At 33.9% G+C, this 114,770-nt stretch overlaps 14 protein-coding genes, 1 long non-coding RNA gene and 1 pseudogene across 34 annotated transcripts; 7 read left to right on the forward strand and 9 right to left on the reverse strand.

Moving 5' to 3' along the window:
* The first annotated feature begins 265 nt into the window (after positions 1 to 265).
* LOC110614845 (homeobox-leucine zipper protein HAT3) lies at positions 266 to 2,332 on the forward strand. The gene is made up of 4 exons (XM_021756524.2): positions 266 to 602; positions 896 to 1,206; positions 1,295 to 1,374; positions 1,718 to 2,332. Exons 1-4 carry the CDS (start codon positions 452 to 454, stop codon positions 2,046 to 2,048), a joined length of 873 nt encoding a protein of 290 aa, XP_021612216.1. The 5' UTR covers positions 266 to 451; the 3' UTR covers positions 2,049 to 2,332.
* Positions 2,333 to 13,379: 11,047 nt separating this feature from the next.
* Positions 13,380 to 16,381, reverse strand: LOC110614970 (actin-related protein 2/3 complex subunit 5A). 3 transcript variants are annotated; one of them, XR_002487877.2, is made up of 5 exons: positions 16,181 to 16,366; positions 16,037 to 16,109; positions 15,786 to 15,886; positions 13,803 to 14,045; positions 13,380 to 13,602 (listed from the first exon to the last, which is right to left on the reverse strand). XR_002487877.2 is itself a non-coding variant. In XM_043956599.1 (5 exons), the coding sequence occupies exons 1-4, from the start codon at positions 16,276 to 16,278 to the stop codon at positions 15,448 to 15,450; spliced, it is 396 nt and encodes a 131-aa protein (XP_043812534.1). In that variant the 5' UTR covers positions 16,279 to 16,381; the 3' UTR covers positions 13,912 to 14,045; positions 15,427 to 15,447. The 3 variants fall into 3 exon arrangements, 2 of the variants coding, with proteins under 2 accessions (XP_021612356.1, XP_043812534.1); XM_043956599.1 differs by lacking the exon at positions 13,380 to 13,602 and adding an exon at positions 15,427 to 15,571 and having other exon boundaries at positions 13,912 to 14,045; positions 16,181 to 16,381; XM_021756664.2 differs by lacking the exon at positions 13,380 to 13,602 and having other exon boundaries at positions 13,705 to 14,045.
* A 1,698-nt stretch (positions 16,382 to 18,079) lies between these two features.
* LOC110614349 lies at positions 18,080 to 20,590 on the forward strand. Its single transcript, XM_021755868.2, has one exon. It carries the CDS (start codon positions 18,186 to 18,188, stop codon positions 20,412 to 20,414), a length of 2,229 nt encoding a protein of 742 aa, XP_021611560.1. The 5' UTR covers positions 18,080 to 18,185; the 3' UTR covers positions 20,415 to 20,590.
* A 1,336-nt stretch (positions 20,591 to 21,926) lies between these two features.
* LOC110615172 (phosphatidylglycerophosphate phosphatase PTPMT1-like) lies at positions 21,927 to 25,202 on the forward strand. 9 transcript variants are annotated; one of them, XM_043956596.1, is made up of 6 exons: positions 21,951 to 21,993; positions 22,876 to 22,985; positions 23,400 to 23,493; positions 23,670 to 23,752; positions 23,825 to 23,912; positions 24,828 to 25,202. In XM_043956596.1, exons 3-6 carry the CDS (start codon positions 23,491 to 23,493, stop codon positions 25,104 to 25,106), a joined length of 453 nt encoding a protein of 150 aa, XP_043812531.1. In that variant the 5' UTR covers positions 21,951 to 21,993; positions 22,876 to 22,985; positions 23,400 to 23,490; the 3' UTR covers positions 25,107 to 25,202. The 9 variants fall into 9 exon arrangements, 4 of the variants coding, with proteins under 4 accessions (XP_043812533.1, XP_043812531.1, XP_043812532.1 ...); XM_043956597.1 differs by having other exon boundaries at positions 23,435 to 23,493; XM_043956595.1 differs by having other exon boundaries at positions 22,876 to 23,493.
* Positions 25,203 to 26,477: 1,275 nt separating this feature from the next.
* Positions 26,478 to 30,777, reverse strand: LOC110615665 (cationic amino acid transporter 9, chloroplastic). Its single transcript, XM_021757662.2, has 8 exons — positions 30,386 to 30,777; positions 29,542 to 29,954; positions 28,817 to 28,993; positions 28,456 to 28,680; positions 28,195 to 28,371; positions 27,721 to 27,957; positions 26,934 to 27,023; positions 26,478 to 26,824 (listed from the first exon to the last, which is right to left on the reverse strand). The coding sequence occupies exons 1-8, from the start codon at positions 30,621 to 30,623 to the stop codon at positions 26,675 to 26,677; spliced, it is 1,707 nt and encodes a 568-aa protein (XP_021613354.1). The 5' UTR covers positions 30,624 to 30,777; the 3' UTR covers positions 26,478 to 26,674.
* A 4,867-nt stretch (positions 30,778 to 35,644) lies between these two features.
* LOC110615583 (protein ARABIDILLO 1) lies at positions 35,645 to 44,854 on the forward strand. 5 transcript variants are annotated; one of them, XM_043956876.1, is made up of 14 exons: positions 35,645 to 35,820; positions 35,973 to 36,139; positions 36,326 to 37,739; positions 37,977 to 38,135; positions 38,219 to 38,299; positions 38,461 to 38,592; positions 39,267 to 39,394; positions 39,735 to 39,837; positions 41,226 to 41,320; positions 41,929 to 41,992; positions 42,313 to 42,488; positions 43,382 to 43,603; positions 44,117 to 44,201; positions 44,380 to 44,854. In XM_043956876.1, the coding sequence occupies exons 3-14, from the start codon at positions 36,387 to 36,389 to the stop codon at positions 44,575 to 44,577; spliced, it is 2,796 nt and encodes a 931-aa protein (XP_043812811.1). In that variant the 5' UTR covers positions 35,645 to 35,820; positions 35,973 to 36,139; positions 36,326 to 36,386; the 3' UTR covers positions 44,578 to 44,854. The 5 variants fall into 5 exon arrangements, with proteins under 5 accessions (XP_043812811.1, XP_021613226.1, XP_021613229.1 ...); XM_021757534.2 differs by having other exon boundaries at positions 35,973 to 36,054; XM_021757536.2 differs by having other exon boundaries at positions 35,651 to 35,720; positions 35,973 to 36,054.
* A 920-nt stretch (positions 44,855 to 45,774) lies between these two features.
* LOC110615142 (palmitoyl-protein thioesterase 1) lies at positions 45,775 to 51,308 on the reverse strand. 5 transcript variants are annotated; one of them, XR_006350689.1, is made up of 13 exons: positions 50,993 to 51,308; positions 50,308 to 50,392; positions 49,662 to 49,713; positions 49,553 to 49,573; positions 49,400 to 49,453; positions 48,873 to 48,923; positions 48,575 to 48,637; positions 48,353 to 48,418; positions 48,062 to 48,100; positions 47,637 to 47,753; positions 47,451 to 47,543; positions 46,907 to 47,007; positions 46,106 to 46,244 (listed from the first exon to the last, which is right to left on the reverse strand). XR_006350689.1 is itself a non-coding variant. In XM_043956619.1 (13 exons), exons 1-12 carry the CDS (start codon positions 51,093 to 51,095, stop codon positions 46,990 to 46,992), a joined length of 762 nt encoding a protein of 253 aa, XP_043812554.1. In that variant the 5' UTR covers positions 51,096 to 51,308; the 3' UTR covers positions 46,107 to 46,244; positions 46,949 to 46,989. The 5 variants fall into 5 exon arrangements, 3 of the variants coding, with proteins under 3 accessions (XP_043812552.1, XP_043812553.1, XP_043812554.1); XM_043956619.1 differs by having other exon boundaries at positions 46,107 to 46,244; positions 46,949 to 47,007; XM_043956617.1 differs by lacking the exon at positions 46,907 to 47,007 and having other exon boundaries at positions 45,775 to 46,244; positions 50,993 to 51,301.
* Positions 51,309 to 52,527: 1,219 nt separating this feature from the next.
* LOC110615141 (plasma membrane ATPase 1) lies at positions 52,528 to 61,145 on the reverse strand. 2 transcript variants are annotated; one of them, XM_043956615.1, is made up of 22 exons: positions 61,037 to 61,145; positions 60,625 to 60,749; positions 60,173 to 60,292; positions 59,978 to 60,076; positions 59,026 to 59,163; positions 58,789 to 58,923; positions 58,396 to 58,575; positions 58,021 to 58,227; positions 57,775 to 57,894; positions 57,117 to 57,236; positions 56,674 to 56,796; positions 56,479 to 56,583; positions 56,244 to 56,388; positions 54,967 to 55,131; positions 54,646 to 54,884; positions 54,511 to 54,543; positions 54,327 to 54,408; positions 54,047 to 54,207; positions 53,550 to 53,762; positions 53,169 to 53,351; positions 52,899 to 53,077; positions 52,528 to 52,809 (listed from the first exon to the last, which is right to left on the reverse strand). In XM_043956615.1, exons 2-22 carry the CDS (start codon positions 60,676 to 60,678, stop codon positions 52,713 to 52,715), a joined length of 2,898 nt encoding a protein of 965 aa, XP_043812550.1. In that variant the 5' UTR covers positions 60,679 to 60,749; positions 61,037 to 61,145; the 3' UTR covers positions 52,528 to 52,712. The 2 variants fall into 2 exon arrangements, with proteins under 2 accessions (XP_043812550.1, XP_043812551.1); XM_043956616.1 differs by lacking the exons at positions 52,528 to 52,809; positions 52,899 to 53,077 and having other exon boundaries at positions 53,189 to 53,404.
* Positions 61,146 to 63,216: 2,071 nt separating this feature from the next.
* Positions 63,217 to 64,075, reverse strand: LOC122723621 (non-specific lipid-transfer protein A-like). Its single transcript, XM_043956362.1, has 2 exons — positions 63,574 to 64,075; positions 63,217 to 63,483 (listed from the first exon to the last, which is right to left on the reverse strand). Exons 1-2 carry the CDS (start codon positions 63,906 to 63,908, stop codon positions 63,474 to 63,476), a joined length of 345 nt encoding a protein of 114 aa, XP_043812297.1. The 5' UTR covers positions 63,909 to 64,075; the 3' UTR covers positions 63,217 to 63,473.
* An 11,660-nt stretch (positions 64,076 to 75,735) lies between these two features.
* LOC110614723 (non-specific lipid-transfer protein A) lies at positions 75,736 to 77,499 on the reverse strand. Its single transcript, XM_043956507.1, has 2 exons — positions 77,165 to 77,499; positions 75,736 to 75,805 (listed from the first exon to the last, which is right to left on the reverse strand). Exons 1-2 carry the CDS (start codon positions 77,497 to 77,499, stop codon positions 75,736 to 75,738), a joined length of 405 nt encoding a protein of 134 aa, XP_043812442.1.
* A 2,865-nt stretch (positions 77,500 to 80,364) lies between these two features.
* On the reverse strand, positions 80,365 to 80,824 carry LOC110614402 (non-specific lipid-transfer protein A). The gene has a single exon (XM_021755925.2). The coding sequence runs from the start codon at positions 80,707 to 80,709 to the stop codon at positions 80,365 to 80,367; it is 345 nt and encodes a 114-aa protein (XP_021611617.2). The 5' UTR covers positions 80,710 to 80,824.
* A 4,007-nt stretch (positions 80,825 to 84,831) lies between these two features.
* On the reverse strand, positions 84,832 to 85,631 carry LOC110614348 (non-specific lipid-transfer protein A-like). The gene is made up of 2 exons (XM_021755867.2): positions 85,084 to 85,631; positions 84,832 to 85,001 (listed from the first exon to the last, which is right to left on the reverse strand). Exons 1-2 carry the CDS (start codon positions 85,422 to 85,424, stop codon positions 84,992 to 84,994), a joined length of 351 nt encoding a protein of 116 aa, XP_021611559.1. The 5' UTR covers positions 85,425 to 85,631; the 3' UTR covers positions 84,832 to 84,991.
* Positions 85,632 to 94,644: 9,013 nt separating this feature from the next.
* On the forward strand, positions 94,645 to 95,516 carry LOC110614374 (ethylene-responsive transcription factor 13). Its single transcript, XM_021755893.2, has one exon. It carries the CDS (start codon positions 94,692 to 94,694, stop codon positions 95,358 to 95,360), a length of 669 nt encoding a protein of 222 aa, XP_021611585.1. The 5' UTR covers positions 94,645 to 94,691; the 3' UTR covers positions 95,361 to 95,516.
* Positions 95,517 to 97,338: 1,822 nt separating this feature from the next.
* Positions 97,339 to 98,155, forward strand: LOC110615541 (annotated as a pseudogene).
* Positions 98,156 to 100,781: 2,626 nt separating this feature from the next.
* LOC122723671 lies at positions 100,782 to 107,771 on the reverse strand. The gene is made up of 2 exons (XR_006350706.1): positions 101,682 to 107,771; positions 100,782 to 101,167 (listed from the first exon to the last, which is right to left on the reverse strand). It is a non-coding gene; the product is annotated as an uncharacterized LOC122723671 (long non-coding RNA).
* Positions 107,772 to 112,775: 5,004 nt separating this feature from the next.
* Positions 112,776 to 113,844, forward strand: LOC110615542 (ethylene-responsive transcription factor 13). Its single transcript, XM_021757444.2, has one exon. The coding sequence runs from the start codon at positions 112,816 to 112,818 to the stop codon at positions 113,518 to 113,520; it is 705 nt and encodes a 234-aa protein (XP_021613136.1). The 5' UTR covers positions 112,776 to 112,815; the 3' UTR covers positions 113,521 to 113,844.
* The last annotated feature ends 926 nt before the right edge of the window (positions 113,845 to 114,770 follow it).

Below are 114,770 nucleotides of genomic sequence, written 5' to 3' on the forward strand. Positions count from 1 at the left end.
CAAGATAATTTAAGATTGAATTCAGAGTTGAGTTGGTCTGAACCGGTTTTAGGTTCAATCAAGATAATTTAAGATCGAATTCAGAGTTGGGTTGGTCCGATTCAGAAACAAAAAGGGCTGGGTCCGGTTCGAGTAAATATGTATAGCTAGGTGTATGATGATTTGAGCCAATAGAGGGCACTGACATAAGTCATGATTGAATCTATACCCACCTGTCACTCTCTACTTTCTCTCTCTGTATCTTTATATATGGACTAGTCCCATCCTTTCACTCTACTGCTAAAAGCAAAAGGCTGTGACACCTCTGGCTGCAAAAACTTAGCCATTTTCTACCCTTCTTTTCCACTTTGCTTTTTCAGAATCCTATTTACACTACAAATTTTTTTAAAATATCATACCAAAAACCCCTGGGGAAAGGGATCCTAGAAATTATTTTGTTGCAGTGGAAGAGATGGGCGAGAGAGAGGACAGTTTGGGTTTGAGTCTCAGCTTGGGTGCCGCAAGTCAGCCCTCTTTGAAGTTAAATCTCAGGCCAATTCCTTCTCAGTTGTTGCAAGATAATCATCACAGGATCTCCCTCAATGATCTCTTTCATTCATCTGGTACTTGTGTTTTTCCTTCCCATGTGTGGATTGTTTGTTTTCTCTTCAGCTGCAAAACCGTTCCTTTTTTATATAAAAAGTTTTCTAAGAGCTTTTGCTGATCAAAAGTGTAGATTTTTAATACAGATCCATTTTATAAGGAATTATTTCCTCCTGAAATGGATTTTTTTTTTCTCCTCCCTCCTCGTATGAGTGATTGTTGCAAAAAATAGAAAATTCAGTAAAAGATCATGGTTTTCAAAACTAACATCTATGCCTTCAATTAATTACAATATTGCCATTTTGTATGATAGATAGGAGCTCTGATGCGAGGCCCTTTCAAAGAGGGATTGACATTAATCGGATTCCGTCATTGGCCGATTGCGACGACGAAACCGGCGTTTCTTCTCCAAACAGCACGATTTCAAGCATAAGCGGAAAGAGAAATGAGAGAGAACATATTGGAGAGGAAACGGAAGCGGAAAGAACCTCATGTTCTCGTGGCGGCAGCGATGACGAAGATGGCGGTGCCGGGGGAGACGCTTCAAGGAAAAAGCTGAGGCTTTCTAAGGAACAGTCGTTGGTTCTTGAAGAAACCTTCAAGGAGCACAGTACTTTGAATCCTGTGAGTGACATTATAGATTAAAACCGATGATAAATTTTGTTTTGCTTGAATCCTGGAGTTGATGAGATGCCGTATTTTGTGGTTACAGAAGCAAAAGCTGGCCTTGGCGAAGCAGTTGAATCTCAGGCCTAGACAGGTGGAGGTTTGGTTTCAGAACAGGAGGGCAAGGTGAGATAATTTCCCTTATTTGCTAGGGTTATTATTGTATTTTCACATCTGCAAGTCATCGACAAGGGTACAATTGTCTTTCCAAGTATCCTGGATTTTAATGGCTTGAAGGTTGCATCGTCCAACTCGCCTTTATATCCTTTATCATATATGGCTAGTACTACTGTTTAAGAGAAGCAGCAAAAGGTACAAGATAGCCATTTTTGCTCACTGAGCTTTTCTTGGTAAAGTTGCAGTACTGCAAATTGCTCACTGGGTTTAAATAAAAACTAACCACATGGATATATATAAGTCAATGGTTTTGTAAATGGGAAGTGAGAAATTTGAAGTGAAATTGGTGCAGGACAAAGCTGAAGCAAACTGAAGTTGATTGCGAGTACTTAAAGAAATGCTGTGAAAATCTAACACAAGAAAACAGGAGGTTGCAGAAGGAGGTTCAAGAACTCAGAGCATTGAAGCTATCTCCACAGCTATACATGCACATGAATCCTCCCACTACTCTCACCATGTGCCCTTCATGTGAACGTGTTGCAGTCTCATCATCATCATCATCAGCATCAGCTTCAGCTGCCATTGCAGCATCAACTGCAAATCCCCATCCTCAACGACCAGTGCCCATTAAGCCATGGACAGGACTAGGACTGGCTATCCAGCATCGAGATCATAACTCATAATTGTTAGGTTTAGTTTGGTTAGGATGAGATTTTGTTGGAAGAGTGTGGGTTTGTATAGAGATAGAGTTGGAGTTAGTTACATAAAAGTAGTGGGGTTTATAAATGGAAATGGCAACTAGGATAAGTTGGAGGATAATGATGTGACAAACGAATCTGAATATCTTTTGGGTAATGTTATTGTTGGAATCTGATGTTGGACAAAAGTGGAATTTAGCATGTAGCCCAGTTAGCATCGGCAATTATCATTATTATTATATAATGCTAATGAAGGAACATTCCAACCGTTTCCTGTGATTCTATGAATGTTAATTTAATTAGGTTTCTTTTAAGCAATGCTATTTGTTTAATGAACTCTATTAATATAAGGAATTATAATCTAAAATAAAATCCAAGAGTAATGGTTGATTGAATTAATTTAATATTTCTCGAGGCTTGACCAAATCAATTTAGGATATCCTGGACTGAAAATTGTAAAGCTGAGCAGTGAGAATCGTGGAAAGACTACCTACGAGAGAATGCATTAATAGCTTCCGTGTTTTCTAATAGGATTAAAACTTTAGTGGACCACATATTCAGGCTGCACTCCATAACTAGGTTTAAAACTTATTTTATATAAATATAAATCCTACTCTCATTTTAAATACGTTAAATTATATTTTATCATACTTAACATATTAATTTTTATATTTTTAAAATTAAATATTTAAATCTCTTCATAATAAATCCGCTTAACTATTTTTACCGTTAAAGGCATTTTTATTATTTTTTTAAATGTATAAACTACATTTGAATCTTTCAGTTTTAATATAATTAAGAGATTAATTTTTATATTTTTAAAATTTATTCTGTCTATTATAATTTAAATATTTTTATTTTTTTTATTTTTTATTTTAAAAAATATTTAAATTCTATTATTTTTTATATTTAATGTCTCATTTAATTAATTTTATCGCAATTAAAATGTTCTTAATTTTCTCATTTAAAAAAACTGTGAGAAAATAAAATAAGTAATAAAATATAAACAAATAACAATTCCGTTAATTCAAATTATTTAATAGTTAATAATTCAATTTTAATTTCATTTTAAAAATAACGTGGGCTTCCCACAACCTCAACATGGACTCCATAATTTTCCGGACTAAATTTTGTAACGATTTTGCTTCATTGTAGTGGATGATATCAATTATAATAATTCGGTCTAAACTGATTTAAATAATTTTTACGTTTTATTTGCTTTAAAATAATTAATTTAAATTATTTAATAGTTTATAACTTAGTTAATATATATTTAATTTCAATTTTTATTTATTAAAATAATTTAATATTTATAACTTCAAAAATTTTTAACAAATATTTACAATTTTAATTATTTTTTAAATAATATCAAGTAATCATAATTAAATTATAAATTTTTATAAAGAATATTTTAAAAATAAATTATATTTTCAGAAATTTGATCATCCACTAGTTTTCGATTAATGTCTATAATATATAGAAAAATTGTAATTTTAAGCGAATTAAATATAGAAAAATTTAAGAATTTTAAATATAAGAATTGATGCGTCAATTGTATTAAAATTTAGAATTTAAATTAAAGTGTTCATGAGAATGTTTTAGACATTTAAAATATTTATTTTTCATTTTAATGGATTGACTAATGGAATTATAAATGCAATAACCTCCAATTTGAACATATTAATTAATCGGAAATGTTAAGGGTTTAATTTTAAAAATATAGAAATTGATTCATTAATTATGTTAAAAACTTAAAAATTAAAATATAATTTACCCTTTTAAATAATATGCAGAAAATATTTGGTTCATTTTAAATTATTTACTCTCTCCTCCATTTTTAAATAAGTCATATTTTTTTATTTTCTCAAAATAATAATTTTTTTTGCTTTTATAAATGATTTTTTGAACTTCACATAATATTTCTGTATAAGTATCCATATACGTAGATAACATTTCTAAAGTTTCCAAAATTATGCTATAATCTACCAAAATCCTTAATTGTGGAAAAAAGTTCCAATAATTTACCATTGATGTTGGAGTACACAACATTATCATTGATCTGGTCATACTTGACTAAGGAGAAAAAAAAAATTTGAAAAGGTGAGAGATCAAGAGGGAGAAAAAGAGTAGAGAGTTTTGTTCGCCGGCAGGAAGGGGCTTCGGTCTCTGAGTCTCTTCTCTGTCTATTGATGTAGTTTTTATTTTGTCCCTTTAGTTTTGTTTGTGTTAAAAGTTTTATTATATATGGATCTAATTTTTGGTGGTTTTGATTTTTAAACTTCAGGTGGATCCTTTTTGTCCAATGAAGGGTGTTCGATTGTTAACGTTGACCACCGAAACTTCGACGAGTTCTGTCACGTTCCCTTTTTTGGTGTGGTGATCTGTGGAAATTCAAGTTTTGATTGTCGACTCGAACTTTCTTGATGGACGCTCAGTTTAGTTTAGTAGAGGTGGATTTGCAATGGCTGGGAGTTTGGCGTGTTTTCTATTACTTGGATCGTTTGTCCAGGTTTGCATGTTGGTCATCTGTATTTTTTTTTGTTATACTTAGTCATTTGGTTCGGCTGCCTATTTATTCTTCTTTAGTTTTCAATGTAGTTGAGACAGTGTCGATAAGGTTGGAAGCTTGGAGAGGTTGAGAGAGGATTTTTCCATATCTCCACGTAGGGATCGTTCAATCTCTTGTTTGGAAGAGGTAAGTGAAGATTCTGAACTTCCTTTCTTGATTTTGAAGGTTTTATGGGAGTTGTATGGGTAGTTATGCATGTTAAGGTTAAGGGAGGTTTTTGAGGATTTTGGTGTATCAGCATGGTTAAGTGTTGTTTGATATGTTTGTTGGAGGTGTTAGGATAGGTTTAGATCTCTTTATGCATGTGAGATGGTATATGCTAGTTGGGAGTAGTTGCTATGCATGCTTGGATAGGTTTTGGGTGAAGTTTGCATGAAACAGAGCAGGTTTCTGCCCAACGGGTAAAACCAGGTTCGGCCGCCGAAGGAAGGTTCGGCCGCCGAACCCCTTGTGGAGGCAGTTTCGGCTGCCAAAGCTTGCCCCCGAACATTTGGACTTTCGTCTCTGGAGGCAAGGTTCGGCCGCCGAAAGTGCCGCCGAAGGTTGAGTTTCGTCTCTGGACGAGACTTTCCGCTGCCGAAGGTGCCGCCGAACATGCATGAGTTTCGTCTCTGAAGGGGAGTTTCGGCCGCCGAACCTGCCGCCGAAAGTGCCTTGTCCAGCTTTCTTTTGCATGTTTTATGTGATTGTTCTAGGATGCTTTAGAGGGTTTTTGGGGAGTTTCTTAGAGATGTTCTTGAGTTAGTTTGGTCCCTCATTTCAGTCCACCTGTGTAGGAACGGACCAGAGGAACCAAGGAGTTCAGCAGTGACCACTGCTTCAGAATCTGCAGAGTCAGTACAGAGTCAGCCAGAGGTGAGTGGAACGGAACTAAATCTTTTAATATGAGAACTCACACATTTTTAGCATGTTTCATGCATCATTTATACCATGTTATAGTATTGCATTAGTGAGCACGAAGATGTTGCATTAATCAGTGCATGTACAGATCGAGCATAGCTTGGATTCATTAGCCCCCTAAATGAAGACCTGAGGAGCCCTGAAAGGGCCGGGCACACGGTACCATAGGGTGCTGAATGAAGACCTGAGGAGCTCCTTTGCGGGCCGGGCAATGTGGGGGAATTTTGAATTAGTCCGTCTGAGATTATGTGATTTACTTGTATTGTGAGGCATTCCATGAGATCATGTTTTATAACATGTTTTATATGTACTACTCACTGGGCTAGTATAGCTCACCCTCTCCCTTAACCCCAGTCTTGCCGGTTCAGAGTCCAGAGATGTCAGCAGGGTACAGATGAAGAGAAGGGTTATGTAATAGTTAGTATGGACATGTATATGTAAGAGTATTGAGTTAGCAGAGTCGTATCCTTTTGTATACATGATCTTTTACGTAAATGGTTTATGTTATATGTATGAAAACCCAGGCTTAACAAGATATGAGTTAGCCCACCTAGAGCAAAGACGAGAGCTCTAGCAGGGGTTTACAGTGTAAAGATAGTGTATGCACAGGTTAAGCCTTGGAACAGAGAAAAGTTTTAATTTTTACAGAAAATGTATGATCATGTATGGGATTTCACAAGTACACAGAGTTCACAGCAGGCTTGCTACGGGTCCCGGCAGCCTTAAGCCGATCTGGATCCTAGCGCCAGTAGCAGTTCGGTTTCCGGACTGTTACAGATTGGTATCAGAGTCCTAGGTTCATATGGTCGGACCTATAGAGAGAGAGTCGGGCTCATAGAGGTCATAGATGGTCAAGCACCATAGGAAAGCATGTCCATTAGGATAGGATGTCAGTCCTGTCTATCTGATGTGTGAAATGCCATGATTCATGCATGTGCCATATATGTGCTGTGTGGTTGAGGGCTATATGTTGCTCATGTGCTATGTTATGTGTGTTGTGTTCCAGAGAGTGAAGATGCGAGGAACTCGTCGATTCGCGAGATTGACTGGAGTCCCACCAGGAAGTGAGGGTACAGCTACTCGTCCTCCTGCATTGCCAAGGGCAAGATCTCACAGGTCAAGCAGGGAAGGAACGTCACGAGACCCTAGAAGGTCTTCTGACGAGAGCAGAAGAGGAGTAGATAGAGGGGGAAGATCAGAGGAAGAGAGAGAGGCTATGGATGTTGGTCAGAGCAGAGATGAAAGTATGGGTATAGGAAGGTCTGAAGAAGGTATGGGAGAGTCCCAAGGAGGCGCACAGGCCTCGGGGTTTAGCTATCCACCCTTTCCACAGGGCCCGGGGTATCCGATGCGAGGTACGTCGGATTTCTCCAGCTTTGCCCCATATCCACCTTATATGCCATATATGCCTTATCCTTCTTTTTACCCACCATATCACATGTCTCCACCCCCACCTTTTCAGCCAAGTCCAGTACAACCTGAACCAAGAGAAATAGTACCTCTACCACCACCAGAACCTGTAGCCCCTGTTGTTGAAGCACAACAACCTAGTTCATCAGGGGGACATAAGGTGAAGATGACCGAGTACTTAAAGTTGAATGCTCCTAAATTCAATACAGGAGATGATCCCTTTGAGTACCTTAGTGCAGTCAGAATGATAACCAGTGAGTTGGAAGCTGATGAGAGCAGGGCCATTGAGATGGCAGGGTTCACATTAAAGTGCAAGAAAGCTAGAGAATGGTTTAAGAACTATGTGGACCCCTGAATAGACAGCCTGACATGGGAAGAGTTCGCCAATGAGTTCGCAGGATGGGCTTTTCATGACAGTTCCAGGGAGATGAAGGTTTTCGAGTTCGAACAGCTGAAACAGACAGAGGAGATGAGCGTTGATGAGTATACAGATAAGTTCCTAGAATTGTTACCATACGTAGGTCAGGCGTATGATACGGATCAGAAGAAGGCAAGGAGATATGCCATAAGGCTTCACCCCAGGTATTTCTCTTTGATTCTTCCAGCAGAGAAAGAGAGTTTCCACTCCATTGTGGATGCAGCTAGAAAAATGGAGGCGAGTGCCATCATACAGGGAACAGGAAAGCAGCAGATGGCACAGTTTTCGGGTTCTAAGACCCCCAGTGCAGCAGTTTCTGGTAGCAGAAAAGGAGAGAAGTTTAAGTCCAAGAGAGGCAAGTTCTGGAGCAGGATTAAGTCAGGACTGGGAATGGAAAGCGGCTCCAGCTCTGGCACAGGCAGTCCAGTATGTCAGAAATGTGGGAAACCACATAGAGGAGTTTGTCTGATGGGATCTACAGCCTGCTATAGATGTGGGCAAGAGGGACATATTGCACGAGAATGTCCCCAGGCGACCTTTATGGCACCATCCCAGCAGATGACCTCAGGCAGTGTCGCACAGCCAACAGCTTCAGTCGTACCACAGAGCAGTGGCAGAGGTAGAGGAAGAGGGTCAGCCTCTTCATCAGGGATGGGTTCCCGAGATGCAGGTCCGTCAGCCCCAGCACGGATTTTCACCATGACTCAACAGGAGGCAGATACATCGAACACAGTGGTGTCAGGTAATCTCATCATTGGATGTTTAGAGGTGTATGCTTTGATGGACCCCGGTGCTTCTCACTCTTTCATTGCTTCTAAAGCCGCAGAGAGGTTGGGTTTGATAGTCTCTGAGTTAGAGTGTCCTCTCTGGGTCAGTGGAACTAGATGTGACCCATCATTGGCCGAGTCAGTCTGTCAAGTCAGTCCAGTGTGTATAGAGAGTAGATACCTTCCAGCTGACCTTGTGGTTCTAGAGTTGGTAGATTTTGATGTCATTCTAGGGATGTATTGGTTATCTACGTATAATGCTACCTTGAACTGCAAGGACAAGGTAGTCAGTTTCAGAGACCAGGATGGGTCAGAGTGTGTCTTCAGAGGAGACAAGAGAAGGACACCTAGAGGTTTGATATCAGCCCTTCAGGCTCGTCGGTTGTTGAGGAGGGGTTGTCAGGGGTTCCTAGCTCATGTGAGAGAGCTAGAATGCAGGTTAGGGAACCATCCTCAATACCAGTTGTTAGAGAGTTCCCAGATGTGTTTCCTAAAGAGCTTCCAGGACTACCACCTGATAGGGAAATAGAGTTCGAGATAGAGTTAATGCCTGGTACGAGACCGATCTCTATTCCTCCCTACAGGATGGCACCAGTAGAGCTGAGAGAATTGAAAGAGCAGTTGCAGGAGTTGGTAGAGAAGGGTTTCATCCGCCCGAGTACCTCACCTTGGGGTGCGCCAGTACTGTTTGTCAGGAAGAAGGATGGACCTCTTAGACTTTGTATCGACTACAGGCAGTTGAACAAGGTCACTACCAAAAACAAGTATCCTCTACCCAGGATCGATGATCTCTTCGACCAGCTGTCAGGAGCAGGATGTTTCTCTAAGATAGATCTGAGATCCGGATACCATCAGTTGAGAATCAGGGAAGAGGATGTACCCAAGACAGCTTTCAGGACCAGATATGGGCATTATGAGTTCCTAGTAATGTCGTTCGGGTTAACGAACGCCCCTGCAGCATTCATGGATCTCATGAACAGAGTTTTCAGAGAGTACCTGGATCACTTTGTGATTGTCTTTATAGATGATATCTTAGTGTACTCCAGGGATGCAGAGGAGCATGCCCAGCATCTGAGGATAGTCTTGCAGACTTTGAGGGAGCATGGCTTGTATGCCAAGTTCTCTAAATGCGAGTTCTGGCTGAGGAGCATTTCTTTCTTGGGGCATGTAGTATCAGATAAAGGTATAGCAGTGGCCCCCAAGAAGGTAGAGGCAGTAGCCAACTGGCCTACACCCATGACAGTAACAGAGATCAAGAGTTTCCTGGGTTTGGCAGGCTACTATCGGAGGTTCGTTCAGGACTTCTCGAAGATTGCTGCTCCGATGACCAGATTGACCAAAAAGAACCAGAAGTTCGTATAGTCAGAAGAGTGTGAAGAGAGTTTTGAAGAGCTGAAGAGACGGTTGACTTCAGCACCGGTGTTAGCTCTGCCGATCAGTGATGAAGACTTCACAGTGTTCTGTGATGCATCCCGAGTGGGATTGGGTTGTGTGTTGATGCAGAATGACAGAGTGATAGCTTATGCTTCTAGGCAGCTGAAGAAGCATGAGCTGAACTATTCTACACACGATCTGGAGATGGCAGCAGTTATCTTTGCACTCAAGATGTGGAGGCATTACCTCTATGGGGTAAAGTGTGAGATCTTCATGGATCATAAGAGCCTGCAGCGCATCTTGAGCCAGAGAGAGCTAAACTTGAGGCAGAGACGGTGGGTAGAATTGCTCAGTGATTATGATTGCAAGATCCAGTATCACCCGGATAAGGCTCATGTTGTAGCTAATGCCTTAAGCCGGAAGTCACTCGGCAGTTTATCCCACATTACAGCAGAGAGGAGACCGGTGGTGAAGGATTTCTACAAGCTCATGGAAGAAGGGCTACAGTTAGAGTTATCTGGTACCGGTGCTTTGATTGCACAGATGAGAGTTACTCCCGTGTTTCTAGAGCAAGTGGCTTTGAAACAGCACGAGGACCCTGAGTTAGTGAAAATTGCCAGGACTGTTCAGTCAGGCAACAGTGCGGAGATCAGATTTGACAGTGAGGGGATTCTTCGTCACGGGAAGAGGTTATGTGTACCAGATGACGGCAGTTTAAAGGAGGACATTATGAGGGAAGCTCATAATGCACGGTATAGCGTTCACCCTGGAGCCACCAAGATGTATCAAGATCTGAGAAGAGTGTATTGGTGGCCAGCCATGAAGAGAGAAGTGGCACAGTATGTGTCAGCCTGCGAAACATGTCAAAGGGTGAAGCTAGGGCACCAGAAGCCGGCTGGAATGCTTAACCCACTGCCGATTCCAGAATAGAAGTAGGAGAATAGAGCGATGGATTTTGTAGTTGGGTTACCGGCGACGTCCAACAGGCTAGACGCCATATGGGTGATTGTGGATAGACTAACTAAATCTACTCACTTCATTCCAGTCAGGAGTAACTATGCTGTGGACAAGCTAGCGCAGGTGTATGTAGAAGAGATAGTAAGGCTGCATGGAGTTCCTGCGTCAATCGTATCAGATAGAGGACCTCAGTTCACCTCCAGATTTTGGCGGAGTCTGCAAGCTGCTATGGGCACGCGGTTGGATTTTAGCACTGCTTTCCATCCACAGACAGACGGTCAGTCAGAGAGGACCATCCAGACAATAGAGGATATGCTCCGAATGTGTGTGTTAGACTTTGGCGGTTCTTGGAGGCAACATCTACCTCTGGTGGAGTTTGCCTACAATAACACCCATCATGCTAGCATAGGGATGGCTCCTTATGAAGCTCTGTATGGGAGGAAGTGCAGAACACCTGTTTGCTGGGAAGAGGTTGGAGAGAAGGCTCTTGCAGGGCCAGAGTTAGTCGAGATTACCAGCAGATTAGTGCCTATCATCAGAGAGAGGATCAGAACAGCTGTCAGCAGACAGAAAAGTTATGCAGATGTCCGTAGGAAGCAGATAGAGTTCCAGGAGGGGGATATGGTTTTGCTGAAGGTGTCTCCAATGAAGGGCGTGGTTCGCTTTGAGAGAAAGGGTAAGCTAGCTCCACGATACATTGGTCCCTTTGAGATTCTGCAGAGGATCGGGAATGTGTCGTACAAGCTGGATTTACCTGCATCTATGAAAAGAATCCATTCGGTTTTTCATGTTTCTATGCTACGGAAATTTGTGTCAGATCCGGGCCAGGTTCTCAGTGAGCCTGATGTGGAGATCCTAGGAGATCTCACATATGTAGAACAGCCAGTGAGGATCATTGATACCCAGATCAGAAAGTTGAGAAACAAGGAAATTCCGATGGTAAAAGTCATGTGGAACCACCATAACCTAGAAGAGTGCACCTGGGAGACACGGGAGTCTATACTCCAGCAATACCCATCTCTGTTTTGAGGTTCGTTTTCCCCTTTTCTATGTGGTTATGTGCTTCGTGTTTGAGGAACATTCGGGGATGAATGTTCTTAAGGGGGGGAGAATGTAATACCCGGCTAGAGTCCGGCGTCGGAAGTCCTATAGTCCGGTGGAATTTCTGATTTTGGAATCCTCTGGAAGGGTACGGATTATGTTTTCCTATGTTTTGAAAGCGTTTTCATGTTTTAAAGTGTTTAAAGAAGTAAGGTTTTGCAAGAAAAGCACCAAGGCAGAAAAGCCAAGGTTCGGCCGCCAAAAGTGACTTTCGGCCGCCGAACGTGCATGGCATTCGGGTTCTCATTCGGCCGCCGTAGTTGGTCTGGCCAGCCAACTATAAAAGGCCCTAGGTCGGTCAAATGGATAAGATTTTCTTTCCATTTGCACGAGCTGAGGTGAGACTTGATCTTCCTTGAGTGATTTATGTGTTTTCTCAAATCTTTCATGGTTTTGATGGATTTTCATGTGGTTTTGAAGTTTTTGAGACATAGAGTAAGGTTGGAAGCTTGGAGAGGTTGAGAGAGGATTTCTCCATATCTCCACGTAGGGATCGTTCAATCTCTTGTTTGGAAGAGGCAAGTGAAGATCCTGAACTTCCTTTCTTTATTTTGAAGGTTTTATGGGAGTTGTATGAGTAGTTATGCATGTTTAGGTTAAGGGAGGTTTTTGAGGATTTTGGTGTATCAGCATGGTTAAGTGTTGTTTGATATGTTTGTTGGAGGTGTTAGGATAGGTTTAACTTCTTTATGCATGTGAGATGGTATATGCTAGTTGGGAGTAGTTGCTATGCATGCTTGGATAGGTTTTGGGTGAAGTTTGCATGAAACAGAGCAGGTTTCTGCCCAACGGGCAAAATCAGGTTCGGCCGCCGAAGGAAGGTTCCGCCAGGTCTGGATCCTAGCGCCGGTAGCAGTTCAGTTTCCGGGCTGTTATAAGTTCTGTGAGTTTTGGTGGTTCGATTACTACTTCTGATCGGCAATCGTTTCTCTGATCAATGTGAAGAGTAATGCCGGTAGAGATTAGATGGATTTCATGTAGATTCGGACTCGTTGAGTCTATTGGATTAGATCTTGAACTTGGTATCTCTTTTTAATTGGCCCTAAGGGCTTTTACAATTCTATTTACATGTTAAAAAAAAAACAAAAAAAGTACTACTTGAATTATAATAAACTCACTTAGTAAGAGGTACGTGTAGAAAAGTAGGGAAAATATTCAGTTGAAATAACTATTTTACCTTTAAACTCTATGAAATAAAAGTATTGAGTATTAGACTGTCAGCGTACCAATTTCATTTTAAAAATCATAATTTATTTATTAATTCATAAGATGTATATATTTAGTATATGTTGCACAAAGTAAAATTTATTAGTTTTAAAAAATAATTTAATAATACAAGTTGTTTAGCTTTTAGTATATGGTAATATGAATAGATGCTATCTAGAACAAGACTGAATGAATGCATTACCTTAATTATGTTAATTATAAATTTTCTACATTCCATTTCAAAAAAAAAAAAACTTTTCTACATTAAAAAAAAAAAAAAACTACGTTTTTTCTTAATCCTGTGAAAATCACAAATAAGCCTACACTTAAAAAGCAGAGGAATAATATTAATATTTAGATAATAATATTTATATGTTCTCATTTTAATAAATTTTATAATTTACATATTAGATATTTATTAATAAATTCATTTGTATAAATCATTAAATATAAATATATTTATAACAGTATTAATAATTTTTAATATTACATTTAATTATTTTATTATATTACAAAGATTTATAATATAAAAAATTAATAAAATTCAAAATATAAAATTAACTATGTTTAAATAACATTTAAAATATTAGCAATTTAAGATCACTTTCAAACTTAAATATTAAAAGTATTAATTTAATTTAATATAATTTTTAACATTAATTAATTTTCATAGGTGTGGGACCTATTTTTGCCGCCTCCGAGATGGTTTCCAGCACGAGGGCGATTAAGAAAACCAGAGCCCTGTTCACGGATCTGGATGATGATCGTATCCTACTCCCTGGATCCTGCCTCTGTATTTATTGACTTCTTCTGATTGAGATAAGCATAGCACCAAATCTGACGGGCAATGAATCAACAGCACAAATAAGTTCGGCACATTAGCCACTTGTCTAAGATTTTAGAAGAAGAAGGAGAAAACTGCTTTAACAATTGTGAAACTATAGAAAATTCAGAGAGCTTCTGAAGAATTAAAACTTTGAAAGCATATGGACAATATGGTCCCTAGAAGTTGTATTAACAAACAAGTCTGTGACTACCATATATTGTTTGATAGGATCGAACGGCAAAGATATTTCTTCTCTGAGAAGGGAAACGATTCTCTCAAACAAAAGTTCTAGACGCATGGAGCAGTTAAAGATGAAGTCAGACAGTATTCACAGGTGTCTGCAAGGACACGCAATATGCAACCCAAGCCAGCTTTCTCTGTCAACTTTTCATGTATACGTAGACACTGGTCGCATGTGGTTCGATCTCCAGTAGACAAACCCCTATACAAGTACCTGTATTCAAGATAGATATAAATAACTAATTATACCTAGCAATAACTTACTCACAAAGGGAACAGTCAGATGGCATACATTACTAGTTGGATACTCATAATTTCCTTTATCACTCCCTCTTTTGGCACCCATAGCAGAAAATATTATCATCTTTGCCCAAAGTCAAGTTCAGAAGTGCAAAAAAAAAATAATGGAGACTACAACCAGAAAGGTTCTAGTAACTAGCATTCTTTTTACTGAAGTTGCAGCCATCCTTTAACAAAAGGTTTACGCAATAAAACAAATAGTCCAATATGGAAAAATCTAAATGCTACTTCAATCAATCAATTGAGGGGATGAACACTGGAAAACAAATGCAAGACCAGAAAGGCTTTAATCAAGAAGTTCAGAAGATCAAAACAGTTGAATGAAAAAGCTTGTGCTTGATTTTTAACTTTTAAAGTCCATACTAATAGCATTTAGCCTTGCAACATCTAAGCAAGGATCCAACAGCATGTCCTGAAGGATAAAACCGATACTTGTGAGCAGAGATCAACAGGCAGTAAAAGTATGGCTACAGTAAGCAAAGAAACAAAATAGCTAAATGTGCTAGAGTACCATAATGAGAAGGTCTTAGAGTAGTTATCTATTGTTGCAAGGGTAGTGATGACTCAAATATATTGTTTTCCAAATGAAACCAAATACCTTTCTAAGATAACGTTGAGTTAAGATGGTTCTTGGCTAAGTATCAGTCCTAATCATTGAGTTAAGAGCAGAATGTGGAGCATTACCTAAATACCTAGAGAAAGCTATTGGTAACTAGGTGAGGATCCCTTACCCAAAGAAGCTACCTAGAAGCAATAGCATACAATGTCTAGGATATTTATCTTTCACACCTTATGGCCTCCAATCAATTGAAGACTAGATCAAATATTTGGTTTAAGATGCAGATATATTCTGCTCAAGAAAACAGGACCTGGTGAAGGCCAAGAAAATTTGCATTCCAGGCAAGCACACAAATATTCCAGCCAGAAGCATTTTAACTGAATTTTCAGCCTGCTTGGTAGTAGCAAAAAGAGGGCAGCTACAAAGCAGTTACATCACACAGAAACTAGTTGAAGTAATCGAATAATCAGGAGGCAAGTCACATGACATGAGCAGGGATCCGAGCGAAGAACAATCTCCAGAAATGGTACGGTCAAAACGGAGCATTTCATTTCAAGTTTCTTCTAGGGTGAAAAAAATTGTATTGGAAGAATTGCTAGGGTTGTCAGATTTAGATTTTCTAAGTTGTATTCTGATTCCTTAGTTCTCTTACTTGAATAAGGGTGCTAATCAGGTTCCAGACCTGTCCATTTGAAGGCAGTAATATCATTTAGAAAGATTATGTATGCAACATTACCTATAATCATAATCAGGTCATTCAAGCCTTGGGATTCCACCAATTAGCTTTCCCCAACATACGAACACAAAGATGAGCACCAAAAACATTGCCTTTCACCTGATTTTTGCATAAAGCGTACAAAACTCCTAGGCTTGAAGACCAACTTCAGAATTGAATAATGAATATGCTACGTCAATACAAGGGCGGGTATAAAGATGGAAAATAAAGACCCATTTAAAATTTTAAATATAACTCGAGAATTAGAAACAATCTATCTAGAAATTTACAGTGACAAATACCACCATCATATAAACTCAAATCAAACATTTGGAAATTATGATCAATATTGAGGACAACCGTGAAAATAAAGTGCTTACTTCATAAGAATATCGTAGTACTCAGGGTCCAAAGTAGAGAACATCCCATCCACATCTTTTATGGCCATAATCGCCCTGTGCACCACTATCCAATTCGCAGACTGAAACAACCCTAAGTCAGTTTCCCTTCATTCCCGCTTACGCGCAAACAATTGCAACAATGCATGAATGGAACTTGAGAATAGAGAAAAGGGAAGTCCATTTGGAGAAACAAAGAAGGAAATTTTAAGTGAAGGAGACGGAAAAACAACCTTGCATCGTTCGTCTCGGGTATTGGGGGGCGAACCTTCAAGGGCGGTTTTGAGAGCTTCCACTGATTTGAACCTGTAATAGAGAAAATATTAGCGATTTAGAGAGAAAGGAAGAAGAGGAGGAGGAGAAGATGATGATGATACTGTTTAAGTAAGCTCTCGATCTTGCGAGATTTGTGTTCGATTCTAGTGATTATTGCCTCTGCATTATCTGCCTCTACATATTCCTCCTTCCCTCCCATCGGAGATCTGCTCTTCTCTCCCCGCCTCTTTCCCTGTAACGGTGTCGTGCATGATGAGGAAACCAAAAACAGTAATGTTGGTGTCGACGACTAGTCGATTTATAAATTAACTGGAAAGTAAAAATAGATTAGAGGGGTAAAAAGATCATAACAAATATAGTTTTTTTTTATTTATTTTTGAAATAGAACAAATATAGTTTTTTTAAAAATTATATAAAAATAATTATAAATATATTTTTGTGGAAGGTATGAAGTTTTTCTTGGTGCCAGTATGCAACATTTTTCAGCTGACTAGTAAATTCCTTGAACCATGATGACAGTTGAAGACTTGAAGTTGGTTGCGGCGAAGTTTAACAAAATGAGCAATTAACTTTGAGAAGAATTGGTCATGAAGACAAAAATTAACGATATGATTAAAAGTTTTATATTTTTTAAAAGATAAATGGTTAAAAATATTTTTTTCAGAAATATGCATTAATAATTTAATTATACTTATTACTTCATGAAAAGTTTAATTAGGTTACTTATATAAATAAGAATAAAATATTCGATTCAAATCGAAAAAATCAATCGATATTCAGTCTGATTTTTTATTTATTTTAATTTAATTTTAAAAATTTTAATTATTTTAATTTAATTTGATTTTAATTAAAAAAAATTAAAAAAATCAAACCGAATCAATTAATAATAATATAGAGATTATAACATATTAAAATTAAAATATTTTAATTAAATTTTAAAATATTAAAAATAAAAAATAAAAAATTAAAATTAAAATATTTCAATTAAATTTTAAAATATTAAAAATTAAAAGTAAAAAATAAAAAAATTATAAAAATTCAAGTTCATCAAACTAAACTAAATCACACCAATTTGATACAATTTATGATTAAAATCGATTCGATTTAATTTATATAAATACTAAAATTTTAAATTTTAATTTATTTAATTCAATTTGATTTTAAATCAGATCGATGATCATCTATATATAAATATATATAATTAAAAAAAAATTATACCAGTTTTAAAATTTTCATCAATATATATTAAATATCAAAATTTGAAAAGATCCTACACCTCTTTTTTAAGAATTCAAAATTTTATAAAAATTCAATCTAATTAATTTCCTTTTCTACTATTCTCTTATTTTAATTGAGATAATTTTTTTTTTAATTTAAAAAATTTTCAGTTAAAAAATATTAAATGTAGATGATTATATAAATATGTATTTATATTATTTTTATTGCAAAAATAATTATTGTAAATAAAGTGATAAATAATTAATTTTAGTTAAAAAAATAAAGAACAATGGGAAAATGGATCACAAAGAAAGTTGAGCAATGACAAATATAATTTCAAAATACTTTTTTAATAAATTGTGTTAAGAAAACAGTTTCATTTTTTCTTTTAATCATTTAAATCATGATCACTAACGAAGTCGCTGTAATATTGACTTTCATGATTTGAATAAGTAAATAAATTTCAATTTCATATTATCACAATTTATTTCTGCAATTGTGATTTCAGAATTCAAATTTCAATTAGAGTTAAATAAAAAATTATAATAACAAAAACAAGTAAGAAAATACACAGCTTTAGTTGATGGAGTATGAAAATTTATAGAGAAGGCCTAAAAATATTAATAATATTAGTTTATTACTTTGTAATTAAAAATATTTTTTCAATATATTAATTAAAAAAACAAACTTCCCCTATTTGCAAACGGTAAGACCCAAGGACAAAAGGCAAGGGCAAATTTGTCTTTTAAACAAACGTTCATAATTACGACACTTTTGAATTTTTGCTCTCTCCCTCAACCTTTCCTTCCTTCACTAATTTTCCTTGCCCTCAAAGTCTTCCTTTCTTTCTTCCCCTTCTCACCTCGCCTCCCTCCCCTACCATTTCACATGGACACTCACCAGACCCGAAGCTTTAACTCGGTTCCATCAATGGCAGATTCAAGATCTTACACGAAGCCCCATTTCCCACGTCAAGAGTTTCAACCAAATCACTCCTCCGTCACCAGACACAGATCCTACACTCATGTCCTCTGTAAGTCTATCTTCTTTGTCCTCTTCCTTATTGCTATTCCTCTCTTCCCTTCGGAAGCTCCTAACTTTATAAACCACTCCATACTCACCAAGTTCTGGGAGCTTGTTCACTTACTCTTCATCGGTGTTGCTGTCTCCTATGGCTTGTTTAGCCGCAGAAATGCTGAAGTGGACTTTCAAACCCATTCCAATAACTATGACTATGACGATTCACAATCATCTTTTGTGTCTAGGATTTTTCATGTTTCCCCGATTTTTGAGGATGGGCATGAAAATTCATGTGGCTCCGATGAGAAAAATTTGTACCAGTCTTGGAATTCTCAGTTCTATAGGGGTGAATCTGATGTTACTGTTCCTAATGGTAGCTCTGCTATTAATGAAGTGAGCAAAACTGAATCGATCAATTTTGAAAAAGAAACTGAGATTTCACTTGAGCAAGACGAGAATAATGTTGCTCAAGCTTGGAATTCTCAGTATTTCAGGGGTGAATCAGTGGTTTTATTGTCCCAAGCAAACTACGGAATTGGTGAATGGGAGAAACCAGCGCAAGTAGTCGGTTACAAACCGTTAGGATTGCCGATTAGGAGCTTAAAATCAAAGATTAGAAACTCAGATAGTGCTCAATTTAGTAATGGAAGTGAGTCTAGTCCGAGCTTGATTGGTTCTCCCTGTAGTTCTGGAAGGAGTATGGAAGAGGAACATTTTGGGGATTTGGGCCCCTCAAATCTGGAGGAGAATTTTGATGAAAGTGTTTCCTCGTCCGCTCAAATTCCATGGCGTTCTAGATCTGGAAGGGCAGAAATGTGGGAGAGAGTAGGTTCTGTTGCTGGTAGTCCTTTACATTTTAGGCCTCTCTCAGTTGATGAAACTCAATTTGAATCTCTCAAATCGCATTCTTTCAGGTCTACACCTGCTTTCTCGTCCCAAGCTAGTTCAATATCAAATTCACCAACCAGGCTTTCTCCTTCTGAATCTGTTTGTTCCGATTCACCAAATTCAGGAACACTAGAATCTGGGAAAAAGGAGGATTTTCGTGCATCATATCCTCATGCTTCGCAATCACAAAAAACAACAGTGAATCGCGAGGCTCGACTGAATGCATTTCATTTAAGAAGATACAGTAGTGGCTCTTTGTTCCAAAAGGATTTGAAAGGAACCTCAAAAGATAAATTGAAGGATCGGGGTGGCAGAAAAGAGGATCCATTGGGTAGTAAAGAGAGGGGGGAGGGTTCTTTGAAATTGGATAACAATGGGAGAAAAGAGGATTCAATGGACAGTAAAGAGAGGGGGCAGAGTTCTTTGAGATTGGATAACAATGGCAAAAAAGAGGATTCAATGGGAAGTAAAGAGAGGGGGCAGAGGTCTTTGAAATTGGATGACAATGGCAGAAAAGAGGATTCAATGGCCAGTAAAGAGAGGGGGCAGATTTCTTTGAAATTGGATAACAATGGCAGAAAAGAGGATTCAATGGGTAGTGAAGAGAGTGGGCAGAGTTCTTTGAGATTGGATAACAATGGCAGAAAAGAGGATTCAATGGGCAGTGAAGAGAAGGGGCAGGGTTCTTTAAAATTTGATAAGAAACCTGCTACCATTGTTAAAACTCCATCGAGGGGAAGATCTGTTAGGACTATTAGAAGTGGTGTATACAGCCCAGAACCAGAGGCAACAAAGATTGCAGAAATAAGCAAAACCCACAGTGATGATAAGGCTGGAAAAGGGTCTGATGAAGGAAAAGCAGTAAATACAGGGAAAAATGAGAAGAAAAATCTTGATACTCACTATGATGTGCCAATGCCAACATATGCAAAATTTCAGAAGAGAGAAAAGGATTCTTGTTTGGAGAATGTTGATGTTGAGTCTGAAAACGATTCAGAGAGCGAGACCGACAGCAGCACTCCAGCAAGCTCAGATGAAGGTACTGGTACTGACCCTGTGAGGGATGCAGGACTTGACCCTAATGATAGTGAAGTTGATAAGAAGGCTGGCGAGTTTATAGCCAAGTTCAGGGAGCAGATTAGACTTCAGAAGGTGGCTTCTATTGAAAGATCAAGAAGGAAGCGCATGAGTAGTAAACATTTAAGTTGAAGCATCATAAGGTTGAACATTCTTCTGTTGTGTTCTTAGTGGTCTCTACTTGTTGAGTTCTTACTTGAGAATTCTTTTTAAACAAATCTAATTGTGTTTAGATTTTTGAAACACAGACTCCCTCTGTAGAAATATTTCTGTATCTTTACATGAATGAAGAGCAACGTCTTTGACCATTTGTTGATTTAATCCTGAGAGCTTGTCGTTTAATGATAATTATGGTACTGATCCTTGTGTTTTGCAGCAGGTGACAACGAAATTGAGATATGTTAACAAAATTTTTACAGAAATGATCGTCAACTTAGAATTACAAATTAAAACATCTTGTAATTTAATTTATAATTATTTTCATAAATTTGAATATAGAATCTATGGTTTCCTTCCCATTTTCACATGCCAGGAAAAGGGAAAATAGGTTGATCACTTCTCTCCCCCCAACCTAGTGCTGCTTTTTTCTTAATTCTTAATCAGTTAATGCCTGTAATAACAGGTTCTATAATTTTATACGTATATATAAATTCACAAAATTCATAAATATATTTCCTCGTCCTCATAATTTTATTCAATTTACTCTTTCATATAAATTAAAAAATAATTATTATTTTAATTAAAAATATTTTTTATTAACTTTCTATTTATACTATTTTAATATAAAATGAAAATATTAAATTTTATTAAAACATTAAAATTATTATTATTAATAATATATAATTTAAATTAAATACTAAGATATAATTTAAATTTTTATTTGAAAAAATAAATAATTAATAAAATTTATTTAAAAATAAGATAAAATTAAATAAAGTTATAATAATTAATTTATTTATTAATTATAATATTTCACTCCTCATAATTTTTATTTATTTTATTTTTTTATATAAATTAAAAAATATAATTTTTTAATTAATTTTTCAATTTTGTTATTTTTAATATAAAATGATAATAATAATTTTATTAAAATAGTAAAATTATTATTAATTAATGCATATTAATATTAAAATATATAAAATATAAATTTCAATAATTCAATAACATTAACTATTTAAATATTTTATAACTCTAAATAAAATGGCAAAATTCTAATCACTCCTTATGGATAGAATTTTTATATACTAATCTATCTAGAATTTATCATATTTAAAGTCTATTTTATATTGTAATCTAGCTCACAATCTCCATAGAAAATTAGTTTTTCAACGGTCAATAAAATTGTGGAGGTTGTCAAGTCAACTTGTCTACAGTAATATAAATTTAAATTAAATATTAAGATATAATTTAATTTTTTATTTAAAAAATAATTATTAAGAGATTATTTTGAAAATAAAATAAAATTTTAATAATTAATTTATATTTTAACTATATAATATAACAAAAATAGATAATATTTTTATAAATAAAAGAATAAATAAAAATTATGAAAGAGAAATAATATAAAAAATGAATTATGTTAAAAAGAAAAAAAAGATACTTTTAACGTCAGCAACGCATTTTCTGTATAAATAGGGAGGGAAAAACGAATATTAAATTTTGGAGTGTTAGCGCTCGTCTCGGAGAGTTAGTTGAAAGAAACGGAAAGCTGGTATCTGTCTCTTAAATTCTCTGTTTTTTGCTTAACATAATTTTTTGTTTTATTTTTATCTTCCCCATTTCTCTCAATTTCTACTGTAGGTTTTCTTCTCTACATTACTGATATAGACCCTGCAAATTCTTCTCCCGCTCTTCATTTCAACCCTTCTTCATGTGCTTTCAAAAAGGCTCTTGTTGCTTTATAATTTACTGGGTTTCTAGCTGGGTGTTGAGATTCTAGTGTTTCATGATATTGAATTTTTATTTTTGGGGAAAAAGTGGGGTGTCAGAGGTAAAACTGAAGTGATTGAGTGAAGGAATTAGAAGAAGAGATGTACATATACCGAGGAAATGCAGGAAGGTGAAGTCGTGTGGGGGGTGACAGGCGTAGATGCGAGATGATATGGATGGTTCTTGCAGTAGCCTTGCAGTTTTGGATGCGAAACGAGTTTTGGCAGGAGCAGGGGCTCGCCGCTCGCTCTCTTTTTTATCCAACTCTCTTCTAAAATGTTGTGAGGAACAAGATTCAATCAGAGTTTCGGTGGTTGGATAGAGTTGATGAGATTTACCTTTTCTTCCCCCTCTTTTTTGCTCATTTCCTGCTATGATAAGATGCAGTAAACTTTCTAATTGCACTTTGAAAAGTGAAAAAAAAAAAAAACCTAATTCCCAGTGTATCCTAGTTCCATTAGCTGTACTATTACACTGTGTAACTAAAAACATGACCGACCTTGCATTGTGTGGTTATGTTACAAGTTATGTATCAAATCTTGAAGTAGAAAGCTTTGGGTTTTTTCTTTTTTAATGATGTAAGGTGTAAAAAAAATGGCTTACCAATTTCCTAGCCCTTACCTCTTCTTCACTCTCTGTCCCTATGTTCTGTTTATCTTGTTAGGTGCTGTTCCCTTTCCTACTGATGTTCCTTGCTTAAAGGCACTAGGCGTTTCTGGGGTTGTTACCTTGAATGAGCCATATGAGACTTTGGTACCAACATCACTATATCATGTGAGTTTATGCATCCCTTTTGGAATTTGAACGTCATAAATATTGAAATAAATCAGTGGTGGAAGTATGGCATTGATAGTATCACATGCGCCATTAAGAAATATATTCTCCATTGGGTTTTGCTGCCGCCCACATCAAACTTAGATTGGGTTGAAGTTAGAATAGTTTGCTCTTTTAAGTCCTCCTTTTAAGGGATCTTTTCCTTTTTTATTTTTTATTTTTTATTTGGGGACAGTTGGTTGTATGGTCTCCAAACAATTTGCTTGCTCAAAGAGCCAATGGTGGTTGTAGCAGCATCACATATGATTCTGCTGTCCAATTTTTTTGATCACAAACACACACAAAGGCATGCATGTAAGCGTGGAAGTGTCGCTGAATGCTCATATATTTGTCTTGGTGATTCCAATTCATTAGGCTCACAATATTGTTCACTTGGTGATTCCAACTAGAAACTATCTGTTTGCTCCATCATTTGCTGATATATGCCAGGCTGTAAATTTCATTCATGGTAAGCATATTATCAATCTTCCTTTCTGCTTTTGATTGCAACTACATCTTTGTTGTTGTTGTTTTTTTTTTTTTAATACAAACTTTCATTTACGATTTTAATGTTCATTTGTTTGTTATTAATATTCTTCTCTCTATTTGTGTTTGTGTTTTTCTTTTGGTTTCAACTCTTTGAAGAATATACCTCCCATGGAAAGACAATATATGTTCACTGAAAGGCTGGTAGGGGGCGCAGTACAACAATTGTTCTCTCTTACCTTGTATGTTTGATTCAAAGTCCAACTTATTGGTTGACCGACTTTGGTAGCGTTCTTTTAACTTTTCTATAACAGGTTGAACACAGGCACGACTCCCGGTGCTGCATATGGATATGTAAGGTCCATTAGGCCGAGAGTTCTTTTGGCTTCTTCCCAGTGGCGGGTATGTATGATTTTGACCTTACATTTCTTTGTTTGCTTATTTTTGCGTGCTCTATTTCTTTTGAACAACAAATGTGGGAATTTTCCCGTTATGAACTAAAAATTGATGCTTGAAACGTGAGGTTTCGAAATGTGTTGACTATATCATCAGTGAGTTCGCAGATAGATGCATGTCTTCAATGACTTGATACTTATAGCATAGTTTAAAATAAACAAGTTTAATTTGTGGAAGAAATGAAAATTGTTTTCCTATTGCAAGTTATTTTCTTCTCCATTTTGAACTTAAATTAAAGTTAATTGATTGAACAACTGACAAAGGAATTCTAAATGTGAAAGGGCATATTGTTTTTTTTTCCTTTTCAAATGTCTATTTCCAGTCCTTTCAGGATACAATAAGATACAATTTTTCTTTATGCATTAGTTTTATTGACCATTTGTACAAATCTGTGTCTCACTACCCTTGTCAGTACCCAAGGATCCCTTTCGGTGGATGTGTCGACTTAATATCCTGACAATTCGCCTATGCCTTCCAGAACCACATTCACCTAATTGCTTCTTTGTGGATCTGATTACAGTCATGCCATTAACTCCATCTCAAGTGTTCTTACAGAACATCAAACAGCACCTTCAACTCAGTCAAGGCATTCAAGCATTCTCCGGCTATATCGGAAAATTTCTTAGTTATGGGTGACAAGTCCGGCTGCCCGTTCCTAAATTACTTTTGAATTTGCCTTCAGCACTTGACCTAACCCTCCTCCAGAGGACTGAACACAAATTGAGGCTTAAGCAAGCTGAGTTATGAATAGCATTTTAAAATTGTTGAGACCAAGTGAATTGGATGGATAGTGGATATTTCAATGGAGCTTATTTTTCTCCTAATTCTTGAATTCATTCTGCGGTAATCGTGGAAATACAGGCTTGTTCAAGGTTACTATCTTCTCAAGGTGAAGGAATCTGCAGCATCATATCATGGAAAATTATAGATTTTCTAACACAAGACGAGACCAAACAGGACACGGGATTGTCTGATGATAGCACATTTGTGGTGGTAACGGAATTAGATTTTGATGGATATGATGTTGGTTGTGAAACAGGTGTAGTGGATGACAAGATGTGTGGAGAACTTAGCCTGGCCTACAGGGTTCAATTTGCCAGTCGGGCAGCAATTTCCAGACTTTCATGCCTGTGGCTCTAGGTTTTTGTTTTTCCCTTCCCCTTATTTTGGCAACACAGATACATTTCTTTCTCCCTCCTTTATTATGAGTTTTGCTGGTTTGTGATTTTTCACTTCCCCTTGGTTGTTGTGATCGTTATATAGCAGCAAAGATATGGCTGCTGTTCTTGAATGAGACGTTAACCCTTTATTTAGGAGGAATTTTTAAAAGCAACATAAGTTTTTCAAGATTTAAAAACCTTGAACTTTGAAAGAGGTTGAGATTTTTTAAGAAGTTTTCAAAAATCTCAATTTTCAAAAGCTTTCCCTTCCTTCTAAATAATAAAAAACTATAAAGGTCTAAAAACAGTAAGAATTCTTTGTAAAATTTTACTTTACCCTACTAGTGTATTTTTCAGTTGTAAGATTATTATTATTATTATTATTATTATTATTAAAGAAAAGAATTTGAACCGGAAAGTTATTGGTATTATAGTTGTGATGTTTTTACTTGAAACCTAGTTGGAATCAATTTTAAAAAAAATAAAATTGAAGAACAATATTGAGAAAATAATTCATATATTTTGTGAAGAAAGAAAACTTATACGTATAAAGTTTAATGTAAATGTACATAATATTTAAAGTAAGCCTTCCACTGTGTGTCACTATAGTTGCTCTATTATAATCCAAGAAAAGGGAATTTCCCAAACCTTTTTGAAAACAAGTCAATCACTAATAATATTACCAAACTCACTATAATCCTCTTCTGCGGAATGCATGGCCTGCTCCACTTCCCGAGAGTCCATCTTAATGCCAATGTCAATGTTAATGTTACTTGGGAAGCTTACCAGAAGCCATTGGAGCAGAGTTCGGAGACCCAAAGAACCACAAAACGACTTTCATTGTCTCTCACCACCGCTTCAAACCCCAGACTTATTATCAGATCCAAATCAAGCTGCCAAAGGGTTCTATATCTGCGTTATTTGTTTCAGTGAGATGGTTTGTTTTACTACACGTTGCAATAGATTTTGATATATTTTCTTTTGATACAAGACGGTTTGTTTTACCACAGGTTGAGGTTGCACCTTCCACATTTTTCAGCTCAGAACAGTTTGAAGTACTGGATGTGAACTTCTCAGCCTCCAGGATTTGCCGAAGGGGGTACAATAGCATCTTATTCCGATATTTTATGCTACTGACGGGCCTTTCCCCTCTCTCTCCCTCTCTTCATTGCTTTTTCCCTTTGAAGAAAAAACCATTTAGTAGTTTGGAACGTGATCTCACAAAAACAGATTTTGCTTGGATAATTGTGGCACAAATATCAGGGAGAGCAAGTAATGCGTGAAAAAATGGTTGCAAGTAGAGGCAAAATTATCAAACCTTAATACATTCAACTATAGAAAAAGAAAAGAATGTATAACGTATTCACCTTTATTTCATTCTTCCGTTCCAAGACATCTCCATTTCTAAAAGAGGATTCCTATAATAAATGTATTGTTACACAAAAGGCTCATACAAATGGCTTTACAGATGATACAGTGTAAATACAAATATACAACACAACCATTGCTACAACCACACCTCGTTGCCTAACACCGAACATTTAGTAACTAATGAATATGTGTTGCTTCCGCAGGAGCTCTCTGGTAAATAACTATGTCATCTGAACTTGGTTTAGCATTATATTGCCCATAAAATGCATATATTGCCGCCATGATGATGCTAAGGACAACGAATCTTACCCATGCTTCATGGTGCAGCTGCAAAAAAAGAAAAAGAAAAAGAAAATCCTACCATTAAACAAAAAAGCTGGAACATAGGCCACAATAAAGAGACGTGGTTTCTGATAACTGAACTTCATTAGCACACCTGAGCAAACAGGAAGATATTGAAGAAGATGCCAACAACTGGCACAATTGGAACCCAAGGACAAGAAAACCCAGGAGGATCTGTGTAAACCTGATGACAAGAACAATGCAAGGCATCAGAGAATTCAGCAGCCACAGAAAAGCAAATAGGGCCTACTCCTCTCTTCTACCCTTCACAAACTATTTCCAGAATCCTTTTTTTCTTTCAATTAGAATTGTAACCAAGGTGTAATTGTATAGACAATAGATCTAATCCTTTCCTGTCACCCCTGAAAAAAAAAATCAAACAGGGACAGAGAAATAGAAAAGACTAAACACATATACAGTGACAAAGCTAGCACTGCTGCAAAAGAATCATAGATTCACAAGGCACCAAAAAGTTCTAGTTACAAAAGCCTTTTGGCCAGACAAGATTAAAAATGCACATAAGGGTTATATGTCCAAAGAAGAGATCCAGCATTGTAATTTAAAAATGGTTGTCATGCTTCTTCATTTTAACTACTTAAAGTCAATCTTTTTTAGTGCATCGACAGGGAAGAAAAACAAATATCATTATTCCAACAACCAAGACAGGCTACCCACTAGAGATCTGAACTGTTAAAGAGGCAAGAGGTCATTTTAAATTTAAAAAGGTAAGAGTGCTTCATTAAAGCACCCTTTTAACCTCTACAACAACAAAGCAGGATCAGTTAGTTTCCCCTATTAGAAGCACCTATAACACTCTTTAGAACACATGATTGTAGCCAATGAGAAGAAATAGGAGACATAGAATAAAACATAATACTCACTTGGCGTAAGTAAAGAGCTGCAGCAGCAAGTACAGCTATAACAACTGCTACAACCAAAAACACAATTGAAGCACCATATCGATAAAAGAGACCAGCACCGAAGCCACAGCAGGCAACTATGATAAGGCAAATGACACCTTCCTGCCAGGCTGAAGTCCACCTTGAGGAAACTTGACTCGGTGCCTTATCCTTCCAGCGCAGAGTTACTACACAAGCTGAAACAACAGAATAACCTGTCTGCAAAAGTCTAATATGATGTGAGGCGAATATAACCTTCTAATAATAGTTATATATATATATATATAAAAGTTCAGCACTAATGCACTGGTCCTGGACTCCTGTTTACTAGCAAATAAATATGCTTAAGTTCAGAAGACATATATTGCTGCAGCCCACACCAGAAAATAATAATAACGATAATAAATTTCCCCGATAGTTTTGCACATTAAAAAAAAAAACATCAGAATGACGTACCAATGAGCCGACAGAAAGAATGTGTGAAAGCATGTGCACATTAAATAATCCCCCCAAAATGCTGGCAACAATACCAACCCAAACTTGAGAATGGATAGGAGTATGGTGTGTTGGGTGCACTTTAGCAAATATTGAAGGCAGTAGACCATCCCTTCCAAGCCCCAGGTACAACCGAGACTGCTCATAAAAACACAACATAATTCATATATGCAAAAGCCATATAAAACATGCCAATTAAGTATAAAGGCTGAAGCTGTTCACCTGAACATAAAGGCCAACTAAAAGAGTGGTTGTAAGTCCAGCAACAGCACCTATGCTGATTAAAACAGAAACATACTTCAAGCCCTTGGACTTGAAGGCCTCAGCCAAAGGAGCATCTTCACCAAGGAGATTGTAAGGTACCATCCCAGTGATCACTAAACAAACTCCAATATACAAGACAATGCATATTAAAAGGCTTCCTATGATGCCCAGTGGCAAATCCCGCTGAAAATCAAATAAAATTGAGAAAAACAAAGAAGCAGTCAAGAACGGGATTATGCAAGCAGAACTCTGAGACATTATAAATACTGCATAAGCTACAATAGCAGACACCAAGTGGCATCAAAGCAACAACACATGCCTGTGGTCTCTTTGCTTCTTCAGCTGAATTTGCAACAGCATCAAACCCAACATATGCAAAAAATACAACAGTTGCACCGGTCAATATTGCTTTAGCACCCTTTGGAGCAAAAGGAGACCAATTTGAAACATCAACCTCAAAAGCACCCACAAAGATGACAATAATAACGATAACAACCTGCAACAGAATGGAAAAAAAAAATTGTTATATCTGTTAGATGTTTTACACAATGTTCGCATACAACCTTCAGGATTAAAACTTCAGAGTTTTAGATATCAGAAGATTAATCAAAGTGATTGAATAAAATATTAAAATTAGGTATATAGATGTTTACACAATGTTTGCATGCAACCTCCAGGATAAAAACTTCAGAGTTTTAGATATCAGCAAATTAATCAAAGTGATTGAATAAAATTTAAAAAATAGATATATAAAACGCCAAAAAAAAAACAACACAGGTCAGAGCGCCCCCCCCCCCCCCTTTATATCCTAGGGTGTAACTTTTCCCAGAGGTGAAGAAAACACATCCTTTCCTGTCCTCAAGAGCTATACACCATTTATCTACTTATTATTTTCAATGCTTGTACTTTTCCCTTTCTTTGGGAAAAGAAAATCTTTTCCATTGATCTCCGCTCGCTTCATTCCTAAGGTGCTATGTGTTAGTGGCTAACATCTATAAAGAAATAAGAAAAAATAAATAAAATAAGGGAAGTGGAATACAGCACCTTTGTCACAGTCATGAGAGAGTTCAACATAGAAGATTCTCCAACACCCCAACACAGAATTACAGTCAGAAGAGCAAGGAGAATTGGTGCTAATATGTTGATAGAGAGTGTTCCTCCAAGGAATTCTTGACCACCATGTCCAATCCAGCTTGGAATGTGATCTCTGAAAAGAGGAAAGAGTTCCAAAATTGTGACTACATAACTTGCTAAACTTCGTGCTATGCTAGCTGCCCCAATGTGGTAATCAAGCATCAGTTGACCAAAAACGAGGAAAGCAGTGATTTCATTGAAAGCTGAATATGCATATAAGTATGCTCCTCCAACAACAGCAGGGAAACGAGAAGCCAGTTCAGCATAACAGAGTGCATTAAATATACATGATACTCCAGCCAGTATAAAACTAATTGTGACCCCTGCATCATAATACAACCAGCGCGATGGATGAGCATCCTGGTTATTGAAATCCATAAAGCAAACACGCATATATAATTGTAATACAATGAACAGCTCAGACTTTCCCACAGCAAGTTCTTGTGAGGTATCTTTAAATGAGATTAAAAACAATTCAAGCATAAAAATAATCACTTTTTTCCCCAAAATTTAGCAATCAAATAAATTAATCAAAGTTCACACCAACGATTATAGAACACGTATTCATGGACATCCGTACGACATTTGAGATGCAATTGGGTGTATATATATAAGCGAATTCAATGGACGCTGAAGTTCATGGATTAATCCAAACAACAGCCGAATTGAAGCTCCGAGGACGGTAAGGAACAACATAAGGATTTGGATTATATAAGGGAAATTAAAATAAAACAAGAATACAGAAAAAACAGACCAGGTCCTGCGTCGCGAGCGACGGTTCCGGTGACAACGAAGATACCGGCGCCGACGGAGGCACCGACCCCGATGAGTATAAGATCGAAGAGACCGAGGCGGCGTACGAGCCCATCGGATGGATTTGCAGCGAGGATAGTGTCAAAGGGAAAATTTAAAGTTTTGGTCCTGCGAGCCGAGGACCAACACTGAGAAAACCAGGAAGGCGGAGCTTTAGAGATTGAGTTGCAGCCGGCCATCAATCCCGGTTGCCTGTTCAATGTTGGCGCTAGCTTTTATTCTCAGCCTATTTTGATTTTTCATTCTGTATATATTGCATACGTCCGTCCAGGTACACTCCGTTTTCGTTAGTCGTTAGCCTGCGTATCCCGTAATTAGTTTCCATGAAAAGTCATTTCGAAAACCCGTATCATATGACTTGTCGTTTCATAAATATTTACTTGCTGCATCGTCGTTTTATTGGAATTATATACTTAGCCCCCTATTTATACTTTGCCATTACAGATTCCGGTTTACGCAATACTTGGGAGCTTCTTTGCCATTGGGTAGATTGTGGATAAATTCGCAGGCTTGCGCATAAAAGAAACTTTGAGAAATTTGAGTTTTTATGAGTTATGCACTTAAAAGATTTGGATTATTTTCCTTGATAAAATGTAACAAACATAATTCATTAAAACATACAGATTTGTCATGTGTCCACACACATCTAATTCAGAGGAGTTTGTGTTGATCACTTTTTCTCTTACGCAAAAAGTTTGGTCGGTCTTACAGGTTTTAACACAATAATATTAAGCGTATTTAATTGAATTTTGAAGATTCCAGGTTTAGATCTGTTTGACAACGATATTTAATGATATGTTTGGTATTTAAATTAATTCAAAATATTAATTGTTATTATTTCATAATTATTAAAAATAATTAATAAAAAAAATCTATATTTTTTATTTTATCATAATTATATTTTTTTAATTAAAATTTAAATTTTTAAAATTATTTCAATTTTATATGGATAAAAAATTAACGAAATTATTACAACACGTATCATGTATTAAAATACGTATTAAAATATATATTACTATTTTAATGAATAAAATTATTACGCCACTTATCATATTAATACTATATCACCCCATCAGTAAAATTTAAAATTAATTATTAAAAACATTTATATTTTTTTACAATTTCATTTTATACTTTTATTTTTTATTAATTAAATTTTATCATTTTAATGTCTAATTATTTACTCCAATCATTATTTATATAGAATTATTAAATTATTTTTTTTACTATTAAATATATTTAAAAATTACTATTTATATTATTATTTAATTATTATTTAATTTTTATTAATAATTTTATAATAATAATTTATCTTAATTTTATTTTAACTAAAATAATTATCCATCAATTTTTCTTAAATCTATCTAATATACTTACTATTTAATATTATTTTTAAAATTATCATTAAAAAAATAATTTTATTAAATATATTAATTATAAAATATTAAAAAATAATTTAAAATAATATTTAACATAATTTAATTTAAAAATATTAAAAATAATAATATAATTTTTTAGAACACTTTTTAAAATTTTTTTTAACTTTCAAGTATATTATTAATCTATTATTTTTTTAAAATTATATTAATATTTAGAGCAACGTTTAAAAAAATTAATAATATATAAATTAAATATTTAATTGTTTAGTCAGACTTAATTAAGTGGCTAAAAAAATATATAATTAATCTGAAATTATAAATTTAATTGTCAATCCTCCATTTTCTAAAAAAATATTAATAAAATAAATAATTATTAAAAAAAATTCTATATTTATGATTTTCTTGTAATTCTACTTTATATCTTTAAATTATTATTAATTTTATTTTAAAATTACTGACGTGGTATTGATATAGTGAGTGATGTGATAATTTCCTTAGTTAAAATATAAATAACTGCAGAATATAATTGAAATAATTTTAAAAGGTTAAGTTTTAATTGGTGAAAAAAATGTGATCGTAACAAAATTAAAATTATAAATTTTTTTTATCATTAACTCAATTAAAAAGTTCCTCTTCGATCATGTTCGCCAGTACTAGTGGTTGTAGTATAAATAACGTAGTAGTGTATAACAGTTCAATAGCATTTAATCAAACGTTACAAAAACTAAATTTTCATAAATCACTCCGTCGATCACTAAATAACAGTGTTTTCACTCCGTCAAAATACTCAATACTATTTAAAAAATGATTGCCAAATAGTGCTTTCACTAAGTTTAATGCTTGACAACTTATTTTTTTTCACATTTATATCCTTTTATTTATTTTTTATAAATTTAAATATTCATCCATATCCTTTATTATCATATTTGACCGTTAATTCAATATTTATTTTATATCAAATACTCTTATTTGAACGTTATATAAATAATTAATGGTTAAAAACTAACCATTAGTCAATCTGCTAATACACTGAATAGGATTTTAATATCCAAAACCACCCTTAAAAATAACTACTATTTTTATATTAAAAATTATTGAGATAATTAAATTAGAATTACTTTGAACTAAAACTAAAGTTTTGTTTGTTTTTAAGAACTTAATTTAAAAAGTTAAAATTTTCAGAAAGTGTTAAAATATAGGCTTATTAGTCTAAAAAGTTTTTAATTTTATAAGTTTTCACATTTATAATCTAAATTTTTATTTTTAAATTAAAAAATTTCAACTTTTAAATTTATTGTATTTATGATAATTTTTTAAATTAATTTTGATCATATTTAAATTATCCCATATAATACACCATATATTATTATTTTTACTATATAAGTAACTTGAATAAATTGAATTAAATATTAATTAAGACTTTAAATATCTCTCTTTTGACGTGAGAATTGAAAATTGAGAAAATAGAACTTGATATCTCTCAGATGTATTTAGATACACTTATCATCAGATTAAATCTGAGTGTAAGACTTTAAATCTCTAATGACCTTTTTATTTAAATACAAGAGAATTAAATATTTTAATTATATAATTTAAAAATTTTATATAATTTAGAAATTTTATATAATTAAAAGGTTAAAATTTTAATTATTTTTAATTTATTGTTTGTGATAAAAATAATAATATATAATACATCGTGTAAATTAATTTAAATTTGATTAAAATTAATTTAAAAAATTATTATAATTATAATAAATTCAACACTGTTTGATTCAAAATAAAAAAAAATAATTGAGATTTTTTATTTAAAATTAAAAATTTAGATCATAAATATGAAAAACCTCAAAAATATTGATTTTTTGAACCAATAAATGTAAAATAAATATTGGTTGGTTGCTATATTATTAACTTTCCACTTATTTTATTGTGATCTTACAACATCACAATAGTTTGCTTTTAAGTTTCCGTACTCGCAATGAGTTTTAACTGAACTAAATTGAAATTAAAAGAAAATTGACTTTAACATAAATTAAAATATTCAGTTGCTTATCCGTTATAATTGAAATAAAATAAAATTTTATTTTAAAATTATTAATTAATTAAAAATATAAATAAAAATATATAACTATATTTTTTATTTATAAAATTAATAAATATAAGTTATTTTAGTAAATAGTAATTATAAATCAATATTAATAATAAAATTATAAAAATAACCATTATAAATAATATTTTGTCAATAAAATAATAATATAAATATATTATTTAATAAAAATTTAATTATTTCATTTAATTCAGTCATTAAATCAAAACTAACCAAAGTGATAATTAAAAAATTAAAATTTTCAAAAATTATTAACCGAAATCAACTGAATTTATATCTACTAAAATAGTTGAATTTCATTTCAATATTAGGATTGGATTATTTGATTATAGTTGAATAGACATGTAAGTAGGAGTATAAATGAATCGAATTAATTTGAATTTTAAAAAGTTTAAATTTGATTCGTTAAAATTTTTTTGAATTTAAACTGAATATTAATAAACTCAAATTTGATTTATTTAGTAGTTGAATTTAGACGAATTTAACTATTATCGAGTTTAATCTTGAATAGTTCATGAGTTGTTTAATTTTATTTATGTATATAATGAATTTTAATTTAAAATTAATTAATTTTAATTGAATAAGTATATGTATAAATTAGTTCATAAATTTATAAAAATGAATTATTAAATTTTAAATCCATAAAGTTTTTAGAGTATAATTAAATGAACTTTAAAAAATTTAAATTTTATTCATAAAAATATATTCGAATTTTAAATTTATTTCTTAATATTAATCTCCGTCAGTTTAATAAGACTATTTATGAGTCTGCTCGTAAATTCAAAAATAAGCTAAACTTATGAGTTTTAATGAAACGAATATTATAAAATTCAAATTTAACTCATTTACTAACCAAATTTAAGAATGAAACTCGAGTTTAATTTATTTAAAAATCTGATTCGAATCTAATTAAATTTTTATCAAATTAAATTTTAAATAACTAATTAAAAATTTAATTCATTTACGCGACAAGGGAGTTTTGTTCTATTGTGGGATCAACATTCTTCTTTGCACATTACACAAATCATATGGCTAATTAGACTCCATCACCTACCAATTTTGTTATGTTGAACGCAAATGGCTCTTAGTATTATAAAGTCTTTGGGGGCGAATTGTTGAGAGATGATACAGAGAGGTGGCTGTGAGGCTTTACCGTGGCAGTAGGTAGAGTTTCGATCTTAAGACCAAAACTATGGGCTTTTCTTCAAGGTGTAAAGCTAGTATGGATTTAGGATTCCGTAGAATCTTAGTAGAATGTGATAATCTCCAAAGAGTAAATGTCATCGATGGTACTTTTCCTTGTTATCCATCAAACACTCTTTGCCATAGAATTAGAACTTCTCTTATATTGAGAGAAGTCCACATGTATACAAATTGGATGGCCTCTTGACAAAAAAATATATTCATTAACACAATCTACCGATAAAAGTATTTTTTTCTTTTTAAAAATAAAATATATCACTAGTTGATAAAATAATTGTAATCTTAAAGAAAATGTATTAATTCTTCTGAAAAAAGGAATTTTGCATGAAGTCATTAAAAAACCCAAATGAAACCAATAATTTTTGAGAAATAATGATTCACATTTTTAATTGAACAGAACGTTCATTGATGGGAAGACAATAAATTGAAAAAGCTTGTAAAAAAGATCCAATTTTTTATGTAGGCAAAGAAAATATAATTAGAGTTTTATATTTGAAAAAAAGACTTGTATTATGCAATGGAGGTGATTGCCATTTGATACTGCCTAATGAGCTGGAGTTTCACACCATTTCATCCGCAGCCTCAATGCAGTAATTCAATCTCTTCTTTTGGCCCTTTTTCACCTGAGACGATCTCCCTCCTCTCTTCTCTTACATTTGTTGCCCAACAGGAAAGAAATTAGAGGAGAGGGTAAACATAAATATTTGAGGGTTTCATTCTTTATTCTCCTCTCAATTACCCTCTTGAATTCTTCTAATATCCTTCCTTAAAATTTTGTTTCTTTCTTGTTGGGTTTTCTCTTTATAATTTATTGAAGCTCCATTGACGCTTCTTCTATGCAGTTCCTTACAAGGCAACTGATTTAATTCCCAAACTTCGAGATTTAAGAGTTTCCATGGAAGTTTATAAAGCTTGAGCTCCCAGGTTTGAGAACGCCGTGATTGCTTTATCTGCAATGCATTTGTAACTCAAAGACTTTATTCGGCTATCTCATCGGTAGCCTCTTAGGGTGACTAATACAAATCTTTAATCCTGCGTGATTTATATACGCAATTCTATTACTTGTCTAGAAGATATAGGGGTTTTATTTTCAGTTAAAAGAGCATTGATTTCCTGGTCTCTTTCGCTTATTTGGGTTTTAAGTTTAAAGGGTATGCATCTAATGGGTTTTTATTTGTTTCTTCACTGGATATAGGAATTAGGTGGTGAGGTCCAAAGGTGTAAGTACCTGATACGTTTTTTTTTGTGATCGAGACATGAGTCGTAGGGTGAGGCGCAAAGTGGCAAAGAAGGGAAATGAGAAGGTAGTTGTGCCTAGTTTTCCTGAAATTGAGGATGAAGTTTCATGTTCATATAGCAATAAGGCTGTTGATTGGACCAGCTTGCCTGATGACACAGTGATTCAGCTATTTTCCTGTCTGAATTATCGTGACCGTGCAAGCTTGTCATCAACATGTAGGACATGGAGGGCTTTAGGCGTTTCTCCGTGCTTGTGGTCTTCATTGGATCTCCGTGCCCACAAATGTGATGCTGCCATGGCGGCTTCACTTGCTTCTAGATGTGTAAATCTTCAGAAGCTTAGGTTTCGTGGAGCAGAGTCAGCTGATGCAATAATACATCTCCAAGATAGGAATTTGCGTGAAATAAGTGGTGATTACTGTAGGAAAATAACAGATGCAACTCTTTCTGTGATTGCGGCTCGGCATGAATTGCTTGAAAGTCTCCAACTTGGGCCTGACTTTTGTGAGAGGATCAGCAGTGATGCTATAAAAGCAATAGCTTTTTGCTGTCCACAGTTGAGGAAACTTCTGCTGTCTGGAATTAGAGATGTTTCTGCTGATGCCATCAATGCCTTGGCCAAGCATTGTCCAAATTTGTTTGATATTGGGTTCTTGGACTGTCTTAATGTTGATGAGGTAGCATTGGGCAATGTAGTATCTGTATGTTTCCTCTCGGTTGCTGGGACATCAAATATCAAGTGGGAAATGATTCATCTCTGGCATAAGCTGCCTAACCTGATTGGATTGGATGTTTCAAGAACTAATATTCCTCCAACAGCTGTTTCTGGATTGTTATCGTCATGTCATAGGTTGAAAGTTTTGTGTGCATTGAATTGTTCAGTTCTTGAAGCAGACACCACATTCAATGCAAATATGTGCAAAGGCAAATTATTAATTTCCCTTTTCACTGACATTTTTAAAGGACTAGCGTCATTATTTGCAGTTACTACAAATTCAAGAAAAGGAAAAAATGTGTTTTTGGACTGGAGGAATTCAAAGAACAAGGACAAAAACTTCGATGATATTATGACGTGGCTAGAATGGATCTTGTCTCATACACTTCTGCGTACTGCTGAGAGCAATCCTCAAGGTCTGGATGATTTCTGGCTAAAGCAAGGTGCACCACTATTGCTCATTTTGATGCAGAGCTCACAGGAGGATGTTCAAGAAAGGGCAGCGACAGGCCTTGCAACTTTTGTGGTCATTGATGATGAAAATGCTAGCATAGATTGTGGAAGAGCTGAAGCAGTTATGCGAGATGGTGGCATACGCCTTCTTCTAGACCTTGCCAGATCCTGGAGGGAAGGTCTTCAGTCAGAGGCTGCTAAGGTGATATCTTTTGTGGAGTAGACAGCAATAATCATAGTTATTATGTGGGTCTGTCATTTTAAATAATGTTTAAATTGCAATATATAAAGTGGCTTCATCAGATTTAGATAAATTGTTTTATTGTTTTCTGTAATTTCCACTGCTTGCTTATCAGTCCAATAGCTTGCACACTCCTGAACTTTGATTTTCTGATGAAAATGTGGAATTCAATTGAATACATTATTTTGTTATATATAGGCTATAGCGAACTTGTCTGTGAATGCAAATGTTGCAAAAGCTGTAGCAGAAGAAGGAGGAATCAACGTTCTCGCTGGGTTGGCGAGGTCCATGAATAGGCTGGTGGCTGAAGAAGCTGCTGGAGGACTTTGGAATCTCTCAGTTGGAGAAGAGCACAAGGTTGAATATCTTGTGTTTTGTCGTATCTATTATCACAGGGAATATATTCTATGCTTCTAATTGCGTACTTGAAAATTGTTCAGGGTTCCATTGCTGAGGCTGGTGGAGTAAAAGCTTTAGTTGATCTTATATTCAAATGGTCATCTGGCGGTGATGGAGTTCTTGTACAGTCCTTAATAACCTGCATTTTATTCCCATGAAACACTCCCATTGTGTGCATAGATTCTTTTTTTTTTTTGTAAATCTCTTCTTTTGCACACAAATAAAGTAGCCATTGCATGATATGCTAATTCTTGTGCTGGTTTCTGTATTTTGTGTTTTTCAGGAACGCGCAGCTGGTGCTTTGGCTAATTTGGCGGCTGATGACAAGTGTAGCATGGAGGTTGCCCTGGCAGGTGGTGTACATGCTTTAGTGATGCTTGCTCGTAACTGCAAGTTTGAGGGAGTGCAAGAGCAGGTGCGTCAATTTCTATGTTCATAACTAGATGTCTGAAAGAAATATTTATCAATTATTACACCTCACCGTTGGGATTGTCTATTTGTTAGCTTTGGTTGCATGTCATAAAACGGTAGACCAAAATGAGATGGAAAAGCCTGATTTGAGAGTAAACCAAATTCAAATTGCATAACTACGTGTATTGTTCAAAGCTTTAATAAAAAAAATGTTGCAAAAAGTTTGAGGTTGTGGGGACAGATAAGAACCTGCTCACATGTGTTTCCAGTTTAAATGCCGTCAATGATATAGATATCTGATAGGGCATAGTGGACTTCAATGAGGAGATTATGAAATTCTAAGTTTGAAATTTCAGATGTTGTGCAACTTTCCTGGAATTATTTGATTATTATGGCATGTTATGTTGGATGCAATGTGTTTCCTTTTAAACCCAGCAGTCCCGGCTTTTACGAAATCTAAATAACTGTTTTCTATTCATGCGAGCAAATGCTACCTGCTTTCATGCTTAAACTCTGCTATGTTGATGTCTGGTAATTCTATGCTCTGTATTTGCGTGTGTGTTTGAGTTCTTCTCTTTTTTGGTTTTATGGGGCTGGGGAGGGGGTTGAGTTGGTGGGAGGAGTGGGGAATGTTGGGTTGATCTGTTCTATTTTAATTTGTCAACTTGGGTTTGCAAGGCTGCTCGTGCCTTAGCTAATTTGGCTGCACATGGAGATAGCAATACTAACAATGCTGCTGTTGGACGAGAGGCTGGTGCTCTTGAAGCACTTGTTCAACTTACGCGTTCACCACATGAAGGTGTCAGGTAATTTTTTAAAGCAGTCCTAATTTAAATTTCTTACCTAAGGGGCTTTTGGATTTTTGGTAATTATCTTTTTCTATTTGTTCCTTACGTATCATTATCTAATAATTCTTGGCCTTTATTCCAGCGATTTTTTTAGTGAAAATGTCTGCTACATGTGTTCTGTTGTTGATTTGTGCTGTTATCTTAGACACGTGTAATTCCACTTGTAGCAAAGACAGTAAAAAAAAATTGTATGCTGTAGGAAAATTGTAGCTTAATAATATATGGATCAAAATTTTAATGCACGTGAGCAAGATTATATTATTTATTGGTGGGTTTTATCTGATATATGCTATTTAAGATGCTTATTATACAGGCAGGAAGCTGCTGGTGCTTTGTGGAACTTATCATTTGATGACAGGAATCGTGAAGCAATTGCAGCAGCTGGTGGCGTTGAGGCTTTGGTATGATATTTTGGCTTTACTAAATCTTGAATCTTTTACCCTCTGAAATGGATAGAGTTGGCGTGATTCATGCAAGAAGAAGTGCGTTTTAGGATGTGGTTGCAGTTGTAGAGCACAACAAAGATGCTGTTGACTTACTTGCCTAATTATTTTCTTATTTACTAAGTGACATTTCTCCTGTCAAAGAGAAATACTAGTTTTGTGGGAGGTCCACTAATGACAAGAATTAATCAACACTGACAAGGCCTTTGGTTTTTCTTTGTTTAAGTTTATGTGTTACAAATTACAATATGAAAATGCTGGAGATTGATTCATCGAGGAGAAGGGTCTGTTTGATTTCTAAGAGGGATTATTTTGTTTTGCCTTGATGAGGTAAAGCTTCATAAAACTGAAGATGATAATTAAAGTAGTAAATACATTCACCTTTAGAGAAGTCACTGTCACTTAGACAAGGAGAAGGTGGAAGAAAAGAGAGGAAGGTGCTACTCCTTTGAAAATCCCATGAGGTTCTGGTCTCTAGGTTAAACAATCTCCTTTCTGTATGCATGAACAGCATTTACACATGCTTTTATTAATACAACAAAGCTATTCTATCTAATCTCTTCTAATCTCTCTCTCTCTCTCTCCCCCTTTCTATCCTCTCCTAGACTCTTCTAGTCTTTCTCTTGGTAGAGTCCCTCATTCAGGGACTGCTACTGACAGTCACCTATTGGTTGGGAATGGAATCATCATTAGGAAGTCAAATTGGACATGCATGCATCGATACAACTCAATAGGTTGACATATGTTCTTGCAACTTTAAGCTATTAATACAATGTCTTTTGTTTAGTTCTTTTATGTAGGACTTTATAAGAATTAGCAATATGGGTGATGATTTCACTTTTTTTTAAAATCTTTTTCCATGGGTAGGAAGATCAATTGGAATTCTTTTTATGCTATAGTTGACACTTAATTTAGGTGTCTGGAATGTTGGGATAAAGTCATTCTTCTAGTTTCTCTGAACTGATATGCTTGCTGAGAATCAATAAATGAGGATGGTATTTGTTCGGCTTATTTTACCAGAGTTGTTATGTTTGTGATTACTTAATTTTTGAGTTAAATGTATTAAATCATGTTCATGGCATCATATATGTGGCATCTTTCTTAATCAAAGTCGTGTAAGCATTTCTTTTCCAGCAGTATTTTTACTGATGGTTATTGCTGAAAATGTTTGAGATATTTATTTATGATTGTGCAATGCCGCCAATGGCTAAGTTCTGAGAATTATACAATTTCCTGACTTCACAAATTTTCTTGTGGATTTCTTATATGCAATTGCCAGATTGTAGCATATTCTATATTGTTGAAAGTGCCACTTCATGTTGAATTTTTGATCTTGTGGCTGTTAGGTTGCTCTTGCACAAGCCTGTTCAAATGCCTCCCCAGGACTACAAGAGAGGGCTGCTGGAGCTCTCTGGGGATTGTCAGTGTCAGAAGCCAATAGGTATGCAGATTATTATTATTATTATTTTAAAATTTTCCCCTTCATTAGAGGTAATGTTGGTTAGCAAATATGTTTTATATTTACCATCAAAACCAAGAAATCCAGTTCCCTTCACCCCATTGTGTGTAGATTGTTGAAACTAGTTTTGTCTTCCCAGTGAAAGGCAGATAAAAGTGTTGGCTGCACAAATTTGTGTGTTATGACACATATGGTTCGATGAAATGAATTTACAAATAATCCACGCGGTGTCTAATATGATTGTTATTTGGATAGAATGAACTGGGGGGAAATGATATAAATGCCCATTATTTAATTAATCTCCACAATTACTAACAGCAAGTGATCATATGAGAATGGCATCTCTGCATCATCAAAATGACACGCCTGCACTTGTATGACTGGATCAAACTATATTTGTCCTTTTTGAACAGCTAATTGCTTAGATTTTTTGGTCTAATCTTCAGTCCAATTTTATATTACCATCTTTCTTGACACTCTAATTCACTTCTTGTATATGCAAATACTTTAAGGATGAGATGCTGTTCTATTCATCGTTTTTGGGCATAGGTGCTAATGTTATTATGTATATATATGTTGGTCTTTATTAGCATCGCCATTGGACGGGAAGGAGGTGTTGCTCCTCTGATTGCTCTGGCACGATCTGAGGCTGAGGTTAGTGTTTTGATTTCCTATTAGCCAATGTCTACAATTTCTAGTCATCTCAAGCATTCTTCTGAGGCATATGCTAATGGGTGCTTCATTGGCGTTTTATTTATTCATTTTTCATGTCATGAAAAAGGTGCTTACAGCCTTACACCCTTACACCCTTTTTTGTTCTAATTTTGTTTTATTTTTTATTTCAGTATTCATTTTTAAGGTGTTTGGATGCTTCTATTCTTAAAATGAAGTGGATAACTACTTGAAAATTGAAACTTAACATCTTTCCTTGTGTTATTCCTGTTGCTTGACTGAAGCTTATTCTTTGCTTTTAGGATGTCCATGAAACTGCAGCAGGGGCACTTTGGAATCTTGCTTTCAACCCAGGCAATGCTCTGCGGATAGTAGAGGAAGGTGGAGTTCCTGCACTTGTTCATCTATGTTCATCATCAGTATCAAAGATGGCACGCTTCATGGCTGCATTGGCATTGGCATACATGTTTGATGGAAGGTACTACTCCTTTGAAACCCCATGAGGTTCTGGTCTTAGGTTAGCAATCTCCATTCTGTATTCCTGATAAGTTGTGTTGACAATCTTTGTTAAAGTACTGAAATTGCAGTCTCAGAATATAACGTGAAGTACTCTCCCTGTCCTATTATGATGGTTTCCCTTGTTTTGAGCAACATCCTTTAATATCCTTAAACAAAAGTCAAAAGGTCAAAGCTACTCATTTTCTCATGATATTCTTTCTGCAATATTAATTTTTTTTAAAAAAAAATCTTTTATAAGGTCATGGGGATTGGGGTGTTGAAATTGGGACCTCCCAAGGTTTAATACATGCACTTACTGCCGGGCTAATTATATATATGGCGGGCAAACATTTGCTTTTGAAATATTTTTACAACTGATGGTAAGATTGGAAAAGTTAACTTTAGAACATATGTCTGTGAATGCTGTTCCATTTTTCTACAATAGAGTCTCTCTGTAGGACTGCTTTTATGGAATGTGGGATAGATCCATGTTAATGAATTATAATTGACAGGGAATATCTTCTTCACTCCCTGTTTGCGAATCATCCCCTAATATCACCAAGAAAAATTGAAGGGGGGGAAACATTACTATGTTATTTCTTTTTCGGGGAGTTTTTTTGGCATAAAAATTTTACAATGGCGTGCTAATCATCTCAGATTAAGACATGTTTGGTGTTTATGCATCATATATGTTCAAGTTCCAACTCAATCATTTGTCGTGGATCTAATAAAATACTTCCAAAGAGAAGGCAGAAACTTAATTGCTTGATATTATTCTCTATGACCTCTTCTTATAACTTGTAGTATTTTTGTTTGTTTTCCAATAATGAAGCAAAGTGTGGTCAAAATAATACTTTACATCTCTTTATGCAGAATGGATGAATTTGGATTGATGGGAACGTCGACAGAAAGCACTTCAAAGAGCGTGAGCTTAGATGGGGCTAGAAGGATGGCTTTGAAGCACATAGAAGCTTTTGTCCTGACATTTTCTGATCAACAGACGTTTGCTATTGCTGCTGCATCATCAGCTCCAGCATCATTGACACAACTAACAGAGAGGGCTCGTATTCCAGAAGCAGGACATCTCAGATGCAGGTTTTATTTCTCTCTCACATTTTTGCTTTCCCAAAATAGATCCAAATCATTCTTTAAGTTCTTACTGTTGCAAGACATAAATTTACTATATTTGACTGCTTGGAGCAGCAGAGTTTAAGATTCGGGCGTAGGAGATTCGCTAGACAATTGTTGTTGTCTTGGACCTGGACTTGATTGTTAATGTAATTCAGTGATGATTAATATGTGTGGATATAAGATGATGATTTTCTGAGATGCAAAATTCTCTTCTCATATGACATCCCAGTTTCCTGGAGATCTTCTCTGTTCAACGCTTATGGTTATACGGTGTACCACATAAATATTCTTCATTTGAACTTAAAATGTTGTTCATTTGACTCCTAGGTTTATCTTCTCATGAATGAATTCATATTTGCATGTTCACTGTTATTTTATTTATTTATTTATTTTATGTGCATAATACCTACTAGTCTTGTTTTGATATTCTGACTGGGGGACCCTTTTCTCCCCTGCATTTCATTTGTGGGGTCTCAGTGGAGCTGAAATTGGACGATTTGTTACCATGCTACGAAATCCCTCTTCTACACTCAAGACTTGTGCTGCATTTGCTCTTCTCCAGGTATATTGCATGACATGGCGACAGCCCGAAACTGCATCTTCTCAATCTCTCTCTGTCAAAATTTCCACTTCCACGATCTTTGAGCTCATTATTGTTACTATTAATCTTCCTATAAAATTGGTTGGATGAGTGTTCCTTTTCTAAAGATTGATCATGTGACTCTGACACTTCCCTGCAGTTTACCATTCCTGGTGGCCGGCATGCTATGCACCATGCAAGTCTCATGCAGAATGCCGGAGCTACACGAGTCGTTCGTGCTGCAGCTGCTGCAGCAACTGCACCACTTGAAGCCAAAATTTTTGCAAGAATTGTGCTGCGTAACCTTGAGCACCATCAGATGGAACCTTCAATAGGAAGGCTGTCAAACCTAGCCTAGCCTAGAGTCGCTGATGGAGCCGTATCCACATATGAAGCACTTGCTTTCTTAGTGAAGGAATGATAATTCCCATGTTTTGTAATCTCCATGTAGAGAGGCCACCAACGTGCTCAAGCAATAATGCTTAATGTAACTTTTCCTTGGCTCCCACTGTTTCTCAGGCATGTAAAGGTGGTTTTAAGTGTCCTCTTGCTGTAACAATTCCTCGTCATATATTACAAGTACTTTTGGTGGGGGATTGCTATAGAATAATCATTTGCCCCTTTTCTTCTTCTAATTCTTAAGAAAAGAAAAAAATTTAAAATCTTTATTAGTTGTGGCATATCTTCCATATGAAGCTATTTGAGACTTGTCGTGGCTCCATGCTTGACATCTTTGCATTTGCTTATGCAGCTTCGCCATTTCCATGCAATAAGCTCCTGATTAATAACCCCTACTGGTGCTTCGTTAGAGTCCAAGTTTTGCGGAATTAAAACATTAAATGAGACCGTTAGAAAAATCTATTGGTTAAAAAAAAAAAAATTTTAAAAAATATTAATTAAAGAGTATTAGGAATAAATTTATAATTAAATTAATATTTTTTTATTATAAAAATGTTAAAAATAATAAAAATCACTTTTTTACCAACTCTTTTTTAATATTATCTAAAATTGTGCTTGCTTAGCAGCATTTTTCGCCTTCAAATTACAATATCAAACGAGTACTATGTAGATTATTTAGTATTTTATTTAAATATATATTTTTAAATTTTATGTTTCTATAATCATATTATAAAATTTATTGAAGTTTTTAAATTAATTACAATTTAATTTTAAGAATTAGTTAATAAACAAGTTGATTAATAGATTATTTTTCATTATGATTTTTAAATTATTTCACATATATCTAAAAAAGCCATACAGAAAGTTAGAAGGAACAAAAATATGCTATATAGTGATTTTGGAGTATTATTAGTTAAATTTTGATATTTAAAACTAAATGTTTGAATTTTTATAAGTAATTTTCAATTTATATTTATATAAATTTATTCACTTTTTTCTAATTTAACTGAATTTTTAATTGAAAAAAAAAGGCTGATTTTAGAAATATATAATGTGATGAGTATATAATACCTGAAATTGTGAACTTAAAAATTCTTAAAAGTAGCAAAAATAATTTAACTACATTTTTATTATGATACAAAATTTTAACAGTTCATTTAAAAATATTAAAATAAAATTTGTAATTAATATATTTAAAAAGTCTTCTTAATAATGAATAAGAATACCAAACAGAACACGGATTCCATCTTTTGAATATTGTGGGTAGCAACCCAATATAGGTAGCCAATACGATAAGAACACGGATTCCCCCCACCTAAGTTGTAGTAATGATAATGATAGTCGTTGTGCAACTGCCGGTGCTTACAGAATGTGCAGCAAAGCTTGATCCTCGTTGAGTCCAAGTAGCTCAACAAAGAAGTTCCTGATTGATGAAACCCATCTACAAGCTGAATGTTCTGTTTTTATCTGCTGGTGTGATGCTTGGTTCTCCAGATATGGCACTATATACTTCTTCATATCCTTTTGAGAGATTTCAAGGTGATTTCCTGAGACATTAATGAATTTAACTTTTCCCTCTTCATCCAGTGTTTTCAATCCAATCCAATCTTCAGTGTAGAGCTTAGTCTGCAACAAATACATGATGGTAAAAAAGAATTATAAGATTCCTTTTTAATGAAATTAAAGGGAAATAGTAAACAAGCTACAAATGCTGCATCGAAGTGTGAGTAAGACACAAGAATAACAATATGAAAATTCTTTAGTATTTGCCTGGATATGTTCTTTCTAATGCCTGTTTCTGTCTATAGATCAAATGATCAATTACAAAATACAAATGCATTCCAAGAGCTCAACAGATACGACTTATTTGTCGTGCAAAAAAATAGGATTCTGCAAACGATGAACTTTTATCCTTCGAGCATTTATATGAAGATTTGATGTTAGGCCTTGAACTTGTACATCATGGCTGCAAGCCAATTTCTCATGCTAGATAATAGACCTTAAAGTGTAATTTAAAATAACAGCAAGACAAATAGTTGCTCAAATTTGATCTAAAAGACTTCAACAACATTAGAATCTTAATGCCATCAAAATGATAATGTTTAACAGATATCAAGCTGATGATAGTAACTAAATTGAGGACTTGAACAATATTAAATTTGTAATTTCAGGGTATCTTCTGGTGAAATGGGTGAAGTCCAGGAAGCACCAGGCGAAAGTTACTTCCAGGATTAATAATTTTCATGAAAATCCTGGAGAGAATTTAACAGTGTCACAGGAAATCTTACATCTAAAGTAACTGGAGTAATTGGAAGAAAACGGAGAATTACTTCTTCAGGGTCTTGGGGTAAACACATCTGATTGAAGTGTGCTAATTATCAAACAAGTCCTGTGTGTACCCAAAGGACCTAATCAGTTTAAATGTTTTCACGCTGATTTCAGTAATAGATAAGATACTTCTCTAGCTTTAAAGAAAGACGAGATCATACGTTTCTCTCTCTGTGTGTGCACATGCAAACCGTTTTTGTTCTGGCAATTAGATAGTAAACCCCTCCCTCTTTTTTTATTATTATTATTTTTAATTTTTAATAATCTAATCTTAGTTGAAAGATTTATTTGCATGCAGATTCCAAGAAAATCCAAATGATTTTTGTTAATTCCTTGTGCCATGGAAAAGGAAGAACTAAATGATACTTTTCTGACAGTTTGAAGTATATAAAGAAGCTTCACCTGGCTATTGATCTAATGCACCTTTAGCACAAAGTTCAATTTCAGCAGCCTAGCACCTGACCCTCTTTCTATTCAGGTATCAAAACAAAATACGAGAATTACCTCTTGCGCAGGCAGAACAGGAGTAAACGCTCCATCTGGATAATACCCAAACCAGGCGGTTTCCTTTGGTATCAAAACTGTATCATGCTCAAACTGATAGGATCGACGAGCTCATCAGAACGATTATTAACCATATTATTTGAATTAGAATAAAAGAATGTTAGAGAAACTTATAATTTAACTGACCATGATTAAAACCAAATTTTCTAAGCGAGTGAAACGTTCCTTGTAAGTAGAATTTTTTATGATTTCATTATTAAGCTTGGGAAGAAACTTGCACCCTTTAAGATAGTCAGCAATGTCCTGCGAAGTAAATAGTTCTTACTTTTATGGTTTAAGAAAATAAGTTCGAGGGAAAATAATTGAAACATGTTAAGGGAAATGCAAAAGAATTGACATCTTGATCCAGAAATGAATGAAATAATAATAGAAAAAGAATTGCAGGAAGTAACCAATTGTAATCCAAGATAGTAATCCTTTTTCTTTTCATTTTTTTCCAAATATTTTGCTTTTTCACAAGTGATGGTGGGATTGAAGTTAATGAAGATTGAAGGTTAAACAAATAAGAAGAGAACCAGCGGTAGAACAGAACAGTTAAAGTGATGACTCACAGTTGGGATTTTGACATAACCACTGGGAGCCAAATGTTCCTGCAATTTCATCATAGATAAGTGATTCAACTTATACTATATGGAGAGGACTGAGAGGTGGCAGAATAATTAAGGGTCAAAGGAAGTAGGAAACAATGAAGTCATCTGTCCATGGTAAAAACAAAATCAAATCACAAGTAGTACCAGAGCATGTGGTTTTTTCAAGGCAATTGTTACTGACATGATACAGATTATGCCTTTCGCTTCCCATTTCAATGCATTAAACATTCATAAAATAATTTATAATTATACCTGGACATAGCTGCTGTAGATCTCTATCCGGATTAAAACATCCACAAGAATGCATACAAGGCCTGACTGCAAAAACAGGACACTTCAAACTAGACAGGACTAGAAGTTTAACAACAGAAGTTCAAACATTATTGGAGCCCTGTTTAACTAGTGGCCTTTATTTAAACCAAAATAAATTAAATGGAACAATTAACTGAGTAGGATTATGGAACCAGCACTTACTCCACAGAATGGAACTGAAGCAGTACCAGCATGAGGGCCTCCCAGTGAAATAAAATTCTTAACCTGTTACAGACATACATACACATGCAAACACAGCAAAGGACTTGTAAATGGAAGTAACAATGATGACAGGTTTAGAGGGGCCATCCCAAATGATGACATGACATGGGATGATTTAAATCTGGTGTGGAGCATCATCTAAATTGTGGAGCCAGACACCAGATATCCAGACATGAGTTGAAATAGAAGATGCAACATAAATACAAGTTTTTTTTTCCTTCTACAAATTAGTACTTACAGCAGGTCCTCCTTCACAAAATTCAATCATTCCTCGACCAACCATGTTCCCCTGTAAAGTAGAATGATGATGAAAAATGTTGATTTTTTATGCTAACCATAAGACAGATCCAAGAGCTGAACAATGGAAACTAGACAATTGAAATGACCATGAAAATCCAAACAATAAAGGAGAATCAAGATGAAGGATGGTGTCATATATTGTGCAGTTAATCCCATGGTAAATACAACTCCCTTCAATTATGTACACTTGTAAAAACTTATGCATGAGGGATCAAGCATATCTCATCAGAATGCAAAACCTATTAAGATGCATTCAATTTAGAAATAGGTGAATTAATAAACAAATCAATTTCAAAAACAAATTGCAAAAGTTAAAGAGGGAAAATATAAGAAAGTAGAGAAAAGAGAAGGCAGGGCCATGCTCCAAAATGCTCCACCTGGAAAGAAAATATTCATCCAAATGGCGAACAATCAAATAAGTATGCAATATGAAGCAACGAAATTGTTTACTTCCTTCCTAATCACCTGAGAAAGTCCAACTATGTTGTAACCATTGGCGAGTTCACTCATGCTCTTCACCTGTAAAATAAAAGAGAAACCTTGTTTGATGGCAAATTAAACTTGAAGTGGCAAAACAACACAGCAACATCAAAACAGGCTTCCAAATAGCTTCCCCACCTTTTCACAAGCAATTGCTGTCTGCAATCACAATTTTAACAAAATACTGTCAAATTGTGAGATTCGGCCCTGTCAATGACATGAGCTCAAACAGTAATTCAAATGTCACCTGTTCAATAAGGGGTGTAGTCCATGAATCCCATGATCCATCTCCAATTTCTCTGCATAAAGGAAATGACAAGCAAATTACTACATTCAGGATTTGGACAAGCAAAAAAATTTGCATCTTAAATGGCCCTTCAAAACTTTTTTTTTTTTTTGGGGGGGGGGGGGGGTTGTGGGTGGGTGGGTGAAGGGTGGAGGGGAAGCAAAGGCATCCAGCTACACTACAAAACTAACATGTGTATTTGGCAATGTGGTTTGAGTGCACTTTTTGCACTTTAAAATTCAGGTTTGATCCACTTCCGATAGCAGTATCAATTCAATGTTTCCGACAGTTAGGTAAAAAAACAGTTCTTCCTCCTATCCAGAAGAAGAGGAAAAAGGAAAAGTGGGTGAAACCACAATTTCAAGCAGAGACTAAGTACAAGCAATAGATTTGTGCAATTTATTGCTATACAGAAGCAAACTTAGCTCCTGCATCACCCCACCTCGCTAGAGTCCCATGAACTGTGTCCCCAGCGCCTACGAACAGATTGAAAGTATAGTTGATTGCTAACTTATGTGTATGAGACTTAGGTAGGTCACCAATAAGATAAATTAATTTAACGATGGTCACTTTTGATTAACATAGCGATGCACAAGTTATAGCATACAGGCAATATCCTGGAGCACCGGACCAGTTGCTTAATAGTTCAGTGAAGCGAGTGATCCCCCGATTGCTGCATTTATCACCAATACCTGACACAAAATGAATACAAAATGTCAGTGCAGTACTATAATTGATAAATTTGATGCACATACTACCGTCGTCCTATTCGGTTGTAGACAAACTAAAAATGAGGTTGGAGACAGTTGTGATTAGAGATTTTGAGAAATGGAGACTATGATTAAAAGAAGTTAGAACGTGGAACGTTCCTTACCAACTTTAAGAGTTCTGTTCAGAATCGCTTAAACAGCAACAGTTAAATCAAATTAAAGTTTTGCGTTAACCATATAAGACCATATATTTGACAAGTTTTAATAAAGTTTAACTAAATTAAGGGGCCAACAGTTCAAAAAGAGAAGAATTTAGGTAAAAAATGCTAAATATTTCCAGGGCACCAAGTTAATCACATGAGTCAATATTCGGGCAAGTGTAGATTTACCCAAAAGGAGGAGACCTCCAAAATCCCACCTTAGGAAATGGCAGACAAACTAATCAAAGTTGCAGGAAACCAAAGTGCAAGTGAATTCCTTCCCCAAGTAGCGGAGAGACACAAGAAAATCTTGAAGAGAATGACGAAATATAATTGCATAAGCTCGGAAACAAAAGAGAAATAGAAGGCAGAAAAGAATTACCGTGCAACACTATGAAGGGAACAGAGTGTGTGATATGGATGAGATTGTAAGTGAAGCAGAGTAATAAGAAAATCGTCTTAAAGGAGGTTGGAAGAGGAACCATTTCTGCTTGAAGGCTTCTAGAAGACTGAAATTAGGATTTGCAGTTGAGATTCCTGGGATTCGGAAGATATCAGAAATCTCAGCTCAGTGGATTGACGCCTGTGAGCGTGAACACGAGAAGCTTGGAGAGAGAGAGAGAGAGAGAGAGAGAGAGAGAGAGAGAGACAGCCACCAGGGTAGATTGACAATTAGGTGACTTTTCCAGATGTCGATGAGGTACGTTTTATTTTCTTGCGGAGACTAATGTTAATGTTTTCTATTTCGATAATTTTTTTAATCTAATTTTTTTTTTTTTTGCTTTTTTCCAAATAAAATTAACTTTGGGAAAACCATAATAAAAACTCAAAATAAATATGTCAAATCTCAACGGTAGAGATGGGACCATATTGATTTCGTGTACAATAATTATAATGGCAAGTTAATACAAACGTTAACACATAATTATATTCAATTATAAAAAATAAAGTTTTTTAGTGGTTTTTTTTTAGGTTCAGTTCTATTTTAGTAGGATTACTTATCATCAAAATACTAAAGTTTGATTAGTTTATCTTCTGATTAGGATTGTTTACATGAAATTGTAGCATATAATTTTTCTAAATAAAGAGTGTATCTAGTTAAATCGGGTTACTATATAGTCGATACTTTGCTGAAAGTTTTTGGATTCAAGAATCAAATTGGTTTTATGAGAAATTTTATTATACAACTGTTTGTATATGAATTTCACTATAGTAAATTATTAGTCTACAACCGTCAGCACATATAAAATAATTTTCCTTCCTTTGGGTCAAATTCTCAGTAAAAAGAGTACCTATTCCATGGAAAAATCTACGAAAAATAAAGTTACCTCCTAAATGTCGACCGTCAGATGGAAATTCATTAAAGAAAAGCTTCCAGTAATAGCCTTTTGTTTTTACTCATGGAATCTGTAATAGAGCAGCTCAGGCAATTGCTCAAAGAACTCTCCATGAAGCTTCTTTCATATGTAACCCCATGGAGCAAATTTCATTTGTAATTTCTTCCATGCCAACTGAGCTCCATATGCAGTAATGGCTGTGCTGATGAAGCACCGGAAGCATTTTTAAGATGCAACGTGAAAGACTTAAAACTAATTGAAAGAAAGCAACCTGCCCTTGTAAGATCCTTATAAAGGGTACCCACATAGGCTTGATCATGGATTTGCAAAGGAACGTATCTATCTGTATGGTCGAATATCAAACATAAGGCGATCATGGCGGGTAATAGCGTGTGGTTCAGGCATAGAAGCTACAAGAGAAAGAGAGGCAGAGATGGTAGAGAATTTTGCGAGATCGTTGATGTCGGTTCCATGGCGTTCCGAAATCATGAGAACGTGGATTTGCAGCACGGTTCAATGATGTATGAGGTAAAAAATTTATCTTTGTTGATGGACAAAATCCAAACACACGCATTAGGCATATTGCAACTGTAATATCATTAAATAAAACTTCACTACTTGAAGTTGAAGAGAATTGTTATTGTTATACAATAAATCGGTGTTGTGAAGCTTATACATAATCCGCCATATGATTTTGGAAATTAACGTAGAACGAACACAGGGTTAATTAAAAGGAAGAGAGGGAAAATAAGAAAAAAAAAATGTTCACACGGTGTAGTGCTGGTTAATGGCATCGATGTCCAAGCCCCTTAACTTGGCAAATGATTCAACCTTTCCTTTGAGTGTGTGAAGTTCCCTCAACCTGCAGCTCCATCATAAGGACTCACAAGTCAGGATCAAGAAAGAAAAGGTCAGGTTTCACAGGAAAAATATAATTTGGTTAAGACTGACCTTGCAATCTCTGCACGCCTTTTAGCTTCTTCAGCCATGATACTGATGTCCCTAAATGGGGTCCTATCGGGAAATATTTTTGTCTCAGCGGACTGGAGGCCGTGTAGTGTTCGCTGCTCAGCCGCCCATGCAGCTTCGCGAGCTTCCTTACCAAAATCCTTTTTGCTGGTGAAGGCAGTCTGGTAAATGTAAAAGTTTAGTTAATTAGAGTTGAGGACTTCAACTTGGAAGGATGGTTAGAATTTTGCAGATCAGTATTTTTTTACTCACCCTTTGCTCTACCACCAGACCCCAAGCTTTTCCACTGAGTGCATAGCGCACAGCAAATTTGATAGGATCAAGAAGGAAGTAAGTCAGAATATTGTACAGCCAAATCACACCTGTCCACCCCCAACCAATACTTCTGATTCCAGCAAATTTCCAGTTTGCTTGAGCCGATATCACCGTTGCAACCTGAAATCAACATAAAGCTTCCCATGAGGAAAATTGTAGGCGTCACACCAAACCTGTTGCATATATAGCGTCTTTATGTCAATAGTTTCAGTGGCTTTTATTGAGAGGCGTCGAAGAAGAATAAGTTAATTGGTTTCATTAAATTGCAGTAGATGTATAATTTAGAATGTAAATGATAGGACTTCTAGGACTCATTACCAGTTGAGCGATTATGAAGGCAGCAACAAGTAGAAGACCTGGACGTTCTGTGAATGACCAACCCCTGGAGCGTGTCACAAATATCAAGGCCTGACTGATGGTACTGACTTGAAGATATACAGCTGATGCTAATTGTTCTTTAAGCTTGTTGGCAATTGCTTCATCGTCCATGTTAAAGTGGTCCTGGTTGAAGTTGCGGACACCAAAATGTTTCTGAAAATTAAAGGATAAAATTAGATATCAAAATAAGAAGAAATAATCTATTGTTCATGACTAAGTTAATGCAAGAGTTGAGGAGATTATTTATCCCAACAAAAGAAGCATCAGGAGTGACGCACATGCATGGAGGGCGGCTTCTGTGTTCTGACTATCCTCCCATCTCCAATAATTATTTATGGAACCAATATGCTGTTTACACTTCATATTCGTCTTCAAAAGATTTATGCAAATGCCAGGCAAAAATTAGATGACCGTTACAAAACAAAAGAAGAAATTACCGGAAAGAAGTTAGACTCATAAGCTGCCCAGAAGAATATGACCGTCATTAGAGCCAGGTAACCGCCAAGGACAATGCCAGTTGAAAATATTTCACTGAGCTTCCAACTGTCAGGAATGGGAGAAGGCTTGACTCTGTCTTTGGATATGGTCATGATAGTACCTGGAAGCCAAATGGAAGGCTAACTTGTTGAGTAAGAAGAAGGAATAGTATGCATAAAAACACAAGGAAAAAAAAATTATAAAGAAATAACGATGATTACAGAAACTAGAAAAGCTAACCATCATTAAGAATGGCAATGACGAGAACCATGAAAGGAGGAAAGTCAAATTTCCAGAAGACAGTCAGCAACATAAAACCAAGCTGTTAAAAGAAAACAAACAGAAAATTAATTAGTATTAAGCATGGTAAGGTGCATTTCATAACTTCTCATTCATAAAATTTCAGTATGTGAGAGAACCTTACCACAATACGTATAGTGATAGACACTGCATATATCTGGAGGGAAAAAAAAAAACTCTTAGATTTCTATTCACATAGTCAAAGTTTTTGCTGATAACTTGATCATATATTGGATATTGTAGCTAATTTAATGATTACCGTGTAATTTTTCATTCTCTGGAATATTGCACGACTTGTTAAGACAGCACTAATGATTACACTTAACCCAGGTTCTGTCAGAACTATGTCAGAGGCACTTCTGGCAGCATCAGTGGAATCTGCTACAGCAATTCCTATGTCAGCTTTTTTTAAGGCTGGTGCATCATTTACTCCATCACCTGTCATTCCACATATGTGTTTTCGAGTTTGTAGTATCCTTACAATCTCATATTTATGTTCTGCAGATGAGAGAAGGCAATCAACTTAGATAGCTGACATTGGAAGAGTTTTCACTAGGCACAATGTAACTCGTAGATTTACCAGGAAAAACACCAGCAAAACCATCAGCTTTCTCAATGAGCTCATCAATAGGAAGTGATGCAGCTGCCTCATTCTTGCCTTCACCAAGCAGAGATGAAGATGGGTACATATTTGTGCCCATTCCAAGCCTCCTTCCAGTTTCCTTGGCAATTGCGAGTTGGTCACCTGCATATATCTTATTTAGACTATATTACAATACAAAAGCTTTTTTTTTCCTTAAAAAAAAAACTTCTAATACATTAGGAGGTTGATTCATCAGGACTTGGATTGCATAATAGAAGTAGCCCACATCAAAAGGTATATTTCACTGTAATTTCAAGTGATCTGTTCACCCATATGCATACAGGGATATCTAAAAAGAGAATTTCATCATCTCTCACAAAGATGTGCAATATGAGGCATAATGAGCATCACCAAATCACAGAACAATTTTTGTCATGAATTATTACTAATTACTGTCAATGTTGATGACTTTCCCAATTTGCATTAGTTTTGACCTATTAGATTACACAACATAAACAAGATTGTTTAAGATGCTGATGCTAACAAGATCAGCGTTATTAAGGCAGGAGGCAACACTAAGATGACATGATACATTGGCTTTAGGCAAGAGGCGAGGCAAGAGCCTTTTTGAAGTGAGGCACCATAGCGCGCGTGTGTAGGGCGGGAGGCAACACTAAAATGACATGATACCTTATGGCTTTAGGTGAGAGGCGAGGTAGAGCCTTTTTGAAGTGAGGCGCCATAGTGTGTGTATGTATACACATATATATGCACTGTTAACATAAAAATATCATACTTCCAGTTTATTTATTATGTAAATAAAATTTATGATGGTTCCCATCCAACGTCAACTCTTAACAGAGTGCTGCAAGGAGAAAATAAATGGACCACCTTGTACAAGTTTGCTTGGATGAATATTTATATTGGTTGAGATCCACAAAAGACATTACATGTTCTATGTGATGGATTACACGAGTTAACAAATAAGAGCCTGCAAACACAGCACGAGATATTACATAGCCTTTGTGAAGGCCTGTGTAATCTAGAGCTGTGCAAAGATTCAAAATATAATTTTAAATAATCAAAATAGTAATTAATAATTAATAGAGGGTGCCTCACCAGTACCTTTTCACGCCTTTAATAACACACAAAAGATTCACTTGTCAATTCTCCCATAAATTGATAGATATTGTGACCTTTTAGTACACAAATAAATCACTTGCAAACACATTAGAAGCTAAAACAATTAAAATGTGAGGATCATAATCTCATACCTGTGATCATTTTAACACTAACACCAAGATCCAGAGCTCTTCTAATTGTTTCAGCACTATCATGGCGAGGAGGATCAAATAAAGGAAGCAGCCCAACAAATTCCCAGGGGCCACCTGCGCTTTCTTTTGAGCCAGCGGGGACCTCCTAGAGAAGATGGAATTGTATATCTCAGAAAATTGATAAAGAAAAACATGCATTTATAATATATTAAATAAAGAAGTGTTTGTTCATCACCTGGCGTGCAACACCAAGAGATCTAAGTCCTCTTTCTGCAAATTTGTCAATTATTGCGTGTACCTTCTTATCTATTTCTGATTTGTTATGTGCCAGATTGAGAATCTAAATGGAATACATAAAAAGAGCTCAGATGTCACCCTTTACCGTTAACTGTTAACTGTTTGCTTTCTAATGCTAATGCTTGATGTATACCTGCTCAGGTGCACCTTTGCTGACTCTATGCATTTTTCCAGCAGCATCTACATATGTAAGCGCAGTCCTTTTGTCAGTCGGATTAAATGGGAGGAAGTGAACTTCTGTAATTCCAGCTCGAGCCTTTAGAAAGCATTACGAGTAGACAGTTAAGGTTACACAAATCATATGAAAAAGGACAATGAGCCAATAAATAACTGCAGATATAATAATTTTGCAGAAACTGCTCATAGTTGGTACCCAAAGTACATAGGCAAGCTGAAAAGAATCTGTTCAACCATTTTTAGCATGATGTAACAATTTCCAAAATTCTCTGGAAATTGTAGCCTTGTGAAAAATAACAAAATAACATTTTGAAAATTAACGTTTTACGACATTCTAGAAGCATTTTCATAACATCAACATAACCATTTTCCTATCATCAAAAGCACTGAATCAGATACCTCCTTAGGGTCTGCCAACATTGAAACAATTGCAGCATCAATAGCATCCTGATTCTCCATCCTTGAGGCTCTTGCAGCCATGAGCACAACCATATCTTTGTCAACTCCTTTGGCAAAAACCTAAAAGCCACATAAATAATGCTTCTGATTTTTGTAAACTGCAAAACCAATGATATATACATATATGTGTAGATATACGTATATAGTTTTTAGGGATTTTTGCCGAACCAAGGGATTGGCAAAAATAAACCCAAATGAAGTTTTTGCCCAGTAAGGGTTTGGGAAATTTTATGTCTCAAACCAGGGTAAAATGTGGCATCTCATAGGTGAGGCGGCCACTTTCCCCTTTCTTTCCCAAACCCTCATTTGGGGTTTATTTTTGCCAAAAGTTTGGCAAAAACCTGAAACTCCTCTTCTTCCCTTAGGGAATAAGTGGATCAACCAATTTTGTGGATTTCCATGCTGCCAACTTTTCCATTCATTTCCAATATGCAACATCTTTTAGTTTCTATTATAAAAAATTAATAATGATTTGTGCTCCTATGCAAGGAACTTTGTGAATGTAGCTCCAAAGGTGCCAGTTATTTTCCTGTGAGATTATATTTATTGTGTTCTGATGCTATGCTAGACAGACTAAAATAAGGAAATCAAATAGAACCTCAATCATAGTTCTGTCCACTGTAAGCTTGTTAAGCGTCAATGTGCCTGTTTTATCACTGCAAAGCACATCCATTCCAGCCATTTCCTCAATTGCAGTCATTCTCTTTGTAATTGCACCCTGCAGAAGACAGATGCCTCTCATTTGAATAATTTTTTCTACAGTGTGCACTTATTTCAGCTGACTATTTAAAATTGTGCATCTGAAGAATGCTTTTTGAAGCTAATCAAGTGGTGCTCCTCAGACCTGCTGAGACAAGCGATGTGAACCGATGGCCATCGTAACAGAGAGAACAGTAGGCATCGCAATTGGGATCCCACCAATCAATAGGACAAGTAGATTATCGATACCAACACGGTATCCTCTTTTATGAATTCCATATATCACAATGATTTCAATAAGCATCCCAAGCGCAATTGAGCAAATGCAAAAGTTTCCTATTGCTGTCAAAACCTGGAGCCATCAAACAAGTGTAAGAACTAACTGTGAAGTTATATCATAAGACCAAGTTTAGTCATTAAATTTCAGTTATCATGGGTGTTTCAGAAGTCACGCATGAGATTAAGATTCCCATCTCTTTCTTCATCTATGTGGAGAAAGCAAAAGAGCACTTGAATAAACCTTCTGGAAATGCCCAACATGTGTCGTGTTTTCAACAAGATGAGCTGCCTTCCCAAAAAATGTGTGGACACCAGTTGCAATGACCACTGCTTCAATTTCACCTTGCTTACATGTTGAACCTGAATAAACTCCATCACCTGGATTCTTGGTTACTGGAAGTGATTCTCCAGTAAGAGCAGACTGCAAGTGACAACCAGATTGTCAAATCCAGAATTGTGATGTTTGTAAACGGTAGGTAAAATTTTATGTTCCACTACAGAAAGGTGACTGTAATAAAAAATCTCCTCAATTTTCGTCTTCTACTATGCCGAAGCAATATCAACACCATGTCATGAACAAAGGAATTACAACTCAATTTTTACCGTGAAATCAAAATTGTGAGTGAATATTCACCTGATCAATCTTTAAAGGATCTCCTTCCAAAAGACGTGCATCGGCAGGAATGATATCACCAAGTTTGATACTAATAATGTCACCAGGCACCAACACCGAAGCATCTTCCTCACTCCACTTTCTGTCTCGTAGGACCTGGTAAAAGTAGCTAGAAAGTCAGAACTCAGAAGATCTGAGAGTTGATGCCTTGGGCATTATGGAAAATTCATAAAACAGATAGAAGTAACTCTGAAAAACCTTGGCTTTTGGCGCCAATCGAGCCATAAGGGCAGCCGCTGCATTTCCAGCATTGTTTTCCTCTATGAAACTGATGGTAGAATTGATTATAAGTAAGATCACGATGCCAACAAAATCATGATAGTCTGGACTCTTGCCCTGCGCAATACGTTGTTTTCAGCAGCATTTCATCAAACACTCACCCAAAGGCATGGTTTTAAATAAAGGCCGTTAGGTTATGTAACTGATTTTGGGGCCATTATCGTTACATACAACTTATAACGGACTCCGTGATTTGCAGGCGTACCATTACATTAACGGCTATTATCGACGGACGCTGTTATCAATAATTAAAATTCATCTTTTTCTCATTTCTCAGGTTTCAAAAATTATATTTTTTCAGTTTTTTTTTTTTTTTTATTTCAATCTGCCCATCATATTTCTTATATAAATTTAGATCCATCATAAAATTACTCAATTTTTAAACTTATTTCTTTTAAAAAATTAGTTAAATTTTATCTATTTTAATTTTTAATTATTTTTTTAAAATTTTTATAAATTAAAGTGTTAATTTTAAGTTAAAATTATATTTTGAGTTATTAATTTACTCTATTTATAAAATTTATATTAATTTTTTTTATTTTAAACTATATTATGTGTTTATATTTATTATATATTTATATATATTATGTTTAATCAATATCATTTCATTTATGGACTTTATAAATTTTTTAAAAATAATTTACATAACTCCGTACCGTTATCATTACGTTACAGTAATTATAGGACTATTTTTATTAGCCGCGGTCAACAAACGCCATTTAAACCCATGATACAAGGGCTAATTGGCTCTTAATTCAGATATTTTATCAAAACAACTTGTCTTGAACGAAGACGCAGACCGCATAAAGTTGGAATCAGGACACTTGTATCCTATAAATGAGAAGGAAAAAGAATTGAGAAGTAGACTTACCCCTCCATGTGCAAGAGCGATGGCCATGACAGCTGCAGCTTCCATGACCCATGATAAAGGATTCCACATAAAGCCCAAAAACTTCAATACTTTATTTTCCTATTGAAGAAAGAGTACATTAATCAATCAAATAGAAAAAATATAAAAAGCAAAGTCGAAATAAAAATGATTCACAATGAACCTCTCAATGCTGACCTTTTTCTCTTCAAGTTTGTTGTATCCAAACAAATCCAACCGCTCCTGAACTGCATCAGCACTTAAACCCTTTCTGGTACATTTAAGATGGTCAAAAACTTCTTCAAGGGGTATATTTTCCTGCAGGATCCCATTTTAAATTTAGCAAATAGGCATTCTCCAGAACAGAATGTTCAAAAAGTCACCTTCTCCCCACTTCTTCTTTCCTTGTTTATTATTCTTATGAAATTTAATCATTATTACTAGTATCATCAATAAATTCCTGTTACTATGTTCATTCTAAGGACTGATATTCCGAAGCAAGGGAAAAACATAAAATATCATGCAAAATATGAAGAATTTAAAAATCTTTATAACAAAGTGTATGCGAGTCTTTAAATTAGGTTATTCTAGTAACATTAACGAATAAAAAAAAAAAGCTTAAAAGAGGATTTTTCAGAAGATAAGCATACCAAATCAATAGCTTCGTTGATAATAGCATCGAGTCCAACCGACTTATCAGTCATTGTAGGTGTCCCTTAGCGTAGACTCTCTTTCTCTTCAACTGTCAACTGTGGTGCTTGAAAGAGATTCTGCACTGTTAATGACTTCACGTCAGGCCATATCCTCCTCTGTACTAAGAAACAATTACTTGTTTTTTCCCCTAAATTTCTATCTATTAACTTGCATAGGAATTTTACCTTCTGCTGTATCCAATGGTAAAATAAATTTTGCCACTAGAAAGAAAATTGAATAGCCAGTGAAGGAAAAAAATAGCAACCCAGGAAAAATTTCGAGTTTCATGTAATTAAATAGCAATTAAACCAAGCAAATGCAATCGCGTTGAATGACATTAACAACAGCTTTGAATTAATCAACACCGACCTATATAATGGAACACTAGCTCAAAATTCTTCAGCATAAAGATGATCTTAGCAATTAGCCAAGATTCTGGAGGTTCAAAGCAGTAATGGGAGTAATCGTAGCATAAAAGAATACATATATATAAAAAATAAACCAACAAGAAATTACCCTATCAACATCGAATTGAACTGGCCAAAGTGGCACACAAGAAGGAAAAAATAATAAAGAAATGAAAAAGAGAAATTTAAGGCAACAAGCAAGAGAGAGAGATGGGCGTAGAAATGGAGGGACATGATCGATGAAGGGGAAAGCTCCATTTTGCAAGGAGACGATGAGAATTGCATGTGAATGTCCGCCGGCCAGCATCATCTACTTCTGGGCCAAAACTGACCATAACAAAAAGACGCATTCGAAAAATTTTAACTGCCAATTGTCTTTGCCGCATATCATAGAAACGGGTTATAATTTTTGCTTCGTTGAATTCGACGTCTCTTCTAGTCGTCTACTTCCGTACTGTACTTTTTGAAAATAGCATCTTTAGGCCTATGTGGTTTTGTAATTTTTGGAGTCGTATAGCTGCTTGGTACTATCAATGTGATTTCCTTACTGATGGGGAAGCTTTTTTATTTTATTAATGGCAAAATTCTATTTTTAGTCCTCAAAATATTAATCAAATATATCCTTAAAATACATGCAACTGCAATTAAAAAAATAAAATAAAAAATTTAAAATATATCAAATAAATTTTTAAAATTATTATTTACTTTTTTTTTATAATGTAGTAACATATAAATTCACTGATTTAATTTTATCTTATTTTTAAAAAAAATTTCAAAATATTTTTTAATTTTTAATAAAATTTAATATTTTTACCAAATATATTAGAAAGTTAATAAAAAATTATATAAAAAAATAAAGTAAATAAAAATTATAAAAGACAGAGTAAAAAAAATTATAAACTAAAATCTTTTTATCTATCTTTACAACTAGAAATTTTTTACCTATAATTTAAATTGAACTTTAATAGAAAAGAAATTATACTCAAATTTTTTTATCTATATTTAAAAATTAAAAAACTTATTTATCGCGTCTTAAATCTAAAGGATATATGTCATCAAGGGCATATTTATTTATTTAAAAAAATTAATAAACTTATTAGTTTATTTTCAATGGTTAAAAGCTCTATTTTTTTTAAAAAAAAAACTTATATAATTAGTAATTAATATTTTATGGATCAAAAAATACCCTTTAATCTTTATATATAGTGCTTGTTTGACATAACAGTTAACATGGCATACAGTAATCCATTAACAACAAAATTGGGTACTTGATTTTGTTGTTAATGACTTTGTATTATTCTCTCCATCAACACCATCATTTTAATAAGAGATTGAAAATACCTATGCTCCAATTGGAAGCAAATTATATATTTTATGTTTTTCAATTAATTTTTAATGATTTTTTATGCTTTATTTTCATTTTACAATTTTTTTTTTGGATGAGGCCTTTAATTAATGGGATTTTTATTTTGGATATTTTCCATCTAAACAATGTGACTTGAGCAAATGACTATTGGTCCGGTGCTTTATTTCCCTTCATACTTCTAAGCCTAAGCGCCTGGTTTCTACTACAAATGGCTAACAAAAGTAGTCTTCCATCTCCAGTTGTCTGCGGAAATCTCCACTTATATTTTGTAAAAGTAGGCACGCAAGGTGTTTGTCATAATTCCAGCTGAATTCCCTCAATTGCATTCTCATTTACTGGAAGAAATTCAAGCGAAAAATACTTTTACGGTAAGTTTTCTCAAGCATATGTACAAGAACTACGTTTAGTTTCTTTATCTTTTATACATGGTGAATGATTTCAAATATTTCGGATATTATTAGGGGAACTATAGGTGTGTGAGAAATTATATTTTGTTGATAGACCTCCATATTTGCAGGTTTTAAGTTGACTATTGATTTCAAGTTTTAGTGACACTGTTACTGCTGTAACTGTACGCATGATTTGATGGAAAAGATAATGAACTGCAGTTTGTTCTGAGCAGTGATTGAAACTGAATTACGTAAATGGTTTTAACTACTGAAACACTGCCGTATTAAATTTATTTATAAACTGCAGTATGAACTATAATTAAAGAATCGAGATATACAATTATAATTTTGCTAGAAATTAAGAATTGTAATTGCTCTAGATAATGTTTCTCCTTCTGTGTATGTGTTATCTTTGCATGCATGTATAAAAGGAAAAATATAAAATATCTGAACAGAGAGAGTTAGACAATCAAGTTTTCCATTACTGTTTATCACAATAATCTCAGTAGGGTAGAGCAAATTCAGATAGAACAAACTCTTTTTATTTTCTGGAAACAAATTTTTATTTAGATATAAAATAATATGGGAACTCCCATTGCTCCGAATCTTTATCTCTGTTCCACCATAGATCGATGGCCTTCATCTTAGTTGATGCTGAATCAAAAAAATTGAAAAGTAGTATTATTTTAGAAAACAACTCATTAAAATTATATAAAAAATAAGGAATAAGAAAGAGTTAATTACCTTTGACAATCCGCAGTTTTGGAGATGGGAATATTCAACTCAACCCCACACTTCTGAGGGAGGGAGGAGGCAGAATCTTCATTTATAAATGGGATGAGAGCACCGACTGTCTTAATACACTCGCATGCAGCTCTTCTGTCTTCTGTGGTTAAAGTAAGCACCTGCAAATTCCTGACCCCTAAACAGCATGTAGGCGAGGGAAAACCACCCCCTCTTGCCAGGAACGGAATGCAAAATGCCAAGGATGTGTCCACTAGCCTGCAATCAACGGCCTCTCCTGGCATTGCCGCCAGCAGAGCTACCATAACCAACCCCAAGATGACTGATCCCTTCATTTTTTGATAGTGTGGGAACTGCTTAACTGATTTTTGAAGCTTCTAATTCTGGGATTGGATGACAAGAGGGGCTTATACGTGATGTATTTATAGCCTATTAGAGATTACAAGTTTAAAAGTAAGTGGGTCATGAGCTGATGCATAACCAAATGGTATCAGTTATATTACTTTGGCTTCTTCTTTACTTTGGAATGTGAATTAGCAAAGAGGATGAGCTTCTTGATCATTTTTCATTGGCCCATCAGTTCCTGAGGATCTTGCCAGCTTTGGTGACAAATGCCGTACTTATCTTAATGCCCAAGCGTGTAATCAATACCTAACTATAAATATTCCTTTTCCAAAAAAAAGAAGGAAAAAAACCTCAATGCCGTGCCAAATCCAAAAAGCAACTCAGCCATCTTTTTTAGTTAGCTGTATACAATCAGCGTACGTACATCTGTATATTTTCCTGCATCAGCACTTAAACCCTCTCTGGTACATTTAAGATGGTCAAAACTTCTTCAAGGGGTATATTTGCCTGCAGGATCCCATTTTAATTTAGCAAATAGGCATTATGCATAAGACCTCCAGAACAGAATGTTCAAAAAGTCATCTTCTCCCACTTTTTCTTTCCTTGTTTATTCTTCTTATGAAATTTAATCATTATTAACTAGGATCATCTTGTAAAATCAATAAATTCCTGTTACTGTGTTCATTCTATGGACTGATATCCCAAAGCAAGGGAAAACATAAAATTTTGGTGGGAAGAAGAATTATATATCATGCAAAAGATGAAGAATTTAAAATCTTCATAAAGAATTGTATGTGAGAGTCATTTACATACAGTGTTGAAGGGACAAAAAATAAATCCCTGTTTTTTGAAATAAATTGTTATAGTGGTGAGTAGAAAGAGTAGAAAATTACTTCTATTGTAAGATAGAAAATAAAAAATAAAAAGTAGAAAATAAAAATAGAATTTTGATTGCAATAGAAAATAAAAATTAATTTAATAAAAATAAATTAAATTAATTTAGAAAAGCAAAGCAATTAAATTTATAAGAGAAAATCAATATTACATAATTTTAGTCAAAAAATTAATTTCAGTTTCAATTTTATGATTGATCACCGATAAAAAAAATTAATTTAAAATTATTATTGATAAATCAATTATAAATATTAAAAACATTTCATATACTTAATTTCTAATTTTTAAATTAATTAAAATTATAATTTTTAAATTAGCTAAAATATATTCGTTAATTTCTTAAATATCTAGAATTTAATATAATAATAAATTAAAAGGATTGAATTTTTAAAATTACCATATTAAAAATTAAAAGATTAAATTTAAACTAATATAATGGGAGATATTCGATTCATTTAAATTAAATTATATAAGATTTTATTCAATTTAATTTACTACGTTGTTTCAAATTAAATTAGACAATTATAAATTCAATCAATATAAATAGTAATATATTATTCTAATTTAATTAATATAAATAATAATATATTATTCTAACCGTTATAAAATAGGTATATCTTGTCACAATCAATATAATAATAATAATTAATAGGTATAATAGTATAAATATTAAAAAAAATAATAAAATGAATTAGATTTTCACAATTAATGGACCGAAATTTTTAATTATCCTTCAACTGTAAGCACAAGAACGTTTTCAGCTTCTAAAATTATGTAAGAGCAAAGGTATTTCTACACATCAGAATATCTTCCTTATAAACTTATTTGATTTATTTTTAAGGCGAAATGGTCGGAAAAGAGAAATGAGAAACTTATAAATATAAAATTAATTTATATTTAAAATATAATAAAATATTATATTGATTATGTTGAAATTTTTATATTTTAATTTTTAAAAATTTATTAAAATAATATAAATTAATTTATTTAAAATTTAAACGTTTAAATTAAAATATAAAATATTATAAATATTGAGATTTTTCAATTATTTAACTTATTTTTTAATAGTTTAAAGACTTTTTTTTTTAAAAAAAAAGAGAAACTTATATAATTATTGATTAATATTTTATGGATCAAATATCCTTTAATCTTTTTATGCATTAAAGTAATGAAGGTGAATAAGTGGTTATTACAGTTAGTATAGCAGATAGTAATTCATTAACAACAAAACTGGTGCTTGATTTTGTTGTTAATGAATTAGTATCATTCTCTAGACCAACACCATGATTTTAATATGGAAATCCATCCAGACCAAAACTATTATATGTTTTATCTTCTAGAAATTGGAAAAATACAAAGAGCTTTGTCTTTTATCAAAATGGAATTTTTTTTTTTTTTAGAATTTCAATGATCTTAATTAATCTAAATCTGTAGATATGAGGTTTATTAAGAAACAAAATATTAAATATTAAATTATAATTTATAGGCTAAATAATAAAAAAATTTAATAATAATTAATTTTTATTATTAAAAATAGTTATACAGTATATTAATAAACAATTAAAAAATAATTAATCTTTTTCTACATACCATAATAAACAATTAAAAAAATTATGATGAAGTTTATTATAATTGAAATAAGTCTTGGTTAATTGTTTAAAAAAAAAATTTTATGAATTGAATAGATTAAAAATATATATTAATAAATTAAGAATTTATCACAAGAATAGAATAAATAACTAATTAATAAAAATTAATTTAAATAAATTTTAAAAGAATAAAGAAGTTGATGAATTGTGTCAGTTAAATTTTTATTGTTATCAGTAATGAGATTTCTTACATTTATTTTTAAATATATATTTTTTAATTTTTTTATACTTTATATATAATATAAGTTAAATTTTTAAATTTTTAAATTTGAAAATTGAACCAATTTTATGTATAATAGAACCTCATATTCAAACTTTTAAATTTATACATTAGATTAAATTTAAAGAGTTATTATTATAGTCTATCAACCACAATTTTTAAATAAATTGAATGGATCAATTTTTATCTTAAAATTATTTTTTTTAATAAAAATACAAAATTAAAATTTTTTAAATTATTAGAAATTGGAGCAGCCATGGCCACCCCCACATTAACGTGTGTCCGCCCTATAGCCCTTCATACTTCACTAACACTAACTGCGCGTCTGCTTTCGACTACAAATGGCTAACAAAAGTAGTCTTCCATCACTAGTTGACATTAATTAGCCATTCAAGTTTTCCATTACTGTTTATCACAGTAATAACAGTAGATGTTGAGCAAATTCCCATAGAACAAACTCTTTTTTATTTTTTGGAAAATAGAACAAACTTTTATTTCAATATAAGTAATATAAAATAATATGGCAACTCCCATTGATCCGAAATATCTCTGTTCCCAACACAAATCGATGGCCCTGATCTTAGTTGATGCTGAATCAAGAAAATTGAAAGTAATATTATTTTAGAAAACAACTCATTAAATTAAATTAAAAATGTAAGGAATAAGAAAAAGTTAATTACCTTTGACAATCCGCAGTTTTGGAGATGGGAATATTCAACTCAACCCCACACTTCTGAGGGAGGGAGGAGGCAGCATCTTCATTTATAAATGGGATGAGAGCACCGACTGTCTTAATACACTCGCATGCAGCTCTTCTGTCTTCTGTGGTTAAAGTAAGCACCTGCAAATTCCTGACCCCTAAACAGCATGTAGGCGAGGGAAAACCACCCCCTCTTGCCAGGAACGGAATGCAAAACGCCAAGGATGTGTCCACTAGCCTGCAATCAACGGCCTCTCCTGGCATTGCCGCTACCAGAGCTACCATAACCAACCCCAAGATGACTGATCCCTTCATTTTTTGATTGTGTGTGAACTGCTTAACTGATTTTTGAAGCTTCTAATTCTGGGACTGGATGATAAGAGGGGCTTAAACGTGATGTATTTATAGCCTATTGTGATAATTTGCCAAGAATTAGAAAAATAAAAGAGAGAAGAGATGCTCAATGTGCAGATCTATTATTAAGCAGGATGGCAGCCCTTATATAGGCTTACAAAGAGCAAAGATATAATCTTAACAGAAAGAAAAAACTGCTGCAACGTGACCATGTTCTACAGAACACTATCAACCAAATTCCTATAAAATAGGACTATAACTTTGACTAAGAAACAAAATACTGGAACTAAATAATTGCAGTAAAATAATTAACTTATCTAACAATCCCTTCCTTAAACTGAAAACTCAAAAACTCAACAAGTTTCAGTTTAAAGTTTTGCATCTTCTCTGCTGCAAACACCCATCAGACTTCTCAAATTCAGGAAAGAATGTAGCTTGAGAGACTTTGTAAATATGTCAGCAAGCTGCTCCTCACTTGGACAGTACTTCAATTCAATTTTTCCTTCATTACACAAATCTCTCAAAAAATAATACTTCACATCAATATGCTTGCTCCTTCCATGAAGTACTGGATTTTTGGACAATTTTATTGCTGAACTATTGTCACAGAAAATTGTGGTAGCTCCTTCTTGTTTAAGCTGCAATTCTTCAAGAATTCTCCTTAGCCAAATAGCTTGACAAGCACAAGACGTAGCAGCGACAAATTCCGCTTCTGTACTGGACAAAGTGACAATTGGCTGCTTCTTAGAAGACCATGAAACAGGTCCTGTTCCAAGCATAAAAATATATCCTGAAGTGCTCCTTCTGCTGTCTTGGTCTCCTGCATAATCACTATCTGTAAAGCCAATTAATTCTGACTTTTCATTAGCTTTAAAAAACAAACCGAAATCCTTCGTCCCTTGCAAGTAACGAAGAATTTTCTTAGCGGCAAACAAGTGCATTTCAGTTGGACTCTCCATAAATCTGCTAATAAGGCTTACAGCATACATTATATCCGGCCTTGTTCCGGTTAAGTACATGAGGCTGCCAACAATTTGCCTATAAAGAGTGCTATCCACCTTTTTCCCTTCAAGATCTTTGTGAAGCTTTAAACCAAATTCAGTTGGTGTGGATGCAGGATTACAATCCTTCATCTGAAATTTATCCAAAATTTCTCTCACATATTTCTTTTGACAAACAAAAAATCCCATCTTTGATTGTACTACCTCTAAGCCTAGAAAGTAATGCATCTTTCCAAGGTCTGACATCTCAAATTCAGCCATCATAGATTTTTTGAATTTTTCAAACATCCCACTGTCATTTCCGGTAAATATAAGATCGTCTACATACAAGCAAACAATAAGCATTTGGCCCTCATTCCCAATTTTAACAAAAAGAGAATGCTCATATGGACATTTTTGGAAACTATTTTTCATAAAATACGTTTCGATGCGACTATACCAAGCCCTTGGGGCTTGTTTTAATCCATATAGAGCTTTTTTCAATTTATAGACCTTATGCTCATGTCCAATTTTAATATAACCAGGGGGTTGATCAATAAATACCTGTTCTTCCAATTTACCGTGCAAAAAAGCTGATTTAACGTCCAATTGAAAAATAGGCCAAGAATTTTGTGCTGCCATTGCTACCACCAAACGAATTGTATCATGTCGTGCAACTGGAGCAAAAATTTCAGTGTAATCAACCCCATACTCTTGCTTGTATCCCTTCGCCACCAACCGCGCTTTATACTTGTCAACTTCATCATTTTCCTTCAATTTTGTCTTGAAAACCCACTTTACACCAATGGTTTTATTCCCTTTCGGAAGGTCACAAAGTTGCCAAGTATCATTTCTTTCAATGGCTTCAATTTCTGCATCCATTGCCTCCTTCCATTTTGATTCTTTGACAGCACTTTCAAATGTTGTAGGATCACAATCTGCATACAAGGCAAAGTGAGTGATAGATTCTTCATTGTAATTCACTCCCATTACCTCATAATCTTTCATCCAAGTAGGCCTTTTTCGTGTACGGAGAGAAGATTGAGCAGAAACTGCTACTGCTGCCTCACTTGTTGGTGACTGAATTTCAGAAGTTACTGAACTTTCTTCATCTCTGGGAACATTATTTTCTGAAATTTTAGTTGGTTTCTCCTCTTTTTCAACTTCATCATCAAGAATAATTGGAGTTGGCTGCTGCCCATTCCAATCCCAAATGTTTTCCTCATCAAAAACCACATCTCTGCTAGTCACAATCTGATTTGTCAATGGATTGAACAATTTAAAAGCTTTGGATGTCTCACTCACACCCAAAAAAATGCACTTCTCACTTTTGTCATCAAGTTTTTTTCTTTTTTCATTTGGGATATGTGCATATGCTATGCAACCAAAAATTTTAAAATAATCCACATCCGGTTTTCTGCCGCTCCATGCTTCTTCCGGCGTCATATTTTGGACAGCAAAAGTGGGACTTCTGTTTAGTAAATGAACACTCCAAAGTACAGCTTCAGGCCAAAAAGTCTTTGGAATTCCTCCCCTAGCAAGCAAGCATCTCACCATGTTAAGGATGGTTCTGTTCTTTCTTTCGGAAACACCGTTTTGCTGCGGTGTATAAGCAGTGGTAAGCTCTTTACGGATCCCTTGACCTGCACAAAAATTCTCAAATTCTTTTGAGCAGTACTCACCACCACGATCCGTGCGAAGAGATTTAATTGCTTTTCCACTTTCTTTCTCCACACGTGCCTTGAAACTTTTAAAAATTCCAAAAGTTTCAGACTTTGCCTGTAAAAAATAAACTCATGTTTTCCGACTATAATCATCAATGAAAGTAATTAGATATCTTTTACCTCCATTCGAAAATGGTTTTATTGGTCCGCAAATGTCGGAATGAATCAGCTCCAAAACATCTTTTGCTCTCCATGACTTTCCTTAAGGGAATTGAGAACGAGGTTGTTTACCAACAACACATTCTTCACAAATTTTTGATGGAGCATCGATTCGAGGAAGTCCATTTACCATATTTTTCTGATGAAGAGTTCTTAATCCATTGAAACTCAAATGGCCATAACGAAAGTGCCACAACCAGCAAGTATCTTTCACTTCAGCAATAAAACAAGATTGAACACTTTCAACTTTCAAAGGGAACAATCTTTTTGAGTTCATTGGAATAATAGCAATGGCTCCTCTAGAAGGATCATATATCTCACAAGTTCCATTTTGAATAGTAATTATATAACCCTTTTCTTGCAACTGTCCAGCACTTAACAAATTGCTTTTCAAACTAGGAACATAAAGCACATTAGCAATTTTTTCTACAAAACCATTCTTGGTTCTAATTTTAATGTCACCCTTCCCCTTCACATCTACAGAAGATAAATCACCAAAACTTACTGTAGATTGAAAATTTTCATTTAGAAAAGCAAAAGAAGACTTACTTCCACACATGTGATTACTGCAACCGGTATCAACATACCAAATATCGGAGTCGGGTGTATCATTTGTTTGAACAGCCATCAAAAGAGTTTCTCCTTCATCATTTTCTGCATAATTTGATTTCTCCCCCTTTTCAGTATCCTTGGGCAGCTTGGTACGACATTCGGAACGATAGTGACCATAATTATGACACCTGTAACACTCAATTTTGGATTTGTCATAATGTTGATCATTACCTTTGTTTTGCTCATCACCTTTAGAATTCCTTCCATTGCCTCGACCTCCTCTCCCTCTTCCTCTTCCTCTCCCTCTACCCCTACCTCTTGAATTTGAGGAAGGAATAGAGGTAGAAGCTTTCAAAGCTTGCTGTTCAATGTTTGAACTTCGGCTAATCTTTTGCTCATGCACCAACAAAGAGCTTTGCAATTCGTCGAGGGACATTGTATCTATATCTTTTGACTCTTCAATAGAGCACACAACATAGTCGTACTTCGGTGTTAAAGAGCGTAAAATCTTCTCTACAATGGTTACATAATCCATTTTCTCACCGTGAAATCGCATCTTGTTACATATCTCCATGGTTCTAGAGCAATAGCTAGTCACAGATTCACCATCATTCATCTGCAACGTTTCAAAGTCTCTCCTCAAAGCTTGAAGCTGGGCACGTTTCACTCTAGCTGTGCCTTGATACTTCTTCTTCATCGAATCCCATATATCCTTGGAAGTTTCTTTACAAAGAATAGTTTCCAATATGGAACGTTCAATAGCTTGAAAGAGATAATTTTTCGCCTTTAAATCTTTCAGCTTTTTCGCTTCAATCTCTGTTTTCTGGGCATCCGTCAAAGTTTCACCTGCTGCTGGTGCTTCGATTCCGTTTTCGACGATTGTCCAGTATTCTTTTGATCGCAGGAAATTCTCCATCAACATGCTCCAATGATCATAGTGACCATTAAAGCGTGGAATTGCTGCTTGCACAAAATTTGTTTCTGTAGCCATGAAACAAATACAGCTACTGCTCTTTTTTACTCTCTTTTAACCGGGCTCTGATACCACTGATAATTTGCCAAGAATTAGAAAAATAAAAGAGAGAAGAGATGCTCAATGTGCAGATCTATTATTAAGCAGGATGGCAGCCCTTATATAGGCTTACAAAGAGCAAAGATATAATCTTAACAGAAAGAAAAAACTGCTGCAACGTGACCATGTTCTACAGAACACTATCAACCAAATTCCTATAAAATAGGACTATAACTTTGACTAAGAAACAAAATACTGGAACTAAATAATTGCAGTAAAATAATTAACTTATCTAACAATCCCTTCCTTAAACTGAAAACTCAAAAACTCAACAAGTTTCAGTTTAAAGTTTTGCATCTTCTCTGCTGCAAACACCCATCAGACTTCTCAAATTCAGGAAAGAATGTAGCTTGAGAGACTTTGTAAATATGTCAGCAAGCTGCTCCTCACTTGGACAGTACTTCAATTCAATTTTTCCTTCATTACACAAATCTCTCAAAAAATAATACTTCACATCAATATGCTTGCTCCTTCCATGAAGTACTGGATTTTTAGACAATTTTATTGCTGAACTATTGTCACAGAAAATTGTGGTAGCTCCTTCTTGTTTAAGCTACATTCTTAGAAATGAAGGGGCATGGTCGATGAAGGGGAAAGCTCCATTTTGCATGGAGACTACGAGAATTGCTTGTGAATGTCCCTCCGCATGCATCATCCCTAAATTTGAGTCAGATCTATTTTACCCTAAACGATACGTATTTATACCTCATATAAAAGGTGAAGTGCCTATAACCCATAAAAGGAGCACGTTATTCCTGAAATTTAACACATCCCTCACACCCAGAATTTTAATGGTGCATGACATATTTATAGAAAACTCAACATCGGATGAAGAGGTTTTGATGTCATGTTAAATTTCGGTCAGACATAACTCATCCCAAAATTAGACCCATTTTCACAACCGAACCAATGTGAGATTCAACATCATCTATTTCTACAAAAATTATAATGTGATATGATTATACGATATAAAATGTTACAATAAATAAATAGAAACGATATATTTTATAAAAGTGGTTATATGTTCTATAAAATAAATATATTAATTAGTTATTATATATTTAAAATTAATATTAGAGGTTTAATTATTTATTTATTTAATTTTATTGATTTATCCTAACAAATAAATAATTTTATGTAATAGAAAGATTTTATTATATAACTTTTTCTGGGTCAATACTGACCATAATAAAAAGATGCATTAAAAAAATTTTAACTGCCGTTTGTCTTTGCTGCCATATCATAGAAACAGATTATAATCTTTGCTTTGTTGGATTCGACGTCTCGTCTGGTTGTCTACTTCCGTACTGTACTTTCTGAAAAATAGCATCTTTAGGCGTAATATAATTTTGTAATTTTTGGAGTCGTATAGCTGCTTGGTACTATCAATGTGATTTCCTTACTGATGGGGAAGCTTTTTTATTTTATTCATGGCAAATTTCTATTTTTAGTCCTTAAAATATAATTAAATATATCCTTAAAATACATACAACTATAATTTAAAAAAAAAATAAAATAAAATAAAGCTTCTAAATTCTTAAAGACCTTTTTTCCATGATCTACCCATTGGTTTAGGACTAACATCCAAATTCATGAACTATAGGTGCCTGATAAATTATATTTTTGTTGATAGATCTACAGATTTACAGATGCACTTTGAAATTATTGCAAAGTATAGAGATTAATTTTATGTTGAGTGTTGATTTCAAGTTTTAGTGGCACTGTTACTGCTGTAACTATACGCCTGTTTCATAGAAAATATAATGAACTGCAGTTTATTCTGCGCAGTGTTTGAAACTGAATTACGCGAATAGTTTTTATTTTCAAGTTCTTTTTAACTAATAAAACACTGCTGTATAAATTTATCTACAAACTGCAGCATCAACTATAATTAAAGAATAGAGAAATACTATTATTATTTTGCTAGAAATTAAGAATTGTAATTGCTCTAGGTAATGTTTCTCCTTTTGTACGTGTTATTTTTGCATGCATGCATAAAAGGAAAATTATAAAATATCAGAGCGGAGATCGAGTAATTAGAGTTTTCCATTACTGTTTATCACAATAATCTCAATAGGTGTAGAGCAAATTCACATAGAACAAACTCTTTTGATTTTTTGGAATGCAGAACAAACTTTTATTTAGATATAAAATAATATCGGAAGTCCCATTGCTCCGAAATCTTTATATCTGTTCTCAACGCAAATTGATGGCCTTCATCTCAGTTGATGCTGAATCAAAATAATTAAAAGTAGTATTATTTTAAAAAACAACTCACCATAATGGTAATAAAAAATGTAAGGAATAAGAAAAAGTTAATTACCTTTGACAATCCGCAGTTCTGGAAATGGGAATATTCAAGTCAACCCCACACTTCTGAGGGAGGGAGGAGGCAGCATCTTCATTTATAAATGGTATGCGAGCACCGACTGCCTTTATACACTCACATGCAGCTCTCTTGTCTTCTGTGGTTAAAGTAAGTACCTGTAAATTCCTGACCCCTAAACAACATGCAGGCGAAGGAAAACCACCCCCTCTTGCCAGGAACGGAATGCAAAACGCCAAGGACGTGTCCACTAATCAACGGCCTCTCCTGGCATCGCCGCCGCCAAAGCTACCACAACCAACACCAAGATGACTAATCCCTTCATTTTTTGATAGTGTGTGAACAGCTTAACTGATTTTTGAAGCTTCTAATTCTGGGATTGGATGACAAGAGGGGCTTGTGCGTGATGTATTTACAGGCTATTGGAGATTACAAGTTTAAAAGTAAGTGGGTCATGGACTAATGCATAACCAAATGGTATCAGTTATATTATTTTGGCTTCTTCTCTACTTTGGAATGTCACCTATAACAACATTGTATTAGCAAGAAGGATGAGCTTCTTGATCATTTTTCAATGGGCCATCAGTTCCTGTGGATCATGCCAGTTTTGGTGACAAATGCCACACTTATCTTAATGCTCAAGTGTGTAATCAATACCTAACTATGAATATCCTTTTTGCGAAAAAAAAAAAAATAGAAAATAAAAGAACCTCAATGCGTGCCAAATCCAAAAAGCAACTCAGCCATCTCTTTTGGGCAGCTGCATGCAATCAGCACATCCAAAAAGGAAGGGTAATTTCACTTAATGCCACACTAGCATCAAAACTCTACAACATAAAGATGACCTTAGCAATTAGCCAAGATTCTGGAGGTTCGAAGCAGTAATGGGAGTAATCGTAGCATAAAAGAATACATATATATAAAAGATAAATTAACCAACAAGAAATTACCCTATATATCAACATCAAATTCAACTGGCCAAAGTGGTACACCAGAAGGGAAAAATAATAAAGAAATGATAAAGAGAAGTTTAAGGCAGTAAGCAGGAGAGACGGATGGGCATAGAAATGGAGGGGGCATGATCGATGAAGGGGAAGTCTCCATTTTGTTAGGAGACAATGAAAATTGCATGCGACTCAAATAGCTATACCCATTTTCTACTTGATCAAAATATTAATCAAAGTTACTTAGCAAAATGATCTTAATCCACACCAAGCGGTGGCACCATTACAAGCATCATCTACTTCTAGGCCAATACTAACATAATAAAAAGATGCATTCAAAATTTTAACTGCCATTTATCTTTGTCGCCATATAAAAAAAATATTGTATTATTTTGATAATATTATTTAAAATATATGTTTTATAATAATAAATATATAGTCTAAAATATTTTTATTTATCTTTACAATTAAAAATTTTTTGGTATGGTTTTGATTGTATGACTTTCGCTGGATTTTAATAGAAAAAAAATTATAGTCTAAAATCTTTTTAGCTATCTTTACAAATTAAAAAACTTATTTGTCACTGTCTTATTGCATATTTATTTATTTAAAAAAATTGATAAACTTATTTAGTTTAGTTTTAATAGTTGAAAACCTATATTAAAAAAAATAAAACTTTTATAATTATTAATTAATATTTTATGCATCAAAATACCCTTTAATTTTTATGTATTAAAGTAATGAAGGTGAATAAGTGCTTATTTGATATATCAGTTTTCCATCTCCAGTTGTCTGCAGAAATCTCCTCTTACATTTTGTAACATAGGCACGTAAGATGTTTGTAAAAATTCCAGCTGAATTCCTTCGATTGCATTTTCATCTACTCGAAGAAATTGAAGCAAAAAATCATATGTACAAGAACTACGTTTAGTTTCTTTGTCTTTTATGGTGAATGTTTTCAAATATTTCGAATATTACTAGGAACTAAAAGTGTGAGAAATTAATTATATTTTGTTGATAGACCTCCATATTTGCAAATACACTTTGAGAATTATTGCAAGTATAGAGATTAGAAATTGAGTGTTGATACACTCAAATTTGTTGAAAAAAATAATGACTGCAGTTTGTTCTGTGCAGTGATTGAAACTGAATTGTGTGAATCGTTTTTACTTGACAAGTTATTTTAGCTAATGACACTGCTGCATATATTTATCTATAAACTGCAGCATCAACTATAATTAAAGAATCGAGAAATACCATTATGATTTTGCTAGAAATTAAGAATTGTAATTGCTCTAATGTTTCTCCTTTTGTGTACGTGTGAATTTTGCATGCATGCATAAAAAGAAAATTATAAAATATCTGAGCAGAGAGAGTAATTAGCTAATCAAGTTTTCCATTACTGTTTATCGCAATAATCTCAGTAGGGGTAGAGCAAATTCACATAGAACAAACTCTTTTTATTTTCTGGAAAGTAGAACAAATTTTTATTTAGATATAAAATAATATGGGAACTCCCATTGCTCCGAAATCTTTATCTCCGTTCCCAACACAAATCGATGGCCTTCGTCTTAGTTGATGCTGAATCAAGAAAATTGAAAGTATTATCTTAGAAAACAACTCACCATTAAAATTGAAATAAAAATGTAAGGAATAAGAAAAAGTTAATTACCTTTGACAATCCGCAGTCCTGGAGATGGGAATATTCAAGTCAACCCCACACTTCTGAGGGAGGGAGGAGGCAGCATCTTCGTTTATAAATGGGATGCGAGCACCGACTGCCTTAATACACTCGCATGCAGCTCTCCTATCAGCTGTGGTTAGAGTAAGTACCTGCAAATTCCTGACCCCTAAACAACATGTAGGCGAAGGAAAACCATCCCCTCTTGCCAGGAAGGGAATGCAAAACGCCAAGGACGCGTCCACTAGCCTGCAATCAACGGCCTCTCCTGGCATCGCCTCCACCAGAGCTACCACAACCAAAGCTAAGATGACTAATCCCTTCATTTTTTGATAGTGTGTGAACAGCTTAATTGATTTACGAAGCTTCTAATTATGAGATTGGATGACAAGAGGGGCTTATAGGTGATGTATTTATAGCCTATTGGAGATTACAAGTTTAAAAGCAAGTGGGTCATGGACTGATGCATAACCAAATGTTATCAGTTATATTATTTTGGCTTCATCTTTACTTTGGAATGTCACCTATAACAACATTGAATTAGCAAAGAGGATAAGCTTGTTGATCATTTTTAAATGGGCTACCAGTTCCTGTGGATCTTGCCAGTTTTGGTGACAAATGCCACACTTATCTTAATGGCCTAGCGTGAAATCAATTCCTAACTATAAATATCCTTTTTCCAAAAAAAGAATAGAAAAAAACCTGACTGCGTGCCAAATCCAAAAAGCAACTCAGCCATCTCTTTTAGGCAGTTGCATGCAATCAGCACAACTGTACAGGCACATCACGAAGGAAGGATTGGACATACCAAATTTAGAAGTAGGGCATTCTTTTTGTAGTCGTGTAAAGTAATTTATATTTCAATTATTAATTATTAATATTATAATCCCTGAGTTTGGTCAGGTTATTGAGAATTATAAACATTTAATCTCACAATGATTTTTTTGGTCCATTGTGTAGTTTAAGAGGAAAGATAATTTAACGGTTCATGTTTTGACTAAGACTAAGGTGGCTACTTTATATGCTAGCCTTCGGATATGGAGTGCTACTCCTTCGGTTATAATTGACATTCTGTTTCAAAAGGTTGTTTCAGATTTTTTCGCTTAACATTTTAAATTTTAAATTGAGATTATGGATAGATGTATTGATTTTGCGTTAGTTTTGATCTAATTTATTAAATTTTTATTGGATTATAATAAAATTTTACTTTAAAAAAAACCCCTTCTCTCTCAATAATATTTGATCTTCCATCTCTCTAAAAGAGCTTTTTGTTATGTAAAGTAACATAATTTTTATTTATATATCTAAAAAATTTTAGCGTGACAGACATCACTATAATTCATAATAAAAAAAACAGCCTTTTTCAAATCACTCTCTTTGTTGTTTCAACAATTTTCTTAATAGTTTAGTATATTTTTCTGTAACTTTTTTTTATATTTTTCAGTCTTCTTTAATGGAGATCTAGTCTCCTATATTTTTTTATGGACTCAATAGGATTAAGAATAATGACGAATCAGTTAGTAATATGCCTTACAACCAAACTGTTAGTTGTAGGACGATATTATTATTTGTATATTTTAAGTATTTAAATACAATTTTATAAGTACTCATAGACTTAGTCTAGTGACAAGTGCATCTAAATAAATTTGAAAACTCTCAAGTTCTATTCCTTCAATCTCCAATTCTCATTTCAAAAAAATATATAATTTTATAAAAACAATTATTTATAGTTAATGTTGATTTATAGTAAAAAACTATTATTGTTGAGACCAGTACATATTAATTTCATATTAATTTCAACAAATAGGTATAAAGAGCCATACATTGAAAGATTAAGTTAAAGTACTTTTAATATTCCGAATGAGAAAATAAAATAAAAAGTTAAATTAAGAAGATATTTTATGAAAGTCTAGGATAACTCTTTTGAGAAACTCTTTTAACTCTTGTGAGAAACCCTTTTGAGAGTCTCCAAAATTTGTAGAAAAAGCAGAGCTAACACTCAAAATCTCTCCCCTTTTCATTACCTTTGAACTATTCTAAGGTTTTTCAATTGCTATTACGTGTGAATATCGTTAGAGACCAGACATTTGGATGATTTGTAATTTGCGACAACCCAATTAAAGCAATTGATTTCGTGTTTTGCTAAAAAAAATAAAAAATATTTATTTTCTTTTTAATTATTGTTACTTCTCTCTTTTAAACGTGGTCTATATTAGAGAATACAGCCCGATTGAATCCTAAGTTAACTAAGATTATCACCTCCTGACATTTTAATTTTTAAATATAAATATACGATAGATTGATCTAAGGTATCACTTCTTGAAATTTTAATTTTTAAATATAAATAAATTAAGTATGAATTTTCTTTTAATAAATTATCATGTTTAACTCCTTAAATTTTTAATTGTTAATTATATATTTTAGGGGCTCTGAATGTTGTATCGGTCATTGACTCAGAGGGTATATACATGTTGCAGATCCTTCTTCATCTGTTATGGTGACTTAGAGGCATTTAGGCTGGCACTTGAAAAAATGTCTCTCTTTCTATTCAAAGCAAAGAATAAAGCTTGCGCATGCCTAGCCCTGCTCCTGATTTCAGTCAGCACTGGCTTAGTCCCATTTGTTCTTGCTTTATTGATGCACTCTCTCTCTCGCTCCTTTGGCTCGAAGGTATTAAGGATGTGTTTTTTCTCCTCGCTTAGGGAATTATTCTCCTTTTCTTCAGGACAGTAAAGGGTTCATGAGATGTTGATGATAAAAAGGTGGCTGCCACTAGTGTGGTGCATTGAGTGGTCTTGTGTCTAATCAGATTCTCTTCAGGATTTTCTCCCTTTGGGCTTTAGGTTTGGACACTTAAATTGACAAAACAAAAGTGAAAGAGAATAGAGATTTGAATTAATTAATGCAAGAAGCTCTTTTCATTAATTCATGATTACAAGAATCTCGGTAGAACTGAGAAGCTACCGAGATTTACAGATGGAGAACAAGCTTCATTTATTTGAAACTAACAAAAGAAGATGGAGATGCTTCCCCATGCAGTGCATTGCAGCTTTATTAACTTATCGTCAACGATACGTAGGTCCTCTTTGTCTTAGTTAATGCTGGAGAAGAAAGAAGCAAATAATCATTATAAATCAATTTATAAAGAAGAAGAAGAAAAAGATAGAGATCATTTAATAATTAAGAAGAACTTACGACTGGCAATCGGTGGATTTGGAGATGGGAATATTGAAGTCAATCCCACACTTTTGAGGAAGTGAAGAGGCAGCATCGTCCTTTATGTTCGGATAGCGAGCGGCTGCTTTCTTAATACAATCACATGCAGCTCTCCTGTCAGCAGTTGTCTGAGCAAGTGAGTTCAGATTCTTGACTCCACTGCAACATCCAGCTGATGGAGAAGCGTTCCCTCCTGTCAAGAAGGGAATGCAAGCTGCCAAAGAGGAGCTCACTTGTCCGCAATCAATGGCCTCTCCTGGCGTCGCCATGTACTGAACCATGGCGACTGCTACCAACATTGAGATCACTGCTCCCTTCATTTTTTTTTTGTTGTGCTGGTAAGAAACCAGTTAATTGTCTTTGCTTGTTATTGTATGTGATGCTGTGAATGGTGATCCACTCAACTGGGGTATATATAGGCGATCTGTGATAAGAAAGTTGGGATGTGAAGATCATCAATTCATGGGGCAATAGTTTTGGTTACACTACTTTTGGCTGATTCTCTGCCTTGAAATGTGAGAAGAAACTAGAAAAGGACAATCGTTTGGATGATCAGTTTTCATTTCTATGGTTGAGATTTTTGATGACCATCCAAATATATTGTTTCGCATTCAATTTTATTTTTATTTTTATACATCTAAAGTATATGAAAACAACCTTTTTATAAAGCAAAATAAAAAATTATATATACCGATCAGTGATTATAATCGTAATATTAAATAAAAAAATATAAAATTTAACATAATTTAATTTTATACTCACAAATAATATAAAAATAAAATTTCACCATAACAAATATAAGCTTTTAGAAATTTCACGACTTTAACTTTAGTATATTTTTTAAAATCTTATACAATTAACAAAAAATACAAATATTTATAAACTTTTATATTGCGAGGGCTTTGCCGTCTGCCCCTTACACCTCCAATGCGCCCAAACTTATAGCTCAATATTTACTTTCATTTTTTTATTTAATTTGGATTACAACGTTTGATCATTCATAGAAAAATATATTTAAAATTCAAACCCTGTCTTTAGTAATATAAAATCCAACATATAAATTCAAAGATAATAATTATAAATATTTTTTCATTTATATTTAGACAGCTTTAATATATTCTATAACTCCAACTCTGAATTTTCGAAACTCGTCTGTGGTGGTAATATCCTGTTCATAGTGTAGCATCCAAAAGAAGGTTTTTTTTTTTTTTAATTTATTTTTGGTACCCTTATTAAATGAAATTTTTTTTTTAATTAGTCCTGTATTTACATATGTGTCTCAACAAAATAATTAAAATTCTCTCATGTTTTATCTAAGCGTAACTTATGCATATTCATAACCCTTTTTCTAAATGAAAAAAAAAAAAATGCTAAAGCTATCATGTTCATAAATATCTTAATTGTTTAACTTTTTACACATCAGAAATTATTATGTTCGCGATTCTTAATTCATCAATGCTGCATTGAATTTTTTATAATAGATTCATAATCAAAAAAGTATTTGTGAATATTCCAGAAGAAATGAAATAAAAAATAAATTGAAATAACTAATTATAGTAGATATGAATGAGTTAAATAAACTTTTTTTTTATATGTATGCTTGTAAAGCAAAAGCATTTTCAACAGCAATCCAAGGGCACATACCTATCTTTAAATGAAATAAAGTATTACATGAGTGGATATATAGGAATCCAAATCCACTAAATCACTCATGTTATGCTCACTCGTTTGTCTGTCGATGGAAACATCACTTTCCGTTGCCATCCGATTTACATAGAGCATTTTTTCAAATCATGCAAAAATGGAGAAATATTTTCAAAAACATGCAGGATCCGAAAATATTTTCGGATTCTGTATATCAACGCAGCGTGTTCGCCAGTCATACTGGCGAACACGCTTGTTCGACACCCTTGGTGTCGAAGAAGGGAGAGTTAGACACTATGGGTGTCGAACTCTGCCTTGCTGAGCTTGTTCGCCACTATGAGTGGCGAACAAGCTCGTCCGGGCCACGGGAGCAGTGCAATCTCCTCCCGTGGCAAGCCAGCTTGGCGGAAAGAATTGTTCGCCACTTAAAGTGGCGAACAATTCTGCTACGTGGCATGTTCGCCACCTTGGGTGGCGAACATGCTCAAATATCAAAGTTTCGTGCATGCAGGGCCACATGCATGCCCCTGCGTGCATGCAGGGTAGCCCTGCATCAGCTATTCGGCACTATTTCAAAAAAATAATAATAAAATTATTTTATTAAAATAATTTTAAAATAAAAAAATAAAATATATTAAATATTTTCAAAAAATATAAATTTTATTATCTCTTAATTTATATTTATTTTAAAAATATTAAATTTTATTTTTAACAGTATAATAAATTTTAATTTTTTAAAAATAAAAATATATATATATAATATTTTAATAATAAATAATTTTTTCATACACTATTTAAATTTATAAAATATTTTAATTTTAAAATATATAAATTTATTAAATAATAGATTAGATAATTTAAATTTAAATATTATAACAATAATATTATTAAAAATTAATTTTATAATAAAATTAGAAATAAATTATTAATTGATTGATGATTAAAAAATATATAATTTTAAGTATACAAAATAAATTTAATATTAATATATTTTAATTAATATCAATAAATATATTTTAATTTAGTATAAAATTTTATTAATTTTTCTAAATTTTTTAAATATATATTTATTTTAAAAATTTTATTTTTACAAGAATTTGTTCGAACAAAATCCTGTGGTATCAGATGCATGCAGATATAAAGAGAAAAGTAAACTTATTCTTGTAAAAATAAAATTTTTAAAATAAATATATATTTAAAAAAATTTAGAAAAATTAATAAAATTTTATACTAAATTAAAATATATTTATTGATATTAATTAAAATATATTAATATTAAATTTATTTTGTATATTTAAAATTATATATTTTTTAATCATCAATTAATTAATAACTTATTTCTAATTTTATTATAAAATTAATTTTTAATAATATTATTGTTATAATATTTAAATTTAAATTATCTAATCTATTATTTAATAAATTTATATATTTTAAAATTAAAATATTTTATAAATTTAAATAGTGTATGAAAAAATTATTTATTATTAAAATATTATATATATATTTTTATTTTTAAAAAATTAAAATTTATTATACTATTAAAAATAAAATTTAATATTTTTAAAATAAATATAAATTAAGAGATAATAAAATTTATATTTTTTGAAAATATTTAATATATTTTATTTTTTTATTTTAAAATTATTTTAATAAAATAATTTTATTTTTTTTTTTTGAAATAGTGCCGAATAGCTGATGCAGGGCTGTATCCTGCATGCACGCAGGGGCATACATGTGGCCCTGCATGCACGAAACTTTGATATTTGAGCATGTTCGCCACCCAAGGTGGCGAACATGCCACGCAGCAGAATTGTTCGCCACTTTAAGTGGCGAACAATTCTGCCCGCCAAGCTGGCTTGCCACGTGAGCAGTTTGCACTGCTCCCGTGGCCCGGACGAGCTTGTTCGCCACTCATAGTGGCGAACAAGCTCAGCAATCGAACAAGCGTGTTCGCCAGTCATACTGGCGAACACACTGCGTTGACACACAGAATCCGAAAATATTTTTGGATCCTGCATATTTTTGAAAATATTTCTCCATTTTTGCATGATTTGAAAAAATGCTCACTTACATATGGGTAATGTTTTACAGTTTAATGAATCTTCTACTTATTTAATGTGATAGTTAAGAGATTATCTTGGAACTATCCAAATTTTTATGCCCAATATCCCATAAATAGTTCTAATTCCGATCAAAGAGATCAAAGAAATAGGATGTTGGATTATATAATATTCATCTTGACAAAAATTTATCAACCTGAGTGATAAAATACTGAATGTCGTGAATATTTTTAGCATTGAAATAGTCATCCCGTCCATTTCATTAAGATATACACGATGTATTCTATGAAAAATTAATTTTAATTTTTGAAAATCTCTTTAGGTAGATTTAAAATCAATACTACATGATAAAAATTTAAAATGATGCTCGAAATGCTAGAAAGATTTGGAGAGACCTTCTTCTTTTAATTTACATTAATAACATAATCAAGTAATATTTAGTGAATTACGCAATCAGATTATCAAAGACAATCAATAAATTTATATGATACTTTTCCTCAACTTATTTTATCAAAAGTATATTATTTTTAATTAGGAAGTGGAGTAATTTAAACGAAATAAAATCTAAAAATATTTTGTGCAACAATTTTTTTGATTTATAATGAATTAAATTAAGTATATTATATAAAATCATAAGATTAGAAACTTAATAATGTAATTTTATGGTTTTTTTTTTAAATTTGATTAGACGCCAGGTATTTATGAATCTATCGGGTAGCTTGAAATTAACAAGGGATTTAAATTTAATAATAGCAAGAAGCTTTTTTTCATTAATTAATGATTACAAGAATCTCAGTAGAAGTGATGAACTACCAAGATTTAACAGAACAAGAAAATGGAAATGCTTCCCCATGCGGTTTTATTAATTCATCACCAGCGATACGGCCTTATCATCTTAGTTAATGCTGGAGAAGAAAGAAGAAGAAAACGTATCAGAACTATAAATCAATTTATAAAAGAAGAAATCATTTAATAAGAAAAACTTACGACTGGCAATCGGTGGATTTGGAGATGGGAATATTGAAGTCAATCCCACACTTCTGAGGAAGCGAAGAGGCAGCATCATCCTTTATGTTTGGATAGCGAGCGGCTGCTGTCTTAATACAATCACATGCAGCTCTCCTGTCAGCCGTTGTCTGAGCAAGTGAGTTCAGATTCTTGACTCCACTGCAACACCCAGATGAAGGAGAAGCGTCGCCTCCTGTCAAGAAGGGAATGCAAGGTGCCAAAGAGGAGCTCACTTGTCCACAATCAATGGCCTCTCCTGGTGTTGCCATGTACTGAACCATGGCCACTACTACCAACATTGAGATCACTGCTCCCTTCATGTTTGTGCTGCTAATGTGTCGATTGTATTAAACTCGGTGCTTATTTCTGTGTGTGATGTTGTGACTGGTTATCCGCTCAATTGCGGTATATATAGGCGATTTGTGATAAGAAAAGTTAGGGTGTGAGGATCGTGGACTCGTGGGACAACATTATTTAGCTGCATTATTTTTGGCTTATCTTTGCCTTGAAATGTGAGAAACTTTAAAGGACAAGCTTTTGGATGATCAGTTTTCATTTCTCCGTTCGAGAGTTTTGATGACGATCCAAATATCGTTTGGCATTGAAGAATCTGTTTATTGGGGTGGCACAATTCTCGAATTAAGCCAAGATTTTATACAATATAAAAGAGAGATTTAAATTTAATAATAGGAAGAAGCTTTTGCCATTAATTTAATTAATTATTACAAGCATCTCATTAGAACTGATGAACTACTAAGATTTACAGATGCAGAGCAAGCTTAATTTATTTGAAAGCATTAAATTCTGATGGAGATGCTTCCATATATATTAATCCATCACCAGCGATACGTCTTCATCATCTTAGTTAATGCTGGAGAAGAAAGATAAGGAAGACGAACAAGAATACAACATTAGCATTATAAACTAATTTATAAAGAAAAACAAAGGGAGATAGATCATTTGCTAAGAAGAACTTTTTATATATTGTTTGGCATTGAAACTTTTTATATAATTGCAATCAAATTTATTATAGAAATATTTGCTAATATATAATATGTAGTTAAGATAGTTTTTCTCTGCCGCAACTCAAATAAAAAATATATACTAATAGATAGTTGCTTGAGCAATTATAAGCATTTTTTCAATTAACTTCCTCTGTTCTGGACAAGACCAGGTCTAAGAGAATAACATTAGTTCAAAATCTATAAAATCAGCGGAAAGTAATCACGTCCGGTGACGTGAAAGAGAATAGCTTGTCAAATCACTTCGCAGTTCTGCTCGCATGCACGCCGAAAGATTAAATGGCCGTCTAACCTGACATGGAGAGATCTGACAAATCCGTACATATAAATCTGAGACACGACTACTGTAAAATCCTTACTACTGTAAAACTCTTTTTCTAGATTTTTAAAACATCAATTAGAAAGGGCATTTTGTACTCTCAGCTTCATTCTATGGATTGAACTTTGGGAGTAGCAATCGCGGAAGCCATCTCTAATTTCTCTTCAGTCGAAGACACTTGATGTTGATGGCAGTGGCGAGTTGAGACGGTGAAAGAAGCTCCTAGTTGGTTGGGTTTTCTATAGATTATGGTTTTTTTTTTTTTAAGGTTGGAATGTATTAAAAAGAAGGGTTAAAAGTCCAATATATATCATATAGGCAGAATAAATATAAATATAAACATCCAACCGCTACAAAAGACTTAGCCTAGAAAACCAAACATACTAAACTCACAAGACTCTTTTCTGGTCCAAAAACTACAAGAAAACTTTGGCCCAGCCCGAAAGAAAGCCAGGTTGGTGAGGAGGGCAGTTCTCTGTTTTTATCGTTGCTATGGAGTATGGACGGAACGATGGTGAGAAGAACAAGGAAAAAGAAAATTGCAAATTGAGCATTTGTTATAAGTTAGCATGGTGATCATAACTATAGATTATATTTGCAAAAGAATATAATTAAGAAATGCCTTTAAAAAAAAAAAGAAATGCCTAATAAGTTAATTATTCCCAGAACCATCCATCCCCATGTACTTTTTTCAATAAATAATATTTAATTGGTAATTAAACTAAAATAATAATTGTATCCATAATCCTTTTTCTTTATACACCAATAATTTGAATTGGTAACTTACATATTAATATGATAATTTAATTTTTAATTATTTAAAAAAATTAACTTATATATTCAAAGGTGTGCAAAAAATTTTCTGCGGTGCGAGTCCAATAAACACCAAAATATATATATATATATATAATAAAATAAAATAGACTCACCAGCCTAAACAGACAGGATCGAAGTCCACAAACCAAATCTCTAACCTAGTTACTAGCTGAATCCTAACAGCATCACTGTCGCTCCCTATCCTGCTGCACTCAACCATAATTAGACGGAGAAAAAATAGCTCTTTGTAGCCAGCATACATGAATCATAAATCACCCACAAGGGATTCAAGACCAATAACCAATCTGGGTCTTTGTCTTTTGCAAAAAGATCAAAGAACAGATCAAATCAGCTTTCATAGCATTAGAGGATCACGTACCAAATGAAATCGGTTGGCTTAGAGAGTCCTAAGATGTATCCTTTCTTGCAGCATCCATGCATAGAAGGCTCAGGAAATGAACCAAACACGACACTAAAGGGAACAGCAGAGTCTTGTCCCCTAACCTAAAACCAAATGAGTGTTTTTTTACCGTTTTAAGTTGAAAAAAAAAAAATCTCAAACCTTTATTTAAAAATTTCTTTTCTAAAATTAATGTGAAAATTGAGTCTATAGTGATTTAAGATTTTGGTAAAATCTACCGCACTTATAGAGTACTAAAACGTATATTATCCCACGTCAACGGTGCGGAATATTTTATATTTTTATTTTTATTTAATTAATATTATATTATATTATATTAATTTAATTTATTTAATTATTTATTAAATTTATATAAATATAATTATAAAAATTATATTAATATTAATATAATTTATTTTAAATTACTAGTAATGTAATATTATATTTATCAATTTATTTATTATATTATATTTATTTAATTATTTATTAAATTTATATAAATATAATTATAAAAATTATATTAATATTAATATAATTTATTTTAAATTACTAGTAATGTAATATTATATTTATCAATTTATTTATTATATTTTATTAATTTAATTTATTTAATTATTTATTAAATTTATATAAATATAATTATAAAAATTATATAAATATTAATATAATTTATTTTAAATTATTAGTAATGTAATATTATATTTATCAATGTATTTATTAATTATATAATTTAATTAAATTTATATAAATATAATTATAAAAACTATATTAATATTATTATAAATGTTAATTATTTTAATTTATTTATAATAAAATATTATATCTTTCATATTTATTATTCTATTTTATTATTTTTATTATAATTAATTTATAAATATTTAATTCTTGAAACACTAATAGGTTTTAGAATTTTTTTTTTAAACTTTGAAATAATAAAAAGTCTGAAATTTCTTTCTAGGTGTCATTAATTGTATAATTTTTTAGATTTTTTATAATAATAAAAATAATAAAATAAAAAATATAAAAATATAATGTTATTTTATAAATAAATTAAAATAACTAATATTTATAATAATATTAATATAATTTTTATAATTATATTTATATAAATTTAATATATAATTAATTAAATTATATAATATTAATTAATTTAAAATTAAAATTTAAAATGCGGAATACCACACCTCAAATGTGAGTGCGGTATTCTCTACCGCTTTAAAGCACGGTAAAATTAATTTTCACTTGATTTTAGAAAAAAAATTACTTGAGATATATATTTTTTTTAATTTGAAACAGTAAAAAGCCCACTTCCAATGTCGTTAAATTCTGTAAGCGAGAGTAAAACATAGGGCCATGTATGGCTGGGACACCGAATGACCACTTCCAATATCGTTCGAATGTTCTCATTTACTTATTCAATGATATTCACTTTTATAGTGAAAATGAAAAAGATAGGTTCTTATTGTCTAGCCCATCAATCTTTTCAAATTTTATGTGAATAAAAAAAAACACATAATACAAAATACATGGTTAACAAAAAGCCTTAATTACTATTAAATCAGATCTGAAAAAAAAGCAATTAATAAAAATTATATACACGTATCAAGAGAGGAGAGGTTGAAACTCACAACTAGAGCAGGTTAAATCAATAGAACAAGCTTACAAGGTAGTATTCTTAATGTCCAATAAATCAGAAATAAGATCGCAAAAGCTTCTTTTTTCTTGTCTGTAGACATGTGTGAACTAATTTCTTTTATGATTGATGATGCATGCCTACTAAATAATTCAATAATAATTTTTTTATTCAAATAATTAATTTAAAAAGTAAAATCTTAAACAGAATCAAGCACTCTTTCATCTTCCAAACAGATCTCAAATTAAATATGTAGATAACTATTTTTCAATTCCAACGTTCCCGGTAGTTCCGGAAGCAGCAACGGCTTAAGAAGTAGCTGAAAAGCTCGGATTTCTAATCAAAACTAAAATAAGAATTTAATTTATATATTATTAAATAAATATCATGTGAATCTTTTAGCAGTATTTTATACTGCCCAGACGTGCTCTCGCATCTATAAAATCTTCTCAAATTTCAAAAATCAATTAAAAAATAAACCTAATTGGGTATTCCAACTAGATTTCTTAGTTGGAATGGTAAATCCAACTATAAATTTACAAGCAGAGGGAAAAAAAAAAATCCAAATTCATGTTTAAGATGGAGCTCATGAAAAACATGTGACGAAAGCCACCTCCCAGCTGCCAATAAGAATTAAGGAAAACGCATAGAAACATGCAGCAAATTAATTATACAAAAATAAATAAAAAAAATCACAACGGAAATCGGCCCTGTGTAGCCGGTGTTTGCGCTTTAACAGTCTGCCTCAGGATTCTACTCGACAGAAATCGCAATAAATCTCTCGAATTCAAAATAAACCTCACTAAATTATGCTTCAGCAATCAAACTTCAATCAATTAAAGGACGTGACTTAGGGTATAAAATTTATTATTATAAAAAAAATGAAAGGTCTATTTTATCTCTAAAATAATAATAATAATTTCTTTTTATAATTCAACTAATTACACCCACCTTTTATTTAACTAAAGAATTCTCACCAATATCTAATTAATTATATTCCACCAATCAAATCCTATCTCACCAAATTTATAACTAATCAATTTCTATCAATCTCTTAATTTATTATATCTTACTAAATATTCAATCAATTAATTTACATTCTAATTCACCATAAAATATTAATTTCTAATTTTTGCACTAATTAAATTTAATTAAATTATATATTATCCAAATTTACTTCAATTCCTCAAAAAACAAAATGAATTTAGAGTTTACCTTATTAAGTCAATGAGAATGTAGTTATGGAGGATGTTTTCATCTTTCACGATTCCGTTTCTAATTAGATGATGTGTTAATTTACTATGCGCAATTTAATAATTTCTCCTTTACTTTGGTTTGATTTATATCATAAAAAAAATTTTAATTTTTTTAAATAAAATTATTTTAAATTAATTTTATTTTAAATATAAAATTATTAAAAAAATTAACTAAATTAAATTATTATAAAATTCTTAATAATAAACAGAGTATCCATAATTATCCATAAAAATGGAAAAAAAAGTCTGGTATATATTTATTTAAAATATATAATAAAATAATGGAAAAAATAATTTTTAATTTCTAATATATAGTTTAATTAACGAATTTATCTTTCTATTTTTAAAATTTAATATTTTCATCCTGACGTATAATTTCATCAAAAGTAGAAGTTTTTTATAGTAAAAGGAAAAATCATTATACTATCCTTTTTAGAATTTAATATTTTAGTTTTTGAAATTTAATTTTTATAAATTTATAGATCCTTCTCTTAAAGAATTGAAAGAAAAAAATATGATTTCGTCTCTAAGATATTATATAATTAACATATTTATCCCTCTATTTTTCGAATTCAACACTTTAGTCTCTAAAATTTAATTTCGACAAAATTAAAATAAAAAAATCTCAAACTCAATTTCCATAAATAAATAAAAATTTCAATAAACATAATATTCAAATTCAACAAAAATAATAAAAATTAAAATATATAAAATTTAAATTATTAAAAATAAAATATTAAAATACAATAAAAATTATTTTTGTAATGCTGCTCGCTATTCATCACTATTCTTTATTTGAAAAATTCATTAAAATATTTCTAATATTTTAAAAAGTTTACTAGTTAATTTTTTCATTAATTTCAGTCGTTAAATATTATAAAAAAATCTAAAATACTTCTGATATGCGATGACTAATTAGTAAACTTTTTAATAATTTGAGAGACTAACTAATAATTTTTTTATAAACTATTGGGAATAAGTAATAAAATATTTAATGATAAAATTAATAAAAAAATTAATTAGTAGACTTTTTAAAATATCAAAAATATTTTAATATATTTTTAAAAATTGAATGATTAAATAGCGAATTTTTTCATATTATATAGATTAAATAGTAATTTTTTTATTTTATTATTGAGAAGAGTATTTTTAGAATTATATTTTTTTTTTACTTAACAGAAATTTTTAATGAGAGGATATTAAATTTTGACGAAATTAAATTTTAAGAATGAAAGTGTTGATTTTTAAGAATATAGAGATAATTCATTAATTATATTATATTTTAAAAATTAAAAAGTAATTTTTCTTAAAACAATCTATTAAACTAAAATTTACAGCTAATTAAACGTGTTTTGCAAAATGTAAAATGCAAGAAAATTGCAAACTTGAGTAGTATTGGCACATATATATATATATATATATATATATATATATATAAAAGAAGGATTCCAAGCACTAAAAACACGTGACGGAAATATGTTCTAAAACTCAACTCTTCATAGTTGACAAGCAATTAAGAATTCCAATTCTAAGGGAAACAGTGTTAATCAATGGAAGGTCAAAGCATCTCCTAGAAAATGTATATATGTATAGTAAAATATATAGCTCTAGATGAAGGGACTGGAGTTTTTCTTAGGTATCATTAAGATGGTATGCATAGGAGAAGGAAACATCCACGAAGATTATATATATATATATATATTTAATTTAAGTTAGGAAAAGACCTGACATGGAAGAATATTATTTTAAAAAAAAATTGCATGCACGTGCTATTTGGCAAATATAAAGTACTGAAAAAATTCAAACTTCTGTCAAAATGTTGACGAGACTAACAAAAAAAAAAAAAAACACTAACGTAATGCACGTTGTGGACTGCAGACTGACCGTTGGATTTTAATACAATTACATGACCCATAATGTGATAAAATTTATTAAAATTAAATATGCAGATAAAATAGAAATTAAATTTGAAAAATAATTACTACACAAATTTAATTTTTAATAATTATATTTATTACCTGTCAATTTTTTTAACTAACTTCTTGTATATAGTAGTGATATTCTATGATTTTTCCTTAATTAAAATCCAGTTAAGTACATAATTCTTAATATATGCATATAGTACAGGTAATTAAACCATAGGCTATATCTTAATATATGTGGATTATAGATCTGAAAATCATTATATATAGAAGTTTCACATCAAAAATTTAAACCATTGTTACACGTGTTATTTTTTGCATGCGTAATTCAATTCATTATTTTAACAGAAACGTCTTAATTAATTTTCTTCAAGTACAAATAATAATTTACCGTTTCTTTTATACATTTACATTGATATAAATTTATGGTTTGGTTCCACACGTGGAAGGAACTAATTTGAACGGAACTACAAACACTTGATTTCTTACCGTTTAGTTCTTAATAATTTTGTTAATTTTATTTTCAGTTTAAATTAAAGTAATTTAATATCAATTTTTATTAAAAATAAAAAATATGCAAATTAGATTAAATTGCGAAGTTAAATTAGCAATTTCAGTCCAATTTAAATTTAAAAGAGAATAGGATTAGACTGATTTTGAGTTTAATGGAGTTGAATTGGAGGCTGGAGCTTGATTTTTTAGTATTGAGGTCAGACTTGCCACCTAATAAACAAGAGAATCCGATTCCTTTTCACCAGTATAGCAACATATGCATGTGTAATTATTATTAAAAATATTATTTATAAATTTTAAGCTTTACTTCCCCACAATTGTAGAGAAGGTAACCGTCCAAAGAAGAGATTCCAAATCGAGTATTTATTAAGGATTGAAGATTATCCATTTTATGCCCAAATCGGCAAATCATATTATTTTTCATAATTTTTATTTTATTTAATTTTTACACATATTAAAAAATATAAAATTTTTTTATTAACTTTCTAATTATATTTATTTTAAAAATAATAAAATTTATTAAATATTAAGAAATATTTTAAAATATTTTTGAAAGATAAAATAAAATAAAATTATAATAATTAATTTATATATTATTATAGTATAAAAAATAGATAATAATTTTAAAAAAAGATGGTGAAAGTATTATTTTTTAACTGGAAGCGGCTTTCAGCCTGCTAATTGGGTCACCACTTCCGTTGCTTTCATGGGGCTTAATACGATTTTTAGGATTGCAATAATTTATTCGCAAATTAATTTGGGCTATAAATTAAAATAAGTTGTAAGTTTTTTTTAAATTATAAATTGTCCATTATTTTAGTGCATAATCCCATCCCTCCATGATGACACCATTATGCTTTGGCTTTAATATAAGAAACGACAACCCAACAAATCTAATATTCTTATCTTTAATTAGTTACTTATTTCTTTTAATTTCCAGCTAATGTATTTTAATATATTAGGTGATTCATTAAAAAATATTTAAAAAAAAGATTATGTAGATTATTATTATTAATAATAAATTGATTCTGAAAAAATCATTAAAATGCTGGCAATAATGCTACTATTATGATGAATGACATGATATATATTCATTCCAACTACGTAGAAACTTACATTATCTTTCATGTTTCAAAATTATATTAATGTCCCAAGGGTGTAATTATGAAAATTTAGAGATTTTTGGATTTTGTTTTTGAATTTATTCAATTTTAATTAAAAATTTTCTAAAAATCATTAAATTAAAATTTATAATAGATTATTTACTTATTTTATCTACTCTGGCCTATATATATATATATAATGATCACGTGCTTGATTCATAATTTAGTAACGATTATCTCGATTGTCCCATATACTTTCAGTGGACTAATAATGAAGCTACGCGTGCACATTAATATAATAAATAGATTAATCGTCATTTAATATTAATTAATCACACAGGTGTACCCACTAATCTCTAAACACAGTGTCGCTTTCCTTGTTATTCCAACTACCATATATATTTAAATTAAAAACTAAAATTCATTAACTAATAAATTCATTAAACCACGTGAAAATAGATGTGACCCACGCAGCTTCTAAGAAGGAACAATCTCCAAACCCATGTATATAAACACACACACACACACTTAGCAGTCATCATCAAGCTCAAGCAATTGCATTTTCCAAAAACTTGATCCATATTATAACTCACAGTTAAGCAAATGTGGGGAGAGAATACCTCGCTGCCTGCTCTGTTGGATTCCATTCAGCAGTATTTACTTGAAGATGATTTTGAAACGCTAACAGCTCTCTCTCCACTAAATTTCTCCGACGATTCAATCTTTGCTTCTCTCCTTTCCGATGATGTGTCCTACAGTGTTGAAGATCTGCTGGACATTACCTCTTATAGTCATGAAATCAACAATGACTGGACTCCGGTATGTCAGTTAGATTCAACGCTTGCAGATACAACAATGTCGATTGTTGAATTAGAATCTCAGCAATCGATCGCTAGTTCAGAACAAGTTGCAGTGATGAGTAACAGAAATGCATCCTCTAAAGGATGGCAATATAAGGGTGTAAGGAGGAGACCGTGGGGGAAATACGCGGCCGAGATTAGAGATCCGAAGAAAAATGGAGCGAGAATTTGGCTTGGTACCTACGAGACTCCCGAAGATGCGGCCCTAGCTTATGATCGAGCCGCTTTTAAAATGCGTGGCTCGAAAGCTAAGTTAAACTTCCCTCATTTGATAGGATCAAGTGACTATGAGCCAGTTAGAGTGACTAACAAGCGATGTTCGCCGGAGAGTTCCTCTTCACCATCAAGTTCGTCGTCGTTATCGTGGGAATTAGACGATTCTTCTCCAGCACCAAAGCGGAGAATGAAATGAAGGATTTGAATCATCCGATGATAACTTGTACATGCCATTTTATTAAGCAATGAATTGAAAAGCAATTAATTTGTTTTTCTAAAATTACATATAAAATTCATTCAAATTAAATTCGTACATTAAATTTTCGTTTTAATATTGTAACATTTTTTTAGAAAGTGGGAGGTGGATTTTAAAATTATAATATTAATAGTTTTTGAACTTTAATTTTATATAATTTATATAATTCAATTGAAAACTCCAAAAACTTCTGTTAATTAAACTTCATGAATTATATCAATTTTATATATTAAAAAATATAAAAACTTTCAAAGAATTGTATGCATGGAATTTCAAAAAATGGATACTGATAACAAAGTAAAATACTACATCAAAATTAATTAAGAATGTTTAAAGATTTATAATCAATCATAAATAGCCTATTATTCAATTTGCGGATGTTTTATTAATCTCATTAGAATTTTTTTTGTTCAAAATTAACTTAATTTAGTAAAAAAATAAAGAAAAATAAAAAACTAAGCTTCTTAATATTTAGGTTAAATAAAAAAATAAATAAAAATTTTCGTATATAAATCAATAAGTCAGTAAATTTAATTAAAAGTTTTGATATTTGAGCTAATTTAAGATTAAATTGATGTAGATATTAAAAATATATTTTTAGTTAAAATTGAAAAATAAGTACCAATCCAAGCAGTCTAAGAATTAAAGGTTGTCATCAATTTTATTAGACAGTACCACTTAAAAAAAACTTTTTTTATTTAGAGGGTTTAAAAGGTACTTTTATTATTTTAGCAACTGTATTAAAAAGATAATACATCTTATATTATTAATAAGTAAAAAAAAAGTCCAAAAGTTAAGTATTTCTAAAATTATAAAAGTTTTTTTTAATTCACCGTTAATTAATTATTAATAATGAATACAAATTAATCCTAAGAACTAGATTATTATAAATATTAAAATTAATTATTTAAATTTTTATAAACCAACTTATTTCTCAAATATAAAGAAATTAAACTATAACCTTAACTAAACATTAAAAAATTAAATTATAAAGTGCCCATTATTTTAGTGCATAACCCCATTCATCTATGAATCCTCATGATATCATATACTTATGCTTCGGCTCTGATATAAGAAATGACAACTCATGCAATGTCTAATATTCTCATCTTTAATTAATTATTTATTTATTTTAATTTCCCAGCTAATCATATCACACCAGTTTTTTAATATATAAGGTCATTAAAAAAAGTCTTATGTCACCGTTATTAATAAACTAATATACATATTTTGCAAAATTCATAAAAATATCTATGAGTTTTCATTTTGTTATACACTTTAGTCATTCTATTTATTTTTTAGATAATTTCAGCATATTCACTGTTAACAAAAAATAATAATAATATTAATAAATGGCTATTCAATTTTTAAATTTTATCTTTTTAAAATTTTCAATATTTTTTTTATTCTTACAAAAATAATTAAAAATCTCGTATAAATATATTCAACCATGAATTGCTTGCTTGTATATAAACATCATTTATATTAATAATAATAATTTCAAACTCATAATTGCAATTAGTAAAAGATGCCCTTTTCAATTATATATATACATATAATAATCACGTGCTTCGATTTATACTTGTTTATTAATAGTTAACAATTAGAAAAAATTTATCTCGATTGTCTCATATATAATATTTTATAGATTTTTTTAGTTTTCTATAGTTTCATACGATTAATTAATCATACAGGTGTTACCCACTAATCTCTAGACACAGTGTCTCTTCCCTTCTAAATTCAGACAATATTTTTAGATTCAAAACTTAAATTCGTTAACTGACAGATAAAACTAAAATAATAAATAAATTCATTTGACAACGTGAAAATAAATGTGACCCATACAGCTTCTGCGAAGGCACCGTCTCCAAATCCATATATATATACAAATACATAGAGATCATCATCAACCTCAAGCAAATTGCAAATTCCAAATTCCGAAATCCGAAATCCGAAATCCTAACTCATTTTCTTTCACAGTTAAAGCAAATGTGGGGAGAAAATACCTCGCTGCCTGCTCTGTTGGATTCCATTCAGCAGTATCTGCTTGAAGATGATTTTGAAACCCTAACCACACTTCCCCAACTAAATTTCTCCGACGATTCAATCTTTGCTACTCCCCTTTCCGATGATGTATCCTTCAGTGTTCAAGATCTGCTGGACATTACCTCGTACAGTCATGAAGTCAACGGCGAATGGTCTCCGGTATGTCATTTTGATTCAACACTTGTAGAAACAACAATGCCGGTTGTTGAATTACAATCTCAACAATCGGTCGTTAGTCCAGAAGAGGTTACGTTGACGAGTAATAGAAATGCTACTTCTAAAGGGTGGCAATATAAGGGTGTAAGGAGAAGGCCGTGGGGAAAATATGCAGCGGAGATTAGAGATCCGAAGAAAAATGGAGCGAGAATTTGGCTTGGTACCTACGAGACACCAGAAGACGCGGCTGTAGCTTATGATCGAGCCGCTTTTAAGATGCGCGGCTCGAAAGCCAAGTTAAACTTTCCTCACTTAATAGGATCAAGTGACTATGAGCCAGTTAGAGTGACTAATAAGAGGTGCTCGCCGGAATGTTCCTCTTCCTCATCGAGTTCATCGCTACTTTCATGGGAATCGGATGATTGTTCTCCGGCACAAAAGCGAAGAACAAAATAAAGGATTTAAATCAGCTAATGATAACTTGTATATGCCATTGTATTATTATTATTTTTTTCTATAAAAATTCAAAATTTCAGAAACTTCTCTATTCGTTTATAGTTGGAGTATAGTATTAATTTGATCATACTCAAAATAATTTTTTTAATAATTTAATATTATTTATTATGAATGCATTTAGTTTTATAATAAAAAAATACCTTGAGATCATTAAAAGGAAAAAACAAAAAAAGAAATAATATAAATAATGAAAGATTGGAATTTTTTAATTGATCTTCCTTTTCCTAATTTTGTTTGGGTAGTTCGTGTTGAAACTGTTTTCAAAGTTTTTAAAGAATTGAGAAAAAATATCAAATGGAATGGGATTGATGTACGTATTACGTACCTACCCTGAAAAGAAGGAAAAAGAAAACACAAGGCCAGTTTCTGCTCTTAATTAAATCTTGAAAGCATCGGTAATTGATAGTTTCCTTGTTCAACTTGAAGAATAAAAGATTACTTAGTTTTCACGCGAAAAGATCTTTCAGATCTAAGCTGGGAGTTTAATTAGGTATAAAAAATGCAGATTCAGTGTAAGATGAGATGGAGAGTAGAGCAGCATCACGTTCTATTTGGAATCTCAATATTTCTATATTTTTAATTTTAATTTGGGTCAACACATGGAGGCCTGATCCTGAACCCCATAACCCATGACTCTTCCACAATTTGATAATTAGATATTTTATTTTATCACGTGGAGACGAGTTCCTCAAGAATTAAATGAGAGTATTAGAAAGCTTCTGTAAAGCTGTGTATACCAAACCAAACCTTGCTCAAATTTACATGCAACCATACCTCGGATGTTTGATGATTTCGCTCTCTTGGACTCGATTCAACAATATCTTCTTGATGATAATAATTTTGAAACCCTAACAAGTCTCTCGCACGAGTCGAGTCCAGCTTTTCTCTCTTTTTCCTCTTTGCTGAATTTTCCTTCAGGGTAAACTATTCAAGTGATAAGATTGATCTTTCAAGATATTGGATGCTGCCTCCTGCAAATTTTCCAAACTCGCCACTCAAAGAGTAAATGATAACAGTTATAATAATGATCCAGATAAGAAAATAGAACATTCACCAACTCTATTTACCGAAAATTCAAATAAATGCAAGATAGGCACAATCTAACATCAACAAGCTGACAGTACATTTCATCTTGAGGAAAAAAGAAATTGCATAATAATCATGAATTCAAATCGATGGAAATAAACTTATAACAATCATAATATAATACATAATTTCAGTTAGAAAGAAGGTATGTGGGAGATGAGCGAACAATAAGTATTGAAATCGACAATCCGACGAATCGATGCGATTCAAAGAAGTTGGGTTTTCCTGTACTCTCCGATCGACGTTCATTAGGGTAAAGGGTAAAGCGCGTTCCTACGAATAATGGTCTAGTGCAAATTTTATAAAGTCCATGAAAATGAAAAATACTTGATCATGTAATAGTAATGGCATATCACGATGTAAATTTCATAAAATTTATGAAACTAAAAGATATTTGAAAATATAATTATAAATAAATTATATAATTTAATAATAAATAAAAATCTATCAAATAAATATAAAATTAAATTATACCACTTAAATTTATGTTTATTTGATATATTTATATTTATATAAATATATTTAAAACTAGTGAAGTTAGAGAGAAATTTGAAAAGAAGTTGATTGATATCAATAAATATCGAAAATATGAATATTTTTTACGTTTTGAGTTAATCATTTTATTTTGTTATAATTATATTTGTATTTTTTTTACTAATTGAACTCTTACGTTTTAAAATTGAACTAATTATATTCTACTATTAATTATTTCGTTAAAAATTAATAGAATTATCATATCACTCGATACGTTAATACTATATCATTATGCCAATATTAGTAAATTTCAGAATAAAATTAATAATAATTTAAAATTTTATTTTTAAAAAAATTGAGTTTATTTATTTTTTTTATAATTATTTATTATAATAATAAAATCTTAATATTTTTTTAATAGGAGATGGAAGAGTGGAGATTTCCGAATAAATATATATAACTTAGTCAAATTAAACAATTAAATTCTAAATTAATCTATATATTATCAATTTTTTAAAAATCCACTCTATATATTAATTAGTATAATTTAAAAGCGTGGTTGATTATCGTTATGTTTAAGAGGTAAAGGAACATTTTAGAAAAAGCATCCTTGTTCTATTATTTTTATATTTTTTAATTTAAATTATGTTAGATATTATGATTTTTTAATATTTTATAATTAATATATTTAATAAAATTATTTTCTTATCAATAATTTTAAAAATAATAATAAATAATAAATATATTAAATAAATTTAAAGAAAGCCCCTCGATAATAATTTTAGTTAAAATTAAATTAAATTAGATTATTATTATAAAAATAATAATAATATAAATAATATCTTTTAAATATATTTAATAATAAAAAAGATAACTTGATAATTTAACGATAAAATACATTTGATCAAATATTAAAAAATAAGATTTAATTGATAAAAATAAAAATATAAGGTGAAATTATAACAAAATAAAAGTAAAATATATAATTTTTTTTAACAATTAATTTTAAATTTTATTAATTTAGTGATATAATAATTCATTAAAAATTAACAGCACAAGTAATAATTCGATCCATTTAAAATAATTTTGAAATATTATATTTTAATTGACAAAGAAAAAGTGTTATATGAATGAAGGCTACTGTGGAAGAATCCTCCAATAATTCATATTCGCGTGACTAAGACTGCTCGTGAAGAAAAAAAAAAGTTAGTGAAAAGAAAAGTAAAGGCCGTCACTTCACGGCCTGTAACAGCCGTTAAAGTTCCATAACGCCCGGTACAAAAACAAAATTTTATCACCGTTATTTCAGGGCCTTAACAGCCAGGACCCCTTCAAAACCAGTAATATTTAAACCATGATCATAATATCCCTTGGGTCGACTTCCATCCCCCTCGTCATTACACCAGGTTCAGAGTAGATCTCCCTGTTGCCTCTGAATTCAATGTCAGCCTGCTTACAGTATGCAACTCCTGCCACAATGCAAGTAGACACATCTCCATTATTTACTAACTTTAGATATCATAAGATCCAAATTGCCCAAACTCAAGAAAATTATCCTTCAAATGCAAGCAGAACCCATATTAGTTCAAAGTAGTTCTGCATCGATCCACTGGCATCCTTTCAAGCAAATATTTGAAATAAGCAAGTTCTGTTAAACCAATAAATCATAACTACAGAAAACTCAAATGAATACTTGCTAGTGTGCAGATTTAAAAGTTGTCTTTTACATCTTATCCACAAAATACAGTTAATAAATCCCCACACTATCACCACAGACCACAGATCGAATGAGAAAGCATCCACCCTCCTCCCCCTTCCCTCTCTAAATTAAATTTCACAAGCTTCAACCCCCCCCCCCCCCCAACCACCTATGTGCACCCAGGCCAAAAACAAGCAAAAAAACTCACGTGCATGGAATATCACACTAAATTATTTTGTTGCCAAATTAATTTAACTTGAAACATAAAAGAGCAATCAACTGACCTCGAGGGAGAGGGACATATTATTCAACCTTATCTTCCACATCCTTTTGGTGCTTCTTATCCATTTCCCTCATAGTATTCAGCCTGATGATCTGTGATCCAGAAAATAGGGTTTTACAATGGATTCTGTAAAATTGGAAAAAAGTTTAGACCTAGAGGAGAGTATTTCTCCTTTTATATGTTTTCTTTTGTCTGCTAGTGACGTGTAACAGAATGTACGTCATTGGGCCACATGTCCCTGTCACGTTCATATGGACGTACGAGGAAATCAGATCGCTGCCCCATACGTAACGGCCTCTGATTCTCCCCGGGCACGCATGCGGATGGTCCCACAAGGCGAATGGGCTGAACTCCTTCTTGGTTTCGAGCTGGGCCGGAAGATAAGGTTAAGACTAGGCCCAGAGGGGATCTGTTCATTGGGCCGAAAGAGCTGGGCCGGCCTTATTGAAGAATCTGACTGGAGCCCGGTCTTTAAGCGGAGCGGGCTGGATCTGGCTCTTGGAGGAGACTTAGAAGCCTTCAGATTATGGGCTGTCCTAATGGGCCTGACCTTAGACCGGGGCGAAGAAATCCAGCGGTCATCAATTGCCCTTTTATCTCCTTGTCAGTTATTGCCCGACTGAAGAGGGGGTAAATACCGAGAGTCATCATGACCGTGCCGCCCAAGGACAAAACTGTTCAAAACATCTTTTCGGCTCTTTATTGTTTCAAATTTCACTTCCCGTCAGTCTCCCCAGAACGTTGGCTCTTCTCTGTTCTACTGCTCTCTTTGCTTTCCTCTGCTCATTTGCCCTAATCACTTTTCAGGTACGCCTCTTCTTTTTCATGGATAGTTCTAGTCTCCCCGATGTCGTCAACCAGGAGTCTAGCATCACCCCGTCTAACATTAGGAATTTCATTTCTAGGGAATACCTGGATACCCCTCTTTATCACATCCGGGCTCCTTACCAAAATGAGAGGATCGTTCTTCCTGATCCTTCTCCCCCTGGCCTAATCAACCCTCAAAGAGACGTCAGTCTAATCTTCTTCATCAAACAGAGGGAGTACGGTCTGTCCTTCCCCTTTTCTCCTTTCTTCAAAGAGGTCTTCCAGTATTTCGAGATTACCCCTCGAATGCTAACCCCTAACTCCGTTCTTTTCATGTCTTGCTTTGAATCTGTGTGTCTGAGCTGGGGGTTTACACCCACGGTTCACCTGTTCGTCAGCTTCTTCAGGTTAGTCAAAGCGAGCCAGAAATTTTATTACTTTGCCCCTCGCGGAGGGTTGTCCATTTTCACGGGTTATAAAGACTCCATCAAGGGCTGGGTAGAGGGGTTTCTGGTGGTGGAGTTGAAGAAGAATACGGGGTTGGCTTGGGAGCTCGGTCTTGACTGGGAGGATGTCTCTCTGGGTTGCAACGACCTGCCCCAGTTGAGCCTCACTGAGCAGGTCGGATTCCTTCGACTGACTTCTGTGGATAGGAAGTATGACGTCGAAAAGTGCTTGTAAGCGTCCAACCTTAGGGATATTAAGGACGCGTGTATCTTATTCTATTTGCCTGTGTTAGTTTTTGCTTACGCGACCTTTGCTCAGAACTGTTCTGATTTGCTTTGATTTTTAATTTTGTAGCCTCCGAGGTGAAGATGGATCAGATTTCCCAAGAATCTCATACTGTCCCGGGAGAGCATGGACAATGCTCTGGATGCTCTCCTGGCTGGGCAATCTGTAAGGGATGCTACTCAGAGGGTGGCCGAGGTTATTTCTTCCAGATCGGTTACCCGACCTCCTCCTCCTCCGGTCTCCTCACAAGCTCCTAGACCAAGCTCCCGACGTAGTAAGTCGTCTCGGCCCTCTAGACGCAGTAGATCGAGCTCGGCTCACTAGTCCTCTCAAGCCCCCCGGCCTCGACGTTCTTCTACTGAGGGGGCGGAAGAGACTCCAAGAATTATTTCGGAAGTGGCTGAGGACGCCGGGCTGGCGAGGACGGATCCCGCCCTTCCTCCTGTGGGCGCTTTTGATGTGGGGCTTGAAGTTCCCGCTGTTGCTGAGGAGGAGGTCCCCAAGGTGGGGTTCGAGGCCCCCATTACTGAAGAGGAAGCTCAAGGAAAAAGTAGGCAGGTTATTCTTGTAGACGAAGATGTCCAAGAGGCCCCTATCGGAGATGTTGGATCCGGCCCTGCTAGTGAAGGAGGAGTCACAGAGAAGGCTGGGGACAAGCGCCCTGCCTCCCCCGAAATGTCTGCCCCAGCTCCCGCTCGAAAGAAATCCAAGGCTTCCAAGGGATCAGCTCCAGCTCTCCCCCCTATTGGAAAGAAAAAGGAAGCTTCCAAGGGATTAGCTCCAGCTCTCCCCCCTCTTGAAAAGAAGAAGGATGTTCCTGTGATACCCCTGTTGTCTGCTCCTGACAACGACATTTTGAACGCTGAGGACATCACTCATCAAACTCCGGCGAGCGTTGTAGCGGAGATCTTGCGGGAGCGGATGTTCGGGGGAATCACAGAGGCTTCGGACTCTCGTCTGCTTGCTTTGACCGGCCATTTGGCTGGCTTCACACGAGAGCAGGCAGCCTTCCGGTCTCTACCTCGAGGAGAGCTCGGAGATAGGATTAGGGAGATGCTCCTGATGGTAAGTTGTTCGTTCCGATTTCTTCTCGTATTCTAATTTTCTTTGTTTCTTTGTTCTGACAGTTTTCTCTTTTTGTACTAGGTGATGGGCCTCTTCATGGAGGTGGACGCTCGTGACCTCTCTCTTCGAGAATCTGTTGATCGCCGGATCGAGGAGGCGCATCTAGAGGAGAACCTGTCTGCGACCAGTGATGCCAAGAGCAACCTTGCGGCAGCTCGAGAGCATTCTAGGTCCCTAGCGGCGGAGTTGTCTCACGCTCGGAGGGTTCTTAAAGAGTCTGACGAGAGGGCAACAGCTGCTGAAGTCCGCTGTGAAGAAGTCCTGAAGCAGCTGTCCTCCACGGTAGATGCCCTTCGTGAAAAGGACGAGGCTATAAACCAGAGGGACGAGGCCCAGCGTCAATATGAGGCCTTGAAGGCTGATTTCGAGGGAGTCCGGGCTCGTCTTAACAAGGTGGAGGTCCAGAAGGAGGAGGCACTAGCTCGGGTCGAGGTTCTCGAGCAGGAGTTAAGTAAAAGTTCGGATCGTATCAGAGACCTGGCTTCAGCGGCAGAGGAGTCTAAACTTCATAATCAAAAGCTCTGCCATGAGGTCAGGACTTTGGAGCATAAATGCTCAGCCCTGCTCGAAGATGCCAGACTCGCTGAAGACAGGGTCCAGCTAGAGTGTGAGAGGCGTCTGATGGAGTATAAAGAGTCTCCCGAGTTGAAGAAAGAGATCGAGCAGGCCTGTGAAGCTCGCCTCCAGATTTTCAAGAGTTCTTCTGATTATAAAGCCGAGGTTGCTGAGGCCTGCGAGAGGCGACTTGGGAAGTTTAAAGCTTCTGATGAGATGAAGACGGCCGTATGGAACAAAGGCTTTCGCATATTCGTCTCTGGATATAACCGGGGCCTAAGGACAGCCAGATACGCTCCCTCTACCCCGTTGGCTGAACTCCGAGCTATAGAGGAAGACTCTGATGGTGAGGAGGTGCTTTACGGGGAGGACGACAGGCCTTTGCCCAAAGGGGCTCCTCGTACTGCCACCGAACCTTCTGAGGCGGGCTCCGAGTCAGGGGATGAAGACGCTGGGCCTCCAAGGCAAGAGATTGTGCCCTTCACAGGGGCTGAGGGGTCTGTGCAGGAGGGTGCCAGACCTCTCCCAGATGATAATGTAAATAGTGCCAGTGTAGATAAAGATAGAGTAGATGATAACGTACCTAGGAGTATTAGTCCTTTAAGGACTGTTTTTCCTCCAGCCCGTGCGGATAATCAGGATAGGCTGTAATGTAGTTTGTAATAATTACTTTTTCTTTTTAATTTAATTTTCAAATTATGTTGGTATTTTGAGTTATTTTGATGGTTGTTTATTTCTCTGGCTTTATTCGTACTTGAGCTGTTCCTACCTCTGCTTGTTCTTCCCTCCTTATCAGGCTACTTACTCTGTTTAGACAGTCTGACTTGTTTAATTTTAAAGATTTGAGAATGAGACACTTAAACTGTGCCTAATAAACTTGGTAAGGAATCAACTAGATCGTCTTTCATTTCTTGCCCCTCAGTCAATCAGGGCTGAAATCTTAGCCAGAGACTTAGTATCTGACTTATAATCTTTTCTATTTCACAAGGGCGTTCTTATCTATAAATTTTCTCCGAGCTAGATTTGCCTTAAGGCCAAGATCGTCAAGCTGTACTTTTATAGATTTCGACCTCATTAGGTCTTCACTATGAGCTCGGTTTTTAACAGCTGACTTAATGTCTTCAACTTTTCTTTCCATTATTTCACATGTACGAGCTTAGGCGTGTAGCCCTTTATAACCAAAGCGAAATGTATCACGTACCTTTTAAAATGGTGAGCAGGATTGGCCTCCTTGTTTTTAGTTCTGTTCGGACGAGAACTGAAGCTGGGGTCTTATCTGCTCACGCCATTGGATTTCTCCTTGGGTTTCCCCTTTACCTCCTTAGCAGTTATTCCATGGCTGGTGAGGGGGTAAATACTTGGGCTCCATTAATGACCGTGCAACTCAAAAACAGTTTTTGTCAAAACGTCCTTTACTTGCGTTATTTCTTTATCTCTTTACTTTGGTGTTTAAATGTATGGCGATCTGGAGATGTGTTCTTGATGATGAATGATATTTCACCTCGGCCTGTGCCTCATCATTATTTTCTACTCAGACTGTCTTCTGGCTTTGTCAATTTTACTTATTTGGTGGACCAGGCTGGCTCTACTGGGATCTTGCTAGTCGAACTGACCCGGGCTAAGAGCTCGGAGTCTGGTTAAGCTTCTGACTTGCGAGTTTTTCTTATTCCCATGAGGGCATTTCTGTTTTTGACTCACGATCTCGTCCTTGTTGCGAGCTCGGATACATAATATCTTGTTCTTCTGGAGATAACCTTCTGGCAATCAGTGCGGTTTGAGCTGCGTGCTCCACTGGGATAGAGAGCTCGGTCTTTTGTCGTTTTCCTATTCCTGGGTTATCCTTGTTAAATGTTTGTTTATGCTGAGTTAACCCGAGCTGTGAGCACGGTCCTTTGCCTTCGTTTATCCTTTTATGTGTTTCTGCATTCGTGGGCCTTTTCATAGAGGGAGCTTGGTTCTCTGTTATTTCTTCTGTACTTATCTTTATTCATGTCGCGAGTTCATCCGAGCTGGGAGCTCGGTTTTTTGCTTTTTGCTTAGGCTTTTATGCTGGTAGCCTGTGACGCTGTCTGTATCGCGAGCTCGGGAGTTCGAAATTTCACTTTCTTCACTTTGGTGTCCCGAGCTCCTTTGTGAAGTCGAACTTAATCTCTTGTTTTCTTGTCGAGCCTTATATGGGCTATGTCTCAGTCTGACTGCTTATTTGTTTGGCTTCAGCTTTTCTTTTATAAACTTGTAGCCTCACCTTAATTCGGTCTGCCTATTGGATTTACCAGTACCGAGCTCATTTTCTTAAGATCGGCATGGTGCTTTGGCGCTTTGGCACCGCGAGCCTTGTATTGGCCGTTAGTAGGTCGTATTGCTACATGATACGGACGTTGGGGCGCCTTAGTGTAATTTCGTTATATGCTGGCCATTTTGCGAGATCTAGGTCTTATTAGCCGAAATCCGAGCTCTTATAAGAGGTCGGATTCAAACTCTTTTATTTATATTCTAGCACCCTCTTGAGGTCAGCATGGCATTTTGGCGCTTTTGGCTATTGTGTGAGATCAAAGTCTCTTTACTTTATGACTCGAGCTCCTTTGGGAGGTCGGAGTTTAGATTTTCATTTAGGGTCTCGTGCCCCAATCTTTTATGTGAGGTCGGAACTATGTTCTTATGAGTTAATTTTGCATGTTGTCATTGTATACTGCTGTTTGCTGTGAGCATACGACGCCGGAGAATTCTTTGGGGATCTCGGCCTTTGTCGCTCCGGGAGATCTTTGAGATCTTCGCCGGCCGTTTTTGCTCCGGGGAGATCTTGGAGATCCCGCCGACTGTTTTTGCTCCAGGAGATCTTACGGGATCCTGTCCGTTTTTGCTCCGGGGAGATCTTGGTGATCCCGCCGGCCGTTTTTGCTCCAGGAGATCTTACGGGATCCTAGCCGTTTTTGCTCCGGGGAGATCTTGGTGATCCCGCCGGCCGTTTTTGCTCCATGAGATCTTACGGGATCCTGGCCGTTTTTGCTCCGGGGAGATCTTGGTGATCTCGCCGGCCGTTTTTTGCTCCAGGAGATCTTACGGAATCCTGGCCGTTTTTGCTCCAGAAGATCTTACGGGATCCTGGCCGTTTTTGCTCCGGGGAGATCTTAGTGATCCCACCGGCCGTTTTTGCTCCAGGAGATCTTACGAGATCCTGGTCTTCTACCTCCAGGAGGTCTTTATGTCTCAAGGAGGTCTTCTGACATCTGTTCTTTTCTTTTCCTGAGAGAGTTAATACTCACAATAATAGAGATAATCATTGCATTATTATAAGATAGTGTTATTCATGTTTTCATAGTACAAGAATTTCTTTTCACAAATATTCTAAGGAAAGTACCTCTTCCACTTCACCAGCTTATTCAACCTTTTGTTCCTCCAACGATCATGTTGATGGTTCCACTGGACCCATCATTCACTGGCTTTGCTCCCATTCTCCTGAGTGTCTGCGCTGCTGGGTTCGGCTGAGACCTTTGTCCTTCTGGTTTCTTTATAAAGTTCTTGAGGTGTCCCCCTCTTTATCAGCCTCTCGATCTCCGCAATCAACTGGAAGCAGTTATTGGTGTCGTGGCCGTGCGTGCGATGGTACTGACAATATTTATCAGGATCTCGCTAGTTTGCTTCCGTTTTTATCGGCCTGGGCCATTGGAGGAACTCCTTATCCTGGATGGCCATGAGCACTTCGGCTTTAGAGGCATTGAGAGGGGTCAGCTTCTCTGGAACCCACGGAGGGAGTAGCCTCTGTTCTGAGACCCGAGGAGGGAGAGGTCTTTGGTCCCTTCGCTCCCAGGGTTGTCTGTAAGGCTCAGGCCTCTTGCCATGCTTTTTCTCGTGCCTCTCCGGCCGCCCTGCCTCCGGTGCTTTCTCTTTATATGTCACTCCCCTAGCGAACCTGCTTGTCACCAAGGCATCATCCTGCCTTATGTATTTTTCAGCCCGCTTCATCAGCTCGGCCAGTGAGGTCGGAGGCTTCCTGCTCAATGAGCCAAAGAACTCGGCAGAGGTCGTCCCCTTCTGCATGGCTTCCACTGCCCTTCCCTCATCGAGTTCAGGAATCTGTAGGGCCTCCGTATTGAAACGGGCGACGTACTCCCTGAGCGATTCGTCTCTCCTCTGCCTGATCGTCTCCAAGTAGCTTGTCTTTCTATCTGCAGGCACCCCGGCGATAAATCGGCTGGTGAAGCGAGTGGCCAGATCTCCAAAGCTGCTGATACTTCCGGCCTCAAGGTTATTAAACCACGCCCGCGCTGGCCCCGAGAGTGTCATTGGGAATACCTTGCACATCAAGGCATCTGACAAGGTCTGCAGCTCCATGAAAGTTTTGTAGTTCAAGACGTGCTCCCGGGGGTTTCCAGCTCTGTCATAGGCCGCCATAGGTGGCATCATAAATTTCTTCGGGACGGTCTCCTGCTGTACCCACGTTGAGAAGGGTGAAGAGATAGGCAGAAGAGTTTGGCTGGGGTCCTTCGCCCCTAACTCAGCCAAAAGTTGTTCTCTCATCGTCTGCAGCTTTTGGTCTACGCTTTCTTCTTCCTGCCTGGGCCTCTTCTCTGCGCGACCTTCCTCCTCCTATGTCTCGCTCCCCGCTCTTCCGGTGGTTCCGGCGGAATAGCTATCAACTTCATCATTCTCTATCAGCTCCCTCACCCTCCTTCCATGAACCCGAGCTTCCGACTCTTCCTCTTCTCCGGCTCTTCTCCTCCCGTCTCCGGTTTCTTGGCTGACAGTTCGGGGATGGTTGAAGGTAGGCTGAGGTTCGTTGGTCCGGGGCTCTTCCACCACCGGCAACACCTGTACTGGGGTGCTGAGGTCCCGTTGCTGCATTATCTGCCCCAGCCAGTGGGCGGTGTTTTGTAACTGGAGAGCGATGGTTTGGAGGTCCTGGTTGGACAAGGAAGCGGTGGATACATTCCCCGTCGGGCTTGGCGAGGGGTTGAAAGGAATAGGTGGTTGATTGTTTGGAGTTGTAGGACTGGAAAAGGAGAACTGTTGCCCCTCTTGGGCAGAGCTCAGGTCATTTGGAGTGTTAAGATTGTTGTTTTCATTCTGATTAGCCATCGTGGATCTCAGTGGGTTTGTTTAGAGTGGAACTCCGGTGATGAAAAGATCTCCTTCGTCCCCACAGACGGCGCCACTTGATGATCTGAGATCCAGAAAATAGAGTTTTACAATGGGTTCTGTAAAACTGGAAAAAAACTTAGACCTAGAGGAGAGTATTTCTCCTTTTATATGTTTTCTTTTGTCTGCTAGTGACGTGTAACAGAATGTACGTCATTGGGCCACCTGTCCCTGTCACGTTGATATGGACGTACGAGGAAATCAGATCACTGCCCCATGCGTAACGGCCTCTGATTCTCCCCGGGCACGCATGCGGATGGTCCCACAAGGCGAATGGGCTGAACTCCTTCCTGGTTCCGAGCTGGGCCGAAAGATAAGGTTAAGACTAGGTCCAGAGGGAATCTGTTCATTGGGCCGAAAGAGCTGGGCCAGCCTTATTAAAGAATCTGACTGGAGTCCGGTCTTTGAGCGGAGCGGGCTGGACCTGGCTCTTGGAGGAGACTTAGAAGCCTTCAGATTATGGGCTGTCCTAATGAGCCTGACCTTAGACCGGGGCGAAGAAATCCAGCGGTCATCACAGCCCATTTTAGCTTCTCTTGAATTGATACAGTAGATTCTTGGATGTGACCAACCTAGACATCCATTGGTATAAAGTTAGAAAAAGAATGCTCACACCTAGAGATTTAACAGCAATTCTTTAGTAGTAATAATAACAACCACCACCGAAACAGCTAGGAGATTAGAAGACAGGTTTTACCAATATAGTATAATATGCTGTATTAGTAACTCCATCACAATAGATTAGGTAAACCTAACAAATTGCATAAGAGACAAAATGTAACTTGCAATATGAAATCAAAGTAATCTAACACGTATTTGGCATTATTTGACATGTCAAACATTCAGGTCAGACAAACATTATGGTTTCTATAGGCAGAACTTTGCTTGTAATCAGCTGTTGCAACTAGGCATACAATAACCTGAGGTAAGAAAATAGGGAGATACTACTTGAACCAGAGATCTTACCAGTTTGATAGTGTTTGTTACAACATATTGCCAAGTCATCCATGTCTCAGATCCCTCCCAGCTGCAAATTGGACCTGTATATCACAAAACACTAGAAAGTTTCAATATGCTAAAATGGGGAGACAAGGGGATAATGCAACACGAGCAATATGAATACAAATTCACAGCATTCACAGACCTCAAAACACCATACAACTGATCCAACTTTACTCAAACTATTCCCCAAATAATGGGAGGGGGAAAATAATCAGGCAACAACCAGTATCTTCCTCACTATTTTTCTTAATTAATTAGTATAATAGTATAAATTCTAAACTTAACACCAAACCCTTCTCAGTGAAAAAAAAAAAAAAAAGTTGAAGATGGATCAGGGAAAAAGGAAAATTTAATCTTGGTCCATAAAAGTTAATTTAAAAACACTCTAACCTTAAATAATTATAATAATAATAACAAAGAAATGTTTTGTTGACTTCATTAATTTTTTTTAATTTTTTTCCTTTGTTAATTTTCCCTAGTTCATGTAGAAAAAGTTTCCCAAGTTTTTAAACAATTAAAAGAGATCTTCAAATGGTATAGGATTGATACACATAAATAGCCTTAAAAAAGAGCACAAAATCAGTTTCGGCTTCTTAATTCTATCACTAATTAAATCTCCAAAGCTTGGTAATTTGTTGTTTCCCCTTCAACTTGAAGAAGTACTTTTCATGTGTAAACATCTTTCCTATCTAAGCATAGATTTCCCCTCCCCTGCCACCTCCAAGCTGAGACTTCAGGTATAGCCAAAGCAAACTTCCTGGAAAATCAGAGGGAGAGTAGAGCACCATGCATTACACGTGCTCTTAGGAAGCATAACTGGTCAAAATTCAAATTCCATGCGAGTCTTCAAAAAAAGTCCATAATATTATATATATAGAGAGAGAGAGAGAGATTGATTATTATAAATTTGACTTTGTATAAAAATTAATTTAACAGTTTTTATGTTAACTATATATCAAAAATTGTATACTTATTTATTTGAATTGCATATATTGTACGAATCTTAAAATATAAATATTATTTAAGATTTGTTTATATATAATAAACTTATATTGAAATATATTTATAATTCCAAATCAAAATATCAAGATTCAGCTTAGAGAGAAAATAGGGGAAAGCACACAAAAAACAGAGTAAACAACCAATGAAACATTTTAGACCCATTTATATTCTATGTTCAGAAGCTGCATATAGTTGTAATTGGAATGATAAAAACAATAAAAGATGCTCTATTCTTCATGTTCTTTATGCAAAAGGAATATGTGATTATCTGTGTCAACTCTTCAAGTAATAGGAAATATGGAAAAGAAAAACTTCCCATTCTCCCTAAATATTTTAACATATACTATTCACTTTAATTAAAAAAATAAGCATAAAGTACTCATTTTGTTAATGGCGCACATTATAGATTGATTAATTAATTACACTATCATATGAGGATATTTAATTTATTCAGCTACCGGGAAGAATTATTTCAAACTTGTGATGTTCTGTCAACACATGGAGACCTGATCCTGAACCTAACACCCCATGACTCATCAAGTGATTAATAATTAAATATTTATTAATTAAAAATACTTTATTACACCACGTGGGGAGGAGTTCATCAGGAATGCAACTTCATGGAAAGAACACAGAAATATTTGGAAAAAAAAGAGAGTAGAAAGCTTCTGTAAATCTATGTGTATATATATATATAATCAATCACCATCACAATCCACAAGCCAAAATCATACAGTACAGGCACAAAACCTTACTCAATTAAAGCAGCCAGTGACATGTTCAACCAAATGTGGAGTGGAAATAATACCTCGGATTTTGATGATTTCGCTCTCTTGGACTCGATTCAACAGTATCTTCTTGATGATAATAATTTCGAAACACTAACAAGTATCCCACCGGTTAATTCATGCGACGAATCAAGCTTTTCTAGTCTCCTCTTCACTGATACCTGCAGTGATTTTCCAATCAAGGTAAACGATTCAGGTGACATGAGCATTTTCAGTTCACTATCTGATGAAAGGAGCATTATTGGATGGAGTCAATTAAATCAATTTGATTCGACGGCCACGGAAACAACAACGACAACGACCATCAAACGGGAGGATCTTGATGCAGTTGCTAGTCCGGAGGGTGTGGCCACTACTCCAAAAGTTGTGGCTGCGCGTAAGAATAACGGAGAGTGTAAAGGATGGCAGTACAAAGGTGTGAGGAGAAGGCCATGGGGGAAGTATGCGGCGGAGATAAGAGACCCGAAGAAAAATGGTGCTAGAGTTTGGCTTGGAACTTACGAGACACCTGAGGATGCGGCTCTGGCATACGACCAAGCAGCTTTTCAGCTACGCGGCTCAAAAGCTAAGCTAAATTTTCCTCACCTCATCGGCTCTAGTGATTACCGGGCTCCAGTGAGAGTAAGCCCCAAGCGGCGATCACCGGATCCCACCACAATGTTGGAGGGTAGCTCGCCTAAGCGGGCAAAATGAGGGACTAAAATATATATCTGTGGACTGTATATCCTATGAGAAATTGCTTCTACTATTTTTGATTTTATGTGTTCATTCCATTGTCAGCGAAATAGACCCAACCCTGGCACCGGAAAATCTATTCAATAGTCGCCGGCGAGATTTGAGGTCATTTAGTTTTCTTCAACTGCTTCATCCTGATTAATAAAGTCGCAACTTTCTTACGGCAAAGAAATCTCCAACTAGTACTTTTGGCAAAGTACTAGTTGAATTTTCTTGTAATAATTAATTATCCAACGAGTTTTCTTTTAATTTAATAAATACTAAAAATTTATTATTCTTGAAATCGCGCCATTTATATCTATGCTTTCAAATATTAATTATAATGTGCTTTTTTAATAAATTAATAATGTATTTTAATATTGATAAATTATATTATATATCTTTTAATTTACATAAACTTGTATATACTAGGTTTTTTAATTCCCATTTAGCTTCGCTTGTTGCCATTTATATTTCAAAGTTGAAACCACTTCATCATTTTGTTTTGCTTTAGAATAAAAATAAGTTTCAATCCGATTTTAATTTTTTCAAAAAGTATTATTATTATTATTATATAAGATATATATTTATTGCATTCAACTGTTATTAATTTACTATTTTATATAAAATTACTCGCATAAAAACATAGCTTCAAAACATATCATCCCTTAATTGACTTCCCCCACTTGGTATAGAGGAGAATTTCTACTCCCCAATTATCAACTAAAATTAGTTTTTCAAAACAAAATCACGAAAATAGTGTATAATTTTTTTTTCGCTTTCTCGTAGAGTAATCAAAGTTTCGTCCACGCTCCCAAAAGTAGGTCAAGTATCGATTTCATCTCATCAGTTCTAATTGAATTATAATTTTATAATACAATCCTTTATAAATGTAACTCATTGCTAATAAGTAAGCTATTAACTGCATTTCAATAAGATATAATTTTAAAATTTTAATTAATGAAATTTTATTTACAAAATTTTATCTTTTTAATATTCAAATATGTTTTGATATATAATAAATTATTTATAAATAAAAAATAAATAAATCAATATATAAAAATAATAATACGAATGAAAATTTACAATTTAATTTTTAAATATTATTATTATTAATAAATCAATTCTTACATTTTTAAAATTTATTAAAATATTTTTTTCCAATAAAATAATATTTTTATTTATTTTTATCATTATAAATATAACAAAAAATTAAATTATCCACTTAT

This window comes from Manihot esculenta, chromosome 5 (genome assembly GCF_001659605.2).
Source record: "Manihot esculenta cultivar AM560-2 chromosome 5, M.esculenta_v8, whole genome shotgun sequence".
Classification (NCBI taxonomy): Eukaryota; Viridiplantae; Streptophyta; class Magnoliopsida; order Malpighiales; family Euphorbiaceae; genus Manihot; species Manihot esculenta.

Coding starts and splice junctions, on each gene's coding strand:
- LOC110615542 (XM_021757444.2), top strand. CDS start 112,816: ATGTTCAACCAAATGTGGAGTGGAAATAATACCTCGGATTTTGATGAT.
- LOC110614374 (XM_021755893.2), top strand. CDS start 94,692: ATGTGGGGAGAGAATACCTCGCTGCCTGCTCTGTTGGATTCCATTCAG.
- LOC110615665 (XM_021757662.2), bottom strand. CDS start 30,623: ATGGCCGGCTGCAACTCAATCTCTAAAGCTCCGCCTTCCTGGTTTTCT. Junction 28,994..29,541: donor CTCTCATGACTGTGACAAAG/GTGCTGTATTCC, acceptor ATTCTGTTGCAG/GTTGTTATCGTTATTATTGT. Junction 27,958..28,194: donor TTCTTTCTGTCGGCTCATTG/GTACGTCATTCT, acceptor AGACTTTTGCAG/ACAGGTTATTCTGTTGTTTC.
- LOC110615172 (XM_043956595.1), top strand. Junction 23,753..23,824: donor CAATTGTTCTCTCTTACCTT/GTATGTTTGATT, acceptor TTTCTATAACAG/GTTGAACACAGGCACGACTC. Junction 23,913..24,827: donor TGGCTTCTTCCCAGTGGCGG/GTATGTATGATT, acceptor GTGGAAATACAG/GCTTGTTCAAGGTTACTATC.
- LOC110615583 (XM_043956876.1), top strand. CDS start 36,387: ATGAGTCGTAGGGTGAGGCGCAAAGTGGCAAAGAAGGGAAATGAGAAG. Junction 38,300..38,460: donor CTGGCGGTGATGGAGTTCTT/GTACAGTCCTTA, acceptor TGTGTTTTTCAG/GAACGCGCAGCTGGTGCTTT. Junction 43,604..44,116: donor GCAGGACATCTCAGATGCAG/GTTTTATTTCTC, acceptor GTGGGGTCTCAG/TGGAGCTGAAATTGGACGAT.
- LOC110615142 (XM_043956617.1), bottom strand. CDS start 51,095: ATGGTTCCTCTTCCAACCTCCTTTAAGACGATTTTCTTATTACTCTGC. Junction 49,454..49,552: donor CAGCAATTGCTTGTGAAAAG/GTGGGGAAGCTA, acceptor TTTATTTTACAG/GTGAAGAGCATGAGTGAACT. Junction 47,544..47,636: donor AAAATTTGGTTTTAATCATG/GTCAGTTAAATT, acceptor CGATCCTATCAG/TTTGAGCATGATACAGTTTT.
- LOC110614845 (XM_021756524.2), top strand. CDS start 452: ATGGGCGAGAGAGAGGACAGTTTGGGTTTGAGTCTCAGCTTGGGTGCC. Junction 603..895: donor TGATCTCTTTCATTCATCTG/GTACTTGTGTTT, acceptor TTTGTATGATAG/ATAGGAGCTCTGATGCGAGG. Junction 1,207..1,294: donor AGCACAGTACTTTGAATCCT/GTGAGTGACATT, acceptor TTGTGGTTACAG/AAGCAAAAGCTGGCCTTGGC.
- LOC122723621 (XM_043956362.1), bottom strand. CDS start 63,908: ATGAAGGGATCAGTCATCTTGGGGTTGGTTATGGTAGCTCTGCTGGCG.
- LOC110614970 (XM_021756664.2), bottom strand. CDS start 16,278: ATGGGAGGGAAGGAGGAATATGTAGAGGCAGATAATGCAGAGGCAATA. Junction 15,887..16,036: donor CCCGAGACGAACGATGCAAG/GTTGTTTTTCCG, acceptor GGGTTGTTTCAG/TCTGCGAATTGGATAGTGGT. Junction 14,046..15,785: donor TACTACGATATTCTTATGAA/GTAAGCACTTTA, acceptor TCTTGAATACAG/GTACTTGTATAGGGGTTTGT.
- LOC110614348 (XM_021755867.2), bottom strand. CDS start 85,424: ATGAAGGGAGCAGTGATCTCAATGTTGGTAGTAGTGGCCATGGTTCAG.
- LOC110614723 (XM_043956507.1), bottom strand. CDS start 77,499: ATGAAGGGATTAGTCATCTTAGCTTTGGTTGTGGTAGCTCTGGTGGAG. Junction 75,806..77,164: donor AGGACTGCGGATTGTCAAAG/GTAATTAACTTT, acceptor TTATTATGTTAG/TATTGGCCTAGAAGTAGATG.
- LOC110614402 (XM_021755925.2), bottom strand. CDS start 80,709: ATGAAGGGAGCAGTGATCTCAATGTTGGTAGCAGTCGCCATGGTTCAG.
- LOC110614349 (XM_021755868.2), top strand. CDS start 18,186: ATGGACACTCACCAGACCCGAAGCTTTAACTCGGTTCCATCAATGGCA.
- LOC110615141 (XM_043956615.1), bottom strand. CDS start 60,678: ATGACTGATAAGTCGGTTGGACTCGATGCTATTATCAACGAAGCTATT. Junction 59,164..59,977: donor TCGCTCTTGCACATGGAGGG/GTAAGTCTACTT, acceptor CGTATTGCGCAG/GGCAAGAGTCCAGACTATCA. Junction 54,208..54,326: donor CATTGCCATTCTTAATGATG/GTTAGCTTTTCT, acceptor TTTGGCTTCCAG/GTACTATCATGACCATATCC.